The 144,179-nt window shown below is 42.9% G+C and overlaps 1 protein-coding gene across 1 annotated transcript; it reads right to left on the reverse strand.

The window, feature by feature from the left end:
- Nucleotides 1-22,790: 22,790 nt before the first annotated feature.
- Nucleotides 22,791-110,981, reverse strand: HSDL2 (hydroxysteroid dehydrogenase like 2). The gene is made up of 12 exons (XM_082243538.1): nucleotides 110,923-110,981; nucleotides 110,593-110,687; nucleotides 106,154-106,317; nucleotides 103,960-104,058; nucleotides 91,745-91,859; nucleotides 51,578-51,681; nucleotides 50,767-50,865; nucleotides 39,054-39,248; nucleotides 37,082-37,153; nucleotides 34,843-34,965; nucleotides 27,207-27,335; nucleotides 22,791-22,919 (listed from the first exon to the last, which is right to left on the reverse strand). The coding sequence occupies exons 1-12, from the start codon at nucleotides 110,923-110,925 to the stop codon at nucleotides 22,807-22,809; spliced, it is 1,311 nt and encodes a 436-aa protein (XP_082099664.1). The 5' UTR covers nucleotides 110,926-110,981; the 3' UTR covers nucleotides 22,791-22,806.
- Nucleotides 110,982-144,179: the final 33,198 nt, after the last annotated feature.

Consider the following 144,179-nt stretch of genomic DNA (forward strand, 5'->3'; position numbering starts at 1 on the left):
AAAATCAGTATTTTTTGCTAGAAAATTACTTAGAACCCCCAAACATTTTATATATATTTTTTTATATATATATTAGCAGAGACCCTAGAGAATAAAATGGCGATTGTTGCAATACATTATGTCACACGTTATTTGAGCAGCTGTCTTTAAAATACACTTTCATTAATAAAAAAAAAAAACAACAGTAAAGTTAGCCCAATTTGTTGAATAATATGAAAAATAATGTTACGCCGAGTAAATAGTTACCTAATATGTCACACTTTAAAATTGCGCACACTCATGGAATGATGACAAACTACGGTACTTAAAAATCTCCAAGGCTAACACTTTAAAAATGTTTAATGGTTACCTGTTTAGAGTTGTGTGGTGTGTTCAAACCACGTGTGTGCCATTATCCCAGCGAGCGGGAGGGGACGTCCCTCCCGCCGCCTTCCACGGCTCTGACCCAAGCAACCAGCCGGCATGTCCGCTAGCTGGTCAGAGTCCCGAACAAAGCTGGATTTGGCTTTGATTGGGTCTCCGATCATGTAAACCAGAAGTGATGTCGCCGATTTAGAAAAACTGTCAGTATTCAAAAATGCTGATTTTGGCATTTTGAATACTTTGAAGTGCAGTGGAGGGGTTTGGTGTCTTTTAGACCCCAGATCCCTCCATAAAGAGTTCCTGTCACAGCCTATTGCTGTCACGAGGGATGTTTACATTCCTTGTGACAGCAATAAAAGTGATCAGATTTTTGTTAAAAATAAAATAAATAGGGAGAAAAAATAAGAAAATGTAAAGCACCCTTGTCTCCGTGAGCTTGCACACCAAAAAAAAAAACGCATATGTAAGTCGAGCCCGCAAATGTAAACAGTGTTCAAATCACACATGTGAGATATCGCTGCGATCGCCAGTGCGAGAGCAATAATTCTAGCAAAAGACCTCCTCTGTAGCTCTAAATTGGTAACTGTTAACATTTTTTTAAAGCATCGCCAATGGAGATTATTAGGTACTGTAGTTTGTCGCCATTCCATGAGTGTGCGCAATTTTTAACCATAACATTACGTTAGGTATCTATTTACTCGGCATGACATCATCTTTCACAATACACAAAAAAATTGGGCTAATTTTACTGTTTCGTTTTTTTAAATTCATTGCAACAACCACCATTTTTTTCTCCAGAATCTTTACTAAAAAATATACATATATATATATATATATATATATATATATATATATATATATATATATATACTGTATACATATATATATAAACTGTTTGAGGGTTCTAAGGAATTTTCTAGGAAAAAATACTGATCAACAATCAGTTATTAAACAATCAATTTATATTAATTTGTAAGGAATAACAATACACAATTTGTTAAGCAGTAGTTGATATCATTGATGTAAACTTCAATAGAAGGAAGGGTCAGTCAGTTTTTATAAAAATCTTGATATCCCTGACCATCCTACCCCAGATGGGAACAATCTGTAGGCATGGAGTGGACATCAAGTTAAGCAGAGAAGAGCAATTGCAGAAAAAATACTGATTTTAACTTGTAAAAAACATGTGTCAGAAATAGGCTTGGTCCTTAGGTGCTTAGGATACTTTTCTTCCATAATAAAGTGACCTTAAAAGATACAAAGCAAAACAAGCATTCAGAAAAAGGAAAGAAAGTGTACACAGTCTAACTGACTTAGGCTCCTTTGACATGGGCATTTCTGTATGGTAAAACCAGGTGGTTGAGATGCATTTTTAATGTGCCTTAGCCAGCTGTCAACCCCCAAAAAGCAATGGCTGCTTTGCATTGTGGTGTGGCTACAAAAAAAAGGACATGTATCACCTGTCAAATGTGGCCCAAAGTGGTTTATGAGGGATTTTATTGTAAAATCTCTCTTCAAACAGTTATGCAGGAGGAGGCATACTGCCTCCTAACCACATGCTACCCACAGACCAGTCGATGATCCACCATGGATCGAGAGACAGGAGCTTTGCCCATGTGAAAGTGGATTTAAGGATAACCAGACCTTAAAAAATTGAAAGTGACATTAAAGTTTCCTTTTTGTAACATAATAAACAGATTATACTTATAGTACCTGCTCTGTGTAATGGTTTTGCACAGAGCAGTCCCCGATCCTCTGCTTCTGGGGTCTTCCAAAGGTGCTCCTGGCTCCTCCTCTTCAGTGTGTGCTCCCATAGGAAGCCAATTCCCATGGGGGTACTCATGTAGGCTCGCTACTGAGCCATCTTGTCTCCGTCTATTGACACAGACCAGGCAGCTCAAGCCCACCCCTCACTCCTCGTCTCAGCGTTTGATTGACAGCAGCGGGAACCAATGGCTCCTACTCCTATCAATCTGCTCAGAGGAGGGACAACGAAGCTCTCCAGCAGTGCACTGTCACTGCTGATAGTGCTTCCATTTTCACCTGGTCTTCCTTCTGGGTTCAGAGAAAACCATAATTTGACTGGCCAAACCACGATGATGTCACTCCCGTGCATGTGCATGGGAGTCACGGCCGTGGCACGGCTCTCTCTATAGATGGGAAGTGCATGAACAAGGACCTTTATGGCAAGATCACTCGGTTTTATTTGAGAACCCGTTCACACCAGCAGGCGTACTTTATTTCAGGTGTTGTGTAGGGGCAGGTCGATGTGTTATTGCAACACATTAACTGGTTCCCGACCACCCCATAGCAGATTTACTGCTACAGGGCAGCTGCCCTGTGCAGAATCACATACGAATACGTGATTCTGCAGTTCCGGGTTTTGGGCGCAAGCGTGCGCCACCGGCGGCTCACTCCTGCTGTGATTTTACATAATGGGAGCCGATCAGTGGGTTCTGTGGACCCAATGTCTGCAGGGAATGGCCGATCGTTCGCTACTCTGGCAGAATGACAGTCTGCCTATGTAAACAAGGCAGACTATCATTCTGTGAGTACAGAAGACATAGATCCTGTATTTCTGTGAAGTAGGAAAACAGATCCTTGTCTTCAAGCAGTAAAAGCACCTCCCCCACCATTAGTAAACACTCCCTAGGCACATATTTAACCCTTTGATCGCCCCTGATGTTAACCCCTTCCCTGCCAGTGTCATTAGTAGAGTGACAGTGCATATTTTTAGCACTGATCACTGTAATAATGTCACTGGTCCCTATAAAAGTGTCAAAAGTGTCAGTTAGGTGTTCAAATAAGTCTCTGATCGCCGCCATTACTTGTGTAGCACTACTCCCTTGGGAGCTGCTGGTGACGGGTTCCCTTGGGTTACCCATAGCAACAGCACAATAGTTTAGCGACTTTAAAGTGCTTGGCCCAGTCAAGAAACAGTCTAGTAGGTTTTTTTTTTTGTTGTTTTATTGAGAACTTGGATAGAAGAAGGGAATGAGTGGGATACTCCAACTTGAATAAACTATGCACAATTGGCTAGTAGTGGATATCTAACTGCACTTGAATGCGGCAAGGCCACTGCTTTACCTTGTCAATAGCGATGAAGTAGTGATAAATGAACCGCTTTAGATAAGCTGTACTGTACTGCGGAACACACTTCAGGGTCCTTCCTGGCACCCCCTTTTTGTTCCTATTCTTCAGGGCTTTTTACATGGCGCCCCCTTTACTGTCATACTCTCTGTGTGAGCTAGCTCCTTGATCTCCTGACATCACTGGAGTGGTCCCCCTTCCTGGGCCCGACCCTTTGGCAGGTCCCTCAGTACTCACGGACACTGTTTTTCCAGAGAGACTCTGCCAGCAGCTTCACTGTCAGCACTGGATCATCTGCAGCTCATCTCCACACCCGGTTCACTAGGCCAACTGCCTAAGACCACTTTCCTCTCACACTGCAGGAGGTGAAACAGCCATCCACCTCCTCCTGGGACTCTGCTTTCCGCCAAAGACACCCTGTCACATGTCCCCTCAGTATTTATGGTCAATCCCAGGATGCATTGCAGAATGCCCTCCCACTGGGACTGCCATAAAACATGATGTGTCACTGGCTAGGTTTCCTCCACTGTCCAACAAGCTCCCTCATTGGATGCAATGGGGACACTCCCTCAGACCCAGTGAATCACACCTGGAAACATGTGACAGGCAACCTAATAGATCAGGCTCCCCTGATAAGCAGTCAGGAGCAATAAATGCTTTACCTATCACCTACCTAGCTAGGAGGGTGCTACACTTGTTAAAAAAAATATATATATATATTACAATTTCCCATAGTTTATAGACCCTGTAAATTTTGCACAAACCGATCAATATATACTTATTGGGATTTTGTTTACCTAAAAGATGTAGCAGAATATATATTGGCCTAATTTTATGAAGAAATTAGATTTTTTCATTTTTGTTTTATTGGATATGTTTTATATCACAAAGTAAAAAATATTGTGTTTTTTTTTTTTTTCAAAATTGTCAGTCTTTTTTTTTGTTTCCAATTGCAGAGGTGATCAAATACCACCCAAAGAAAGCACTATTTGTGGGAAAAAAAAGGACATAAATTTTATTTGGGTACAGCACAATTGTCAGTTAAAGCAAGGCAGTGTGGTATAGCAAAAAATGGCCTGATCTTTCTGAGGTCAAGTGGTTAAAGAAGAAGTACAGCCAAAGCTCGTTTGGCTGTACTTCTCCTGTGGAGTAAAGTAGTGCAGTTTGTTTTACACTCTTGTGACCCGTTTTCAGCAGACAGTGGGCTGAAGCTGACATCGCAGCATCACAGAGCTGGACCAGGCTCGGGAAAGATTGCGACCATATTTCGGGATCCACCCACATGCCTGGACTGGCTCCCGGCTCAGCCTCTCACCGAGTGCAGAGGGGGAGCAGAGCAGAGACCGGTGACAGACCATCACCAGCTCCCTGCTCACAGAATACTGAGAGCCGAGTGATCGGCAGTGTTTGATCGCTCGCTCTCAGTCTTACAGCAAGCTGGGGACAGATGCAATGCAGCATCGGACCAATGCTGCATCCATCTAGGAAAGTATGATTTTTTTTAAAAAAAAAAAGCCATTTCCAAACTTCTCTTTCACCACTTGCCGACTGCCCGCCGCACATATACTGCGGCAGGCTGGCTTGGCTGCACGAACCGACGTATAGGTAGGTCGGTTCGCGGGAGCGCTCCTGAGATCGTTGTTCTCCCTGGAATGAACACAGAGTGCCTGTGTTCCTGCTATTTAGGATCACAGGTCTCTGTGTTGATTTCACAAGCCCATCCCCCTCACAGTTAGAAAACACTCCCCTAGGCTCACACTTAACCCTTTAATCGCCCCTTGCCTGCCAGTGTAATTATTACAGTAACAGTGCATAATTTTAGCACTGATTACTGTAGTAATGTCACTGGCCCCCCCCAAAAACTGTCAAAAATGTCAGTTAGGGGTCAGAACTGTCTGCCGCAATGTCGCAGTCCCGCTAGAAATCGCAGATCACCGCCATTACTAGTAAAAAAAAATGTAAAAAAGATGACATAAATCTTTCCCCTAGTTTGTAGACACGATAACTTTTGCGCAAACCAATCAAAATACGCTTATTGGGATTTTATTTTTCCAAAAATATGTTGCAGTAAACAAATTGGCCTAAAATGATGAAAAAAATAGATTTTTACATTAGTTTTATTGGGAATGTTATATAGCAGAATGTGAAAAATATTGTTTTTTTTTTCAGAATTTTTGCTCTTTTATTGTTTATAGCGCAAAAAATAAAAATCCCACAGGTGTTCAAATACCACCAAAAGAAAGCTTTATTTGTGGGGAAAAAATGACATCAATTTTTTTTGGGTACAGCTTCGCACGACAGCACAATTTTCCGTTAAATTAACGCAGTGCCGAAATCACAAAAAATGGCCTGGTGATTAAGGGGGCAAATCCTTCCGGTCCAGAACTGGTTAAAGCGTTTAATTTTTTTCATTGTTTAACTTGTCCCAAAATGACATTTCATTAAAATCTATGCAGAACAGCGTGTTTTAATGCCCTGACATGGGATTTTGTGCATTACGCTGCATAAAAATGCATAATGAAAAAAGATGAATTAACACAAGTCATTTCATTTATCTCATCATAGTTCTGTCCTAATATTGTTCAGTCCACAAACCTAAATATCGCTTTATATGGGAATTCCTATATTTTACCTACAGGAGTTTTTTCACTTTTGTTTGTTATCACATAGATTTCAGTTCACATATATCAACATCACAAAGTTATATATTCATATGAAAAAAAAAAAAAAAAAAAAAAAGCAGTTTAACCACTGCAAGCTCTCATTCTTTTTGAATTTATAAATTGGTAGAGTATCTCTATCCCTAGTTGTACATTTGTTCTGTTTTTTATATAAATACTGCACAGAACTCCACTGTTAATGCCAGTCAGTGCATGCCAACATTTTGCAGAGTGAAAATCTGTGAAGCCATTTTATTAGATTTGTCATGCAAAATATGGCAAAAATTGGTAAAATAACATACATGCAAAAATTCTACCTCGTCATGTTATAAAACCAAAAATAAGCAAATGACGTATGGAAGTAAAAATACCTGATGAGTTATGTTTTTGTCAAATGAGGCTTAAGTTATGTTCATATTTTGTAAGCACAGAATTTTCCCTTGCACAGCAGAACTCCTACATTACAATTTTTTTTTTTTTTTTTATGGAGTTTAATATTTCCAGGTTGAGATAGTCTGCCACCTTCAGGATGTATGGAATTCTACACTAGGCTAAAAGTGTTACTAGAAAGTGCGAGTAAAAATAAATATTCTATGTAGCTGCTCCAAAACTGGAATATTAAATATTAATCCATAAAATATTTATTGTTAGAGATTGATCATTGCAACAGATATTCTTGCTTCATTAGCTGCTTTAAAAAAAGAAAGAAAAAAGGAAACATTATTACTAATCAACATTCGTTTTGAGTTGGCCAAAGCCGGATTTAGATTGATCAACTCCATTTAGAACAGCATTACAAAATGTGCTCAAACATTTACTGTATATGAAATAATTAGGGCAGAGAGTCTAAAACTTTTTCAAGTCACAGACTGCTTTTGCTACAAGAATCTCTTTGTAAAGCTGTAAAAAAAAAAAACGAAAAAAAAAATACAGTACTGTTAGTAAACTCAATCACTAAAATCTTATATATTTTTTACATACAGTGCCTTGCCAAAGTATTCGGCCCCCTTGAACTTTTCGACCTTTTGCCACATTTCAGGCTTCAAACATAAAGATATAAAACTGTAATTTTTTGTGAAGAATCAACAACAAGTGGGACACAATCATGAAGTGGAACGAAATTTATTGGATATTTCAAACTTTTTTAACAAATAAAAAACTGAAAAATTGGGCGTGCAAAATTATTCAGCCCCCTTAAGTTAATACTTTGTAGCGCCACCTTTTGCTGCCATTACAGCTGTAAGTCGCTTGGGGTATGTCTCTATCAGTTTTGCACATCGAGAGACTGAAATTTTTGCCCATTCCTCCTTGCAAAACAGTTCGAGCTCAGTGAGGTTGGATGGAGAGCGTTTGTGAACAGTAGTTTTCAGTTCTTTCCACAGATTGTCGATTGGATTCAGGTCTGGACTTTGACTTGGCCATTCTAACACCTGGATATGTTTATTTGTGAACCATTCCTTTGTAGATTTTGCTTTACGTTTTGGATCATTGTCTTGTTGCAAGACAAATCTCCGTCCCAGTCTCAGGTCTTCTTCCAGAATGGTCTTGTATTTGGCTCCATCCATCTTCCCATCAATTTTAAACATCTTCCCTGTCCCTGCTGAAGAAAAGCAGACCCAAACCATGATGCTGCCACCACCATGTTTGACAGTGGGGATGGTGTGTTCAGGGTGATGAGCTGTGTTGCTTTTACGCCAAACATAATGTTTTGCATTGTTGCCAAAAAGTTTGATTTTGGTTTCATCTGACCAGAGCACCTTCTTCCACATGTTTGGTGTGTCTCCCAGGTGGCTTGTGGCAAATTTTAAACAACACTTTTTATGGATATCTTTAAGAAATGGCTTTCTTCTTGCCATTCTTCCATAAAGGCCAGCTTTGTGCAGTATACGACTGATTGTTGTCCTATGGACAGAGTCTCCCACCTCAGCTGTAGATCTCTGCAGTTCATCAAGAGTGATCATGGGCCTCTTGGCTGCATCTCTGATCAGTCTTCATCGTGTATGAGCTGAAATTTTAGAGGGACGGGCAGGTCTTCGTAGATTTGCAGTGGTCTGATACTCCTTCCATTTCAATATGATCGCTTGCACAGTGCTCCTTGGGATGTATAAAGCTTGGGAAATCTTTTTGTAACCAAATCCGGCTTTAAACTTCTCCACAACAGTATCTCGGACCTGCCTGGTGTGTTCCTTGTTCTTCATGATGCTCTCTGCGCTTTAAACGGACCTCTGAGACTATCACAGTGCAGGTGCATTTATACGGAGACTTGATTACACACAGGTGGATTCTATTTATCATCATTAGTCATTTAGGTCAACATTGGATCATTCAGAGATCCTCACTGAACTTCTGGAGAGAGTTTGCTGCACTGAAAGTAAAGGGGATGAAAAATTTTGCACGCCCAATTTTTCAGTTTTTAATTTGTTAAAAAAAGTTTGAAATATCCGATAAATTTCGTTCCACTTCATGATTGTGTCCCACTTGTTGATTCTTCACAAAAAATGAAAGTTTTATATCTTTATGTTTGAAGCCTGAAATGTGGCAAAAGGTCGAAAAGTTCAAGGGGACCGAATACTTTCGCAAGGCACTGTATATCAGAAAATTACAAAATTAATTTTTAAAATACCTTTTAAGATAAAATTAGGCGATCCTGCCATGAAGTTGACTTCCTGATAACGAGTGATAACGCTCTGTCCCTGCTTTACAATTGTTACTTGCATTAGCACCCTGTTACACAGACTACAAGCGGCTGCTTTAGTTATCAATCAGAGATTATATGTACAGTATATATCTCGCAAAATTCAATAATAATATTTCCTCACAAAATTAATGTAATTTAAATTGCTAGCGATCGCAATCCTGTGAAAAAGTATCTGCCATGCTAATTCGTGGTACACTAACAATTTACGCAAACTTTTTTTCCCTGTATGCATCGTAACAGCATTAAAAGAATAATAAAACTCTATAGTAAAATGCATACATTCAATTTGTGCTTTACCATTCCACTTTGTTAGTTCCATATTTTGCGGTAAATATATAGGGATACACACATTGCAATGGGAACAAATACAGAAAAATGCTACTTAAAAAGAAAAAAAATGTTACTTTTTAATCCCAAATAAAATATATAGGAAAAATATATGAATCCATATTTGCTACCAAGTTAGGGCTCTATCTGTTCTTTAAGAAAAATGTATAATACATTAGGGTATACCACAAACAATAAAAAGTAGGAAAGGCAGGAAGGGGGTGAGAGTGTCTGGTGTTGATGTAGTTAAAGTATATCGAAAGGCAAAACATTTTCTATATGGAAATTCAAGTGCTCAGTATCAATGGGTATATATAACCTGGTAATAAGGTACCCACATTCTAAACATGATTTGGATGAACAAAAAAAAGCCATAAAAAAAAAGAAGGGCAGCAGGATTTTTCTTTGTACCATTAATGACAATATATCAGATTAAAATCACATTATTTTATTAATACGACTAACATAACAAAGAAACCTAATATTAGAACAATACATAAGATTAAAAAATCCCTCTTGTATGGCTTTTAACACCCACAAAACAATGCTAACTCACACTATATAGATGGTAATCCATAATAAAGGTGTACAGTACATGCAATCAGCGAGATGCAACACGTTTTGCGGGGACCTGCTTCTTCAGGAGTACAATGAGGGAGCAGAATTTTACAACAAAGAGATAGAAAGATAAACATAACACCAATAGTAAAAACAATAATACATTTTGTTAATTGCTCAAAAGAACAGCATAATCATACAGATAAATAGTTGCTACAGATGGTGGCCTAAACCAGTACTTACCCAAAGAGCCAGATAAAGTACACAAGCAAGCACCAAACAGAGGCGCCAAAGCAATACTCACTGGACGAGTCTGGGAGCAGAACAAAAAGCCACAAGGCATCTACTGTATGTATATAGAACATCAAACATTTAGAAGGGTCTGTAACCAGGTACTTGGAATAAGTCACTTAAAAGACCAAAAACAAACTTAGATTAGTATATTGGTATAGATTCCAAATTTAGGATATAGGAAGGTTCCTGGCTAAACATCCACAAGGCAAATGTCAGAATTGGCAGGTAACAAAGTCAGGAGCTAGATTGAGGCATACGGTTCCAAAATTTGGTAATAGGATGTCAAAAGATTACCTATTTAAAAAAATTATGAATAGATAAATCTACAGTGGGTACGGAAAGTATTCAGACCCCCTTAAATTTTTCACTCTTTGTTATATTGCAGCCATTTGCTAAAATCATTTAAGTTCATTCTTCTTCCTCATGAATGTACACATAGCACCCCATACTGACAGAAAAACACAGAATTGTTGACATTGTTGCAGATTTATTAAAAAAGAAAAACTGAAATATCACATGGTCCTAAGTATTCAGACCCTTTGCTCAGTATTTAGTAGAAGCCCCCTTTTGATCTAATACAGCCAGGAGTCTTTTTGGGAAAGATGCAACAAGTCTTTCACACCTGGATTTGAGGATCCTCTGCCATTCCTCCTTGCAGATCCTCTCCAGTTCTGTCAGGTTGGATGGTAAACGTTGGTGGACAGCCATTTTTAGGTCTCTCCAGAGATGCTCAATTGGGTTTAAGTCAGGGCTCTGGCTGGGCCATTCAAGAACAGACACGGAGTTGTTGTGAAGCCACTCCTTCGTTATTTTAGCTGTGTGCTTAGGGTCATTGTCTTGTTGGAAGGTAAACCTTCGGCCCAGTCTGAGGTCCAGAGCACTCTGGAGAAGGTTTTTGTCCAGGATATCCCTGTACTTGGCCGCATTCATCTTTCCCTCGATTGCAACCAGTCGTCCTGTCCCTGCAGCTGAAAAACACCCCCACAGCATGATGCTGCCACCACCATGCTTCACTGTTGGGACTGTATTGGACAGGTGATGAGCAGTGCCTGGTTTTCTCCACACATACCGCTTAGAATTAAGGCCAAAAAGTTCTATTTTGGTCTCATCAGACCAGAGAATCTTATTTCTCACCATCTCGGAGTCCTTCAGGTGTTTTTTAGCAAACTCCATGCGGGCTTTCATGTGTCTTACACTGAGGAGAGGCCTCCGTCGGGCCACTCTGCCATAAAGCCCCGACTGGTGGAGGGCTGCGGTGATGGTTGACTTTCTACAACTTTCTCCCATCTCCTGACTGCATCTCTGGAGCTCAGCCACAGTGATCTTTGGGTTCTTATTTACCTCTCTCACCAAGGCTCTTCTCCCCCGATAGCTCAGTTTGGCCGGACGGCCAGCTCTAGGAAGGGTTCTGGTCGTCCCAAATGTCTTCCATTTGAGGATTATGGAGGCCACTGTGCTCTTAGGAACCTTAAGTGCAGCAGAAATCTTTTTGTAACCTTGGCCAGATCTGTGCCTTGCCACAATTCTGTCTCTGAGCTCTTCAGGCAGTTCCTTTGACCTCATGATTCTCATTTGCTCTGACATGCATTGTGATCTGGAAGGTCTTATATAGACAGGTGTGTGGCTTTCCTAATCAAGTCCAATCAGTATAATCAAACACAGCTGGACTCAAATGAAGGTGTAGAACCATCTCAAGGATGATCAGAAGAAATGGAAAGCACCTGAGTTAAATATATGAGTGTCACAGCAAAGGGTCTGAATACTTGGGACCATGTGATATTTCAGATTTTCTTTTTTAATAAATCTGCAACAATGTCAACAATTTTGTGTTTTTCTGTCAGTATGGGGTGCTATGTGTACATTCATGAGGAAGAAGAATGAACTTAAATGATTTTTAGCAAATGGCTGCAATATAACAAAGAATGAAAAATTTAAGGGGGTCTGAATACTTTCCGTACCCACTGTCTGTATAAAACCAATACTTTAGAGCAAGGGGTTCAGTAATTACATCACCTGTGTATAATCTGTTACTGAAACTAAGGTAGAGCTTAGTGAATGGATTGGTTGAATTTTCACTTAGCTTAGTGAACGTGACAACGTTTTACTGACAAAAGCTGGCCATAGATGAATCATCTGAGATTCCAACCATTTATGGGCAGGCTGATTGTACCAAAGTCGATCTGTCAACTGACCTGTGCAAGTAAAATACTGCTCTTTTAAAAAAGAATAATTTTCTGTGCATTTGATTAAGCATTCTTTGCAAAGATCAGTGAAAATTAACTTTGTGCACATGATCTATTCCTTTCGTAAATCAGGGTGACAGGGCACAGGTTCTCACCAACAGTGTGGGATGATCTGAACCTTCAGAAGTCTAAGCCGACTCATCACTTGGTCTGATCCTGGAAACAGCTCAGAACTGAGATTTCCTTCCACAAGAAAAATTTCACTCTCTCTGGTCCCAGGTCCCAGACATAACAGACCTGGGGCTGATGGTGCCTTCTTTCGAGGCAGTCTGCTTTGCCCACTTTCTCTCCAGACCTGTGCAACTCAACAACCTGTCAGCGTAAAACAAATTATTTCAGTCTCTGGACAAATCGATTCACCTGACTCCAAAGACCAGAGCGTCACTGACCTTGTGACTCAGGAATCAAGCTTCGGATTTGGGGAAATCCTTACAATCTCTTAGAGGATCAGTACAATAGAGGCCAGCCTGACAGGCTAGGAAGGAGTCTTGGACACATTTTGGGTGCAGAAGTTGTTGGAGGAATCCTGACTCCTAATCAACATTCTGAAGCTTTGAACAATTTGGTTACCTCTCAAATTGGAAGGTTTTCTGATGAGGATTAAGTTGAACAATGCCACGGTAGTTGTGTGCATCAACAATCAGGAGGGACCACAAGTCTTGCCATGGCAAGAAAAGTAAAAATTGGATTTTTGTCTTACCGTAAAATCCTATTCTCTGAAGTTCATTGATGGACGCAGTCTTCTTGTTCTCAATAGCAGTAGGTTATGCTGCCCCCTACAGGAGTAGGACACGAGGCAGAAAAATGTTCTGGCTATGCCTATGGGCAGTCCCAGCGGGTATACCCTCTCTCCCTGCTACAGAATGTCAGTTTTGTATCAAAGCAGTGTCAGGGAAAACAATACCAACTCAATAATAGAGGGGTGGGTACTGCGTCCGTCAATGAACTTCAGAGAAAAGGATTTTATCGAAAGATAAAAATCCAAATTTTCTTCTTCGTTCATTGACGGACGCAGGCTTCTTGTTCTCAATAGCAGTAGGGACGTCCCAAAGCAGTGTCATAAAACAGGAGGGGTGGGAACAGCAAAAAATAATTCCCCAAGGCTGAACCACAGCCAACCAGGCAACATAGAACTCATCAGAACAACAAGATGAGACCCACCTGAAAAAACATTAAACACCATCAAGGGAGACTAAAAACACCCTTAAATGGCAGTCTGCAAAACTTTGCAGCCAAAGGAAGCATCTGCAGTTTCCAGCACATCCACCTTTTAAAACTTTGTGTATAGTATGAACAGATGACCAGGTAGCCACCTTGCAAACCTGAACCACAGATGCCTGATGGCGAAAGGCCCAGGAAGCACTAAGCGCCCGAGTAGAGTGCACCTTAACAGGGAAAGGTGGAACCTAACCCTTAATTGAATAAACCTGCATAACCGTCTGTCTGATCTATCTGGAAATAGTCACAGCAGATGCAGGCAGCCCTTTCTTTGGTCCATCCATGAGAACATAGAGCCAATCTGACTTTCGAAAAGACTCAGTAGTCGCCAAGTACACCCTGATTGCCCGAACCACATCCAAAGTATGCAACGCAAATTCCTTAGGATGTTTAGGCTTAGGACACAAGGAGGGTAACACAATGTCCTAATTTAAATGGAAACTGGAAACCACCTTCGGAAGAAAGGACCGATCCGGACGAAGTAGCACTTTATCCCTGTGAACCACCAAATAGAGAGAATGACAGAACAACGCCGCCAGTTTCGACACCCTGCACGCAGAAGTAATTCCTTCAGCACCTGGCTTTCAACAGCCAAGCCGTCAAAACCAGCGACCGTAAAGCAGGATGGAAGATTGGTCCTTGAGACAGCAGATCCTCCCTGAGAGGAAATCTCCAAGGAACGTCTGTGACTAGCCTGACCAGGTCAGCGTACCAGACTGTGATCCTTTATCACTCGTCCCTGAGGGCCGATAAAACTTGTGTTGAAAAGGAGGGACCCTGTCTGCAACGAGGGTCCTTACCCTTGTTAGCCTTTTGGGAGAAAGGTACTCTTACCCCCTGTAAGACCATTAATAATTTCATCAAGGGTAGCCCCAAATAGGCGATCACCCTGAAAGGGTAGATCAGTCAAAGCCTTCTTAGAAGTCTGATCCACAGACCAGCATTTTAGCCACAGTATACGCCGGTGGACTACTGCAGACACCAGCAGTCGCGTCAATATTGGAGCCACATCCAGCAAAGCATCGCAAATAAAATGCAGCCCCTAAATCAACTGGTCCGTCAGCTCCTGAAAGGCAGGGGGAAGTTGTACCCCCTCCAGGTCATGGCGTAGTAACTTCACCCTTTCAGTCAAAGTTTGTGACACAAGGGCAATAGTAAACACCGGTCTGAAGGCAGACCCCGCCAGGGAGTACATGTTGTGGGCCATAGACTCAGCCTTTCTATCCGCCGGATCCTTAAAGGACAGGGAATCCTCCACTGGAATCATGGTAGCTTTATTCAATCTAGAGACCGGGGGGGTCCACCGTAGGTGGCACAGTCCACTTCTTCTTAACAACGGACTCTCCAAAGGGGTAGCACCTAGCAATCCGCTAAAGGCACCCCAGGGGGACGCTTTGGACGGTCCCACTCTTTTTTGACCATGTTGCCAAAATACCCGGGTAGGGGGAAAACCTTAACCGCTCTGGATGGCTTGTGAGTGTCAAAAATAACCTGCCTCTCAGTCGCAGCTGTGTCCTCCATTTTCAGGTTCTCATGCACAGATAAAACCAGTGTGTCCACTAGCTCTTTTTCTTGCGTGGTGGCGGAGGGAGAGGGGGGCCATCCTCACTATCAGAGGAGACAGGGAGCGAGGTAGTAGACCCGGCAGGGAGACCCACGTCTGTGGTGGCTGAATAAGATTCAGAATCTGACACATCAGATGAGGCAGGTGTGGGAGGGGGCGTTTTTTGGCACCCCATCCTTTACAGGCCACCTCTACCCGAGACACAAAAGATTCCGAGACCGCCAACAGTGCATCTATGGATAACTGGGATCCGGAGGGCCCTGCGGCCTCCTTGAGGTGGTCAGATGGGGAAAAACTTTCCGCAGGGTCCATGTTGCACCAGGTTAACCTGTAACGTCCCACCTCGTTACAGCGCCCCCAAGAGGTCAGGCAGAATGCACAGAGACCCCTAGCAGAGATAGAGAGACCCCCCCAGACTCAACACCCCACCAAAGATGCATCAGGAAGGCCCTGAACGTCTGAACAGCACATGTCTGCAGCGATCTCGATCCTCATAGAAAAACCTGAGTGTCAGCACTAGGGTACAGGGAGGGGTTCCACAACCACAGAAAAATGCCTCTAGGGACTCCAAGAACATGGCCGTGACAGGACAGAAGGAAACCCGGGAACTTGAGGGTCTGACTGTCCTAAGGAGGGGCCTGCGTCCACCCCAAAACCCGCCAGGGGGAGGGGGGGGGACAGTTTACTCACCATACCAGGAACAGTGGGCACCATCTCCTGACAGAACCCCTCACCGCCAAAGTGGGGGGGCTGTCGGCCAATAGGAACGCTGTGTCTCGGGCCTAGACCTGGTCATATGCGACCTGGTGAGATGTTTAACTCGCAGGGCCAGTCCCTGTCCGTTGTGACTATGTCGCGCCCAACCTAGCATGTAGCTGGGGTCTGTGCGCGCTCGCTGGCCGGCTGGGGTGACCACTGGATCTATATATCCTGCCCGTCGCCTAGATCTGGCATAGTTGCTTGTAGATCTCACAGGAAAAAATCCGGGGAAAAAAACCTAACTAACTAACAAACTTTTGCCAGGACCAGAGATCCCAGCAAAGAACTAGGTCCTTACTCCTGACTAGGCAGATTAAAACTGACATCCTATAGCAGAGAGAGGGGATACCCCCTGGGACTGCCCATAGGCATAGCCAGAACTTTTTTCTGCCTAGTGTCCTACTCCTGTAAGGGGCAGCATAACCTACTGCTATTGAGAACAAGAAGACTACGTCCGTCAATGAACAATAGAGAAAATGATCCAGTGACATAGATCAATCATGAGGAGGAATCAAAAGTCTTGTTACTACATGGGAGGTAGATCTGCTGCTGTCCAGAACTTCACGTTCCAGCCTTGTCTGCCTTTACTATTTCAGGTGTGATCTACTGACAGGCAGACTACCTCAGCTGGCACTGCCTAAACTTGGGGGATGATTACTTACACTAGGAAGTGGACAGGTTTCTCTCCAGGTACAGAGACCCTCTAGCAGAAGCAGCGAATGTTCTGATGGCTGATGGCTTCACTGTTTTAATACAACCTCATCTTAGCTGCTTTGCAGGATTGAGATGCAGGATTGAGAGGGCAATGTGGCGCTCCAACCTGTTCAGACTCCAGACAGATGCTCCCTGGGGTATGCTAGATGAACCGCAAGTTCTGTCCCAAGCACCAGTTTACCATACGGTTTCATGTTCGCTGGCTTTGATGGCATGGCTGTTGAAGCCCAGGCCTTGGAGAACAGGGCCTCTCCAACTCACAATGTTAAAAGCTATAAGACCTCTTCATGTAAGGTCTATCTAACATCGCAGCACATGTAAGGCATACTTGGCTTTGAGCGAGGAAAGACATTTTAATCCCAGAAAGTGGAATGACTACTGACCATTTTACATTTAGGGTTGGATCCATAATTGGAGTACTCTGAAGGATCTGATCTCAGCACATGCCACCTTGTAACAGTGAATGCTAGCCTCCCATTTTTCAATTAAAACCTTTATACAAGGTGGATGTTCAGGCCTCATCAGATGCTAGCTTTGAGTGTAAGGACCTTCAGGCCCCTCTCTGAACTGCAGGCAGTATCTAGTTTTTTTTTTTTCTGTTAAAGTTGGGCCTGTTAGCTATTTGCTTGCTGTGTTGCCCACTGCTCAGTCATCTACTACTTCAGTCCTACTCGATTTAGAGCGATAAACTGCAAAATTACACTGAAGGGAGCAGCTCTATACTAACCCTATGGTGCACGCATATAAATGGATTTTTGTAAAATCTTACCGTAAAATCCTTTTCTCTTAGCTCATTGACAGACGTAGTCCTCGGTGATACACCACCTTCGGGTTATGTTGCCTCCACAGGAGCAGGACTAGACAGGAAATTAAAAAGCTCTGGCCACACCCCAGGGGCAGTCCCAGAGGGTATATCCTCTCTCTCTCTCTGCCTCAGCAAATCAGTTATGTGAAAAAGCAGTCTTTAGAGATTTTAACCCAACTCAAAAAAACAGAGGGGCGGGGACTACGTCTGTCAATGAGCTAAGAGAAAAGGATTTTACGGTAAGATTTTACAAAAATACATTTTTCTCTAGCGCTCATTGACAGACGTAGTCCTCGGTGATACACCACCTTCGGGACGTCCCAGAGCAGTATCACAACTGAGGGGTGGGAAAATGGAAATCAAATCCCAATCTAGAAGGCCCAACCGGTGCCAACTAGAAGTTTACAATGCTCATCCTTAATGATGAGACTCAACAAAAAAAGAGAAAACAAATTTTTTTTTTTTTTTTTTTCAAACAGAAAAAAACCCTCGAGGTAGACCACCGGTCTCCTCAAATTGCGGCCTGCAAAACCTTGCGGCAAAATGAGGCATCCGCCGATGCCGTCGCATCAATTTTATAGAATTTTGTAAAGGTATGTACTGACGACCAGGTGGCCGCCTTACATACCTGGACCACTGACGCCTGATGGCGAAAGGCCCAGGAAGTACTGAGCGCTCGAGTGGAGTGCGCCCTAACAGGGAACGGAGGACTCTGACCCTTAATAGAATAAGCCTGTACCACCGTTTGTCTAATCCATTTGGCAATGGTCGCGGCAGATGCAGGCAAACCCTTTCTGGGGCCATCCGTGATCACAAAAAGTGAATCCGTCTTACGGAATGATTCCGTAGCTTTCAGGTATACCCTGATTGCCCGAACCACATCTAAGGAATGCAACGCATGTTCCCGATGATGCTTGGGCTGAGGACACAAGGAAGGTAGTACAATATCTTCATTCAGATGAAAATCTGAAACCACCTTGGGAAGAAAAGATGGCTTAGGATGAAGTACTACCTTATCCCTATGAATCACTAGGTATGGGGACTGGCATGATAATGCAGCCAGTTCTGACACCCTGCGAGCAGAAGTAATAGCCACCAAGAAGGCCACTTTCTGGGATAAAGTAAGCAAGGGAATCTCCCTGATGTTTTCAAAAGGAGGTTTCTGTAGAACCGACAAAACCAAATTAAGATCCCAAGGCGGTAAGGGCGCGCGGACTGGAGGAGCCAGGTGCCGCACCCCCTGGATGAAATTCCGCACCAAGGATTTGGTAGCTAAAGGCTTCTGAAAGAAGATTGCTAATGCTGAAACTTGACCCTTGATGGTGCTCAAGGCTAGCTTCTGCTCAACCCCTTGTTGCAAAAAGGCCAATATTCGAGACACCGAATAGGTACGTGGAGGAAATCCTAAAGATTCGCACCACGCAATATAAGTTTTCCATGTGTGATAATAAACTTTGCTGGAAGTCGCTTTCCTTGCTTTAATAAGGGTAGAAATGACTGAAGCTGACAAACCTCTGTCCTTCAGTACTTGGGTCTCAATGGCCAGGCCATTAAACCCAGCGACTGTAAAGCATGATGGTAAATTGGTCCTTGAGACCACAGACACTCCCTGAGACGAAGTTCCCACGGAACGTCTGCGACTAGCATGTTCAAGTCGGCCAGGCCGGCTTGAGGAGGCCAGCCTAGAATTTCTAGGACCACTGGCGCTGATTGGGTCTGAACCAGGCGTCCCTAGAGGTATCTGGCCCCGACCATCCGAGAAAGTCTGGTCGTTTTCTGTTCCCACACATTTATCAGATACCTGATAGTTATCAGGAAAGGTGATCTTTTCTGGTTGAACCTCAGGGACCGAAGTCACCCGACTAGAGGCTACTTGGCCTATCTGGTCAACCAGATCCGATTCCTGTGAGGTATCGGGACTAATCTTAGGAAAGGGTAAAGGAAAAGATCTATTCAGGGAACGGTAATTACCGCTTCCTGTAGTACTTAAATGTTGGAAGGGAAGAATCGCACCGGTAGTAGTGGTTGATGCTCCATCTAATGTCCTGAATACCGGTGAAAACGTCCCCCAACCCTGAAACCGGGTGGGGGCGCACCTTCAGGCGGTGTACTCCTTTGCTTCGGGTTTGGCTGGGTTGGTCCTTTGCTTGTCCGACCAGCCCTTCTTGAACCCTCCTGGAGGAGTCTTGCCTTTCCCGCTAGTACCAGCCGGGCGCCCTTTATGGGCGGTAAAGAAAGGTCCTCGCTTGTTGCGAGGTCCCTTAGCTTTAGCAGCCTGTGGCAAAAAAGTGCTCTTGCCCCCAGTGGCATCCTTAATGTTTCATCTAGGTTGGCCCCAAATAGACGATTCCCCTGAAAGGGGAGATTTGTCAAGGTCTTCTTGGAACCTAGGTCAGCTGACCAGCATTTTAACCACAGCACACGTCTGAGGATCACCGCTGTCTTAGATGCATGCCCTAATAAGGGAGTAGTGTCCAAGGCTGCGTCACAGATAAACTGTAGCCCTTGTATAATCTGTTCCATCAAATCAGATGTCTCCTGGGGAATATCTTTTCCCCTAAGATCTTGGCGTACCATTTTCGCCCATTCCGTAAGTGTCTGGGAAACTAGACCAATAACAATTACTGGTCTAAAAGCTGACCCTATCAGAGAGAAGATGGTGCGGGACTCTGCTTCCATCTTTCGATCCACCGGATCCTTAAAGGACGAAGTGTCCTCCACTGGAATAACCGTGGCTTTATTCAGCCTGGAAATAGGCGGATCCACGACTGGTGGTACCGTCCATTTCTTAATGATGGATTCCTCAAACGGATAGCGTCTAGCAATACGCTTGGAAATAGTAAAGGTACGTTTAGAATGCTCCCATTCTCCTTTAATCTGATTACCGAAACATTTAGGTACAGGAAAAGCCTTCATCGTCTTGATGGGCTTATTAGTACCAAAGGGAATCTCTGTTTCAGTTGCCTCTGCCGGTAAAGCCTCAAGTTTTAAGGTTTCCTGCACTGCCACAACTAGTGCATCCACCAATGCTTCTTCCTGAATAATAGCAGGAGAAGAAGCGTCCTCCTCACTGTCTGAGGGGGCTTTACCTGGGATAACAGCCCTTGCAGAGGAACCTGCAACTGCCGTGACCACCTCTGAATCTGAGTCAGAGGTGTCAGATGGTATAGGGGTAGGCGGGGGTCGCTTCCTTGACCCCCGTCCCTGACAGGCCGCCTCCACCCGAGCCACCATAGATTCCAAAATTGCTGTAAATGACTCTATACTCTGTGCACCGGCGGGTCCCGTGGCCCCCTCGAGGGAAACAGGTGGGGGAATATGTGTGGCAGGGTCCATGATAACTCCAGTTACTTCCTGGAAAATATAATTCAAAAATAAAACTTTTTTTTTTTTTTTTTTTCGACCCCCAGCGCCACAAAAGCCCCTTAGTGTTACCTGCTAGGGATCCCTATCGATCGAGAGAGAGAGAGAGATAGACCCCCCAGGCTCACCACTTGATGCTCAGAGTTTAACTGCAACAGGTTACAGCGCTGTCTTAACAAACAGGAAGTCTTTTGGCTGGCTGCCCAGGAAGAAAGGAGGCGGCTCCGCCCCTCTGTACGCCTTCCGGCGCCTCCCCCAAGCTCCACGAGGTGTTTGGATCACCTCAAACATGGCCGCCCCCATGCTGGAGACACGAGGCTACGCCAAAATGGCGGCTCGTGCGATCCAGCAAAAAAAATGGCGGCGGCCCGTACTGAATAGCGGTGTGCTGCAGGGCACACAACACTCTCACTGCATGGGGATATGGCGTGGTTGGCGGTACCGGCCCTGGCGGACCGCATGGCCGTTCGGGAGGCCTGCTAATAGCTGGAGATCTGATTAGGAAGGCAGTCTACATGTCCGTGGCTTCTGACTGGTAGGTAGCTTATTCTTAACCCATAAGATTCCCAGAATGCCACAGATTACATCTTTAAAACATGTATACAATTAGATTGTTAGCTCCCAAACCAAGCCTCCTGGCTCTTTGCACACATAAAATCACACTCAAAGTAGGAGGATCTGTGTCATGTTGTAGGATAGAAAGGGACTCTATCTTACCATACAGAGAGGGGCCCGCGTTCACCACAAAAACCCGTCAGGGGGAAAGGGGGAACATACTACTCACCATACCGGAACCAGGCGGGCACCAACTCCTGACAGTACCCCTCTCCACCGGGGCGGGAGGGCTGTCGACCGATACGGACGCCGTGACTCATGGTCTTTGGCGTTTCAGCGAGACGTTTAACTCGCGTGGACAGTCCTTTAATGGGACTTGTCGCGGCTGACCCAGCGCGGAGCTATGGCCTGCACGCGCTCGTAGGCTGAACTGGGGTGACCACCGGATCTCAACATCCAGCCCGTCGCCCAGTTCAGCTTTCTTGCTTGAAGATCTCACAGGAACACTGGAGAAAAAAAGCTGTCTAAAAAAATCCTTTAAGAAAAAATTCTTGCCAGGACCTAAGATCCCAGCAAGGTATCTAGGTCCTTACTCCTAACTAGACAGAAAATAACTGATTTGCTGAGGCAGAGAGAGAGAGGATATACCCTCTGGGACTGCCCCTGGGGTGTGGCCAGAGCTTTTTAATTTCCTGTCTAGTCCTGCTCCTGTGGAGGCAACATAACCCGAAGGTGGTGTATCACCGAGGACTACGTCTGTCAATGAGCGCTAGAGAAATATTTATTTATATTCCACATTTTTATTATGTTAAATGTTATATTATTCTTCAATACATACATTGAAAAGTATATGGGTGTATGAATAATGCATTAACTATACTGTTAATACCAGTTTTTTATTTTGTTGGTCATAAATCCAAATAAAGATCAATTAATAAAAAAAAAAAAAAAAAAAGAAAAGAAAAGAAAAAGTATATGGGAATAGATTTGTTTATGCACTCGTCAAATAGTAATAGATAAAAAAAAAACACAAAAAAAAACAAAAAACGCAAAACATTTTTAAACTTTATCACTTTATTGTTTGAAAAGTTCTGTATAAATGTACAAATTTTCTCAAATGTGCACCACTTAAACATTCAGTAGGTATTCAAACCCTTATGCATTACTGCCTGTGCATTTACAAAGTTGCTCTGGTGTTGAATATGCCTTTATTAATGACTGTGGAATTTTACTTGTTTTCACCTCCTTTTATATACTAGTAAAATGTATTGAGGTTTAGTGTAAATAAAATGTTGTATATTCTATTTTTGTTCTGTAGGGTCAATACAATACAATAGTTATTACTAATTTAAAGGCATTCATTTTTGAACCATGTCAGTCATTTCACATTTTAATAAGGCAACATTGCAATCAGATTACAGGCAAAGTGAAATTCAGATCGTACATCTGCATGAGGTACATTAAATTTACCAATTACATTAGTTAGGATAAAAAAAAAAATCGTGCTTTAAGTTCATGGCTATGCCAAAACTTCCAGCAACCGCTGTCTAAGCAGATCCAGGAATCAGGATTTTGTCTTCAGATGTTTCTGACAATCACAGCTTGGAATTCATTCGGCCCATAAGCGCCTCCAGTTTCATTGCTAGAGCCATATTGCCTTTGATCTTCAGCTTTCCTCCCATGAATGCCATTGTTGGCTTTAGTTTCCCTGATAATTAAAATATCCTCAATAAGTGCCAGTTTAAATGTTAATTTCTTGTTTAAATTTACATTTTCAAAACCAAAACAAAAATTTGAAAAAAAAAATAAAGTTGTAAAAGAACAGATGAATATACAATAAAATGTTATCAAAGTATGCTATCGCTGCTGAAAAAGAGTAGAGTACAATGGTGCTTTCAAATGCAAAGCTGTGCTGCACCGTGAAGATTGCTGGATCGAGGAAGAAGGTATTCCTCTAGGTGGGCTGTACCCAGGGGGGGGCGGCATGCCTTAAAGAAAACTTTAACTAAAAAGGTACACACCTCTTTTAAATATAATGTCAGTCACAGGCTCAGTCATTTTTATATGCCTATAGATTATACAAAAACAGGATTTTTTTGATTCTCACTGTAAAATCCCTTTCCCAAAGTTCATTGAAGGACACCGCTCAGGATCTTTCTTGACTGAAGGGTTAGAGCGCCACAAATGATAGGCCAGGAGGGCAGTTCAACAAACTGGAAGTGATTGTTTGTCACTGTCCTACTCCTGAAGGTGGTGCTATAATCCTACGGTTAAGAAAGATTCCGAGCTGTGTTCTTTAATGAACGTAAGAGAAAACATAATACACAGGTTTTGACAGCGCAGATATGGTAAATATGAGCAAATAGACATATATTGGAATGCCTGCCTTTAGACGCACATGAACTTTAATGGCATCCCAATCTTAGTACGTAGGGTTGATTATTGAGTTGGCCTATCCTTTGCAGCTCTAACAGCTTCAACTCCTCTGGAAAGGCGGTTCGTAATGTTTACGAGGGTGTCTATGGGAATGTTTGACCATTCTTCCAGAAGCACATTTGTGAGGACAGGCAATGATGTGGACGAGAAGGCCTGGCTCACAGTCTCCGCTCTAATTCATCCCAAAGGTGTTCTATCAGGTTGAGGTCAGGACTCAGTCAAGTTCCTCCACCCCAAACTCGCTCATCCGTGTCTTTATGGATGTTGCTTTATGCACTGATCCAAATCACTTGGTGACAAGGGGGAATATAGTGTGGGGTTGTTTTTGTAGGGGTTGGGCTTGGCCCCTTAGTTCCAGTGAAGGGAACTCTTAAGGCATCAGCATACCAAGACATTTTGGACAATTTAATGCTCCCAACTTTGGGGGAACAGTTTGGGGATGGCCCCTCCCTGTTCCAACATGACTGCACACCAGTGCACAAAGTGATTGGACACAGTTGGGCACATGGTAAAGAGCCTTCGTCATAGGCTCTTTACCGGGATCGACGATGCGGTGTATCAGACACACCGCACCACCGACAAGTGGTTAAAGACACCGGCAAGTGGTTAAAGACTTTTACTGATGTATATGTCACCACTGGGGAGTTTCAACCTTTGTACTTGTCTTGGTCACCATTGTCACTGAGAAAGAAAATGATTGGAAATTCAAAAATGTACAGTTATCACTGGAACATATGTTCCAATGTAAATATGTAAATTATTATATGTATGTACAATTATCATATGTAAATTATTGGAAGGGTTGATAAGGGACTATATCCAAGAATTTGGTAAGGCCAACAGTATCATCAGCAATAATCAGCACGGGTTCACAAAAGGATGTTCTTGCCAAACCAATCTGCTAACATTTTACAAGGAGATGAGCTGTGAGTTAGATAGGGGGGAGACCTGTGGATGTGGTGTATCTGGATTTTGCTAAGGCATTCGACACAGTTCCCCAAAAACGCTTAATCTACAAACTAAGGTCTGCAGGCATCGACCTCAAGGTTTCTTCTTGGATAGAAAACTGGTCTGGAGTGGTAAGTGGGGTCCCCCAGGGCTTACTCCTGGGACCAACTTTGTTCAATTTATTCATCAATAACAGAGGACGGAATCAGTAGCTCAATCTCAGTTTTCGCTGATGAAGCAAAGATATGCAGGGCAAAAACTTCTCATCAAGATATAGAAATCTTACAGAATGACCTGAACAAAATATCAGAGCGGGCAACTACGTGGCAAATGAGATATAATGTAGAGAAGTGTAAGGTATTGCATTTGGGGGCAATAAACAAACGCAACTCATGCTCTAGGAGGGGAACTTCTGGGGGAATCCAGAATGGAGAAGGATTTGGGGGTTCTAGTAGACGATAGACCAAGTAATAGCATTCAAAGTCAAGCTGCCGGCAGAATATTAGCATGCATAAGGAAGGGGATATATTCCAGAGCTAAATCTAAATCCTGGAGTATTTTGTCCAGTTCTGGTCGCCAATCTTTAGAAAGGATGTGCTGGAACTGGAGAGAGTCCAAAGAAGGGCAACAAAACTAGTAAGGGGATTGGGGGACCTTAATTATGAGGAGCAATTACAAGCGCTTAATTTATTCTCCTTGGAGAGGAGACACCTGAGAGGGGACATGATATCGATTTACAAATTCCTCAGTGGTGATCCGAGCATAGGTAAAAAATTATTTAGTCTCAAGGAGTGCAAGAGGACACATGGCCACACAATAAGATTAGAGGAGAAGGGGTTTAACCCTAAGCTGCGTAAGGGGTGCTTCACTGTAAGGGCGGTGAGAATGTGGAACTCTTCCACAGTTGGTGGTAGCTGCGGGGAGTATGGCTAACTTTTAAAAGACTCTTGGACGTGCATCTCACAGATCACAACATTCAAGGTCATGGGAAATGATCAGGCCACTGACACACACACACACCTACACAGGTTGAACTGGATGGACTGGTATCTTTATTCAACTTCAACTACTATGTAACATGTACATGTACACACATAATTAAAGCCCTAAACAGCCAAAAAGTTGTGTGTACAGAGAAGGAGAGCTGAACTCTGAATGTTTTTTTTTTTTGCTGCCGATTCCGCCTGTTTGGAAGATTCCCCTTTGAATTCTATTCGAATGGGTATCCGTAATAAAAAACTCTCAGTCACATCCATGAAGTGGGCTTTAGTTTTAAATTGCACTTGGCAAGTTGCATGTGTCATTTCCTACAGGTTGAAACGTAAAGGATAAGTTCACCTTTACAAAAAAAATTATAAATGCACATTTCTTTTAAGGTAAAAAAAAATATGCATTTCGTTTCATTTTTTTCTAGGGACCTGTAAAGCATTGCACTCACGATCAACAGAGCGTGGGTGTAATGCCACAGTGCTGCAGACTGTATCTGTTTGTCCCTACCTCTGATACAAGCAAGCAGTTACACTTGAGACAGGAAGCTCAATGAACTACCACAGCGCTAAACAGGGTCGTGGTAGTTCATTGAAAACTACAAGCAGACAGCCGCAAAGGCTGCCAGATTTTGTAGTTTTCCCATTCACAAAACACTGTGAATGGATCGCATGGGTGGAGCACTGCACAGCAACATCTTTTTTGGATTCTCCCACTAGCTGTCGGGGGATTAGGGGAGAGCGGGGGCCAGTGCAAATGTTACATGTTCGACCCTGAATATGGGTGTAACACGTTACAAAAGGTGATCCTATCCTTTAAAGCAGTATTAAATCCAAAAGCAAACATTTATTATATCGCAGCTTAGCGATTCTTACATGTGATGGCTGCATTCATTTTCTTCGTTTTTTTTTTTTTTTTAGACACCCTTTCCTTTATTTTTACCTACTGATCTGCAAAGTAAGTTTGTTATTTTTCAAAAGAACAAGCTCTCTTGCAGATGCAGAAGTTAGAGTGATGAGGCAAACCATTTAACACTGACAGGGATGCTTAATAACGATCAGCTTTTATGTTAAAACCTTTATCCAAAATGGAAAAAAACTGTTCGCTGGAACTGCTTATAAAATGTTAGCTGGAGTTTGGCTTCAGTTTATTAGTGTATGTACATCTGCTAGCACATGCAACACTCCCCTCCTCCCAGATAAACAATTCTGCTTTCCAAATGTGCCCCTGTGCTCCTTCATCCAGAGTGGGGGCACCCTAATACAATAAGTGTGTTACTGACCAGATCAAGGAAAAAATCCTAAAAATACAAAACAAAAAAAAAAAAACAAATGCAACCACCACATAGAACGCTTGATAAGCTGCAATATATTATATTTTTGATTTTGTGTTGATAACCACCATAATTAATAATTTGCCCACATTAAAAGTGAGAAATTGGGTCTGATGTGCAGAAACTTGGGAAAGGGAAATGTGTTTTACCAGGAAAAACCAACTGCTTGAGTCTATCAATTCTCACACACTATAAGGTGGATGCTACAGGCAACACTGGTCCTTTCCCGAACCACAACTTAACACATGGGGTATATAATGTGTGTCAATTTATTTATTATTTTTTACCAACCTGCAAACATTTTCACAAAGTCCTCGCTGTCCAAACTCATCACCACATCAGCTTTTACAGATGGTTCCCCTTTTCCAACTGCACCCTTGTCATTTTTTAGGTCCAAATACCATGTGCCTTGTTCTGCCCCTGAAATTAAAAAGCAGGTCACAAAACGAAAATGGAACACGTAATCTGTGTTCACAAGAACAGTTCTTTCACATATCACTTCTGCATAAATAAAGGGAGTTTAGAGGTGGCACACCTTCAATTTTAGGCTTTGGGGTATCAAAGGATATGACTATAGCAATGGGAAAGAAGTGTCAAACCAAAGAAAGAAAATAAAAAGTTTTTATCGCTGTCACACAACCCCCACCCACCCCAACTATTTTCTGGGCTCTGAATTCCTATCAGCAGACCCAGGACCAGCATCACAGGTGCCACAGGGTAGAGGAGAGGGAGAAAAGAGAAAATATATTTGCTGATCTTGCCTGCCTAATAGGAACCCAGAAATGATGTGTAAAACATCACTTCTGTGTCTGGCTGTCACTTTCCCCAGTCACTGTGGCCACTCTTTTAGGTTTAATGGAGGGCAGGTAAAACAACACCCCCAAAAATGTGAGCCCTCCCCCACCCTCACATACAATTGTATGTCACGGGTGTACACACATAAAAACATTGATTGAGCTACAGGTTTTATTGCTTTGGCAGCATTAATTGTAGACCCAAAATTCCTGGTCAACTCTAAATTTGTAAAAGCCTTTAAAGCATTGCTCACAGAAAATTTAGGGTACCGATGTTCTTGAAACCATCGCACACACGATTTTGAGGCTTAACATGTGTATCTACTTACTCAGCACCACATCTTTTATATTTTAAACAGAAAATTGGGTAATATATTGCGTTTGTGTGCCCTAAAAAATAGAATTTTTGACTTGCTGTAAAATTCATTTCTCTGATGTTCTTTGACGGACACAGCTCTTGGTATTCATAACCATTGGGTTATACTGCCCCCTACAGGAGTAGGACACTAGGCAGAAAAGAAGTCTGGCTACACCCATGGGCAGTCCCATGGGGTATACTCCCTCGCTCTGCTATAGCCACTCAATTTTGTTACAAGCAGTGTCAGGAGAATAATAATTCATCAGAGGGGTGGGTGCGGTGTCCGTCAATTAATATCAGAGAAATGGATTTTACGTCAAGTCAAAAATCCCATTTTCTCTCTTGTTCATTGACCAACACAGCTCTTGGTATTCATAACCATTGGGACATCCCCAAGCAGTGTTAAACATGAGGGGTGGGAACAACCAAAAAATTCCCGAGGCTAGACATTAGCCAACCAGGCAACAGGAGCTCAACCAAACAACTGGAGCCCACCTGAAAACAACACTACACCCTCAAAGAGGATCCTCTAAACAGCAGCCTGCAAAACCTTGCGGCCAAAGGAAGCATCCCCAGATGCCAACGCATCCACTTAATAAACTTTGTAAAAGTGTGCACCGATGATCAGGTGGCCTCCTTGCAAACCTGATGCCTGATGATGGAAGACCCAGGAGGCACTAAGCGCCCTAGTAGAGTGCGCCTTGACAGGGAAGGGAGGAACCTGACCCCCTGATGGAATAGGCCTGAACCACCGTCTGTCTGATACATCTGGAAATGGTCGCAGAGGAAGCGGACAACCCTTTTCAAAGTCCGTCAGTGAGCACAAATATATAGTTGTGAGTCTGACTTAGACTCCGTAGCTGCCAGGTACACCCTTATTGCCCGGACCACATCCAAGGCATGCAAGGCGATTTCCTTGGAATGTTTAGGCCTGGAACACAGGGAAGGCAACACGATGTCTTCATTCAAATGAAAATCAGACAGCCTTTGGAAGGAACGACGGTCAGGGGCAAAGAACCACCTTATCCCTGTGAAACACCAGATAAGGTGAACGACAGGATAACGCCACCAGTTCCAACACACTGTGCAGGTGATAGCCAAAAAAAAGGCCACCTTCTGGGACAGCTTAAGCAGGAGAATCTCCTGAATATTTTCAAAGGGAGGTTTCTGTAGGGCTGAAAGCACCAAATTGAGATCCCAAGGCGGCAACGGAGCCCACACTGGAGGGACAAAATTTCGGATACCCTGAAGAAAGGTACACACCAGGGAGTGTGTGGCCAGAGGTCGTTGGAAGAAGACCACCAAAGCTGACACCTGGCCCTTGATGGTACTCAAGGCCAACTTCTGTTCAACCCACCCCCGCCCCCCCCCCCGTTGGAGGAAGGTTAAGATCCGAGCCACAAAAAGGAGTGAAGATGAACCCCAAGCAGCTCACACCCCGCAATGTACGTCTTCCACGTACGATGATAGATCTTCCTAGAAGTAGATTTCCTAGCTTTCAACAGTGTAGTAATCACCGATTCAAATAAAACCCTATCCTTCAGCACCTGGCTTTCAACAGCCAAGCCGTCAAAGGCAGCGGCTGTAAAGCAGGATGGAATATCGATCCTTGGGACAGCAGATCCTTCCCAAGAGGAAGCTTCCAAGGAACGCCAGCGACCAGCGGCACCAGAATGGCGTACCAAGCCAGAAGAGGCCAGTCCAGAGCCACCAAGATGACCAGAATCCCTTCTGCCTTGATTCTGCGTAGAAGTCTTGGCAGAAGCTTGAGAGGAGGGAAGGCGTAAATCAGCCGATACTGACCCCACGGGTCCACCAGCGCATCTGTGGCGTCTGCCAGAGGATCCCTTGATCAGGCCACAAACCTCTGCACATTTCTGTTGAGCCTCAATACCAAAAGATCCACCTCAGGGAGCCCCACCGAAGACACGGCTGATGAAACACCTCCTGATGAAAAGGACAACTCCCCTTGGTCCAACGCCTGTCGACTGAGGTAATCTGCCTGCAAATTTTACACCCGGGAATGTGTACGACGAAGAGGGCTGGAACGAACCGTTCTGTCCACCTTAGAATGCCGGCTACCTCCAGAGCCACTAGGACACTTCTTGTGTCCCCTTGGTGATTGACATAAGCCATGGCACTGTCCCATTGAATGCACACTGGACAACCCTGAAGAGGATCTGTCCAATGATCCAGACACAGTCTGATCGCTCAGAGTTCCAAGACATTGATCAGTAGTCTGGACTCTTCAAGGATCCAGATCCCCTGGGCAGAATGCTTGCAAAGGACGTCTCCCCAGCTGGACAGGCTGGCATCTGTGGTGACCACTGTCAAATACAAGGGGAGGAAGGATTTTTCCCAGTCGAAGCACCAAGGAATGAAGCCACCATATCAGGGACTCCCTCGTTCCCCGACTCAGCCAGATCCGATTGTCCAGAGACTGCGGAGTCTTGTCCCGTTTGGCCAGAATTTCCCTTTGCAGCGACCTCGTATGAAACTGTGCAAATGGAACCGCCTCAAGAAAGGTAGACACTATCAGGCCCAGCACCCGCATGCAAGTCTGGAGGGACGACCATCTGTTGGACAGCAGGAGGTGGATTGCAGCCTGGAATTTCTGGAGTTTGTCCAGAGTAAGGAACACTCTGGCTAAGGCCGAGTCCAGAGTCAGGCCCAGATAGTCCAGCTTCGTGGACCAAGCCAGAGCAGACGTCTGAAAATTCAGAATCCAGCCAAACTAAAGCAGAGTTCATATTGTGATCTCTAGGTTTTTCACCAGAGACTCCGCTCGCAGAAGGATATAGTCCAAGTAGCCCAGTAACGTGATCCCCCGTTGGCGTAGCAAAGCTCTCCCACAGCAAAGCGGAGAAAACGCTGGTGACTGGCACATATTGGAATGTGAAGGTAGGCATCCTTGATATCGATCGAGGCGAGGAAATCTCCCTGATGCAGGGATGCCACCACTGTTCGAATGGATTCCATTCTGAACTTCTGTACCCGCACAAAGCAGTTGAGCGCCTTGAGGTCCAGAATTGGGCGCACTTTACCTTCCTTCCTGGGGACTGTGAACAGGTTTGAGTAAAAACCCTGAAAACTTTCCACAGTCGGAACCGGGACAATCACCCCTTGAAGGAACAGGTCTTGTATCGCCCCAAACAGACCCCGTAAGCGGTCTGGGGACAGGCGCAGGTTGGAAGGAAAAAAACCTTGTCGGTGGACAAGAGCAAAATGCGATCTTGTAGCCAGGCCGAATGACTTTGTGGACCCACTCATCTTGCACCAGGGAAATCCACGGGTCCGGAAACCAGCGAGGCCACACCCCCCACCCCTGATACGGGTGAGAGTGCACCTTCATGCTGAAGGAGCCTTGTCCATTGGTTTGGAGAAGCCCAATCTTGGCTTGCCAGACCAGGTTCATTTGGATCCTCCTGAAGAGGCCCTGAAAGACTTCGAGCCATTATCAGTCGGCCCTGAGTAATGAAAAAACTTCTTATGAGCCGAGAAGGAAGGCCCACGTCTGGGACGAGGTTCCGTGCCCTAAGTAGCCTGCAGAAGAAAAGTACTCTCCCCCCCGTGAAACCTTTAATGATGTCATTCAGGGTAGCTCCAAACAGGCGATCTCCTTGGAAAGGAAGATCAGTCAAGGTCTTTTTTTTTAGGTCTGATCCGCAGATCAGCACTTTAGCCAAAAGACACGCTGAAGGACCACCGCCAAAACAGAGAAGCGAGCCATCAGGGGAGCCGCATCCAAAGAGGCATCACAGATAAACTGCAGTCCTTGGACCAGCTGGTCCGCCAGCTCGGCAAAGGCAGGGGGGAGCTGTGCCCCCTCCAGGTCATGGCGTAAGAGCTTAGCCCACTCGATCAGAGTTTGTGACACTATGGTGAATACCGGCCTCATTGCCGAACCAGCCAGAGCGTACATAATGTGGGCCACAGCCTCCGTCTGGTCAGCTGGATCCTTATAGGCCGGGGACTCTTCAACCGGAATCATGGTTGCCTTGTTTAATCTGGAAACTGGAGGTTCCACCACTGGTGGAACAGTCCATTTTCTAAGAAGGGACCCCTCATAGGGGTATCCTCTAGCAAAATCGCTTAGGGACACCCAAGGGGACGCTTTGGCCGTCCCCACTAATTTGTGACAATTCTGTCAAAATAGGAGGGGCAAGGGAACACCTTTGCCGCTTTGCCGCTTTGCCAAAGGGCACCTGCACCTCCGTCACAACTTCAGCCGCGTCCTCAATCTTCAGGGTCTCATGCACAGATACAATCAGTGCATCCACCAGCGCCTTTTCGTGCGCGGTCGCAGACGTGGAGGAATCATCCTCGCTATCAGAGGATTCCAGGCATGTGGTTGCAGACCCAGCAGGGTGACCCATGTCCGCGGCAGCTGAATCAGATTCAGGATCTGATGACACAGATAAGGCAGGGGGACGCTTTTTGCTAGCCCGTCGCCTGCAAGCCCCTCCCCACCCCCACCCGGGACACAAGGGACTCCAGGAATGCATGGATGGATGGTTGGGACCTGGAGGGCCCTGCAGCCTCAGAGAGGGGATCGGGTGGGGGAAATGTGCTCCAAAGACTATGAGTCACCAGGGGGACCCCACAAAGTGTAAAACACTGCTAAAGGACAACCCGGTCACCAGGCACAAAGCACCAAGCGATCCTCAGCAGAGAGGGGGAGGACCCCACCAGACTTACCACCTACAGAAACAAGCACCTGCAGCCACAAGGGGGAATCTGCACTACACATGTGGCAATCGGTAAGTAAAATGATCCAGAAGTCAGCACCAGGGGAGGAGGAGGGGCTCCCACCGCCAAAATCGCCGTCCACAGGGCTCCACTGTTATGGCCGCCGCTATTTCCAAAGCTAAAACCACAACAAAATGGACGCTGGACTATACAAACATGCCGCCATGTATAGAAACACACAGGCTACAACAAAATGGCAGCTCCACGAGGCTTACAGGAACCCTGGAGGGAGAACAGGCAGGAGCCCCTTCCAGGTACAAACCCCCCCCCCCCAGCACAGTCGATCGTCCGATCGCCGGCAGCGAACCCCTCGTCCCCCTTTGCCAGTTAGTGCCCTGCCCCCATCCAAGGAAAGTGGTCAGGCTGCCCAAACAGCTCAAGCGTGGAAGGGGGGGGGGGGGTGGTGGCAGGATGGGGGACTTGGCAAGGGGAGGGTGCCTGAGGGAAGGAGGGGAACCTGGGGTTACGACCGTCCTAGGGAGGGGCCCACGTCCACTCCAAAACCCTCCAGGGGGAGAGGGAGGACAGCTACTCCAGACAGAACCCCTCTCTATCTAAATGGGGGGGGGGGGGGGGCTGTCAGCCAGGAGGAACGCTGTGACTCTGGCCAAAACCCGGTCGTATGCGACCTTGAGAGGCATTGTAACTCGCAGGCCAGCCATAATTTACATACAATGTATCTTTCATTCAGAAGAGGAAGTAAACACAGGGGCAGGCTCACAGTGACTGATCACTGTTATAGCCAATCAGAGGCTATCAATTAGGTGAGTCCTGGGTCCCGATCAATGGTGAGAGCCCAGTCCCTGTGCTGGGAGTGTGCTGTGTGGCACGCTCCCAGCACAAAAGGGAGATATACTCATATGTGGACCCACAGAAAAAAGCCCACTTTCTGAGAGATGTGTGCAGTCAGCGGGAAGGGGTAGGTTTTCTTTTAAGCGAGGAGTTGACTTAAAATTATTTCCTTAACTGACCCCTCCATCCAGTTCCTCAAGTTACTGTTCACCTAAACATTCTTCCTTTGCCACTTCATGCGATTGCCTCCGGTCTTGTTTTTGAACTAAAGAAACAGAAGTTTTTAGCCCAGAACATATTTGTTGAGGACCAGTTGATCCAGAGGTGGAACAGGGTAGCTTATTCTGGTATTGTCCACCGACAGTGCTGGCCTCATGTTAAAAAAAAACATCCCAATGAAGAACTGTTCTTGCTTTTACACAGAAAAGTATTCCACTATGTATACAAATATATATTGTTACTACAGCACGTTTGTTTGATCTAGGCAGTGCATAATAAGAGTACATATCAATCAATTGGTCAGCATGTTCACCTAAAAAGGTCAGCATTTTCCTCTTCAACCATAACTGCTGTCCTGCCAGATATAAAACTCAACTGGCACATTCTTAAGATTTTATTTGCCTTAAAAGTGATTGTAAAGTCTAGTTTTTTTCCTATAAAAATAACAAACATGTTACACGTACCTTCTCTGTTGCAGTGGATTTACACAGAGTGGCCCGGATCCTCCTTTTCTCGGGTCCTTCTTCTGTGATCCTGACCCCTCCCTCCTAATGAGTGCCCCCACAACAAGCTGCTTTATATGGGGGCGCCCGAGCTGAGTCACAGCTCCCTGGGTCCACTCAGGCATGGAGCCCCGACCTGGCCCACCCCCTCTCTCTCCTGATTGGCTAGCTTGACACTGACTTTGATTGACAGCAGAGACAGCCAATGGCGCTGCTGATGTGTCTTAGCCAATCAGGAGGGAGAATCTCGGACCGCTGAGACACTCGTAGACATTGTTGGATAGAGAGGGATCTCAGGTAAGTAATAGAGGGGCTGCTGCAGACAGAAGGCTTTTATCTTAATGCATAGAATGCATTGGGATAAAAAAAAACCCTCTGCCTTTATAACTCCTTTAAGTTTCCTCATTATTTCTTGATGTTCATCCACCCTTGTTTATTTTACCACCAGTTTCACAGCCTGGCTTTCTTTTTCACAGCCTGGCTTTTAGCGACACCTCAATAGAACTTCCTACCTGAAAGTATAAACTGATAAATGCCTTGAACAGACTTTACAGCATCTTCATTAATTGATTTTCCAATGGCTTTAAATGTATCTTCCACGGGACTTTGGACTTTTGATGATGTTTTTTCCCCACCTTTAAAATGCAGAAGACACAACAATAGGATAAATGAAAAACAATGTAATTCTGTGACTTTATGGAAATTATAAAAATGTAAATTATGATTTTTCCTACAAGCCAGATGCACAAAAAGATGGAACTCATAGCACTTTGCAAAACATTCCTAAAATACCTTCTACTATAAAGTTTGACAAATAACAAAATAGTGAAGAGTTTTGGATCTGTAATGAAAACCTGTTATTGGGTCTTAACCCTTTAAATAATACATTGATGTGAAAATGCTATAGTTTTTCTCCACCCTTTGTGCCCAACATGGAATCCACCATTTGCCGTGCTGGGTCTGCCTCCTGTTGGGCACCAGAGTGGCAGTGGGGTACCAGGTATTGAAACGCTCATTGCATTCCAGCACCCAGCACTGAAATACACATTGTAATATCAGGTGAAGTGATCTCTGCCTGACAGTACAGATAAAGTCCTGGCCTCAGGGAGAGACTGCTAGTGGTGCTGCAGCATGTGAGCAAGTAAGTGACCACTATCGCATGCTGGGGGATTAAGTTTCAATGTCACTGACCACCATAGTGGAAGGAGTAATAGTGACATTTGAAGAACACTACCACGGACCACCAATGGGAGGAGGGGAAATGTTAGACAGCACTGTCACTGACCACAAATGGGTGGGGAGGAGGATCACAAATGGATGGGGAGGATGATTAAATAGCACTGCACTTGAACACCAGTGCGGGGGGAAAGGGGGGGGAGGGGTAAATTAACAGCCTTGCCAATAACCCTTAATGTGGGGGGGGGGGGGATTTAATAGTGCTGCCATGGACACCAATGTCACAGATACCAAAGTTGGGAGTTCTGATTGCATTCACTGACACCACTGCTGGGGATTATTTTTGCGTCCATTAACATCAATGCTGGGAGTGTTATTGTGACCACACACACCAATGCTGGGAGTTATTATCATGGCATAGCCACTGCCACCAATGCTGGGGGGTCATCACTGCATTCAATCACACTAATGCTGGGGTTATTACTAAGGCCACTGATTTTTTTTATTTTTTATTGTGTCCACCGACACCTATGCTAGGGGTTACTGCTGCCACTGACATCAGTGCTGGGGGTTGTTATTTCTGCCACCCTCACCAATGCAGGGGGTTATTTTTGCATCCATCAAGACCAAGGATGGGGTTATCATTGTGGCCACTGACACCAAAGCTGACAGTTTTGATTGCAGCCACTGACACTAATGCTGAGGATTACTACTACAAACACCAGTGGTGAGGCTTATTTTACTCCCACTTTCTCTTCAGTGTGTGCTGTGGTGCGCTGTAAAAAAAATGCAGCAGGACCACATTTTTCAGTTGCTTCAGCGCATTCATTTTTAAATGGTTGCCTAACAATGCAATGCATGAAACAGTGCTGCTATTGCATTAACCCCTCAAAATCTCATCTGCAGCTGAGGTCCTATATAATCGTCAAATAGACCACCATTGGTCTTCAGATTCCAAAATTCAGTTTTTCCTATGCTGGATGCTGTGGCCTACCAAGGAGTGCATCATTGATTACATACTTCATTCCAGCTTACTGCCTATGCATGTGCAAGCACCTTTTAGACACAACAAATGAGTCTTCTCCTGTGTGCCTCTGGGGATGCCCAATATTCCTTACATATGGTGTTAATGTTTATGAAGAACAAGGCAGAGAATTCTGTAGTATTGGCATGTCATTTGGGCAGGCCATGGCAATAAAGTACAGGCCTACAATGTATCTGGGATTTGTCATAGCCATTATATTTAACAAGATAAACAAGGAGAGATGGGGGATAGGACCATTTCAGACAAGTAAATTATGAAGCCAAAAAAAAAAATTTTTTAATGTATTGTGTTGCAACAGTAGAGTTGCACAATGCCAAAACCCTTGAAAGCCACTTCTACCTTTGGGCAGTGGAGTGCAGCATTGGCTGCAGTGATACTGTATGATTTCCCTGACGTTATCACTGGTGGTTTCTTGTTTGATTGTACAGATATATTGTTGTGTGATTGTACTCTGCATAACATTGGTTTATTTTTTAATAAGGTCATTTTTTATTAGAGTCAAAATAACCTTTCAGAAGACAATTACTCACCCTGCTCCTCCAATTTACTGGTGACAACATCTGGGCTTTCATCTAAGAAAAAGTCAGGAAGCAAAGGATGCCCTAAGAGAAAAATGTCAAAGCATTATACTCTATCCATCAATCTTGTCTATCGTGTAATGTACACAGTTATAATTAACGCACTACAATCTAATGCTATAGTTTTACAGAACTATTTAGAAGAGATTTCAAAGTTGTTGAAGCTGGCCATTTTTATTGTATTTATATTTATTGTCTTTATTGTCAAACTTCAGAACAGAAATGGGTGGACAATAAAAGAAAAAAACGAAAAAAAAAAAACAACACACTCCCACTGGTGATCTGCCTGATTATTTCTAGATCAATTAGATCCACAAAGATTTACCTGCAAGAGTGTAAGAACACTGTATGGCACTAAAAAGTTGATAGCCTTTCAACACCAGGCAGGTCATTCAAAAAGAGGCTTTAAAAAGATTGCAACACGCAAGCTTTGAGCTGAGAAACACTGGACTTTTCATATGTTTTTTCGGAGGCGCTCCTACAGATTAGGTGTTTGAACTGAGGGAGGTCTATATGCAATTTACCTGTCCACCAGCAATTAGGATGCTAACAGCCTCATTGCAGGCAGGCAGGCAAGTTGTTTCCCTTTTCCGATGAATGGGAAAAATATTCTAATGTCAAAATACCTTCATTTGAAATTAAGTCTGACTCCCCCCTCCCCGTTCATCAACTTAATGAAAATCGGACCCAATTTTGAATATATTTTTATATGTTAATTGCATGTGTGCGTGTAACACTTACAGGTATTTTGTATAATTCAAGATAAATGGTACTGCCTAGACAATGCCATATTATTCTCTTTCTTTCCTTAGTATCATCTTTGTTCAAGCATCACCAAGGGTCAGCATCAACTGACTAGGATGCTGAACCAGGCATGACACAATGGAATGGTGTGTGTGTCACTTTTTTGCTGCTACCTTGTACTTTATTATTTCTCAAAAAAATTACAATATACAGTCTGTGTGTGATAATTGGAAGAGACAAGATTAAGAGGACACCATTCTCCTTGACAGTACTTCTCGGCCTAGGCAAAAATCACAAGACTAGGTCTAAGCAATTCATTTTAATTATGACAGGTATGGCCTTTTGAAAAAGGATACTGTCAAAAGATGTTAGGATTTTTTTTTCTAGAGACTTGTAAAGTTAATAGGTCCACTTTAAAAAAAATGTTATTAAATTATTGACAGCCTCTATGCGTTCTGTCTCATGCCAGATCCTGCCTATAATAAAAAAAAAATCAAAGCTTTAGGTCAGATAAACCAGAAGCCACCAGAAGTTATCTTTACCCACCTATATAATGAAATGATCGAGGATAGAAGTGCTTCAATGAAGGTAATTTTAAAAACGTATTTTTCTTAACGCATTCATAATGGACATTAGCATAAGCTAGGTTAGTTTTGTAAAATAAGGGCAGGGCAAAGATCGCTTGTTGCAATATTTTTCAATTCTATAAAATTTAAAAGGACCCATGTATATTTTTGTTGTAAAAACAAGAGCAATGCATGCCTTTGCAGGCTGGAGAAAAATTCATTTTGAATGGCACCCCAATGCACTAACCCAACGATGCAATGCAGCGTACCACAATGCGCAATAACACATTTCCATTTGCTGTGGTGTGCAGCATTGAAAAAAATGCTGAATGTCCTTTTTTTTGTCTGTTCTGGTGTGTTGGCAGCCCATTTATGCCTTAACACAACCCACATTAATGCACAACGTAACATACCAGAACAACAAAGTTTGAATAGGCCCTTAAAGTTCAGTACAGTCTAGGATAATTTTGATCTTGGCAGACCAATTTATAAGTAATCCTCAAAGCCAGTTCTATGCAAAGAGTAGCTTTTCTGCCATTAAGTCAAGGAGATGGAATTTATAAAAATCGACATTTAGATTGGTCACATTTTTTTTTACAGTTTTTCATTACTACCTGGAGACACTGCATAGACATCAAAATCCTTTATTCCTTCAGTCCTCAGTAGCTCTTCATCAATTACAAAGTTTCCAGTGTAGCTCTTAGGTTTCGTTAAAATGGAGTATGCAGCGTCGGCCATGATGTCAGTAGTTCTGCATTGCTTGTCCACCTCAGATCCTCCCAGCATATCCATAGCAGCTGTATGTATAGCTATAAACAAAAGTGAAACATCTGTGAGAACAATGTAAAGCAACCAACCTAGATTCTACTGCTCAATCATTTTTGCTGTATACTACCTCTTTTACATTTCAACCAAATATCCATTGACCTTTTCTCAGAAATGTGTCTTGTTCATATATGCTGTAAAATATATTCCTTTAACCCCCACGCAATTCAAATAGATTAGATAGTAAGATAATTTAAAAAATTAAAGGTTTGGATTTAGTTTTTTTTTTTTTACATGAATAATATTTATGACAGCTAATGGTACAAAAGAGCTGCAGATATTGAAAACCATTAATAAAACAGCAAAGTTATAGTTCTAACAAATAACTAATATTGCACATTTGTTCACCTTTTACTACGAACCACACACCTTAAAATTATAACAGGCTTATCAAAAGCACTGCACATGAATTACATTTCCTCCTCGTAGACACAAAGGCCTCATGAACACAAGGTGTTGTTACAGTCACTTTTAGGAGCGTCAGGCGTTTTTTTTTTTTTCAGATTTAAAAACTCCTCTGTGTTATTCTATGGCCTCATGCACACATAGGCTTTTAGGAGCTGTAAGTTACACAGTAGTTGATGTTGAATAAAGACAACAGTCCATCCAGTTCAACCTGTAAGGTGTGTGTGGCCGTAATCATTTTTCATACCCCTGAATGTTTTGATCCTAGAGATGTAAGTCCAAGAGTATTTTAAAAGTAGCCATACTCCCCGCAGTTACTACAATTTGTGGTAGAGAATTCCAGTCTTGTAGCCCTTACTGTAAAGAACCCACTGCGTAGCCTAAGGTTAAAACGCTTCTCTTCTAATCGCATTGTATGGCCTCGTGTCCTCGTGCAATCCTTGCGACTGAATATTTTTTTTTCCATGTTGAGATCCCCGTTGAGGTATTTATAAATCGCTATCATGTCCCCTCTCAGGCGTCTCATCTCCAGGGAGAATAGGGAGAATAAATCAAGCACTTGTAAGCGCTCTTCATAATTAAGGTCCTCCAATCCCCTAATCAGTTTAGTTGCTCTTCTCTGGACTCTCTCCAGCAAGTGGCATAGGCGTTTTCAAGCTGCAAAAAAAAAAACAACCCAGGGCCAGCGTTTTGAGGACCGGTGTTACAGCTGTAAAAATGTCTGACGCTGCTAAACCCGGCTTAACGCTGGACATTGACATGTCAAAATCAATGGTTCCCTAATGCCTGGTTTCCACTGAGCGGAACGGTTCGGGTCGGTACAGTTTGGTAGGGTTATAATGGTCCGGCCTATTCAGGTGAGCGTTTCCACTGCAAGTCTGGACTATTATCTGGACTAAGCTTTTCGTTTGACGTGAGCATTGACGTTTTCCTGTCCGCCAATCAGTGGGATGTATCGTGTGACGCCAGTAGCTCCGCCCTAACCATACCGTACCATTTCCTATGGCCCTACATCTGAAGGAGGACCAGGAATGGTGCGGTTTGGTTTGGTTGTATGGGCCACTTTCATAATGGAAACACTCAAAATAGCGTACCGTACCGAACCGATCCGCTCAGTGGAAACGAGGATCATGAAGATGCTCTGATGATCTTAAAGGGGAACCCCATGCCAAAAAAAAATGGTGTGGGCCCCCCCTAAGATCCAGGCCCTTTTAATCTGGTATGGAACTTGAACCCAACGCTAAAATGAAAAAGACCATAACAGACTGTTCGGTCTGGTATGAGTTTTAAGGAGAACCCCCATGCCAAAAAAGAAAAAAAGAATGGGGTCCACCCCAAAATCCATACCAGACTCTTATCCGAGCATGCAGCCCCGCAGGACAGGAAATGGAAGGGGGGGCGAGCCCCTCCCCTTGACCATACCAGGCCACACACCCTCAACATAGGCGGGGCGGTGGATGCTCTGCGCCCCCCCCCACCCCAACGCACCCTGTCCCCATGTTGATGGGGACAAGGGCCTCTTCCCAACAACCCTGGGTGGTGGTTGTGTTGGTCTGCGGGCAGGGGGATTATCAGAATCTGGAAGCCCCTAGATCTCAGCCCCCATGTGAATGAGTATGGGGGACATACATGGTCTTCTCCCCCCCCTGCTGTCCTCTTCGGCAGCAGCCCAGTCCTCCTCCTCTGACACTGTCTCCCGTCATTGTGCCAGCTCCGCTCTTTGCCGGTTCTTATATAGCCATGGGGCGTGGCATCTGGTAACGTCACCGTGAGACCCCACCTCTTGTGAGAGCATGTGATGTCACAATGGGTGGGCCCTATACAAATAGCTACTAAAAGCACATTTTTACAGCTGCTTTTTCCTGGCGTTGGTAGTGGCTTTGCAGCTCCTTTTTTCTAACACCCTGTGTGCATGAGGCCAAAAGGGCAAAACAAGTTAACTTAATAGAGTTATTATTAGAATATATTATAATTAAATCACATGATAATCAGAACAATATCAGGTTACACTACAGAATATCCTGTATCTTAAATTTGAAAATTCCTTAATTACAGATGCATATAGAGGAGTTGTCTGAGAATGTTATTTTAAAAAAAAATAAGTTTCCCTTAGTTTCATTATGGTTAAGAATGTCGTTTGCAAAAGTATTATTTTAAAGTGTCAGGTTGAATGAATAAGCTCTGGCATTTTTACTTAGAATTTTTCTTGCTCAACAATTTTTACTGAGAAAACAGCACTTACAATAGAAGTCAAGTCGTAAAGCTGCGAAATACAGTGCCGTGAAAAAAGTATTCGTACCCCTTGACATTTTCCACATTTTGTCATGTTACAACCAAAAACATAACGGTATTTTATTGGGATTTTATGTGATAGACCAACACAAAGTGGCACATAATTGTGAAGTGGAATGAAAATTTTGTTTTACATTTTCTTTTACAAATATCGGAAAAGTGTGGCGCACATTTGTATTCAGCCCCCTTTACTCTGATACCTCTAACTAAAACCTAGTGGAACCAATTGCCTTCAGAAGAAACCCAATTAGTAAATAGAGTCCACCTGTGTTTAATTTATTCTCCATATAAATACAGCTGTACTGTGAAGCCCTCAGAGGTTTGTTAGAGAACCTTAGTTAACAAACAGCATCATGAAGGCAAAGAAACATACCAGATAGGTCATAGATAAAGTTGTGGAGAAATTGAAAGCACGATTAGGTTATGAAAAAATAATCCCAGGCTTTGAATATCTCATGGAGCAATGTTCAATACATCATCTGAAAATGGAAAGAGAATGGCACAGCTGCAAACCTACTAAGACATGGCCATCCATCTAAACTGACAGGCAAGGCAAGGAGAACAATAATTAGAGAAGCAGCCAAGAAGCCCGGGGTAACTCAGGAGGAGCTGCAGAGATCCACAGCTCAGGCTGGAGAATCTGACCACAAGACAACTATTAAGTCGTGCACTCCACAAATCTGGCCTTTTATGGAAGAGTGGCAAAAAGAAAGCCATTGTTGAAAGAAAGCCAACGAAAGTCCCATTTGTAGTTTACGAGAAGCCATGTGGGGAACACAGCAAACGTGTAAGAAGGTGCTTTGGTCAGATGAGACCAAATTTGAACTTATTGGCCTAAAAGCAAAATGATATGTGTGGCGGAAAACTAACACTGCACATCACCCTGAACACACAGATTAACCTTCCAGCAGGACAATGCCCTAAACATACAGTTAGAGCTACAATGGAATGGTTTAGATCAAAACATATCCATGTGTTAAAATGGCCCAGTCAAAACCCAGACCGAAATCAAATTGAGAATCTGTGGCAAGACTTGAAAATTGCTGTTCACAGACGCTCCTCATCCAATCTGACAGAGCTTGAGCCATTTTGCAAAGAAAACTGGGCAAAAATGTCACTCTAGATGTGCAAAGCTGGTAGAGACATCCCCAAAAAGACTTGCAGCTGTAATTGCAGTGAAAGGTGGTTCTACAAAGTATTGATGTAGGGGGGCTGAATACAAATGCACGCCAAAGTTTTCAGATATTTAAAAAATAAAAAAATTGAAAACCATTTATCGTTTTCCTACGACTTCAAAATTATGTGACACTGAATTGGTCTATCACATAAAACCCCAATAAAATACGTTTACGTTTTTGGTTGTAACATGACAAAATGTGGAAAATTTTAAGGGGTAATAATACTTTTCAAGACACTGTACCTATATTTTCTAAATTACAATGAAACCAGTGATTTGTCTATAGCAAAAATGCACTAATTATTTTGGCAAGGGGCCCATTTTTCAACATACAAAAAACAAAATTGTGTTAAACATAGGAGTATAATTTATATAAAAAAAAAAAACAAAAAACAAAACAAAATCTATTGGGCAATGACAACTTCATGTTGTATTGCTATTTTAAACAATGGAAGAGTATTGCCGATCCACCTTCTTTCCCCTCAGCCCTACCATGAAGATTATACACAAGCTCATTCCACATTTACCTATTCTGCCAATATAAGGTTAGGAATGAATTGCTGCTGAAAAAAACACCTGGCTGCCTGATTGACAGCTGGCTTTGCCTTTCAGGGTGCGGCTGAGAGAGTCAAAGCTGACACTACCTGCCTCTTCCCAGCTTGGCGCTCCAGTGAGGAGCAGAGCAGCTGCAAACAACCATTTGGCAACCAGCTCTTGGTCTTAGAGCCGACGCGGGACAGCTGCAGTATCACACGTACACAAAACAAAGGACGGCGCTCAGCGCCCACAGTGGTCGCTGTTAGAAATATTAATTGCAGAACTGTTAACACACTAGGTATGTTGAGGATAAAAGTCTCATAACAGTTGTTTAGCTGAAATGTGGTGGATAAAAACAGATTGGTTGATAAAAGAGTCAAGGTAATAAAGCTACCGATACCACTGCAAGAGGTTCCTGGGCATTGGTGGAAGGGTCATGCAGCGCCACATACTTGATAAAGCGCATGCGCGCGAAACACATCATCACGGCCACTATACAAGTTTGTGTTCCACTCTGGGACCCCAAGGCTTTTGCTGGTTCTTTCTGCTCCTGCCCGCTGGATGACCATGTAGTCATCCAAGCGCGCTGTACTCCGTCTGGCCTTTCAAGTGGCAACATCGCATCCCCCAGGGCTATTGGAGTGCCACCCCTCTATTAGCCCTTGGTGTGGCGCTCCAGGACCCTTCCACCAATGCCCACCGTCCTCTTGCAGTGGTATCATTGGCTTTATTAACTTGACTCTTTTATCAAGAAGTCTGTTTTTATCCACCACATTGCGGCTAATACACTATTATGAGACTTATCCTCTACATACCTAGCAGATGTTCACAGTCTTGCAGTTATTTTTTTTACAGCAACCACTGTGGGCGACGATCGCGGTCTTATGTTTTGTGTATGTCTGTATCTTGCACTTTCCAAAGTGTATTTTGACAGCTGCATAGGTCAGCACCGGTCTCCCCACTAATCCATCCATGATCTATGCCTCCAGCGCTTGGTATACATGTGTTTGCAGTATCACTACGGAAGCTGCAGCATGGAATTAAGGGTACAACTTTGAACCCATGAATCTCCTTTAAAAATAAATTCTTTATTTTTTAGGTTCACATTAAAATCAATACATTAGATGAAAGATACTGTATTTATAGAACAATTAAAGGCCTATAATTAAATGTACAAAAAAAGAACATGTTTTTATATCCTCTGATTTTGACGTTGTCTTCAGCTTCAATCTCTTGATGACAGACTGACTGTTCTCTAAAACAATTTAGGATTTGAGGTACTTATTCCAATAAACGTTATTCCATTAATACCAAGTAACTATAGACCTGTTAGTTTAACTTCTATAGTCTGGAAGATACTGGAGAGTTCAATAAAAGACCACATACAGGTAAGTAAAACCTTGGACAGGGGTGGCTGTGGATGTAGTATACTTGGATTTTACAAAAGCATTCGACACAGTCCCCCACACATGACTAACGTGTAAGTTAAAGTCTACAGGCTTGGAAAAATCCATTTGTAATTGATAGAAAACTGGCTAAAAGCCAGCATTCAGACAGTAGTGGTTAATGATTCTTACTCTGAATGGTCTAAGGTTATCATTGGTGCACCCCAAGGTTCAGTGTTGGGACCCTTACTTTTTAATACCTTTATAAATTATATAAGGTCTGGGATTAAAAGTACCATTTCAGTCTTTGCAGATGACACCAAGCTATGCAGTGGAATAACTTCTTTACAGGATGTCTCCAACTTACAAGCCGACCTCAATGCACTGATTAAATGGGTGACTGTGGTAAATGAGGTTTAATGTTGATAAATGTAAAGTTATGCACTTGGGGGCTAGGAATATGCATGCATCATACATACTAGGGGTAGTACAACTGGGGGAATCAATGGAGAAGAAGGATCTGGGGGTTTTGGCATAAGCTTAATAGCATGCAATGCCAAGCTGCAGTTTGCTAAGCAAAGGAATTTTTCCCCTGCTGCAGCAAATTGGATCATGCTTTGCTCGGGTTTTTCACCTTCCTCTGGATCAACTGTGGGTATAGGATTGTGTATATGGGATGGTATAGTTGTTTTTTGTTTTTTTTATTGTTGAACTAGATGGACTTGTGTCTTTTTTCAACCTAACTATGTAAACCTGAATGCAGGTAAATACCAAGTTTGTTAATATAACTGCTTTACATTCCAAAATGTCTGTCTTAAGCTGGCCTTACGAGGATGAAAAATTTGGCCCGTTCAGCAGGGACCAGACAAATTTCTATCCATATATGGGTACTGTGCTTGTACAAAAGTCGATCTACTGATTGACTGCTGTACAAACACCCTGTCGTATTTATCCTGCTTAATCAGTGCTGAAGGCTATAGTAATGTATCTGAGACGAGGGAGTCTCCCCACTGTTTGATTAAAATAGCTAGAATCCGACAAGGGTGCGCTTCCCTATGCACCAAAAGGCCACCTATCTAAAATTTAACCTTAAACTTAAATCATAAACCGGTATGTAAATGACCATAAACAGAACGTGTCAGGACAAAAATTAAAACATGTGAATGTAAATGAAAATAAAGTCAGAAGGTACTCCCATATAAATAAAGTCACCCAAACATAAAACATGTTTCCCCCTTAAAATAGAGCTTTGTCAGATTAACAAAGTCAATTTGAAAAGTGAAACATGTTAGGCTTGGAGAGGATACAGGAGAGAGAGACAGAGATTTTCATAGGTCAAAAGACAGATGACCCATATCTTCAGTAAGACAGTATTTACTAGTATACTTTTCTCTTTTCTTGTTAATCTCATTTTTAAATGTGGCTAAGACACATTTAGTGTGTGGGTTCTGGCAGTTCTTTTCTCATTCATTCTCATCATTTATCATGCAAAATCTAAAGCCCCGTACACACGTACCGATGGTCGGCATACAAATGTTCCTCTTTTCTCCCCGGGATGTCGGTGTCTGCTGAAAAGTGCAAAGACAGCACAAGGACAGCACAAGAATTTTGTCCGCCGACTGCAGAAGTGATGTCATGTAATGGTTAACTTTCCCTGTGTTTTCTATTTTCTGAGCATGCCCAGTCTTGCAAATCTGCGGTCTGTCGGCCGAATTGTGTACTGACAGGCGAACAATCGTCCGTTCTGGTGTCGGCATACAAATATTGTCATGTTTGCACGAAAGACTTTTGTCCGCGGATTGTGCGCAGACATCTGTCGGAGGCACCATACTAACACGCGTACAATCGGCAGATCCTTCGTCCACCGACGTTTGTATGCCGACGATCGGTACGTGTGTACGGGCCTTAAGTTATCAAAATGTCCAACAAGCTTTCTGGTTTACTCATAGCAACCAGAATTGTTTTTTCTTCATCATTCTTTAAGGAGTGAGAGGGCTTGGAGTAGTCCAAAGTGCATACATGCCTATTGAGTTCTTCCAGCACAATACTGTAGTGTCTAACAAAGGAAAGCAGGACCGCAATTCAGATCTTAATGGAGTTTCTGCACCCACAAAAAGCCTGAGGGTCCCTAAGGGAGATCAGGGTCTCGATAGTGACCCATTGTTTATATTGTTTCTGACAGTACCAGGTCTAAGATACGGGCCAATAGTACTGCCGTATAATATAGAGAAATCAGACAGACCAAGGCCCCCCATCTCCTTTACCCTAGGGTGGGTATAATGCCAAAAAAAGTCTAGTGACGAGGTGTTTAAGCTTATGCAGGTACGTGCTCAGTTAAAGATCAAGGACCATTTGGGGAAAAAAAAAAAAAAACACAAAAAATTTGGTTAAAAAGTTCATTTTAATCACAATTATCCTACCAAACCAGGACTGCATCAGGAAGCACTATTTTTGTAAATCAGACTTAAGTAGTGGCATATAATTTAGTGTGAAAAGTTTAAAGATAGTATGGAATAAGCACACCCAGATATTTTATGGTGTCCGCCTGATATTTAAATGAACATTGGATGGAGGTCACTGTTGTAGCCAATAAAGAGATATTGAGAAATTTATTCTTGTGAAGATTTGCTATAAAATTACTTAAAGCTCCAAATGTCTCAAATTCAGTAAGAGATGGCTGGGAGGCCCTTTCTGGAGCCGAAACATAAAGCAGCAAGTTATCCGAATAAGGGCCAATTTATATTCCCAGGATCCAAGTTGAAGGCCTTTAACTTGGCCAATTTCTAAGAGCAATGGCCAGGTTCTCTATTGTCTTCACATATAATAATGGACAGGGGATATCCCTGAAGGATTCCGTTTGCGATAGGGAATCTGGAAGATGGAGAGCCATTGGCCCTGAGCCAAGCGCTTGGTGTAGTAATGGTAACATTTTTGCTGCAAAAGAATAATCAAAGCCAATGTGTGAGAAGGTCAGTCTGAGGAAGTCCCAATCCAACCATTCTAATACTTTTTCAGCATAAATTGATGGTAGGCAGAGAGGAACACTCTAGATCAGGCGCAGTGGATTAAATGCAGAGTTTTTAGGGTGTGGTCTCTTGCCTCTCTATGAGACACAAACCTCACAAGGAATGGAAACAGGGCTGCAAACGGTTAGCGATAAGTTTGGAGTAAAGTTTAATCTTGCCATTCAATAATAATATAGGGTGATAGCTTCTCAGGTCTGTGAGGTCCTTCCCTAGCTTCATGATAACCAATATTTGTGCCTCCAAGTTTGAGAGAAGAAAGGACATTTTAGTGAGATGGCATTGAAAAGTTTAAAAGAAGAGGGGATAATTCTTGCCAAAGTTTTTCATAAAATCTATTGATAAAGCCGTCAGGCAGATTGTCAATACTGATAATGCCCCAAATATCCTTGATGCTAGAATATGATGAATCTACATTGCTAGGCAGGGCAGGGGCTATCCCTAGGCATTTTTGAAAAGGATCTAAACTAATTTTGATACTAAACAGGAGTTGCATACTGCTGTCCAAAAAGGGATTCTGTTTGTAAGCCAGTATCATGGTTTTTCTGCATGTGTTTTTCCTTGTATTGAACGCTATTGGCATATTCTGTGTACAGCATATTCGGATTTTGAAGAATTTCAGAGTATGGCTGACAGGCATTTAGACAGTATCAGATGATTCATGACAAGAATACACATGCTCATCAACCCAAACGTGAGATATGCTTCAGGGGCCCAGAAAAGGGGCCACAGGAGCACACACATTGTTTCAGTAGCCAGACAGTCCACACCACTCTCACACATGGGTTCTGTACCACTCAACACCTCACAGACACCTTCTGACTGCTTCCTACTCTTTTCAGCCCTCTCTTGAATGCAGGTTAAACCTTTCAAGAACAAAGTCTCCATAGTCAGGGTTGCAGGCTCTCTCCCATCCAAAATCTCTGAGCAACTGGATCTACCAGGACTTAATCCTCGGAAAACTGTAAATCGGTTTTCCTCTTTCTATTGGATCACCACAGAACCCCCACCCTGTATGGGTGAGATTGTCTGAGTACTACTTCGGTCTCTTGTTGTCCCCGTTAACCACTTCTGGACCAAAAGGATTTGCCCCCTTAATGACCAGGCCATATTTTGCGATTCAGCACTGTGTTACTTTAACGGACAATTGCGCCAACATGCGACGCTGTACCTAAATAAAATGTACGTCCTTTTTTTCCCCACAAATAGAGCTTTCTTTTGGTGGTATTTGATCACCTCTGTGATTTTTATTTTTTGCGCTATAAAACAAAAAAAAAAAAAAAAGAGTGACAACTGTGAAAAAAAAAAAACAATATTTTTCACATTCTGCTATAGAACATTGCCAAAAAAAAAAAAAAAAAAAAAAAAAAAAATGTAAAAATCTAAATTTAACATTTTAGGCAAATTTGTTTTCTGCTACATATTTTTTGGTACAAAAAAAAAAAAATTCGCAAAAAAGTGTATTTTGATTGGTTTTACTAGTAATGGAGGGCGATCTGCGATTTTTTGCAGGACTGCGACATTGCGGCGGACAGATTGAACCCCTGACATTTTTGACACTTTTGGGGGGCCAGTGACATTACTACAGTAATCAGTGCTAAAAATATGCACGGTTACTGTAATAATGACACTCGAAGGGAAGGGGTTAAGACTGTGGGTGATCAAGGGGTTAAATGTGTACCTTGGGGCTGTGGGGGGGCATGGCTTGTGAAATGATCACAGAGACCTGTGTTCCTATATAGAAGTGTTTACAACAGCTGACCATTGTTCTCTCTCAGCGTGAAGCGATCGCAGGTGTCAGGCAGCAATCTGAGCCACCTTCCCCGTGCATCGGAGTCCCCGCTGACGAGCCCTCGCCCCCTAGCTGCAGGTGCGACTGCCGGTTAAAAGGGGTCACAACCAAAATAATGGGGACACATACCTGCCTTCCAGAATCCATCCCAGACGTCCTATACAATATATATATATATATACACACACACACACGTAGAGTGCCAGCCAATCAGGGGTAGAGGGTACTACCAGTTAGAGACAATTCCAAGGCCCTTTGGACTGTCAACCTTAGTTGTTGGCATTTCTTGGGCGGCTGACATGTTTTTTGATAATTGACCTTGAGGGCTGCAGCATGACAGCTTTCCCTTCGCACACCCTGAAGAATACTTCTTTCCGCTCCCCATCAGCTCTGCCCAGGTCAAACCTCTGCTCACTGAAAGCCCTACATTTTCAGAGGAACTGGCTGGCCACTTCACTACTGAGGATATGCGGAATACTCTACAGTGTGGTGGCAATAACCCATGAAAGGTTGTTCTCTGTCACACATGCCTGGGTTATCACAACTATAATGCCAACTTAATTTCCTGCGGTGCATATGGGTAAATGCGTCTGCCACAGCCTTCCCACTGTGCCACAATGGCAGCTTCTTTTGGTCTAATGCCACCATTATGCAATGTCATTTTCGTGTGCGTGGTATTGTCGGAGAGTCCATAAGCACCGTGATCGCGCGCACACACACGCTTCTACTTTCCGACTGATTTAATAAAACCTACATTGGAATGATTCAGTCCTTGCCTGTTTACTCATCGGATTAGGATTGCTTGGGTCAATCCTGGGTTGCAATGCACACAACTAAATCAATATAAGACAATGATTTAAAATGGAAATAAAAGAGGAAGTGACGTCTCACCTGTTTTAGGCCACAAAGCGTTGACAGCAACTTCTCCTTTAAATTCCTCAGCCATCCCCAAAACGCACATGGACATTCCATACTTTGCAATGGTATATGCTAAGAAAATAAAAAAGTAGCATGCAAACACAAATATTATATATACATAGTGTGTGTGTGTATAGCGCAAGAACAAATGTAATAAAGGGTTCAAGTATTTATGTTTATTATGAAACTATTTTAAAAGCAACCACTTTAAAATATTTCGGCTTAACATTTCACCTATTTACATTCATGGATGATGAAATCATACCGGACACTGCCAACAACTATTACTCTGTACATGTCTAGTACAGTATTCAAAGGGATTGTAAAGCTTTGTGTTTTTTTTTTTAAATAAAAAACATGTAAAAAACTTACTTGCTCTGTGCACAGAGCAGCCCAATCCTCCTCTTCTCAAGTCCCTTGTCAGCACTCCTGGCTCCCTCCTCTTGCAGAGTGACCCTATAGCAAGCTGCTTGCTCTGGGGTTACTCCTGCATGCTCGCTTTCTTTGCCCATCCCCCTCCTCACTGGCTGTGATTGACAGCAGCAGGAGCCAATGGCGATATAGGTAGCTGAGAGAGCCCCTGCTCTCATACACATCGCTGGATCAGAGATCAGGCTCAGGTAAGTATGAGTGGGAGCTGGGTTGGGGGTAGAGCAGCACACACTGAAAAGTTTTTTCTTAACTGAATGCAGAAAATGCATTCAGGTAAAAAAACTTCAAGATTTAGAACCACTTCAAAAACATTAGTACAACATAAAAGAAAGTCACAAACTCTAGAACTTACCACAGTGATTCTTAAACCAAACTGGATTCAAGTTGAGTGGAGGACTAAGGTTTAGAATGTGTGCTACTTTACTTCTTTTTAAGTGTGGGATGCATACTTTTGATCTGAAAAAAAATTACATATCAGGATGTGAAAAGCAGGGCAGTGGATATATGTAACCTGTTTTATCAAAATAAAGAAAAAACAAATCTGCTTGCTATGAGTAAACCAGAAAGCTTGTTGGACATTTTGATAAATAAGATCTTGCATGATAAATGATGAGAATGAATAACAAAAAAAAAAAAAAAAAAAAAAACGCCAGAACCCACACACTAAATGTACTCACAAAAGTGTTTCACATAAAATAATTTCTGTTATAAAGACAAATACATACAAACACACCAAATATACTGAACATATAATATACTGATATATACTGATACCAAATATACTGATGCATAGAGTAGCCAGGGCTGGTGCAAGAATTTTTGAAATCCTAGGCAAAACCTAATTTTGCCATGCCCTGGCTCTGCTCCTGACTCCACCTCCTTTGTTCTGCCCGTGTATATGGTGGAGGTGGCAGGGGGTGGAGATTTTTGTGGCGCCTTCCAATGTCCCCACGTCACAGTCTTTACCACCATCCTGTTTTCATCCACCAGCCAGCAAGATTCCCTATTCACCACCAAGTGTCCAAGCGCTACCTAAGGTCTTCTTCCGACCCCCGCCAGCATTCACTCCGGCTCCTACAGCCAGCATTGCTACTGCATTATCTCTGCTCCTGCAGCACTGTTTCAGTTTTCCTTCCTACCCCCACCAGTAGTACTCCCACTCTCGCAGCCAGCATCACTCCCGCTCCTATCAAAAACAGCACTGTCATCCAGTGGCGTAGCATGGGTTGTCGGCACCCGGGGCAAGGCAAGTAATTTGCACCCTCTAATCTGCTGACTTTTGGCACTCCCTAAGTCCTTTCCACTCGTACAGTATTAAACCCCCTATAGCTACCACTCTCGCTCGCTTTGTTCTCCTTTCTTTCCCTTTTATCTCTCTCTATCCTAATTTCAGGTTTTATTTCCCCATCTCTCCTTTAAGCTTTCCCATTCTTCTCTCTACCCTTCTTTCTTATTCTTTCTCTCCCTTTTTTTTTTGTTCCTCCCCCTCTTTTCCTCTTTCTTTCATGCATTATCTTTTTTTCCTTCTCTTACACTTTTTTTTTCTTTTTTCCTCTCTCTCACCTCCTTTCTCCCAACCCCCTCTACCCCTCTACATGCCCATTTATTGCATTACTGAACAAAATGCTAATCATCCAATATATATAGAATACACATGCACTGTATGCATTTACACCTATTTGTATATTGTCATTTTGTCATTGGGGGAGGGGGATTGTAATGTGGAATGTGCCTTGGCCAGGCCATAGCCCCCCTTTAAGAGCATCCTCCCCCTATACTGGTCCAGGACTGGGGGCTGTGTAATACCTCTGCTGTGACAGATGGGAAAGTGTGTACAGTGTGTGTGCCCTCTCCTGCATGGATTCTGGCTGGAAGAGGAGAGCTGCCTTGTAGTGGTGTGCTGTGCAATGTAGTAGGATCACGATGTCGAGGATGGCATAGCTGTCTGAGAGGTGGGGGGGAGGGGGTTGGTATGTTGAAATCCTGCGGATCTCATCATCCATAGAACACACAGTAAGTGTCCATGCCTCCACCCACGTTATTCTAATGTCCCTGTGTGTGTTGAAACTTTCACAGCACAGACCTGCTCGATGCCTAATGCTTCACGATGCCTGCTTGCTCCTACTGCCCTCAACTGATAGAGATTATAACCTCCCCCAGCCCCGTCTCCTGTTCACTGCAAAACTGCAGCTCCTCTCACAGAGCTGTCAAAGGCCCTGTCTGGGTCACTAGCAAGAGCCTATGCAATGTCACCCAAGGGGAGCGGAGCGGCTACCCCCCCACTGGTGTCATACATCCCTGCCATCGTGGCCAGCCAGCTTGTCACTTCCTTGTCCTGCCAGGTTGTCAGTTTTGCCAGATGCTTCCCCACCTCCTCCCTCCCAGGGGCATTGGCTGTGCCCTAGGTGGCAGCGTGCTCTAGGCAGCTGTCTAGTTCACCTATGGGTAGCGTCGGCCCTGAGAGTAGCTGTGTCCCTAAGCTTGGTCTTAGGCCTTTGACTGCTATTAAAATAAATGCATTATTATACATTCTATACATGTAAATATTCGGAATTACTGCATGGCTTAGTTACCCTTGGACAAAATCATGAGAGGAGAGCAGTGCCAACACTGGTTGACCCCCCAAAACTCCCTAAAATTTCTAAGGGACGTAAGAGAAGAGACGACGAAACACAAAGGATCCATGGTAGTCCACCAGACAGGGTATGGACTATTCACTATAGCAATATTCCTTAGGGTTACAAACCAGGCTAATAATTCTCTAAAACACAATATAGGTTCCATTAAGTTGACAAATATCTTTAAGTGAATTGACAAAAATCCTATGGTCACAGCCTTTACATTCACTAACACTTGTAAATATAAATACTACAGTCTCCAGATGCAGTAGTCAGAGTGAAGAGTGAATGAGCGATTTCCTGAAGAGTGAGTGCCTGTTTCTGAAATTGCTGGCTCGGATCGCCATCACAAAGTTTTTGTATGAATTAATTTCACAATTATATTGGTATCCTGGTGACACAACAAAGCTGAGGGAAGTTGACAAAGGCTACAGGATGATGCCTGGGTGATTATGAAGGCCTAAGTAAATTATGTCATTCATCCCAGGAGTCTTCAGGAGGGGGGAGGGGTTTTGCCAGCTAAGCACGCCCAGCTAAGCACGCCCTCCTGTCTGAATGCCTGAGCTAAGGGCAGATGGATTTCAGGAAGTAAATGCTACATCAATTTTTTGCCCTTACTCAAGATGATGACATAGGTGGATGGGTGACTTTACATTCAATATTAAATAGCATTTTCGTTTTGGGGTGCTTAAAGCGGAACTACACTGCATCTAAGTACATAGGTTCAAGCTGAGCTCCAGCCCTACCTTTAACCTTGCACAGACTGGCTCCTCCTCTGTACAATAAATGCCTACTCTGATTTCACTGTACAAGGATAGCTTCTCAGAAAGAGCTGGTCTCATTTCCTGGCCGGAGGACACCCAGCATAGTCTAACTTTTCCTACTGTCCCTGGCCCACCCCTTTCATTTATTAGATTTCAGTTCTTTTAATCATAGAGGCTTAGCATCACATGTGGGCGCTATCTAAGGCAATCTGCATACAAATGCAGTCTGATATCCACCTATCGAGGCATATTATTTGTACAACTTCATCTAAGAATCATTCCGCTCTTACTTCTACTTACTGCAAATCCCTGATACACACTACTACCAAACACCTTGAGAGAACGATGTCCAATTGGCGATGGGACATGCCTGATCTCAGAGGAAGTGCGGCAGGAAGTCTTGCCCTTACAGTAGTCGCCTATGGTCATCTCTGCTTGAGATAGTGTTGCAAACAAAATGTTCTGCATTGTTCCTATTATACTCCCTATCTTCTCTTTCGGATGGGTAGGCTCGCATCATCCAACTGTACTAAATGTACCAGAAATGTGGGCTCTATTTATAATATAGTCTAGGACTGTCCCTGTATTCAAAGCTTACTGGTCTGAAATTACTACATTTTGCTAGCACAACCCTCCAAATTCTGAATACTTGTAATCCTGTACATTGTTTACTGGGATATATTGAAGAGGATACTCTTCCTGCAGGGAGACAAATACTTTTTCATTTATTATTTTTTTTTTAAGCTAAAAAAAAGCCATTACTTCTAATCTGGAAATCCGCAACCCCTCCCTTCCTCTCATTCTGGCCTAATCTGATTAATAAGGCTTCCAATGTATAAATTAACTTATGAAGCAAGAGGCTGCGGTGGCTCCAGAATAGTCCTTGGTTTTTTCTATTCCCATATATGCACTGTTGTTGACCATAACATATATTGTGCACAGTTTATTTTTCGCCTTCAATATTTTGCATCGTTTTTATAAAATATGTGACTGCTCTGGTCTCTTTTTCTGCAATAAGATTACTTGGTATAGATAAAATGGAAAATGGACCTCCCTTCTTCCTTTTCTTGTGTATTTAAAGCAAGCAGTGGGCGGATTCTTTTTTTTTTTTTTTTTTTTTTTAAGGATTAGGCAATAAAACTTTTATGAACCGTACATCCATTGCCAAAGTTTAGTAGTACAAAAAAACATGCCAAACAAGACAGCGTGCCAAGATGTTTTGTTGTACTACTGATGAACTTTAGCAATGGATGTACGGTTCATAAAAGTTTAAAAAAACGCAACCCTTTATAAAAAAAAAAAAAAAAATAAAAAGAAAGAGTCAGCCCACTGCTTGTTTCAGGGCGGAGGTTTCTTGACAGAGGTACTGAGGTTGAGTGCTGTGATGTTTTCAGAAATTTATGTCCAATACCCTGCCATCCCTTCCTACCAGCTCTATGTCTGCATCACATAAAGAAGCACAGAGTCCCAATGAAGACATCACATTTAAAATAAGATATACAATGGAAATCTACATTTTTTTTTTTTTTTATTAAAACATTTTTAATATGCTGAGGGGATAAGGGAGGAACCAGAGAAGGCAAAGGAAAATTAAAAACTTCAAGTAAAACTATGATCAAAATAAAAAAATTACATAAGTGATGCAGTCAATCAATAGCATTAACACACACGTCTTTGTTTTTCTAAATCCCTCCTGTTACGTTGTTTTATAATCTATTGATCCTGCCAGCAAGTTATTTATTTTTGAATTTTGTTAACCAGACCAAGCTGTCCAGCAAAACTAGCAGTTAGATAGTTGTAACAGATACGTTAAAGTGATACTAAGCACACACTGTTTAATTTACATTGTCCCTTCCATTTCTGTATATGGATGATGGCACTGTAATTATTTTAAACTAAAAAATAAACATCCAAGTACATTTTTCCTAATGGATATACAGCTGTCACATGAACAAGCCCTCTTCTCCACCTGTCTGCAGGGAAACATAAGCAGGAGGGGCTCCTAGTCCTCTGCTACTGGTAACATGCTCAAAATATATAAACAGAAAAAAAAAAAAAAGAAATCAGCCTTTGGAATACAAAGTAAAAATAAATCATTAATATCAATAAACGGTTTTAAAATGTAATTTAAAACTCACTAAAAACTGAGCATGTGCAGAGCTGCCAAAACTGCTTTGCAAAATCCCTAGCTGCACTGGGGACATGAACAGAAGAGGGAGATAGAGAACAGCAGGATCAACCAGTTTTTTTGCAGAATACACAAAACAAATCTCAGTGACTGAGTATAAACAGCATGTAATACACCATTTATTGATAGTGCTTTATGATGTGGGTTTAGTGACACTAACACTGTCAGAGGTGTTCACAATGGTCAGCTTTTATTCACTTAGCTCCTAAAAAAAAACAAAAAAAAAAACAAAAAAAAAAGGTTTCTCTAACTGCCTAAAAAGTGTTAGCTGGAGTTGGGCTTTAGTCCGTTAGTTATATGAAGTTCCTCTAAAAAAAATTGCTAGGTGCCAAAGACACACAGCGCTCCACTCAGTCCAATCAAGTGCATCCAAGTGCATTATATAAAGACTTGCAAGAGCCTAAAATATATATAGGATATAAAATACGCAACACAAAGCAAAGACACAACATCATCTGTTATACCAAAAGACTGTACAGGTGGGTAGCCCAAATACTAAACATATCACTGACACTAAATTTAGGTCTGCTGATGCATGCAATGGAGGGGGAACTCTATCTGTGTAAACAAAGTAAAGGTGGAGGGAGGAACACAGCGCAAGGACCATAGTGCAGGATCATCAATAATAAACGCTTTATTAAAAACAAGGTATACTGTTCACAGTGTGAAGGCTTCATAAGCGGAGGAGCATAAGAAACTGCTGGAAGAATGAGAACATGGCAGCTGGGGAGGATAAAAAAGCGACTTTCAGAAAGAACTTTCCTGGCAAAGCCTAGTCTGGAATCAGATGAGCCTCAATCATCCATAAGGTCTGACAAATATGACCCGCTGTGTGACGTTACCACCCAGAGCATGCACAGGATGCATTTTGAGGCAACTTCCTCTTGATCAGCTTACTTACAGGGCTACTCTCCCCAGTTAAATATGCATACCATGGGAATGAGTTTAAGAGCCCATTCACACTAGCACGACTTGTGAGGCGACTTGTGTAGCCCCAGGTCGCTTGACATAACAAAAGCAATGTTAATCAATCAGTGCCGTCTTAATTGGCACTACTGAAGTCGCTCCGACTTCAGAAAAGGGTCCTGTACTACTTTGAGGCGACCTGTGATCCGACTGTCCCATATACTTCAATGGGAGTCGCCTCCTTATCTTAATTGAAGTGAATTGTTATCAGACTTTCCAGGAAGAAAAAAGATTAGCCAGGCATTCCCCACAGACAGTCGTCTGTCTCTTCAAAGTAGTGCACAAGTCTCTAAACAAGTCTCTAAACAAGTCACGGGGCGACTTTCTGGTCGTGGTAGTGTGAACCGGCTCTAAAGGGGTCGCAAGGAAACCAAGTGCTAGTATTCAAAACACTGTCAAAAAAAGGTATTAAAATCCATAAACCCCCTTACCTTTGCGGCGTAACCATTAACCCATATGAAAGAAATAATAAAAAAAATATATAAGTAAAACATGACCCAATTGTAAATGGGAAATAATAATAGGGGTCAAAATATTATGAGACAATACATACAGAGTGCCTCATCTAGATCGAGAGAGATCAAAAATATATTAATCTATCATCACAGCTGGGTCCTAATTTTGCCAGGAGGGGTATAGTGTATAGTAGATTCGAATGGCCTATGGGAGGTATTACTGTACATACACTGATAATCTCTTGGAATTTAAAGTGGATGTAAACCCTCATGTATACCCAGTGAACAGCCTCAGATGATACACAGAGATGAGAAAAATCTCCTACATAAGTTTTACATGTGTATCTGCTGTCTTCAGCTTGGTATATTCTTTAGAAAGTGCACATCTTGCTAGAATTTTTCTTTTCCTGTTCAGCACTGGGAGTGTAGACTTGACAGACACTGAGACAGCCGATTAGAGGAAAGGCACACACCCCCACTCCATATACGCAAAGGAAGAAAGGAATGTGCTGTGAATAGACCAGCTCTCTGCTAATCATTTTATCGCACCCATCCCGACACAAATTTCAGCCTGGTTTTATCTTGGTTGACAGAGAACTTGTCAGAACTTATCGTGCTAATAACCGACAAACGGAGCAGGAGAAACATACGGTACTCAGGGCCTTGGAGAAGAAAACGCTGCAGATATACGTGCCTAGGTAAAATTTCATGAATCAAGTTTACATCCACAGAAGCTAGAACCTGAGGTCCAATTTTTTCAACTAGGTTTAAGTTTCAGTTACCGCTCCATCCAAGTGTTTTTTAGATCGACATTGAACGATCATACAATTTGACTCAAAATTGGCCACCAGGATTCCTAATCATCCTCGGGTAGTTTTCAGAAAAGCCAAGAATGTTAAAATCATAGCCCTCACTAAGCTTTCTAAACCTACGGTGCCTTGAAAAAGTATTCATACCCCTTGAAATGTTCCACATTTTGTTAGGTTACAACCAAAAACGTAAATGTATTTCATTGGGTAATTTTGTGATAGACCAACACAAAGTGGCAGAAGTGGAAGAAAAATGATAAAATGGGTTTTCAAACTCTTTTTTTACAAAATATCTACAAAATGTGGGGGTGCATTTGTATTCAGCACCCCGAGTCAATATTTTTTGAACCACCTTTTGCTGCAATTACAGCTGCAAGTCTTTTTTGGGTATGTAGCTACCAGCTTTACACATCTAGAGAGAGTGACAGTTTTGCTCGTTATTTTTTGCAAAATAGCTCAAGCTCTGTCAGATTGAATGAATTTAGACATAAATGGACTTGGGTGTAAGTGGATGTAAATTCTTTTATATCCCCCCACCTATACACATACAAACACATTGTGGTTCAGTCTGAATTTGCCCAAAAAATTGCAGATAGATTTGACCCATCTGAAAGGGCCTTCAAAACAGGAAGCGTGTTACTGTCCAGATCATCAGGTAAAAATAAGTAAAATAAAGCCTAATAAAAAAAACAAAAAAAAAAAAAACACAACAACAACAACAACAACAACACACACACTTATGCAGCCAACATACCTAAGAATCAGTAAGCTGCAATATATTATATATTTTTGGTTTTAGGCTTAGACAAGCTTTCAGCTATAAATTGTGTACAAGTGAACACAAAATATCTGAAATCTGTGTAATGGGGAACTCAGAAGGATGATTCATTTTGTGTTTAATAAGAAAGATTAATCTTTTGTTTTTCATACAGACATTTGAACTGACAGGAAATGAATACCACTAGGTCAAGGGCAGCTAATTTTCTCTTTTCAGATGCAAAGCTTTTTTGCTTCTTTATGATTGGCAGTTTTATTTTCTGGAAAATAAAATTAAATGTTGAAAATATTATGGGACAACAGCTATCACATTTATTTACTAAAAGGAAAATGTACAGTGCCTTGAAAAAGTATTCATACCCTTTGACATTTTCCACATTTTGTCATGTTACAACCAAAAACATAAATGCATTTTATTGGGATTTTATATCCTAGACCAACACAATAGACCTTCACAGAATTGTGACGTGGAAGGGAAATGATAAATGGTTTTCAAATTGTTTTACAAATAAATATCTGAAAAGTGTGGCGTGCATTTGTATTCAGCCCCCCTGAGTCAATTGAGTCAATACTTTGTAGAACTACCTTTCGCTGCAATTTCAGCTGCAAGTCTTTTTGGGTATGGCTCTATCAGCGTTGCGCATCTCAAGCTCTGTCAGATTGGATGAGGAGCTTCTGAACAGCAACTTTCAAGTCTTGCCAAAGATTATGAATTGGATTTAGGTCTGGACATTGACTGGGCTGTTCTAACACACTGTTCTAACACATGAATATGCTTGGATCTACACCATTTCATTGTTGCTCTGGCTGTATGTTTAGGGTCATTGTTCTGCTGGAAGATGAACATCCGCCACAGTCTCAAGTCTTTACAGACTATAACAAGTTTTCTTCCAAGAATGCCCTGCATTTGGCTCCATCCATCTTCCCGTCAACTCTGAGCAGCTTCCATGTCCCTGCTGAAGAAAAGAATCCCCACAACATGATGCTGCCACCACCATGTTTCACAGTGGGGATGGTGTGCTCGGAGTGATGTGCTGTGTTAGTTTTCCACCACACATAGCGTTTTGCTTTAATGCCAAAAAGTTCAATTTTAGTCTCATCTGACCAGAGCACCTTCTTCCACAGGTTTGCTTTGACCCCCCACATGGCTTCTCACGAACTACAAAAGAGACTTATGGCTTGATTTCAGCAATGGCTTTCTTCTTGCCACTCTTCCATAAAGCCCAGATTTGTGGGGTGCACAACTAATAGTTGTCCTGTGGACAGATTCTCCCACCGGACCTGTGCAGCTCCTTCAGAGTTACAAATGGCCTCTTGGCTGCTCTCCTTGCCTGGCCTGTCAGTTTAGGTGGACAGCCATGTCTTGGTAGGTTTGCAGTTGTGCCATACTTTTTTGTATTTTCGGATGATGAATTGAACAGTGCTCTGTGAGATCTTCAAAGCTTGGGATATTTTTTATAACCCAACCCTGCTTTAAAACTTCTCCACAACTTAATCCCTGACTGGTGTGTTCCTTTGCCTTCAGGATGCGGTTTGTTCACTAGGGTTCTCTAACAAACCTCTGAGGGCTTAACAGAACAGCTGTATTTATACTGAGATTAAAATTACACACAGGTGGGCTGTTTACTAATTCGGTGACTTCTGAAGGCAACTGGTTCCACTAGATTTTAGTTAGGGGTATTAGAGTAAAGGAGGCTGAATACAAATGCACGCCATACTTTTCAGATATTTGTAAAAAAACATTTTAAAACCATTTATCACTTTCCTTCCACTTCACAATTATGTGCCACTTTGTGTTGGTCTATCATAAAATACATTTACATTTTTGGTTGTAACATAATGTGGAAAATTAAAAAAAAAAAAAAAGAGTATGAATACTTTTTGAAGGCACTGTATAAAACGGCTCATGTATGAGCCTGTAAGTTATGTTAATTTTCATGAAGACAGAATAGCCAATACCTAGGCTGTGTATGAAGTGAAAAATATTTCCAAGGCCAACTGATCTAATTACTGAAAAGTTAATAAAGCCGCGACATGAAAAAAAAAATGGGTCACGTAATGACATCAGTCACTGTTTCCAGTCATTGTGCAGCAATTCCAATTGTCTCCAATCTATGTTAGGACACTTTACACTGGGTGCCAATCTCCACTTCTTAGATGTAGGGGTAGCAAACTTGATCAAGCTTAGGTTGCCGTACTCCGTTTAAAACACAAGACATAACGTACTGCCACCATTTCATTCATAAACATTTAAGCCTAAGGCTACATTCACACCTGAGCATAGCGTTTTCGCGCGTTGTTTACCGCGATTTACAGGCGTTTTTTGTGCAGGCGTTTTTAGATTGAATAGAGACTAGTGTTGAGCGAACACGGACTGTATTATTCGTGTTCGTACCGAATAATTGGATTTTTTGTACCCGAACACGGACACGGACACTTTACTGTATGTTCGGGTAAAAATCCGTGTTCGGTCGTTTTATTTCCGGGTTTTGCATGCTTTGGCGCTCTTTTCATGGCGGGCTTTCAACAGCCAATCAACAATCGTTTAACTGGTGTGCCTTAAGCCATCCCAGCCATGCCTGCAAATGTCTCAGTAGCTGTGATTGGCCGTCTGAAGCATGTGACCAAGTCTTTATAAGTTCGAGGCAGCCGCAGCGGCGTCATTATGCTGCTTAGATTCAGGGACAGAGCACACATCAACGTGCTGGCTGCTGATTAGGGAAAGATAGGCAGGAAAAAACCATTTGTGTCCGGATAGAATTGAGGGACAGGTCGGAGTGTTTAGGCAGGGCGAGTTGTAGGCATTTTAGGGATAGAGTCTGCTGAATTATAGGGTCAGTGTCTTCTACAAACTACAATCGATATTGCTGTGTGGGGGGTGGGGTGAATCTGCACTCAATCCTGATCTACGATCTCTTCTCAATCCTGTTAGGGACAGAGTCTGCTGAATTTTAGGGAAACTGTGTTCTACAAACTACAATCGATATTGCTGTGTGGTGTGGGATTGGAGATAGGCAGGTGTCAGTGATCCACATCCATTTTTCTGTGTGTGAGCTGCAGTGAACACAATCTTTTTGGGCTGCAGTGAACACAATCTTTTTGGGCTGCAGTGAACACAATCTTTTTGGGCTGCAGTGAACACAATCTTTTTGGGCTGCAGTGAACACAATCTTTTTGGGCTGCAGTGAACACAATCTTTTTGGGCTGCAGTGAACACAATCTTTTTGGGGTGCAGTGAACAAAATCTTTTTGGGGTGCAGTGAACACAATCCTTTTTGGTGTGCAGTGAACACAATCTTTGTGGGGTGCAGTGAACAAAATCCTTTGTGGGGTGCAGTGAACACAATCTTTTTGGGGTGCAGTGAACAAAATCCTTTTTGGGGTGCAGTGAACAACATCCTTTTTGGGGTGCAGTGAACACAATCTTTTTGGGGTGCAGTGAACAAAATCATTTTTGGGGTGCAGTGAACACAATCTTTTTGGGGTGCAGTGAACACAATCTTTTTGGGGTGCAGTGAACACAATCTTTTTGGGGTGCAGTGAACACAATCTTTGTGGGGTGCAGTGAACACAATCTTTTTGGGGTGCAGTGAACACAATCTTTTTGGGGTGCAGTGAACACAATCTTTTTGGGGTGCAGTGAACACAATCTTTTTGGGGTGCAGTGAACACAATCTTTTTGGGGTGCAGTGAACACAATCTTTTTGGGGTGCAGTGAACACAATCTTTTTGGGGTGCAGTGAACACAATCTTTTTGGGGTGCAGTGAACACAATCTTTTTGGGGTGCAGTGAACAAAATCATTTTTGGGGTGCAGTGAACACAATCTTTTTGGGGTGCAGTGAACACAATCTTTTTGGGGTGCAGTGAACACAATCTTTTTGGGGTGCAGTGAACAAAATCCTTTTTGGGGTGCAGTGAACAAAATCCTTTTTGGGGTGCAGTGAACAAAATCATTTTTGGGGTGCAGTGAACACAATCTTTTTGGGGTGCAGTGAACACAATCTTTTTGGGGTGCAGTGAACAAAATCATTTTTGGGGTGCAGTGAACACAATCTTTTTGGGGTGCAGTGAACACAATCTTTTTGGGGTGCAGTGAACACAATCTTTGTGGGGTGCAGTGAACACAATCTTTTTGGGGTGGAGTGAACAACATCCTTTTTGGGGTGCAGTGAACAACATCCTTTTTGGGGTGCAGTGAACACAATCTTTTTGGGGTGCAGTGAACACAATCTTTGTGGGGTACAGTGAACAGAATCTTTGTGGGGTGCAGTGAACACAATCTTTGGGGGGTACAGTGAACACAATCTTTGTGAGGTGCAGTGAACACAATCTTTGTGGGGTGCAGTGAACACAATCATTGTGGGGTGCAGTGAACTCAATCTTTGTGGGGTACAGTGAACACAATCTCATACTTCTGAAGGTTTGAGGGTGCTGCCTGTTCCATACTCCCCCTACTCCTCATCTAGCCTTTTAGGGGTACAAACAATAGTAATTGGGGCCTAGTGTGGTTGTGTACGTGTGATATACATACACTTTTTTGGGATCATATTTTCTATTCCGCTATTTAATCAAAAACCTTTGGGGATCAGTTAAATTGGGGGATAGTCTGTGTTGGTACGTGTGAGAGAGATCCACCTTTCCAAGTTGTTGGGGTTCATCTCATACTTCTGAAGGTTTGAGGGTGCTGCCTGTTCCATACTCCCCCTACTCCTAGCCTTTTAGGGGTACAAACAATAGTAATTGGGGCCTAGTGTGGTTGTGTACGTGTGATATACATACACTTTTTTGGGATCATATTTTCTATTCCGCTATTTAATCAAAAACCTTTGGGGATCAGTTAAATTGGGGGATAGTCTGTGTTGGTACGTGTGAGAGAGATCCACCTTTCCAAGTTGTTGGGGTTCATCTCATACTTCTGAAGGTTTGAGGGTGCTGCCTGTTCCATACTCCCCCTACTCCTAGCCTTTTAGGGGTACAAACAATAGTAATTGGGGCCTAGTGTGGTTGTGTACGTGTGATATACATACACTTTTTTGGGATCATATTTTCTATTCCGCTATTTAATCAAAAACCTTTGGGGATCAGTTAAATTGGGGGATAGTCTGTGTTGGTACGTGTGAGAGAGATCCACCTTTCCAAGTTGTTGGGGTTCATCTCATACTTCTGAAGGTTTGAGGGTGCTGCCTGTTCCATACTCCCCCTACTCCTCATCTAGCCTTTTAGGGGTACAAACAATAGTAATTGGGGCCTAGTGTGGTTGTGTACGTGTGATATACATACACTTTTTTTGGATCATATTTTCTATTCCGCTATTTAATCAAAAACCTTTGGGGATCAGTTAAATTGGGGGATAGTCTGTGTTGGTACGTGTGAGAGAGATCCACCTTTCCAAGTTGTTGGGGTTCATCTCATACTTCTGAAGGTTTGAGGGTGCTGCCTGTTCCATACTCCCCCTACTCCTCATCTAGCCTTTTAGGGGTACAAACAATAGTAATTGGGGCCCAGTGTGGTTGTGTACGTGTGATATACATACACTTTTTTGGGATCATATTTTCTATTCCGCTATTTAATCAAAAACCTTTGGGGATCAGTTAAATTGGGGGATAGTCTGTGTCGGTACGTGTGAGAGAGATCCACCTTTCCAAGTTGTTGGGGTTCATCTCATACTTCTGAAGGTTTGAGGGTGCTGCCTGTTCCATACCCCCCCTACTCCTCATCTAGCCTTTTAGGGGTACAAACAATAGTAATTGGGGCCTAGTGTGGTTGTGTACGTGCGAGATACATACACTTTTTTTGATCATATTTCCTATTCCGCTATTCAATAAAAACCTTTGAGGATCAATTGAATTGCGGGATAGTCTGTGTCGGTACGTGTGAGAGAGATCCACCTTTCCAAGTTGTTGGGGTTCATCTCATACTTCTGAAGGTTTGAGGGTGCTGCCTGTTCCATACTCCCCCTACTCCTCATCTAGCCTTTTAGGGGTACAAACAATAGTAATTGGGGCCCAGTGTGGTTGTGTACGTGTGATATACATACACTTTTTTTGGATCATATTTTCTATTCCGCTATTTAATTTAACTGGGCCTCCATGCGAGACCTGTGTGCCTTGTTGCGCTGTTTTGAGTACTCCACCAACATGGCCAGTGGCAATGACGCCGTTCTCAGCTTAACTATCCCACTTCTATGCCTCCTTGAAAAAACAATTCGGGCGATGATGGAAGAGGATGTGGCACAGGATGAGGAGGAGGAGGAGGATGAAGAGGTAACATTTCCAAGGCTTTCAGGGCAGTCATTCGCAAGGGGCTCCGAGGGTGGGTTCCTGCACACGCAAACGCCAGGGACGCAATTGTCCAGCAGGGGCACAGTTCTGGAGGATGAGGAGGATGAGGAGGAGGAGGAGCTGGAGGAGGAGATGGAACCATGTTCACAGCAGGGTGGCACCCAGGCCAGCTCATGGCCATCACTGGTGCGTGGCTGGGGGGATACAGAGGACACGGACGATACACCTCCCACAGAGGACAGCCTTTCGTTGCCTCTGGGCAGCCTGGCACACATGAGCGATTACATGCTGCAGTGTCTCCACAACGACCGCCGAGTTGCCCACATTCTAACTTGTGCTGATTACTGGGTGGCCACGCTGCTGGATCCCCGTTACAAGGACAACGTACCGTCCTTAATTCACTCACTGGAGCGCGATCGCAAGATGCGCGAGTACAAGCGCACGCTGGTAGACGCCATGCTGCTGGCATTCCCATCTGACAGCGGGGCCACAGTGGAAGCACAAGGCAGAGGAGGAGGAGGAGGAGGTCGCCAACGCAACCAGGGCACCGCCAGCACCTCAGAAGGCAGGGTTAGCATGGCCGAAATGTGGAAAAGCTTTGTCAGCACGCCACAACAAACAGCAGCACCAGCAGCTCAGATGGAACGTCTTAGCAGGAGGCAGCATTTTACCAACATGGTGGAGCAGTATGTGTGCACACGCCTACATGTAGTGAATGACGGGTCTGCCCCCTTCAACTTCTGGGTCTCCAAATTGGGCACATGGCTTGAGCTTGCCCTTTACGCCTTGGAGGTGCTGGCGTGCCCTGCAGCCAGTGTATTATCTGAACGGGTATTTAGCACGGCTGGGGGCGTTATAACAGACAAGCGCAGCCGCCTGTCCAGAGACAATGTGGACAAGCTCACGTTCATTAAAATGAACCAGGCATGGATCCCACGGGACTTTTCCGTACCTTATGCAGAATAGCAATGGATACCGACCTTACCCACCCATTGTTCCATTTTTGCTCTTTCTCACTCTTTTGGGGTGTACCCTCATTTAAAATTTTTGAAAAGAAGCAGTGTTGGCTACCTCGTCCTCCTCCTCAGGGCCAGATTAATGTAGGGGCTATTGGAGCTGCAGCTCCAGGCCCCTACCTTTTATATAGGCCCCGGGTTGGCCATATTCACTGTTACCGCTCTTCTGTCACTTGTAAACACAGAAGTCTGGCTTCTATGCTCGCTTCCCCAGGCAGCACCCTCAGAACCTCCCCACACAGCGTGAAGGCCGGACAAGGAGGGACAGTTGGCGATGCATGGATGTGTTTATGGGCTTCAGAGACAGCATCCCATGTTGAATTAGGCATGCATGGCTGCACCCTTCCTCCTCTGGGTGCATGGCAAGGCACGGCCCTTAAGGCCCTTCAAAATCCTCAGCACCAAGCCCATGATGCTGTTAATCCGGCCCTGGTCCTCCTCCACCGCCGCTTCCACCTACACCGCCCATAGGTGTGCGCAGCCTATTGCATTAAGGTGTGCACCCCAAAGTTGAAATACACATGCATGTGTTTGCCAGCAGGGAGAGTAATGTATCGGGGCCATGTACCTGTAGGCAAGGAGAAATAGAGCAGAGCAGGTCCCAGGGAGATCTTTCCCATCTCCTCACTGGCAATGCTATGTGCCCTAGGTGATTAGGGTGTGTCCAGGCACACCCAGCACACCCTGTGCGCACGCCTATGTCACCGCCACATCCACCACCACCTCAACCTCCCTCCTACTCCATATGGGCCTCGTCCTTCAGAGATGAAGAAGAACATTGTTTTATTTTTCTGTTTTTTTTTTGTTGTTTTAAGTTATTTCCCTATCCACATTTGTTTGCAGAGCACTTGCCATGCTCTTAATTACGTTTTGCTGCCATTTGCAGCACTCTAGCCCTTTCCTTTGGTGTTTTAGAGCCATTTTAGTGCCTTAAAGTTCGGGTCCCCATTGACTTCAATGGGGTTCGGTGTCCGGGAAAAGTTCGGTAAAAGTCCGGGACACGGACCCGGACTTTTTTTTAAAGTTCGGCCGAACCCGTCGAACACGGACATCTAGGTGTTCGCTCAACCCTAATAGAGACCAATGGAAAACGCCTGTAATCTGCCCAAAAAGAAGCTTATGTACTTTTTTGAGCGTTGGGCGTTTTGCTCACAGCGTCAAAACGCTCAGATGTGAACAGGGGCCATTGAAATGAATAGGATTTGTCTTGTTGGGCGTTTTGAGAGCTGATCCTAGAGCAGAAAAACGCCCCAAAAACGCCCCAAAACGCCTACATGTGAACGGAGCCTAAAACATGAAGGTAACCGATACAATTTCAGAAATCTATAAAACAGAGCTGGACTTAAATTGTAGATTGTTATTTAGGGCCACAAGAGTAAAATACACATGCAGGCTGAGGATTGTGCTGCTTAAGCAGTGTTTATTATCAACTTCAAAACTTGGAAACTAATGTGAATTGATACTTAAATGTACCTTGGCTATCTTATATAAAACATGTAGAAAGGTTAATTGTAGCTAGTGAATACTTTGAAAAAAAATCTACCTTTTGCCCTGCATTCCTCCTAACATGTGCCTAACAACTTTAGTTCTGTAGCCTCGTACCTGTATATCTGCAGTGTGAGATCATCTAAGGCATACACTGCCCATGGCTGCCCTTGATACCTGGTATTCTCACAAAATTAGAGATGGTGAAGTCACTACTATACTGTGCACTGTTTTTCTTGCTGGAGAGTAAGCTACCTGCAGTTTTACTCATACTGTGGATGTCAAATTTCTTCACCACCCCTGCTGCCTTTTGAATTTTCCACCTCCAGTCATGATGGTCAACAGTGATCAAGGGAGCAGTTCTGACATAAGGTCTGCCTCCACCAAGATGGCAACCTCCACAGAGATACAGAGCAGAACAAGACATGCTATAAGTCAGTTGTTGTGTGGGGGGGGGGGGGCTACTAGCAATACTGCAGGGCTTGACAAATCCCAGATGCCAGGTCACCATGGCGACTAGAAATTGCATCCTGGAGTCTGGGCTTTTTTCAGCCTTCCGCATCTTCCTCCCACTTGCCGACTGCGCTATAGCAGAAAGATGGCTACAGCACAGTCGTCCAGTTCTGGGAAGACGTCTATTGATGATAACCTCTCTGAACCATGCCCTTCGGACACAGCTGATTACAGATCGAGGTAAAAAACACAATCACAGCGGTCCTTTACCATGTGATCAATTGTATCCAATCACATGTAAACATATGCCAGTTATCAGCATTTCTTTGTCACAGCATGAGGAAAGGAAAGCCAATAACCGGCTATCCTGTGAGAGGGGACATTTACACGGATATCAGGGCACTGATCATCAGTGCCCTGACTACCAGTGCAGCTCCATTAATGCTAATCAGTGACCATCAGTGCAGCATATCAGTGCCCATTAATGTCACTATATCAGTGTAGCCTCATCACTCCACATCAGGGAAGAAGAAAAATTACTTCTTTGCAAGATATTATAACAGAATTAAAAAAAGGTTCTTTCAAAAAATTTTTTACTTCATTTGCTCAGCAAAAAATATAAAACCCATGATTAAATACCAGACATGGGAGTAAGTCACACATGTGCAAGTCTCAAGCAAGTCCCAAGTTACTGTGGCAAAAAGCAAGTCAAGTCGAGTCCCTGCTAGAAGTCAAGCAAGTCAAGTCAAGTCATTTATTTTGGTCAAGTCACAAATCAAGTCAAAATACTGATCTACCCCAATTTTCACCTTTAAATCAGTTAAAAAAGTCAGTGATCAGGAAAGGTTTTGTTTTATTTTCAACATTAACAAAAATGCTTTTTTTCTTGGCATATTAAAGAAACACTCTGAATGCCCAAACAGCTCAAAATCCTTCGTCCGGTCAGGTTTCAACACCACAGTCACTAAAAACATGTTAAGTATTTCCATTGTTAAACAGCCAGTGTCCTAAAAATCAGAACACACTGAGGTGTTTTAAGTCACTGTGGTGTCAGAAACATAACAGGCACATTAATTTTGCTTTAACACATCTTGAGAAAATGCAAATATTTAATAACTTAAAAAAGTAAAGTCATTTCGAGTCTCAAGTCATGAATACCAAGTCAAAGTCAAGTCGAGTCTTATTAAATTTTAGTCAAGCAAGTCTCAAGTCCTCAAACTGGTGACTTAAGTCAAGTCATGTGATTGAAGTCCCCCACCTCTGTTAAATACCACCAAAAGAAAGCTCTATTTATGTGAAAAAAAAAGATACAAATTTCATATGGGTACAGTGTTGTATGCACAATTGGCATTCAGAGTGTGACAGCGCTGAAAGCTGAAAATTGGCCTGGGCAGTAAGGGGGTGAAAGTGCCCAGTAGACAAATGCTTAAAAAAAAAAAAAAAAAAAAAAAAAATGCTAGATTCAAAGCACAATTTGTCAAGCCCTGCAACACTGGTTACTGAAGTATAGCAATACTCTATTTTACTATTTTATTTTATTGCAAATAGCAATAGAAAGCTACCTCCTTCCACCTTTCTGCAATGTTTATGAAAACTACTACCAGTGTTTCTGCAATCATCAGAACTGACACTCAGCAGAGCGCAAACAAATTACACTCCTAAGTTAAGGCATTGTACAAACACAGAAAAACGTGTGTAGGTGAATGGGAACATTCTCCATTATGCAGATTTCAATAGTTATTTTTATGTGCTGAAAGCTCAAGACTAAATATATTCACAACAAAAGGAACAAAAAGGATGAACAATTGTGTTACGTCAGATATACTGTGTATATATCTATCTGTTTTGTAATTTCCTCAGATAAAATTTTTTTTTGTTTTAGAAGTAAACATCAGCTTCATTGAGGGAACATTTCTGAAACAAATGCTATTGGAAATGTTTACACATGCTGCTCTTTTATACAATGGAAAATAGATACTATTTTATATTGGCGAATGTAAATGAGTTGATTGGGCAATGTACACATTAGCTGCTTCCATTGTTTCAGAGGAAGTCATCTCAAAAGCTGGGGTCCCAAATAGGTCAATATGATATAAATAATAGATTGTGAAGCCGCTATAAAGCAAGCCAAGTGAGACTTTTAGCGTATTCCTATTGTACATAGACCCTTTTTCATGCTACTTCACTAGGAAGGTTAGGTAGCTTGTGCATGTGTTGTATGTACATGCGGGTAAAATAAGTATTGAACACGTCGCTATTTTTCTAGGTAAATATATTTCTAAAAGGTGCTATTGACATGAACTTTTCACCACATGTCGGTAACAATCCATGCACAGAAATAAAAACAAAACAAATAAGTTCAGGAATTAAGTTAGGAGTAAAAAAAAAAAAAAAAAAAATGGAATGACACAGGGAAAAAGTATTGAACACATGAAGAAAGGAAGGTTCATAACGACATGGAAAGCCAAGACACCAGCTGAAATCTATCAGTAATTAGAAAGCAATCCTGTCACTTGTCAGTGCAAATTATTATCAACTGATGGCCTATAAAAAAGGTGTCTCATTGCCAAGGTGTCACACAAGAAATATCTCATGAAGGGTAAAAGTAAAGAGCTCTCTCAAGTCCTTCGCAACCTTATTGTTGCAAAGCATACTGATGGCATTGGTTACAGAAGGATTTCTAAACTTCTGAATGTTCCAGTGAGCACTGCTGGGGCAATAATCTGGAAGTGGAAAGAACATCATTTTACCATAAACTGGCCATGACCAGGTGCTCCTTTAAAAGGTTCTGACAGAGGAGTGAAAATAAATATCAGAAGAGTTGTCCAAGAGCCAAGGACTACTTGTGGAGAGCTTTAGAAAGACCTGGAATTATCAGGTAAAATTTTTCAAAGAAAACAATATAATGCACTCAACTGCCATGGCCTGTATGCACACTCATTATGCAAGACTCCATTGCTGAAGAAAAAGCATGTTAACCACTTAAGCCGCGGAGGATTTGACTGCTCAAAGACCAGGCCCTATTTTGCGATTCGGCACTGCATGATTTTAACGGATAATTGCGCGGTTGTGCGAAGCTGTACCCAAATGAAATTGACGTCCTTTTTTTCCCCACAAACAGAGCTATCTTTTGGTGGTATTTGATCACCTGTACAATTTTTATTTTTTGCGCTATAAACAAAAAAGTGCGACAATTTTGAAAAAATACAATATTTTTCAAATTTATTTGAAATTCTCAAAAAAAAAAAAATTTTTAAAAAATCAAAATGTTACATATTAGGCCAATTTGTTTTCCGCAACATATTTTTCATAAAAAAAAAAAAATTTGCAATAAGCGTATTTTGATTGGTTTGCGTAAAAGTTATTGCGTTTACTAACTAAGGGAAAGATTGTCATTTTTTTTTTTTTAACTAGTAATGGCAGCGATCTGAGTTTTTTTTTGTGGGACTGAGACATTGCGGCGGAAAGATCGGACCCTTGACTGACATTTTTTACTCTTTTGGGGGTACCAGTGACATTACTACAGTAATCAGTGCTATAAATATGCACTGTTACTGTAAAAATGACACTGGCAGGGAAGGGGTTAACTTTTTTGATGATCAAGGGGTTAAGTGTGTCCCTAGGGGCGTGATTCTAACTGTTAGGGGGCTTGGCTAGTGAAGTAATCAGAGACATACGATCCTACATAGCAGGATCGCATAGCCTCAGTCATTACTTCAGGGAGAATGATAGACAGCTGTGTTTACATCAGCCGTCTGTCTTTCTCCCTCTCCTGTGGAAGATTGCGAGTGGCCGGCGGACATCGGAGCCACCGGTCACACGCGCTGGCTAGGCAGGGAACAAGCTGGGGCGGAAGCGCACAGCCGGCGGTGCACGCTCGCCCCCTACAGGCTCTTTGGCAAGCGACGTAGTACTGTCACTTTGCCTGTAAGCGGCTGCGTGCCGCAGTACAGGAGGCAGTCGTCATGCGATTAAAGCTCGTTTAACCTCCCTGGTGGTCTGATTATGTCAGAATTTTTGTGCTAAAAGCAGTACATTGTTTTGCATGGAAATATGTTGGTTTATATTTTAGGCCTGTAATTCTTAGGAATAACTCACTTTAATCTGTCCAAACAGTCTAGTAGACATCCCGGGTATGATAAAGTTTGAAACACGAAATCATAAATTATAATGTAATAATAATAATAATAAATTTCATCAAATTCTTCATTGGTTTTCGAAGTGGAGATATTTCATTATGAGGGAGATTCTGTACTCCGACATGACCGTGCCAAAGAATGGAGTGGCAAGTAATGCATTGGTTGTCCAATACCACTTCTGCAGGGGTTTCCCCACCACTCTCTGAAGAATTATTAGGCCCAGAAATTTACGAATTTCATCTTTGGTCAGTGGTTCCCACTTTCTGCATCTTGCAAACTTCCGATGCATATTGCATTGTTGCTCTTTGTACCGGTTGGACTCGGTAACTAAATAATTGTAGGTATGCCAAGGGGTTGTCATGGTCAATGTTAACTTTCATACCAAGTGCTCCAGTAAGTGGGAATCATGGGGACGCTGCCTGATCCATACCACAGTCAATAGTGCACCACGTCCACACATCGCTGAGCTCAGTCGCAGAATCGTCGCTGTTGTCACTTTTAGTACCCGATGACGAATTTTCTCACAAAATCGCTATCGCTCAGTTCTTCAAATATTTCTGATTCACGTTCGCTGTTTTCCAGTTCGTCCAAAAGCGTTTTTGAGCTAAAAGAACGCTTTTTGGATGCCATGATACAAAGTTGTAATCCTAACAGATTTAAAAAAAAAAAAAAAAAAGGACATGATACCAGTGTAATATCCTGCCAGTTCCACCCCCCATGATGCGGCGCTCACAGGGAAGGGAACCAGAAGAAGGTGTCGGCATCGGCCGAACACACAGCGGGAGGATGGCTGGAGGAAGGCTGGGGAGGACGGCAGGGGAAATCGCAGGGGAAGGCGAGTTTTATTCTGGGGTAATCCTGAGTGTGGTTGGGGGTTACCACTTTTGGCATTGTATATTAACCCTGAGCCACACTCGGGAATACCGCTAGGGAGGTTAAAGTTTGCTGAACAACATTTAGACAAGCATATGAAATGATTTGGATGCCATAATACACACCATGTTTGGAGGTCAAATGGCACTGCACATCACCCCAAAAACCAAAAGTACAGTTTGGAGGTGTGAACATCATAACATCATGGTGTGGGGTTGTTTTTCAGCAAATGGTACTGGCAAACTTTAGGTCATTGAAGGAAGGATGAATGGAAAAATTCTTGATAAAAAGTCTGCTGCCATCTGCCAGGATGCTGAAGGAAACTCTCAATTGGTTTCAAAGAAAGAAAATAAAGGGCCCAGCCAATCACCTGACTAGAATCCAATAGAAAATCTATGGAAAGAACTAAAGATCAGAGTTCATAGAAGAGGCCCAAGGAATCTTCAATATTTAAAGACAGTTTGTGTGGAAGAATGGGACAAAAATCACACCTGAGCAATGCATGAGACTAGTTTCTCCATAGGAGGAGGCGTCTTGAAGCCGTTATTGGCAACAAAGGATTTTGTACGAAGTATTAAACATTTCAGTTAGCATGTTCAATACTTTTTCCCTGTGTCGTTCCATTTAATTACAAATAATTACATTTCTGAACAGAAGCGGCGGGAGGGCATCCCCTGCAACAAAAATGTCCTTTTTGGTGAGATACTCCCAATAAGAACACGTCTAAAGGGATGCAGGCAAAGCAGCTTTTCTCATTGGTGTTCTGCAGCTGCCACAGCTGAATGATAAATATAAAACCACTCCCATTTGACCCACTCAGCACAGAGGCACAAACAGTGATTTCTTCCGAACAAAAAGGTAGGAATCTGCAACAAAGTTTGTTAAAATCCCTGCAAAATGTACATAGATCACGCAGAGGGGGAATATTTTTTCTCAACAAAAGTGACACTTTAGGTAAAGCAGAGAAGAAGACAGTGTCCCGAGTTGGACTGTACTTCCTTAATTTTCTCAATACTTGATCACAAAAGGAGGGAGAATGCAGAGGCAGAAATTAGGGCCAGCTAGCAGTAGGTTTGGAGAGTGTACAGTCAACTGCTAGTCAGGCTGATGATCTGCAAGTGTGGTGTACAGCCCCAATGAACAAATCAGTTAATGCCTTAAGGAAAAAGAAGGGCCACAAACTTGTTAGTAAGCTCGCGGTATGTGCCATTGACACATCCCAAAACTGGGATCGTGTGAATGTGCTCTCATCGAGCAACGGTGAGGATGAGGAGAGCTGGCTCCTAAGTTTTTGGGATGAAGGGGCGGACAGTATTATTTTAGCAGGCAAGGAAGCAGTGACCATGGGAGTATTAACACATGATCCATAATTGCGTCAGGCCATGTAAAAAGACAGTTTTTGCTGTGAATTTTTTATACTGTTGGACCTTGTGAGAAATGGAATAGAATATTTCAATGGTACGCTAATCCTAATGACCTGGAAAATACCTACTCATGGAGAATGTATTGCCAAGTTACGGGAGATGGGTTGTATACCTGGATCAACTAAGATCCCAAAATGGATGGGTCTAGATATGGACGCTTTAGGTGTGTCCAGAGCTAAAGAAGTCTGCGCCAATTAGGCCTGCCATAGACAGTTCGATTCAGTAATGGGCAGGCTCAATGTACCAAGTTGATCAATCATACAACCAGCCTGCTGGATTCGCTTGCGATTACGGCAAGTAGTTGCTATAGCGGCTAGCAATAATCATGGTCTTCTCCCAGCGGGGACGGCTTCCCCCGTCCAACCCCAACCCATAGTTGCAGGAAAGAAATTTGCTCTGTGTATGGCTGGCCTTAATCTCAGGGCTCCTTTATGGTCCTTGCTGGGAGGCCTGGGGAATAAACAGCAATATTCATGAAGCCACTACCCTTTTAAGCCAGTTGGAGGAGCTAGAGGAGACTTAAACAAAACCGATCAAGGCAGTAGATAAGGTTAAGGCAGGGCTTGACAAATTTGCTTGAAATCTAGGAGCCAGCTAAAAAAGTTAGGAGCCAGTTTTTTTCCGCGCATGCCGAATGGCCGGCTTCTGTCGGACCGGCTGCCATACACACGGGCCAAATGGCAGCCAGTTTTTAATGAAATCGGCAGATGTTGCCCGGCATTCAACCCAAGCATACTTTGCTTCTTCTAAGAGAAATTAAAGGAACACTCCAACCACCATGACCACTTCAGTGATTTGAAGTGGTCATGATGGTAGGAGTCAGAAACACTGCACATGCTGGGATATTTACAATTATGTGAGGGGGGCTAGTTGCACCCCTAGCATGTGACTTACTTCTGGTGGGTACTGCTGGCTGGAACGGCTGGCGGAGAGTGTGAGGAGCGGTGCTGGGGGAAGCATGCAGAGCCGATGCTTCCTTTATCTCTCCTCGTACAGGCGGAGTGCATTTGATATCACTCCGCCTGTGACAGGATGGAGCCGGAACTATACAGGAAGCATTGGCTCCGTTCTGTCACAGCTGACAGACACCATTCTGTCGCCAGACATCCCAAGTCTCCTGTGAGGTGCGGAAGTCTGCTGCATGCGGGCACGGCCCTTGCGGGTGTCAGGGAGCCGCAACCCCATGCGGGAGGCTTCCGCACCTCACAGGAGACTTGGGATATCTGGCGACAAGACACCTGCCGCAGTGTAACCCAGGCACCAGGCCGCTAATTCTAGTCGCCAATGCGACCTGGCGCATGGGGTTTGTCGAGCCCTGGGTTAAGGCCAGACAGGAAGGAAATAAGCAGAAAGGAAATTGAAGGTGGGAAAGAAGACCGAATGTGAAGAAAAAAAAAAAAAAAAAAACAGGCTAGTTATCTCTTGTAAACAAATGTGGATTGGTATATAATATTCATGACAAACTTCCTTATTAATAGGCAGGTAGTTTGATACAAGCAACAAATAAAGGTAAAATTCCCAGTTCAATCTGCCAGCCAGTTTGCTTACCAAACAAATTAACCTGTCTAACAATTTGCGTCAAAACATTAGACAGGTTAATTTGGTTGGTAAGCAAACTGGCTGGCAGATTGAACTGGGAATTTTACCTTTATTTGTTTCATGTGTGGAGCCCTTCCATGTGTTCTTTGCCATGAAGGCCAGTAATAGGTGGGGGCAGTGGCCATTTTCTTTGTTGTTAATGTGTACTGGTGAGTGGACATACTGGAAGCCTTTGCTGTAATACTATCAGCTGGGCTTCCATTATGCCCCCAATTACCTTTCAGAGGAGGGATGGGCCACCTCCAGGCTCACCTGCCCCCTATCTATCCATTCGCTTGCATGTGCTTCCACTGTGAAGGCTCTTATAAATTCATTAGAGTAGGACTGCAGGTAATACAGGGAGCCGTGGAGTGGCCCTGCAGCTTTCACATGCGTTTGCAAATGTGTGCTAACTAAACCCCTGTTTTGACGCAAATTGTTAGACAGGTTAATTTGGTTGGTAAGCAAACTGGCTGGTAGATTGAACTGGGAATTTTACCTTTATTTGTTTCATGTGTGGAGCCCTTCCATGTGTTCTTTGCCATGAAGGCCAGTAATAGGTGGGGGCAGTGGCCATTTTCTTTGTTGTTAATGTGTACTGGTGAGTGGACATACTGGAAGCCTTTGCTGTAATACTATCAGCTGGGCTTCCATTATGCCCCCAATTACCTTTCAGAGGAGGGATGGGCCACCTCCAGGCTCACCTGCCCCCTATCTATCCATTCGCTTGAATGTGCTTCCACTGTGAAGGCTCTTATAAATTCATTAGAGTAGGACTGCAGGTAATACAGGGAGCCGTGGAGTGGCCCTGCAGCTTTCACATGCGTTTGCAAATGTGTGCTAACTAAACCCCTGTTTTGACGCAAATTGTTAGACAGGTTAATTTGGTTGGTAAGCAAACTGGCTGGCAGATTGAACTGGGAATTTTACCTTTATTTGTTCCATGTGTGGAGCCCTTCCATGTGTTCTTTGCCATGAAGGCCAGTAATAGGTGGGGGCAGTGGCCATTTTCTTTGTTCCTTTTTGAGTTTGATACAAGCTCCCTGTGCCTGCTGTCACTTATGCTGGCCATACTATACAAACTACATTTTTTTAGAAAATTTTTAAAAACATTCATCCGTTTTTCTAACCATTAGTGGGGTCCATTTGGTGTTCGTTGTCAACCACAGTGACAGGAAAATTCGAAGGAGCAGAATGGAAAATTTCTCAAACGAATCTTCAAATAGTGTATGTGGTTTTTGCTCAGAAGTTATATTCATTTTAAAATTGAATGTTAAATGCAGTTAGAATTTTTGTCCATTCAACAAAATATACAAATAATTTTTGTATAATATAGATGCAAATATTTTTGTCCAAAAATCCAATACATGTATGGGCAGTATAAGACATTTAGTAGCAGCAGCATGCTTTTTTTTTTTTCACCTGTCACGATGGGGTTAAAAAAAAAAAAAAAAATAGTCCTTTATAGTAGAAAAAAAAAAAAAAAAAACAGCAGATAATCGCTACTGTAATATAATAATTTCTACTGTGAAACAGTGAAATTATATCATATATCATATGAATTGTATGTATATAAAAAAAAATATGCCCAGAAGTCGGATATGCAGGATATCATGGGATATATATATGGGAGTCAAACATGAAGCAGCTATATAAAGGGTGGGGGGGGGGGAATAACATTTATATATTAAAGTAGTACTAACAGCGGAGGCTTTTTCTTTTCATGGATAAAATAATTTTAAATATAATGCACAATACTAGTATACTAGTAAACTTTTACTCTAAATGTAATTGTAATGCCTTATATCACCTCTAGTCTATCATTCTACACCTTCTCTGGGTTCAGATACTGATCTTCCCTTAAAGTGATTGTAAACAAGGTAAAAAAAAACCTCTGACTTTAGAATCTTTCTCTTGCCCAGGACCACATTTCCCATGAGGCATCGCTCCTCACACATACACACGTTCTCTGCCATCTACTAACATGTACAGACGGGTGTACTGAGCTGTATGTGCGTTGCACTGTATTTTTTGATATGTAAACAAATAATACATTCTGTATGCAGGACAACTAATTGGCTGACCGATTAATCGACTAAGAAAATAGTTGACAACCATTTTCATAATCGATTAGTTGTCGATTAGTTGTTTCAGCCCTATTTAAATGTATGAACTTGTGTCATTTTCTCATTGCACATTAAGACCATTTTGCTCTGCCCATACGGCATTTATAAAAGATGCTGTCTTAGATCAAGAACATTGATATTAAGATGGAGCAATATTTTTTTCAGGCTATTAAACTTTTATTATTTGTCAAGGCCTGGTGTAATGCCCTTTTCTTAATTTATGTCCCATCTGCATTACTATTCAGAATCATTTCACTTGTCAAGTAATTTGTTATGAGAATACTTTCAATAAAAAAAAGTAGAAGCTCTGCCTAGTGCCTCCCAGCCATTTTCACAATATTGTACTAAAAGATTTGTAATGGAAAGCAGCTGTTTAGAGGCAACCAAGTGCATCATTACTGCTTCATGCGAATATATTAAGCATTATATCAAACCTCAAACTAATTTTTTTTTCACCCTGATTATTCAAAGGGTACTTTATGTACATTTTCTCCAATATTGATTGTGGTATAAAATAATGCAAAAACACACTTGGCATTGAAGGGTTGTTCAAACCCATTTGATTAAATAGCAGCACTCCAGTGCATTTGATCTAAGCCAATTTTATCATTCTGCACACACACACCACACTTTAGTTATTAGTATTATTTATACTACATCGTTCCCCCAGCTGGCAAATGCACCGATGTATGAAACACAGTAAAGACACTTCAGTGCATTATCATTTTAATAAATGTGTCAAAGCTCTCCGCATTGTTCCTTCTAATGACGCTTTTTACACAAAGACACACTGAATTGTGATTGTAAAAATACATTAAAAAGGGTTTTTCTTCTCAAGAAAAAAAAAAAAACAGCACACATTTGTGAGCTATATTTAATGCCTTCAAAAGCCGTATTGTTTGGCAGACATAGAAGGTTATTCTGGGGGTTAATTAACTATAATTCTTTCTTCAGCGTCTGACTGGGGGTGTAAAACTCTTGTTTTAACAGCAGTTAAAATGCATGGCATTTAATAGAAAGCTGTACACCTGCATTATTGTAGCAGGAAACATATATTTATATATGAATCTAGCAAAGTGTTACCTTGCAACATACAACCCTGGATAAATTTGGTGATATCCTCCCACAGAAAAAGAACCCACAATTTCCCTGCAACAACTAGAAATTGACAAAAGCAATTGGCACCCATCATTTTTTTCATCTATATTTTATAAATATCATCCATTGCTTTAACAGAATATTTTAAATAACATAAAAAAAAAAATGTAATGGGCAGAAATGATGAGACCCTTTTCAGCTTGTTTTATTTATCTTCTGTACTGTAATAGACCTTTAAATGTAGTAGCAGATTTGGAGATATTGTATACATACAAACATAAATACAAACACATGTATTTATGTCCTAGGTTTCTTGAAAGAAAAGAAAAAAAGGATTGTAGAAAACTTAATTTCCTGTAATTCCACAATGTACAATAAAAAAAAAAAAAAAAAAGTCTTCTGATTAAAACCTAGTACACACAGGATAAATGTAGAGCAGCCGGTCCGACAGAAGAAAACTAGCAGCTGATCGTATTCCAATCAGTGCTCTAAGCCAATGGCTGAGAGTGCTGACCGCAGTGTACTGACGAGGGGGTGAGTACACAATAGAACAGCAGGAGTTCCCTGTACTAACATCGGATTGTTATTATAGTGGTTCCAACTGGAGCGGTAAGAAAACAGTGATATGTACTAGGCTTAAAGGGATCGGACATACAGTATCTCACAAAAAAGTGAGTACACCCCTCACATCTTTGTAAATATTTTATTATATCTTTTATGCGACAACACTGAAAAAAAAAAAAAGACACTTTGCTACAATGTAAAGTAGTGAGTGTACAACTTTTATACCAGTGTAAATTTACAGTCCCTTCAAAATAACTCAAACACACAGCCATTAAGGTCTAAACCGCTGGCAACAAAAAAGTGAGTACACCCCTAAGTGAAAATGTCCAAATTGGGCCCAATTAGTCATTTTCCCACCCCAGGGTCATGTGACTCTAGTGTTACAAGGGCTCAGGTGTGAATGGGGAGCAGGTGTGTTAAATTTGGTGTTATCGCTCTTACTCTCTCATACTGGTCACTGGTCTCATACTGGTCAACATGGCACCTCATGGCAAAAAAAGTTCTGAAGAAAAAAAAAGAATTGTTGCTCTACATAAAGATGGCCTAGGCTATAAGAAGATTGCCAAGAGCCTGAAACTGAGCTGCAGCAAGGTGGCCAAGACCATACATTGGTTTAACAGGACAGGTTCCACTCGAAACAGGCCTCGCCATGGTCGATCAAAGAAGCTGAGTGCACGTGCTCAGCATCATATCCAGAGGTTGTCTTTGGGAAATAGACTTATGAGTGCTGCCAGCATTGCTGCGGAAACTGAAGGGGGGGGTTCAGCCTGTCAGTGCTCAGACCATACACCGCACACTGCATCAAATTGGTCTGCATGGCTGTCGTCCCAGAAGGAAGCCTCTTGTAAAGAATGCACATGAAAGCCTGCAGTTTGCTGAAGACAAGCAGACTAAGGACATGGAATACTGGAACCATGTCATATGGTCTGATGAGACCAAGATAAATGTATTTGGTTCAGATGGTATTAAGCCTGTGTGATGCAACCAGGTGAGGAGTACAAAGCAAGTGTGTCTTGCCTAAGGTCAAGCATGGTGGTGGGAATGTCATGGTCTGAGGCTGCATGAGTGCTGCCAGCACTGGGGAGCTACAGTTCATTGAGGGAACCATGAATGCCAGCATGTACTGTGACATACTGAAGCAGAGCATGATCCCCTCCCTTCCGAGACTGGGTTGCAGGGCAGTATTCCAACATGATAACGACCCCAAACACACCTCCAAGCTGACCACTGCTTTGCTAAAGAAGCTGAGGTAAAAGGTGATGGACTGGCCAAGCATATCTCCAGACCTAAACCCTATTGAGCATGTTTGGGGCCTAAAGGTAGGTGGAGGAGCGCAAGGTCTCTAACATCCACCTGCTCCGTGATGTCGTCATGGAGTAGAAGAAGACTCTAGTGGCAACCTGTGAGGCTCTGGTGAACTCCATGCCCAAGAGGGTTAAGGCAGTGCTGGAAAATAATGGCTGCCACACAAAATGTTGACAATTTGGGCCCAATTTGGACATTTTCACTTGGGGGTGTACTCACTTTTGTTACCAGAGGTTTAGACATTAATGGCTGTGTGTTGAGTTATTTTGAGGGGATAGCAAAATTTACACTGTTATACAAGATGTACACTCACTACTTTACATTGTAGCAAAGTGTCATTTCTTCAGTGTTGTCACATGAAAAGATATAATAAAATATTTACAAAAATGTAAGTGTACTCACTTTTGTGAGATACTGCAAGTATGCTGTAAATTTACGTATTTCAATAAAATGAAACCTAAAAGTCAAAATGTGCTTTTAATTTAGGACAGCTTTACCTTTTTCCTTTTTTTGAAAAGGTTTTTTTTTTTTTTTTTTTTTTTTTATGAACAACAACCATTCAGTTATATTTCCCAGCAAAGATACGCAACTTATCTAGGAGTTACAGAAGCATCAAAGTATAAGGCAGCATGTTGCCAAGTTGGTGTCACTAAAACTTACGAACTTACTTAAAAAATACGAAAAACAAGAAAATACCTAAACAGTGAAGATTAGATAAAACCATCTCTGGTATTTTATACGGTATTTGAGCTTTTCCATTTCCAGAGCTACAATGCATGCAAGAAAAATAATGGACTATAAATTAGTGATCGACCGTTTATCGGTAAAGCTGATATATCGAGGGCCGATATGCACTTTGCCCGATATATCAGAATCGGCCTTTTGATTTACCGATATTTCAGGAAACTGCTTGTACCAGGGTGATGCCTGCAGCTAGAGGCATCACCCCTGTACCGGTGTCCATAGCCGACGGTCGGCTGTCTTGAAATGACAACCGATGCGGCTGAAAAGCCACTCAGCTGTCATTCCAAGGAGCATCCTACCAGACCAGTGCATCCTACCATCACCGCCGCCGTCTGACCGGGTCTCCATCTGCACCGCTGCCGTCTGACCGGGTCTCCATTTCTTTCAATTCGGCGCCGCCAAGTACCCGGAAGTGATGTCATGACATGATACCACTTCCGAGTACTGGCGGCGCCGAATTAAAAAAAAAAAAAAAAAACTTACAGCTTTCAACACAGCCAAACTTGGCATTTGAATGCTTTTAAGTGCAGAGGAGGGGGGTTAGGGGTCTTTTAGACCCCAAGATCCCTCCACCACAGTACCTGTAGACATAAAAAAATAAATAAAATTAATGTCCGAAAATATCGGCCAATACTGATATCCTATGACCAAAATATCGGTATCGGCAATAAAAAAAAAAAAGAGAGCGATCAATACAGTAAATAATCAGTGTAATATTAGGATCCAGTTGGGTTTGCTTTGACAGAAATTAGCACAAAAAGTAACAATTTCACTGGGTTGCAACTGCAACATTTTTTAAAGACCATGGGATCTCTTGTTTGAAGCTCACATAGTAAGCACAAATGTTATCTAGTGCATTTTATATTAAATGAGGAGAAGGGGTTATTTTTTTAAGGCTTTTGCGGTCAAAGCCATATCCTACATGTTATGGCATTGAAGGGGTTCAAACAAACTTGTGGTTGCAGTAGCAGCAATAAGCTTGTTTCTATTTTCGTGTACAAGACCTAAGAGACAGAATAGCTGGCCAATCCCTTTTACAGGACTCAAAAGGTGCCCAACCCCCAGATCTTATTCATGCCTGCCATTTTTGGTTCTCAGGTGAGTAATCCAATGCATTCAACACAACCAACCTGTACTGTTTAAAGCAGAATTCCAAACTCACCTGTTTGTCCTATCTTCTTTTGTTCCTCTCTCTTTAATCCTTTAATCATAGCAGGCACACACTTCCTGCTAGCAGACACCCAGTCTCCCAAAAGGCCCACTAACTGTCATAGACATGTTCCTGGGCTTCAGGGGTTGTTAATCAGTGGTGCTGTGTTGTACGTGGTGCACACAACCAGTTTCATCTGATGTGAAATAAGTTACTGCAGAGCCCCTCCCCAGTGCACGCTGAATTCTAAAACTCAGGAGCTGTAGCCAACATTGTATTACAAGTTTGTGTGTTGCTATCTATATGTGGATTCAGTATTGTTTCTCCAAGGGTAGAACTAACTTGCTGAGTAACCAATTGTATTAGGTAGTAAGGGGGGACATTTACTAAAAATGGAGCACTAAGAATCTTGTCCAGCTTTGCATGGTAGCCAATTAGCTTCTAACTTCAGCTTGCTCAATTAAGCTTTGACAATACAACCTGGAAGCAGATTGGTTTCTATGCAGAGCTGCACCAGATTTTGCACTCTCCGGTTATATCCACTTTAGGCAGAGCAGAAAAGGGCATGGACAGAGACTAGGGTCTTTTGCTGTGCAGTGTGATCTGGACTTCAAACACATGTAACACACATCACCTGGTTTATAGTCTACAGTTTACATTTAGTTAGTTGAAACTGTGTGTACTAGTTTATAAAGGCATGATGTCTGGTAAATATCAATCAGTATTGAGTGTATGTTGCTTCAGTGATGTGCTGGCTCCATCTAACTTCTCCTACAGGTCAGTGCAGAGCAGGATGAAAAGACTAAGTATGGTCACATTACTTTTTTTGCCCTCAATTTAAAAAGGTAGAAACTTAAGCTAAAATGTTAAAATAAGAGAAGAAAGCTGTACAGCGAGCACTGGGGAAAAATATAGATTGTTTCAGACCAAAATTCTGGTTTTTAGGAGTTCATAATTCACCAGATTAAAATAAAAGGCTACAGGGTGGATGGGTTCACCCACCAATGTCTGCATTACAGTCTAGAGTACTGAGCAGCTAGGCTGTACTCATTGTATGCATACTGGGCCTTCATTTAAAATGTTTCTGTAATATGCAGTTTACTAAGCATATTGATTGTGGCTGTCTATATATTAAAGATTGGAGTTGCACTGGAATTTTTGCACTGGAATTTTTCGGGTAAAAATTGGTGTAAAAATTTGATAAGCATTTTTACCAAACCAAAAAGAGAATTCTATTAACAAATTCGGACTTTTCAATTAAACTCTTCCAAAAAAGTAGGATAACTAAGGCTGGCCATACACTATACAATTTTCTTGTTCAACTTTCCTTTAGATTTACCAAAACCATATATTATAAGGTCAAACCTAGACACTTTCAATTTGTATGCAATCAGGCAGGTCCTTGTACTACATAGTTGAAGGTAAATCTAAAGGAAATTGAATAGGAAAATTGTATAGTGTATGGCCAGCCTTAGGAAAACAAAAATCAAAATATAAAATTGACAGAAGCCTGTGTTGGTTCCTTTGCATTCTGTTCAATACATGATGAGAACCCTGATGATATTATCCTATTCACAACATCAGCTAAGGTATATTCCTGGAGTAGTTAAACAGGTACTGAGAGAGGGGGCGACTGATTAACCACTGGAGGATTTTGCTGTCTTACGTCTGGGCCACTTTTTGCGATTCGGCGCTGTGCGACTTTAACGGACAATTGCGCGGTCATGCGACGCTGTACCCAAACAAAATTTACGTCCTTTTTTTCCCACAAACAGAGCTTTCTTTTGGTGGTATTTGATCACCTGTGCGATTTTTACTTTTTGTGCTATAAACAAAGAAATAGCGTTTATTTTGAAAAAATAACAATATTTTTACATTTTTTTATATGAAATTCCCCCCCCCCCAAAAAAAAAAAAAAAAAAAAATGTAAAAATCAAAATTTTTTTACATTTTTGGCCAATTTGTTTTCTGCTACCTATGTTTGGTTAAAAAAAAAAAAAAAAAAAAAAAAATCACAATAAGCGTATTTTGATTGGTTTGCGCAAAAGTTATTAGTTAGTTCCCTAACTAAGGGAAAGATTGTCATTTTTGGTGTTTTTTTTTTTTTTTTTTAACGAGTAATGGCGGCGATCTGCGATTTTTTTTGCGGGACTGCGACATTGCGGCGGACAGATCGGACCCTTGACCGACATTTTTGACACTTTTGGGGGTACCAGTGACATTACTGCAGTAATCAGTGCTATATATATATGCACTGTTACTGTAAAAAGGACACTGGCAGGGAAGGGGTTAATTTTATTGGAGAGGGAGGGGTTAATGTATGCCTGGTGCTTACTGACGTGTGTGGGGGGAGGTGACTGAGTGAGTCAGGGACAGATCGCATGTTCAGCTATGCTGAGCACTGCAATCTGTCACTCCCTGTCACTTAGGAGATCCACCCGCTCTGTTTACACAGGCAGGCGGATCTCCAAACTAGATTCCCCGACGACTGGGGAAGAGCAGTGGCGATCGCCGCTGCTCCTCCCCTGGCCCGACTCCCGCTGTGACTAAAAACAGCGGGAGCGCGCCTCTGGCAGCACGCGAGCGCTGCCTACAGGGGGAGGAGTCTAGCGACGTAGTACTACGCCGCTAGACGATAACGAGCCACATTGCTGCAGTAGCAGCAATGTGAGCAGACGGCAAGTGGTTAAGGTTCCTCATAAGCAGGGCTTTTTTAGAATAGGTGCAGGAATCCTTCCCCCCCCCCCCCCCCCCTTCAGAGTGACATCTTGTCTCTGCCCCCTACCTACCTCTGAGCACCATCCCTTGGTTCCATCCCCTACCCACCTCCCAGTATCACCCCTTTTAGAGAATACATAACCAAGTATAATTTTGTGGTGCCAAGTCTTTTGTTTAGAACAACAAGAAAAGCAGTAAAGTAGATCTCCTGCAGCCAGCAGCAATAGATTCCCCAACAACGGACCCAAACAACAAAGGATCTTGGCAGCAACAACAGATTTCCCAGCAGCAATAGACTCTCCAGCAGCCAGTAACAATAGATCCCCTCCCTCAACAGGAGATCCTGTCCATCAACAATTGACCCCCCCCCCCCCCCAGTAACATAAGCTCAACCATCAACAACAGATTCCTCATCAGCAACAATAGACCACCAGGGAAAAATAGATACCCTCCAGCAACAATAGATCCACCACCAGCAACAATAATAGACCGCCAAAATAGATCTTCAGGTACATTAGATCCCCCAGCAGCTAGCATCAATGAACCCTTCAGCACACCCCAGCACCCCATGCCATTACATACTTTCAGTGCAGGAGGTGTCGGAACTGCGTCCCCCCGCATTCCCGCTGAAAAAAATGTCCTGCAGATAAAAAATATTTAAACGTTTTCTAAATGCATCTTTAAATTTTAAATTTCTACCTAAAATATATACAGATAGCATATAACAACTTTCAAGATGCATATTATGAAATTCATCTTCCCTCTCAAGACAGGGATAAGAATGTCACCTCTCATTCATGCCTGTGATCTTTTTACGGCAACCAAGAGCCTACATAATTAAACTTCATAAATCTTCAGATCATGTGCAGAATTGCCACTTCCCTTTCTTCTAAAGCCAATCTAATTTTCCAACATTTTGCTGGCAGGGCAGATTGACATTCTCGTGTGACACATACATATGCGGGGTAAGTGTTAGAAATAGAGGTTTCAGATATGCCCCATATGCACCAATTAACAAGCATACATTTTACACTGAAGCAGAATAGATGTAAAATTATTTGTCATAGGGCGTTACATTTGGCTTTTCTGCAGCAATGTACCACTTCCAAAAACCATGCTTAAAGTGCTTAGTGATCGTGACACTTACATTGAACTACTTCATAACCTCAGTACACAATACAAGAGGGATTTAGCAAAATTGATTAACAGAGGTTTTAAAGATCACATCCTGGACAAGAAAACCTACTCAGTACCTTTGGCTTCAAGGATTCCATTGATGTATTATCTCCCAAAGGTTCAAAAACCCCTTACACCCACTGGGATGTCCGATAGTGGGATAGATTCAATTACCTCCAGAATTGGGAGGTATATTGATTTCTATCTCCAACCTCTGGTTAGAAAAATGCCTTCCTAGCTAAAGGACACTAATGATAATGCCCTCTAGTAAATGGATAGTAATATAGAGCAGTGATGGCAAACCTTGGCACCCCAGATTTTTTGGAACTACATTTCCCATGATGCGCTCTGCAGTGTAGTTGAGCATCATGGGAAATGTAGTTCCAAAACATCTGGGGTTGCCATCAATGATCTAGAGGGTCATAACCTGCTGGCAACAGCTAAGCCATCTGTTAAAAGGACGCAGCGGAGGGCTTCCGGCCCGCTCCTTAGCGACCAGCTGAATGCGATAAATTACCGCATTATTGAAACTTTATCGCAGTAGTTACTTACTGCACAATTCTTAGTGAATTGAACATTTGCACAACTGCTTCTGCATGCATTATTTTACCACATTTTTTTCAATGTTCTAGAACTCTTAAGGCCCGTACACACGTATCGATCGTCGGCCGAAAATCTTCGGCCGACGACCGATCTGCCGATTTTAGGCTTGTTAGTATGATGCCTCCGACAGCCGACAACGCACATTCGGCCGAAAAGAATCTGTCATGCAAGCATTAAAATTTTTGTATGCCGACACCAGAGAGGCCGATTGTTCGCCAGTCAGTACAGAATTCGGCCGACAGACCACAGATTTGCAAGACTGGGCATGCTCAGAAAAGAAAAAAAACACAGGGAAAGTTAACCATCACATGACATCACTTCTGCAGTCGGTGGACAAAATTCTTGTGCTGTCTTTGCACTTTTCAACAGACACCGACAGCCCGGGGACAAAAGACGGCCGATCGTTCGCCGACGATCGGTACGTGTGTACGGGGCTTTAGTGAATTGACCTCAAAGCTGCTATTGAGATTTAATATCTGTATCAAAGATGCAGAGAGTGAGTGTGTTACACTAGGAACTAAAAAAAAAAAAAAAAAAAAAAGCGACCGCCACATTTAAAGGACTGTTATCTGCCATAAAGTATACTTTTTTTTCTTGGGTTTAGATTACACTTTAAAGCAGAGTTCCACCCAAAAGTGGAACTTCCGCTTTAGGTATTTTAACCCGACATGCCACATTTGGCATGTCATTTTTTGGGGGGGGGGGGGGGAGCGGGTACCTAGTTTTGACAGTTACCCGCTCCCACTTCCGCTCGGAGCGCAGCGGCGCCCTGAACGGAAGTTCTCCTCCTCCCTGCAATCTTCTGGGACATGTCAGAGGTCCCAGAAGATTGCCGGCCAATCAAGACGCGCAGCGCGACTCGCGCATGCGCAGTGGGTACCCGGCTGTGAAGCCGCAAACTGTCACAGCCGGGTGCCCACAGCAGTGATGCCGGCGCCGATGGAGAGGATCGAGGCTTCGGGCGGCCGCATCGCTGGACCGTTGGACAGGTGAGTGAAATGGCTGGAACTCCGCTTTAACTGTAGTAAAGAAAAACCAAGTCACCAGCATGGCAAAGGTTTAGGGCAGAGCTATGTAAATCTCTGTACAAAAAGTGAGCTGGCATGTACTGGTCATGGGCATGTCTCAGTCCCAAATTGTGTATTGAACAGTGATGCTATGAGGATTCAGGTAAGTGCTATTAAGGTACATGTTTATTGTGCTGCATAATTTCTGGTCTCCTTTTCACTTTTGTTTTCCTTTTATGGACCCCGGGTTTCTGGGACTGCGATTATTCGGCATTTGCCAATTTTACTTATTCCTTATGTCCTGCAAAAATATAACAACATTTTTCTCATCATTACTGTATTCACTCCAAGTTACCAGATTCCCATTGTGGCTTTTGCTACCCAATGCCTTAATAGCACTTACCTGCATCCTCCTAGCATCACTGTTCACTATTATTAGTTATTCACTTGTCTAGTATTTGTGTTGTGTTGGTAATTGAACTTTATTTCCTACTATCATGTATGGCACCATCGTTAGGATGTTAGGGGCGCGTTGTGTTTTTTAGGGTGGCCCCCTCCATGAAGGCTCAGTTCACTATGATATATTTTGCTCAGTTTCCAGTGCCTGTGCATCTTCCAACTGCACCTTCTGATGTCATCCCAGGGGATCGGCTTCGTATTGTCTGGTCTCCCCCTCCTCCACAACTCTCCTGGTAAACTAGTTGGACCATTCGGGTGACCCTGCCTGGCTTGTGTTATTGATCTACCCCTGAAAGATCGGTTAACCAATTTTATCTGCTAAACGATTGTATATGCATGGAATCTCGTTGTACTTTTCCAACCAATTGTAAGTCTGGGTTTGTGTCTTTTTTTTTTTTTATTCCCTTCTCTTACTTTTTTTCTTAGATTACCTTGTACTTATATCTAGATATTCATCTGTACCTCTCCTGAGGAAGCAAGGTTTTATCTTGCAAAATCCGTATAGCGAATCAGTACAGATTATCCACCTTATAGAAATTTAGCTTCACTTCGACTGATTTAATGATGGTTATTCATGTACATAAATCCTTGGTAAATACGTACAACAACTTGTTTGTAAATGAATGTGAATATCTTTTTTTTGTATATTGTATATTTCTTGGCTGTGCCTCGTTAAAGTCCTATGGGCTAGGTTTTCTTTTTGTGTATATGTAAATCTTTTGACTAAAAGGAAAGACAAACAAATCTGTGGGTAAATAAAGCAGCTCAAATATATTTATTTAAATGGTGTATTTAGCCGTTTGGCTCCCAGGGACAACACATAATTGTCTCTTCCAGGTTTATAGATCTCAATTACTCAGTCTACACATGTGCATTAAAGTGCCACTAAACCCACATCATAAAAAAAACTATCAAATGGTGTATTACGTGCTGTTCATACTCACTCAGTCACTAGAAGATTCTGTCAGATATGTTGCGGTGGCAAATCTGCACATGCTCAGTTTTCAGTGAGTTTCTAGGTTGAGCATTTCCTCCCTATGACATCTGAGCAGCCCATGTGACTATATAATCACACATGTGGGCATATACACTCTGGTAAATGACAGCCCACTCCCTTCTTCCTCCCCCATGCCCACCACCCAGCTAAACACAATTGGGGTGGGATATTGCACGTAGTTTAATGCAGGCTTCACCTCCCTCTTACTCCAAGACACAGGCTGGAGGAGTGTGACAGCCTATGCTTGGCAGAAATCCACCCACACCATGCCAAAAAAATAATAAAGATTTGATTCCAAATATAGATGATTTGTATGACAATTTAAAACAGATTTTTGATATTAATGATTTATTTTTACTCTGTATTCCAAAGGTTTTTTTTTTTTATAACATGTGATCAGCAGCAGAGGACTAGAAGCTCCTCCTTATGTTTCCCTGCAGACAGGCTGGGAAAGATCTGAGTTATGTAACAGCTTTATATCAATTAGGAAAAAGGTGCCATCATGTAACAGCTGTATATCATTAGGAAAAAGGTGCCATCATCCACATACAGAAATAGAGGGGCCAATGTAAATCAAACAGTGTGTGTTTGGTATCACTTTAGCATAAAAAGTAAAATGAACAAACAAAGTATTTCACTGCACTAACAATGTTATGCTGCTATAGCCTGATATATTTATAATACATTAGTTACTAATCTTTAGCTATCAATTCAAATGTAAAATGGCATCAAAACATTACATACGTGAGATACGTTCCTCTAGTGTTGATTCCCATCATAAGGTCCACTTTCTTCATCGAAGTGTCTACAGTATTAGTCAAACTGATTGCGCTGGCATTGTTTACCAAGATGTCTATACCTGTTCACATAAATAAAAGCATATGTAAGCATCCTTAGGCAGAACTAGTGCCTCATTCACACGTGGGGGTTTTACAGCTCAAAGCTCCAAACGATGCAACATAAAAAAAAAAAAAAAAAAAATATCACATGGTTTTCTATTGTGCCTATTCACACCAGAGCGTAGCGTCATTTGAAGCCTAGCCTGATAATTTACACAAGCTTCTTTTAAACTACAAGCTTCAAGCAGTTTGGCCTCACAGACTTCAATTGCAACGCCTGAAAAAAATGCACAAAAAAGTGTGAACAAGGCATAAGTGTGAATAAGCACGCTTTTTTTTTTTCTCCCTGGTAATTAGCTTTCCATTGGCAAAAAATAATTAAAACAAGAAACACCTAAGCAAAAATGCATGCAAAAACACTTGAAAATGTCTGTACAAATGCAAAAAAATGCCTGTAAAAACCATCAACGACACTCAGCTCAAGTGTGAATGCAGCTACCGGTAGTAGCTTCCCAGTAGCGATTCCCTTACAGCAGATTTAAGGTTTCTGGCAGATTTAGAGACCCCTTGGGTGTATTGGCTGTGTGTCTCCGTGCAGCACGCTGTGGTTCCCAACTCCAGCCACTGTGTTGGTTTATCCCTGCAGCTATTAAAAAAGTATCTAAAGACCAAATTTTTTTGTAAGATAGTTTTGGACTGGTGAGTGGCTAGAACCCCTGAAAGGCTTACAATCACTGCTTGTGTCTTTGTTAGGGAGAGTTACACTCTCTGATTTTCCTGATGACCATTGTGGCTGGGGCTGAAAGCCAGGGAAAATGCAACATTTTTAGTTGTCACGAAAAACAGAAATAGAGGGGAGATCCTCCAAGAGGGACAAGTGTTCTGGTGACACCTATGTTAAAGAAATTTCTTCTCACTTCTTGTTTTTGAAGAGGAAGAAAAGGTAAAACCGTTTGGCGGACAGAATCCTGTGACTATCCCCCATTCACAGACCATGTTACATAAATGTAACCAGTGAAATGACTTTACACAATGGAGGGGAGAGGAGGGCAGGATGGGGGATTTGTCCCCATCGGATCATCTTTAGTGCAGCTGAGTACAGAATGGTTAAAACCCCAATCAGTTTTTTTTTTCCCCGTATGTGCATAAATTGCTGCACTCAGGCATAAAAAAAAAATTCTAAAATGTTATTTTATGTCTCTATACACATTGCTGTATTACTGATCTTTATGCAGCTGTGTGCATTGTTCCATAGACAGCTAGGCACCTGTGTTTAGATCAGACCAGTTAAAAAAAAAAAAAAGTGTTTTTAACCACTACTGGACTGCCCGTCGTATAACAACAGTACTTTGACGTTAAGTATCAAGATAAATAGCTGCCATACCCCGGTATTTTCTTACTAGGCCAGCAGTCCCCTTTCACATAAAAGTGGTCCCAGCAGCGGATTCGCCACGGGATCACTTTTATGGGCTGCGGGAGAGATGACCCCCTGCCCCCTCCTACCCCCAACCCCCCCCCCTCTTCTTGGTTGTTTTCCCTGCTTACTCGAACCGTCGGTAACAGGGAAAATGATCGGTCCTCTGAGGTTCTGTGCAGGAAATCAAGTGAGGACAAGATGGCCCCCACTCAACTCTATGACCTTGGAGGACCAGAGCAACGTCTTTTTGACCCCAGATCTCACAATAAAGAGGCCCTGTCCTGCTTATTTCTATTACAAGGGATGTTTACATTCCTTGCAATAGTAATAAAAGTAATCAAAAAAAAAAATATGTTTAAAAGAAAAAAAGGGACAGTAAGAATAAAAAAAAGGTAAAATAAACAGGAAAAAAATAAAAACATTTAAAGCGCCTCGTCCCTCTGAGCTTACACACAGTAGTGAACACATATGCAAGTCGCGCCCACATATGTAAACGTTATTTAAACCACATATGTGAGGTATCCCCACGATCGTTGGAGTGAGAGCAATAATTCTAGCCCTAAAAACAAGCGCTCTAGGTATAAGCTAGATCGGATGGTGACTATATCCTATAATTATGACCAAAGATACAGTTCTGATATAGATAATGGGAGAAGGAACAAATCAATGGACTAAATACAAGGGATAAAACGAAAAAAGTCCAAGAAATATCCAACAAGTAGAGATCAATGTAAAACCAGTTGCTGCTGTAAGGGCTGCTCCATGAACACAGTAAAGTCGGTGCTGTGAGAGAATCAAAAGAAAAAAAGACAGAGCGCCTCTAAGTGCAGCATTTATTGGTAAGCATAAGACACATGATTGTAAAAACTCACATGGTTGAAAGTATAACAGGCTTTGAAATTCCGGTGGTATGTCAGGTGTAAGTCCAGGGGTCCTGGAGAGTGGAAAACCTAGAGCCGGTCTGGTGGACGGATAGACGCTGTGCAGAGAATCGTACGTCTTCCGGATTCGGCTGGGCGCCAAGGACCAAGCTGGAACGCAGCGTACGCTGCGTGACGTCACCCGAGGCAGTGGATGACAACACGTGTTTCAGAGCTCGCGCACGGCTCTCATTGGGCATGCGCGTTCTTTTGTCAAGTGTAGGTTACACACCTACCAACCTACACTTGACAAAAGAGCGTGCATGCCCAATGAGAGCCGTGCGCGAGCTCTGAAACGCGTGTTGTCATCCACTGCCTCCGGTGAAGTCACGCAGCATACCCTGCGTTCCAGCTTGGTCCTTGGCGCCCAGCCGAATCCGGAAGATGGACGATCCTCTGCACAGCGTCTATCCGTCCACCAGACCGGCTCTAGGTTTCCACTCTCCAGGACCCCTGGACTTACACCTGACATACCACCGGAATTTCAAAGCCTGTTATACTTTCAACCATGTGAGTTTTTACAATCATGTGTCTTATGCTTACCAATAAATGCTGCACTTAGAGGCGCTCTGTCTTTTTTTCTTATAATTCTAGCCCTGGACCTTTTCTGCAACTCTAAACTGGTAACCTGTAGAAAAGCGTTGTCTATGGGGATTTTTAAGTATCATTGTTTGTTGCCATTCCACGAGCATGTGCAATGTTGGTTATCTATTTACTCGGCGTAATATTTTCTTTCACATTATAGAAAGAAAAAAAAAAATGGGCTAATTTTACTGTTTTTTTTTTTTAAATAAAAGTGTATTTTTTACCCCAAAAAAATTGCGTTTGTAAGACCGCTGTGCAAATACGGTGTGAAAAAGTATTGCAACGATCTCCATTTTATTTATATATACCCAAATACAGTATATTATATACCCAAATACAGTATATTATGTATGTATAAAAAAAAAGTTTGGGGGTTCAAAGTAATTTTCTAGCAAAAAATACTAATTTTAACTTGTAAACAACAAGTGTCAGAAATAGGTCTGGTCCTTAAGTGGTTAAACCTCTGTGCAAGAGACCTATTTCCTATTAGGTTTAACTTGTTCTTTTCTTTTTTTAAATGTATGCTGCCTGATCACTTTTACAGTGCAGGCAGTGTGCCCCCCACCACCTTTCCCCCCTTTCCAATAGACCCCCCAAGGTTTCCATAAAGAGGACCTGTCACCTGCCAAATGCAATCACATAGGGGGCCCTTGTGATAGCAATAATGTTCTAAATAAAAAAAAAAAAAAAAAGAAAAATGTACTAACAATGTAAAGTAACCCCATTGCCCTGCACACACCTGCAAATGCAAACGAGTGCACAGGGTGTACACATGTATGTAAATTGCAATTTACCATGTTATATCCACTTGCCGACAGCCCTATAGCAGTTTTACTGCTAAAGGGCCACCATACTGGCAAGGAACACACACACACACGTGATCCTGCACTTCCGGACATCAGGTGTGAGTGCGCGCCATTGGCGGCTTGCTCCCACTGTGATTCTACACAGATGGAGCTGATTAGTGGGTCCCGCTGATCGTTCGGTACACAGGCAGAACGGCGATTTGCCTAGGTAAACAAGGCAAATCGCCGTTGTCAGTAGGGAAGGCATTGATTCTTTGTTCCTGCAAGGCAGAACTATGGATCAGTGCCTTCCCCTAGTAAAAGCACCTCCCAAACTGTTAGAAAACACTGGCTAGGCACACAGTTAACCCTTTGATCGCCCCTGATGTTTAAGCCCTTCCCAGCTAGTGCCATTAGTAAAGTGACAGTGCATATTTTTAGCATTGATCACTGTTTTAGTGTCACTGATTTCCAAAAAGTGTTAAGTGTCCCGACTGTCTGCTGCAATATCGCAGTCCTGCTACAAGTCGCTGATCGCCACCCTAACTAGTAAAAAATAAATAAATAAATGAATTTACCATAATTTATAGACTCTAAAACTTGCTTTTTTTTGTTTATAGCGCAAAAAGTAAAAAAACCACAGTGGTGATCAAATACCACCAAAAGAAAGCTCTATTTGTGTAAAAAAGGACATAATGTATTTGGTTACATTGTGACGCTCAATTGTCAGTTGAAGTAACGCAGTGCCGTACCGAAAAAAATGTCGTAGGTACGAAGGGGGGGGGGGGGGGGGGGGGTTGGTAAATCTACCAGAGGGCAAATGCATATATTCCTACAAATGTCAAAGTGAAAGCAATCATTCTATTAGGGCTGGGGAATATAATCGAAAGATCGATGCATCGCGATTCGACCCTTCGCGATTCTGCATCGATGCGGGCTGCCGGCATAATCGATTATACGAGGTGACGTCATCAGCCGCGGCCACGCCCTATCGCGCAAGGGAAAAAAAAAAATCACAAGATCGCAGGATCGGCAGCTGATTGGTGGGTTAGTGGCGTGAGCTTAATAAAAAGGCTCCGCCCCTCCCCTTCCGCCTCTTTGACCCGGGCCGAGGTGCAGCAAGACATCCCCCGCGTGTATCGGTGTCCCACCTGCGGCCTAGAAGCCAGCCAGCCAGCCATCCAAGCCAGAAGCCGCCAGTCCAGTGAGTCCACACACAGGAGCGAGGAGCCCCAAGTGCGTCCCCATCGCAGCCAGCCAGCGCCGCCAGCCTCAACTCACCTCACCGTAGCCGACAGGCCCTGGAGGCCCAGCCGCCACGCCACGCCACTGCCAGTGACGCCAGCCGCCCGCCACAGAGCCCAGAGAGCAGCACAGCACCTGTCCTCCTCTGCAATGCAGTGCACAACAACCCACACAGTCACACAGCAGGTATGTCCGAACAAATAATTGCGTTATCATTCATGGGGGTCTCTCGTCTGTATCTCTGGGGGATGTCTGTGATGGGGGGGGGGGGCCTGGGACAGGGGACGGTCGGTCGAGGCCCGGGGGTACTGTTCTGCTGTGGCAGTCTGGCAGCCAGGGGGGTCAGTCAGTGGGGGCCTGGGGGTCTCTGTCAGTGTCAGTCAGCTATGGGGGTCTGGGCAAGGGGGGGACTCACTCTCACTCAAGTGTTTGTCAGTGCTGTGGGGGATTGGTGAAGGTGTGGGACTTCCAGGTCTCTGTCAGTGTGGGGGTCTGGGCAAGGGGGGGGGGGACTCACTCACTCTCAGTGTTTGTCAGTGCTGTGGGGGATTGGGGAAGGTGTGGGACATCCACCCAGGTCTCTGTCAGTGTGTCAGGCTGCAGTCAGCTCAGCTGTGGGGGGAAGGGGGTCTCTGTCAGTGTCACTGTCACAGGCAGCTGTGGGGTAAGGGGGGGCCCTGGGGGTTTTGGCTCAGTGCATGCAAGGAAGGGAGTCTGACAGACAGACAGTCATATTTTATGAAAGATGTTGCTTGGTTGATTTGTTGCGGCTCAGTTTACAAGTTTTTTTTTTTTTTTTTAAACACTGACAGAGTTTGGCAACTTACGTCATCCGTCTCCGTCACATACGTGGTAGTATGGTGGTAAATATGGCAGAAGGAGAAAAAGATCGAGAGATAAAAAATGCACCAAGCGTTTTAAGAGCAAACATCTGGGCACATTTCGGATTTTACGAACACACAGGGAAGCGTGAGTTGGACAAGACACACGCCGTATGTAAAGCCTCTCACACAAAAATTAAATACCTAGGGAATACTACGAACTTGAGAAACCATGTTAGCCGTTTTCACTCTGAGTTAGTAACACCTGTCGCCACCAGCAGTGCCACCACTGCCAAGGAAAGACTGCTAGACCCAGATCAGCCAAGAATTGATGCCATACTGTCAACTTATCCGCCCAACTCAGAAAAAGGGAAGAAACTAACCAAAGCTGTGGCAGCTTTCATCGCCAAGGACCTACGGCCTTACTCAGTTGTGGACAACGCCGGGTTTCGCTACCTTGTGAAGACGCTAGAGCCACGTTATAAGATCCCATCACGCAGGCACTTTACAGAAAACGTTATACCTGCACTCTACCACGACACCAAAGCTCAGGTACTTGCGTCAATGAACCAAGCCAGTCGAGTCGCAATAACGTGTGATTCATGGACGTCAGTCACAACGGAGTCCTATGTTACAATAACAGCACATTACGTTACTAAGGACTGGCAGGTCTTGTCACATGTGTTGCAAACAAGAGCCATTTATGAGTCTCACACAGGTGCTCATCTGGCAGAGCTACTATCTCATGTTGTGGAAGAATGGCAGCTGTCTGATAAATCTGTAGTGCTTGTGACCGACAACGCGGCGAACATGATAGTTGCAGCTCAAGTTGGTAAATTTCCTCATGTTAAATGTTTTGCCCATACACTCAATCTTGCATGTCAGTGGGCACTGAAAGGGGCCACGCTCTCCAGGCTTCTCGCCAGAGTGCGACGAATATCCACATTCTTCCATCGCAGCACTAGAGCAAGCCACTGTCTAAAAGAGAAACAGAAATGTCTGGGCCTGAAGAATCATAAGCTAATAACTGATGTGCCAACAAGATGGAACAGCGCATATGACATGGTCGAGAGGTTCTTAGAACAACAACCTGCAGTTTGTGCCACCTTGCTGTCTCCAGAAGTCAGAAAAGGAGAGTCTGATCTCTGCACTCTCAATGAAACAGATGTGTCAAATGCAGAGGACGCTGTGAGTGCATTAAAGCCAATGAAGGATGCAACCTTGCTGATGTCAGAAGAGCGCAACCCAACAGTGTCGCTCATTGCCCCTCTAAATGCACAACTGCTCCAGAGCATGACAGACACCATGGGAGACACAGCCATGACCCATGAGATCAAGAATGCAATCAAAACAGATCTCCTGAAGAGGTACAGCAGTGAGGCAGAGAAGAAGATCCTTCATACAGCCTCTGCTCTGGATCCTCGCTTTAAAGGACTGCCTTTTATTCTCACAGAGGAGGAGAGATCGGAGATATACAAAGGAGTGACTGAGGAGGCTGCATCTTTGGAGGTAATTAGAATTTCATCATGTTTCCTGCCAGACAGCTAGAAGCTCAGCTACATTGTGTTGTGTAATAACATGCCCTGATTCACTGATGCGGTGTGGGAAGTGGAACTGTATGGTATGGATTACCGTGCAGTTTCCCACACCTCATCAATGAATCACACTCTTAGTCAGTTCAGCTCTTCTTATACTATTATCTTTTGTTCAAACACACAGATTACATCTAATAGAAGGACAAATGTGGATGAAGTGCCTAGGGAAAAAGCAACTGTGGAAGAAGAAACAGAAAGAACACCCATTGAGGACAGCCATTCTCCTCCCAAAAAAAAGGCCACAACATCGCTGCTCATGACTTTGCTGGGGCAGTCTTTCACTGATGGTGCAATAGAACCTAAGACCCCCTATGCCAAGGCAGAAGACGAAATGGAAAAACATTGTAAAGCCCCACCTCTGCCTCTCACTGAGGACCCTTTAAAATGGTGGCGTGAGCATGAGGTCATATTCCCCCTCCTCTCTCAGCTGTCAAAGAAATACTTGTGTATCTGCAGAGCGGGTTTTCTCTACTGCAGGAGATGTTATAACAGCGAAAAGAAGAAGTCTTAAACCTGAGCATGTGGATCATCTAGTGTTCTTACAGAAAAACCTACATGTTCCCAAATGCTAAGCACTGAAATAATTACTAATTCATGTTTTTAATGAATAATTACTAATTCAGTCTGCCGCCAGTCACCAGTCAGTCACATCACCAGTCTTGTTTTATAGCTTTATAGCACTGATGGTTTGTTTTTGAAGATTGTCCTGTCCAATGTGTCCATTTCCAATCCATAATCCGTTCCGTTGCTTCACACTAAAAGTGTCTAGGCAAGTACTAGGGGTTCATTTAACCCTCAACCAAATAATATTAAAGTGTATTTTCTTCTAGACAACTGACACCAAGCCAGCCACGGTGCAGCATTATAGGAAGGAAAATCATTGAGAGAAATAACTTGTACATTTGAAGCTTAACCTCGAGTAAATCTTATCTTATTGGATCACAAACACCAATTGTGGATTCTTGTGTAATATACTATATTTGTGAGTTTGTGAATGTGACCCCCATAGGATTTCCTCAAGGTTAAGCTTCAGTTTACAATTTATTCTCTCAAGGATTTTCCTTCCTCTAATGGTGGCTTGTTGGCTAGCTTGGCTTCAGTTACAGATGTAATCGACATGGTAGAGTGCTGCTCAGTGCAGTGCAGGTAAAGTTTTCTTTCTGTAACGTGACTGACTGACTGACTGTCGTGACAACTCAAGAGCTTATAACGCAGCTCTAGCATTAACTCAACACACACACACACACACGCACAGTGTGTGTGTGTGTGTTGAGTTGATGCTGAGGCTGCGTATAAGCTTTTGAGTTGTCACGAGTCACGACACACACACACTGTGTTTAGTTGACTGGCAATGGCAGGGGCAAACACAATCGCAGTGAACCTGGAACATTTTATATTTTTTACAGCTTTTCTGGCTTTTCTGGTGTTGTTGTCTGTCTCTGCTATGCTGTTTGCATTTTCAGACCTTCCTATATGTTTGCAGTGCAAGTGCACTAAAGTATGCATGGCTTGCAGGCCATGACAGGGTCCAGGAAAGTGTCCTTTGAAGCAAATGAAAATAAAAAGGATTCTTTTATTTGTGACTGCTTGATTGTTTGTTTTTTTTATAAAGTTTTGAAAACCATTGGGCAGTGGGCTGGGCATGGGCATTGGGCAGTAATCGTGATGCATCGCGGAATCGAATCGTATCGAATCGCGACCCTAATAATCGTAATCGCATCTAATCGTGAGGTAAGTGAAGATGCACAAAACAAGAAGAGAGAAGACCGGGCGCCGATCTAAGTGTAGCAATAAAACATTTTATTAGCAATAGCAAGAGTACTACTCACAGGAGTACGGTAAAAACAGGCATCTCAATGATGGTGGGTAGACGGCCTGAAGAAGGAGCGCATGCTCCGCAACGCGTCGCCGTTCAAGCACACAGAGTCGACCAGGAAGTGACACCGCGGCCCTCCATCCTACGGACTCACGCTGCCGGATCATCACAGAGCGATCAGCGCGTCCCGCACCAGGAGACCGCAGCTTATCCCTCGCAGCACCAGCTCCAACAGGACCTTGGGAGGACCCCCTGGACGAACTCTGCATACCCACCATCATTGAGATGCCTGTTTTTACCGTACTCCTGTGAGTAGTACTCTTGCTATTGCTAATAAAATGTTTTATTGCTACACTTAGATCGGCGCCCGGTCTTCTCTCTTCTTGTTTTGGGTCATACAGGGTTACTTCACCCTTCACTGGAGGCAGCCATCGAAGTGTTTAGCAAGCCACACCGGACTTTGTGTACCGAAGCCCACCTTGCCATACCTTGCTCTATGCATAGATACTGTATGCAGTTCTGACCATCTGTTTGCGCCAATCTCTCCTCTCCTCCTAAGTGAAGATGCACAGCCCTACATTCTACAGCCATCACTTTTGGTGTACTCTAAACTGATAAGCTGTAAAGGTATTTAAAGCATTGTATATGGCTAGTAAGGAATACCATAATTTTTCGCCATTTTGTGAATGTAAGCAGTTTTTAGGCTTGACAGATTTCTTACCTATATATTCTACACTACCTCATCTGTTCTAATGTACAAAAAAATAGGGATTATAATGTTTGTGTGAAATAAAATTCATTTTAGTGTGTTTTTTCCTGAAAATATAGATTTGATAAACAGTTGCGCAAATATTATTCAACATAAGAAAATTGCAACTACTATATTTGTTATTCTATATGGCCTTTGGGTTTAGAAAATATACATTGTTTTGGGGGCTTTCATTAATTTTATAGCCAAAACTGCAGATTTTAACACGTGCAAAAATTGAAAATATTGCTCTAGGGATACTGGTTAGGGACTTCAAGAAATCATTTTGCCAGATACTTGCTAAGCCCCCGTTCACACTGGGGCGACCTGTGAGGCGACCTGGTCGCCTCACAGGTCGCCTCCCATAGGGAAGCTGCGGACCCGTTCTGATAGGAGCGACACAAGTCGCTCCGACTCAGAAAAAGGGTCTGGAGCTTCTTTGGGGCGACCAGGAGGCGACCGCCATAGACTTCAATGTTACGAAGTCCGTGGCGGCCGCTCGGAGGTCGCGGTGCGAAGTAGCGTCGCCCCAGTGTGAATGGGGGCTAAATCTGATGCCTAAATTAGTATTTATAAACAAACAAGGGCGATATGCGTGTTAGAGCCTTAAAACCAGCTCTATCCATTGGGACATTATCTAACCAAAGGTTTCTGGTTTGCCCTTGTAAGCATCCTAGCATTCTGGTTGCCATTCTGGTTATGACCCCATATCTGATTTCTGTTTGCTTAGATGCCATCTACCCTAACCTTTTACCCAGGTCACAACACTACCTAAATGCCACCTCCCCAAACCATATCTAATTATTACCTTTAGTCTTGCCTAATATTTTAACACTTTGCTTGAGTTGTCTATCAGTTGTCACCAAAGATGGAAAACCAGAAACTGCAACTTAGAAGCATTACGCAGGGAACCCAAACTTCACTATAGGGGTACCTGTAAATAACTGGGCACTGTTTAAGCTCCATGGCTCCAGGCAGCCCATGATTGCCACACGTTATACAGTGGGGCCAAACCAATGCATAACACCACATTTTTTTTTTTTTAAATCAAATACATCAGAATACTAAAAAAGAAAAGAAGAAATAAATACACACACTACCGTATTTTCCGGCGTATAAGACGACTTTTTACCCCAGGAAAATCTTCTCAAAAGACGGGGGTCGTCTTATACGCCGAGTATATCATTTTCAAGGTACCTTCAAGAGAGGAGATTGGAGCAATGCAGGAACTTTTTCTTCTATTTCGGGGCGCATGTACATTATCAGCGCCACGTCGTATGTTCAGGAAGTTCTGTCTGGCGGCGGAGTGATCTGACTGTCATGCACTCGGTATACTCGGACTACGGTATGTGAGGTGACTCGCAGGGAGCGGGAGATTTAAAACGAATCCCGATGGCGGCGGGTAGCATGGCACTGGCAGCACACAGTGAGTAGGGACTAAATAGATATTGTAATGTCTAATGTCTTAAGTACCGCACTGTAGAATCCTCAAAGTGCCTTACGATGATTAGCATTAGGACACAGAGCACTAGCTGTTGCATTACTCTGTCACAGTGTGCTACATGGCTTTTGGGTGCTAACTTTGTTAATTTATAGCTGTACTGAATGATAGACTATAACACAGTTTAGCAATAACAAAATCGGTACCCAAAAGCCATGTGGCACACTGTGACAGAGCCATGCAGCACCTAGTGTGCTGTTTGAATGGTTATCTCACTTTCTTACAGTACCTTGGAGACATACAAGAGATCTGAGAAAATGTTTTTCAATGGTGTTGCCTTGCTTCGGAAGGGGGGGTAGTCTTATATGGCGAGTATATCCCAAAAGCAATATTTTAACTTGAAAAGTTGGGGGTCGTCTTATACGCCGGCAAATACGGTAAATATATATATATATATATATATATATATATATATATATACACACACACACACACACACACTCCAAAAATGTGGTCCCGATAAACAACTGTAAGTTCTGCAGAAAGGGCAAACTTTAAAGTATTGTCTAACCTACATACCTTATTCTACTTTTACATTCTACTTGCACAGGCTTTCTACAATTTACCAGCTACAGCCAAAAATTTAGAAAACTGCTGCTTGCTTGTCATGCTATTTTAAAGCTACAGTCTCAAATGTTCCACCAAAGTGTATCTGAAATAAGTTACAGGCCAATAATTAAATCTTACCTCCAAATGTGCTCACTGCTTTGTCCACAGCTTCACTGATTTGCTTTTCGTCTCTTACATCAACAATGCAAGGCAATGCTCTTCCACCAACCGCTTCAACTAATATAAAAATGAAAATGCAAGTTAAGCATGCATTTTATTTATCTATTACTGTATAATTAAGGCAGTACATACCGGATACTAAAACAGCATTTAAAGTGATACTAAAAAGGTTTTATTTGGCCCAAAAAAAAAAAAAAAAGTTATCGTTTGCTCACAGAGCAGTCCCTTACATCCTTTTTGGCAGTCTCCCGCCAGCACTGTCTGCTTCTCCCTCTTTCAAGTGCCCCCTCTGCAAGCTGGGTGGTCTGGGGGCACCCATGTGTGCACGCTCCCGATCAGGGCTGTGTGCGTCCATAGACACACACACACACACACACACAATGCCAGTAAGCCACAGATTTTGACTGACAGCAGCAAGAGCCTATGGCTCCCACTGTGCTCAGTGTCTCCTGTAAGACCAGTAAGAGAGAAAAGTGGTGCTGTAGCCAGGAACGTAAGAGGTGTCAGGTAAGTGTCTAGGGAACAGTTGGAGGAGAGAATGAGTGAATATATATATTTATATATATTTATTTATTTATTAATTTTTTTACTTAAGAACCACTTTATTTTTTTAAACCTAATGCATATATTACATATGTGGGATACCCAACAGTGAATGCAAATTAAGAGAATGCTATTGATACATTTTTATTAAGTATCCTAATATGTAAAGATCCAACATCAATGAAACCCCAGTGTAAAGCGCTTACTACAATGAACACAGGATACTTTTTTTTTTTCCTTTGTGTGAAATCTCTGGTGTTCCTGCCAGTCCCTTGGCTTTCCTAATAAAAAAACTAACCACACTAGGCATGAGAGCAAAGCGTGGTCAGGTTTCTAGCTATGCTGGGAACTCCTGCTCTCCTCTAATGATCAGATTTGTCCTGACATGCCCCCCTGCACAGCTGTTTGCTGGGAAGACCAGTGTGCTGCTGTTTTCCCTCCTCCATTTCTCTGAGCTTCTTACACAGCTGAGAACAGAGGGAACGTGATCAGTTATAAAAAGGGGGAAAAAGTATTCATAATGCTTTTTATTTAATCTATTTTATAAGGTCTTGCCTTTCATTTTTAAAATTGAATGGGTTGTTTTACAAGGTGATTGTTTACAATCACTTTAAGTCTCTTTCCTTTTCCACCTTTGCTGTTGGTTATGTATCAAGTCTGTGGGCTTCCCTGTTGCCTGATGAAGAAGCTATCGTATGGGCTCTAAAAGGTCACTTTGGTCCGTAGGACAAATAAAAGGCTCTGAATAACCGTGCATGTGCTGGAGATACTTTAACTTTATGTAGACACGGGGAGCCTTCTGGATTGGCTGACGAAGGAGGAGTATTTAGGGAGTACCTTAAAGTATATGTAAAATCCTCAACTTGTAGAACAACCCATTCAGTTTAAATTGGAATTAAAGGCAAAAACATTTGTGTTTTCCCTATCATTTCTATAAGATAAAAATGAGAGCTGGGGGGAGGAGAAACAGCAGGACACCGATCTTCAGAGTGAAAGGTTGTCCAGGGTGTGTGTGTCTGGACAAATCTAATCATTGGAGGAGAGCAGGCTGAGTTCCCAGCACAGCTAGAGAACTGACCACGGTGTATTGCTCCTGCTTAGTATGGTCAGTTTTTACCAGGAAAGCAGAGGGACTGGCAGGAACACCAGTGATTTCACAAAAAGGAAGCAATACAAAGAGAAGAGGATCCTTTTTATACAAGTTCATGGTACAGCAGGCACATATCAGGAATATGAAGTGCTGGGTTTACATATTCTTTAAGGAGACAAATGATCTCATTCATTTGATCAATGATCTCTATAGGAGCTCTATATATGGTGTGGGAATAACTTCACACACCAGAGTCATTTCTTTAAAAAATGGATTCTTCAGCCTCACTGCCCATAAATGTTACAAAATCACGGTTGTAGGAAATCCTTGCTTATCATGTCTGACTAAATAAATACATCAATCTAAACACAAAGAAAGCAGCAATTACCTGCAGGCTTGTCTTCTAGTACGGTTTATCTATACCCATTATTTACAAACACACATTTCTAAGAAAAATGAAATACGGTGTTTTTAAGCAGAACAAAAAGAACAAAACAAAAACAAATAGCAAATATTTACTTTCTGCAGCTGCAGTATATATTGTTCCTGGAAGCTTAGGGTGTGGTTCTGCAGTCTTTGCCGCTATAACTACATTGGCACCGTCTCTTGCAGCCTTTAGAGCAATGGCTTTTCCAATACCGCGACTGGCACCGGTGATGAAGAGAGTGCATCCAGCAAGTCTCCTGCAATAGATGAGAACTGAATAGTCTCCAGGGTACTGTATGTATAATACTATGGTACAATAATGCCCCAACACATCTATTTCACCAAACCACCATAGATGGTGCTTTTAACCAGGCTTTTTATTTAACCAAAATCGTGGAATTTAAACATATCAGATGCTGTGGATAACAAACGGTAGCTCATTACACAAAAGCAGAATACTCCTATGCTATGCATCTCTAGGCCAATCCCTAAAATCCAGGATGGGTGTCCTAACAGTTTTGTTCATGCAGCCAATCTTCAATGGAAGCCAAGTCCTAATGAATGACCAAGGTAAGATGGGAATGCAAAGAGTGAACCTACATATTTGAATGTTTGATTTACAGGTAATGCTGCATCTCGTAGGAGTTGCATGGACTATTATAGCTAAAGCTAGGCACCAGAACCCAAGCTTCAATACATTTTGCTGCCTTTTCCTGTGGATCTAAACATTGAGGGTGATTTAGTAAAACTGGAGAGTGCAAAATCTGGTGAAGCAGAGCATGGTAGCCAACCAGCTTCTAACTTCAGCTTGATCAAAAAAAAAAAAATGGAAGCCGATTGGTTTCTATGCAGACCTGCACCAGATTTTGCATCCCCCAGTTTATTAAATCTGGAAAATGTCTTTGTCCAACATGGTAAAGAGCAGGGTAATTCAAAGAAACAGCTCTTTAATCATCTACATTGCACAAAACTAATGAAAGGGGAAAGCTCATAACTCTTCATCAGCACTGCATGGAAATCATGGGGCTGGATAAAATACTGGCACACAGCAGCTACCCTAAAAACTACTTCTTTAGAAAAAGTCCAGCACACTAAAGCCCCATTTACACCTCAGTATTTTGTAGCCTGAAGCTCCAAAATGCTGGAGGAAGAGAAAAAAAAAATGATTCTCTATGGAGATGGTTCACATCCCCACTACAAGTTGCCTGAAGCCAGTCCCTCTGTTTTCCTATAACTGACCACACTAGGCATGCGAGTACATCATGGTCAGTTTCCTAGCTGTGCTGAAAACTGATGTTATGAGCTGGAGGTTCAAAAATGTTCTGGAGCTATTTGTAGCTATAATCGGGCAGAGTAGTGGTGTATTTTTGAAGCATTTTTTGTTCCATAGAAATGCAAGGAAACGCTTGATTCGAACGTGGTTGATCGTTTTGTTGATCAAATGCAATAAATAAAATACATAAACTAAAAACCCTAACCTCAACGCTTAACCCCAATAATAACCTCTAACAATGACCCTAACCAGAATAATAACCCCTAACCTAACAAAACAAATAAGTAAAAAAGTTAAACCATACCCCTTAACTGCTTACAAATAAAAATAAAATAAATAAATATGAAATAAAAGTGGATAAAAAAATGTTTTAAAAAAGCTGAAAAAACATAGCAACAAATGACGAAACTGGTGATATTTTTCTCTACTGGCTAAATAAAAACCGAAGCTTTTTTTTCATTTTGGATAGAGTAAGGGTAAAAACCCCTGTCAGATTTTTTTTTTTCACCATATGTGTCCCATTGAAAAGATTTTGCTTCACTTCCTGTCCCATAGCCAAACAGGATGTGAGAGGAAATCCCTGCAAATGAAGAGAATTCCTTGGGGACCCCCAGGTCATTAGAATTAGAGCCTCCATTGGAAGATTTCCATGTTATTACTTTTTTAGGGACATCCAAAAATGTGGCATTTTCTTTTACTTTCATGGTTAATAATAAACAGGACCAACAGAGAGGGGGAAACTCCCTGATGGGGACACAGACAGCAACTAAATCTGACAGGTGTTCTAACCCCTCTTCGCTATCCAAAACTAAAAAAAAAAAAAAAAAAAAAAATTTTGCCTTTAGTTATACTAAATATGCTGGGCATTCTTCAACAAATATTTTTTTGTAGGAGCTGCCGTGTTCCAGTACAGCATCCCAGATAACAAGGATAACTTGCCACGAATTTGTGGCAGTGTTGAATTGTAAGTCTGTTACCTTGCTGCAGATTTTCAATGGAAAGCTGTACACTCGCAGAGCACTTTAGACCCCATTCACACTGCCGCGACTTGTCAGATGACTTGTCAGCCTGACAAGTCGCGCTCCCTCGCGGTCCATTGACTGCTACAGGACCCGTTCTAATAGGAGCGACACAAGTCGCTCCGACTTAGAAAAAGGGTCCTGTACTACTTCGGGGCGACCTGGGAGCGACTTGCATAGACATTCATTATATGAAGTCCGTGCAAGTCGCTCCGAAGTCGTGGTGCACGGGACTGACAAGCCGCCTCCCGAAATAGTGCAGTCGTGTCGCCTTAGTGCGACTCTAGTCTATAGCACAAGTTCTAGTTGACACTTTTCCAATTTGTAGCAAATTTGTGTAGCAAGTCTCTAGCAAGAGCAAAGTTGCAGTGGTGAGTAGGGGCTCGACCGATTATCGGGGACTGATATTAAAATGTTTTATATAATTAGTATCAGTCACAAACCGACCATCTTGTGACCATCTTTATGGGGCCCCTATGTCATTGGCCCGGGTAGAAAAAGCCAGAACCTAGAAGGTTTGCTGTGCACGTCATTATGTATGTTGCACACACTGGGCCTGCACACATTCTGACTGAGTCCTGGCTTCTTCTACCTAGATAGGGAAAGGCCACCGCCTCCCTTGCCACGGACAGTACGCCATGGAACTGGACCAGAGACACGCCAGCCACCCACAGCAGGGTGCCAGCCAACCACCCACGGCGGGGTGCCAGCCAGCCTCCCACGGCGGGGTGCCAGCCAGCCTCCCACGGCGGGGTGCCAGCCAGCCTCCCACGGCGGGGTGCCAGCCAGCCACCCACGGCGGGGTGCCAGCCAGCCTCCCACGGCGGGGTGCCAGCCAGCCTCCCACGGCGGGGTGCCAGCCAGCCTCCCACGGCGGGGTGCCAGCCAGCCACCCACGGCGGGGTGCCAGCCAGCCACCCACGGCGGGGTGCCAGCCAGCCACCCACGGCGGGGTGCCAGCCAGCCACCCACGGCGGGGTGCCAGCCAGCCACCCACGGCGGGGTGCCAGCCAGCCACCCACGGCGGGGTGTCAGCCAGCCACCCACGGCGGGGTGTCAGCCAGCCACCCACGGCGGGGTGTCAGCCAGCCACCCACGGCGGGGTGTCAGCCAGCCACCCACGGCAGGGTGTCAGCCAGCCACCCACGGCAGGGCGCCAGCCAGCCACCCACGGCAGGGCGCCAGCCAGCCACCCACGGCAGGGCGCCAGCCAGCCACCCACGGCAGGGTGCCAGCCAGCCACCCACGGCAGGGTGCCAGCCAGCCACCCACAGCAGGGTGCCAGCCAGCCTTATATGTACAGAATATCGGCACCTGATATCGGCTATCAGTCTGAAAGGCGGCTGAAAAAATCATTATCGGCCCTGGAAAAATGATATCGGTCAACCCCAAGTGGTGATTCTACTGTACAGCAAGAGCTCTGCAAGTCTACAGCATGGAAATTCAGCCACAGTGACACCTGTGTTGGGATGACTATTGCACAATATAACTGAACCAGAACTTGCAGCAGACTTGCAGAAGGTTTGCAAAGAAATTTGATCTGGGGTTATGCAATGCGGACTTGCTGCAATTATGCAACAAACCTGTGAAGCCTGGCAAGTCATTTTCAAACTTGCAGCACAATTGCTTGCTGTCTGGTATCGGTTAACAAAGTAAATATACCACTGGGTCAGGTAAATTGTTTTACAGCTCCAAATCTTGGTAGACATTGCAAAAAGACCCATAGACTAACAGTGCGCATGACTTTAGCAGCATGCTAAGATAATTGACACACGGTTTGAAGGATCATAGAAAATATTATGCATATGGATATATTCCTAAAGCCGTCCCCTATGGCCTATAGTGGGATACTTTACCATCACTTAATACTGCAAAGGGACACAGACTGTAGAGTAACATCTGTGCTACAATGCAGGAGACATAACCACTAAGCCACTGTACTGTCCTATATTATAGAATTAGATTGCAGAAGCATGAAAGTACATCTGATTCTTGATGTGTCACATTGTGAACAGTTGTAAATAAAAAAAAACACCAGTTTTATCTACTTTGATTTGAAATAACACTCCGCACTATACCAGGCACTGTCACAGAACCCTTTGCCCCAGGCGTATAGTTGCCTTATACAAATACCATCCAAACCTGCTATGTGTAAATACAGAGTAGGCTTGTTGCTCTGCAGGATTTGCTGACAAGCTGCATGCACCATGTTCATTCTTATCCACACTGTTCTGTCTTACCCTGTGTTTGGCAGCATGGTGGCTGTGTGTGAGCACAAATTTCTTCCAAGCCTGCAATAGCCGAGGTGGCTGCTTGCTGCAGTAAGCCTGAATATCTGGAAATGGAGAAAGGAGGAGTTAGAGGTGATGCCACACACTACTGGTGCCCTTTGCTCCACATTTCCAAGTTCACCAGTAACGTCACGACCTAAAGGTCAAAACGTTTGCATCTGTACACAGTAATCAGCAGTACATTAAAGGCCCGCACCAACAAAGCTGGCACTAAAAGTACAACTGCACGGCAAGTCTGCTATACAGCTGTACCTTTGTACCACACCAGGAAGTCCTCACCATGACCGGTCACCTACTTCCACACGGACTGACACAACAATCACGCCCAGTAGGTTGTCACATGAGACGAGAGTGTAGCAACGCAACCAATAGCTGACCACCTTTTTTTTACCTCTCTGAATCTGATTGGACATGCTGGTGGTGTGAAAACGAGGCTTGGAACGCATGGAGGGGCGGAGCGATGCTCAATTCTGAATTACTGGGGCGGTAGTGCTCGTGCAGTATGACAGCTAATACATACGAGTGATATATTTGAGTTTAAATACTCCTCCCTTTCACCAGGGAACCATTACAGGGTTATACGGCAATGAAAAGATGAAAAGTGTTTTTGGTTGATTGAAAGTGGACTCTAACCCTCTTTCACTAAAAGAAAATCACATCATCTTGCAACTGCATATTGACGTGAAATCATTTAGTAGTATTTTTCAAATTAAAGCATATCTATGGTAAACATGTAAAATCATATAGTCATTTCCATGTTGTATTTCTACTTTTTCTAGCCTACTCCTATTAACCCCGGAGGATTTGGCTGCTAAACAACCAGAGGGCATTTTGCGATTCGGCACTGCGTGACTTTAACGGACAATTGCGCGGTCGTGCGACGCTGTACCGAAACGAATTTGGCGTCCTTTTTTTCCCACAAACAGAGCTTTCTTTTGGTGGTATTTGATCACCTGTGCGATTTTTTGATCACGCGCTATAAACAAAAAAAGAGCGTAAATTTTGCAAAAATAGCAATATTTTTCCCTTTTTTTTATATGAAATTCCCCCAAAAAAAAATGTAAAAATCAAAATTTTTTAATATTTTCGGCCAATTTGTTTTATGCTACCTATGTTTGGTAAAAAAAATCGCAAAAAGCGTATTTTGATTGGTTTGCGCAAAAGTTATTGCGTTTACTAACAAAGGGAAAGATTTTTGTCATTTTTGTTGTTTTTTTTTTTAACGCTTAATGGCGGCGATCTGCGATTTTTTTTGCGGTACTGCGACATTGCGGCGGACAGATCGGACCCTTGACTGACATTTTTGACACTTTTGGGGTTACCAGTGACATTTCTACAGTAATCAGTGCTATACATATGCACTGTTACTGTAAAAATGCACTGGTAGTGAAGGGGTTAACTTTATTTGAGAGGGAGGGGCTGTGTGTGTCCCTAGGGGCGTGATTCTAACTGTGATTGGCTGTGGCTTCAACTGTATGCAGAGTGATCAATGGATCTACATAGTAGATCCATGTGATCAGCTCTCATACAGAGAGGAGAATGACAGGCAGCTTGTTTACACAAGCTGCCTGACTATCTCCCTCTCCCCCGCCGATCGCAGAGTGGCCGGCGGCGATCGGGTCCGCCGGTCACGCGCGCGGGGGGGTCCGTGACCACGCGGGAGCGGGAGCGCGCCTCCGGCGGCGCGCGCTCGCTCCCTAAACCCTCACAGGCGAGCGACGTAGACCTACGTCACTTTGCCTGTGAGGGGCTGACCGCCCACGTAGATAGTCGTGCGGCGGTCGGCAAGTGGTTAAAGCGGTTGTAAACCCGAAAAAAAAAAAAAACCTGCAAGACAAAGGCATAATGAGCTAGTATGCATCACATACTAGCTCATTATGTATTACTTACCTTAGAACGAAGCCCTGACACGGACCCCCGGACATCGCTGCAGGCGCTGCCATGATCCCTCGGCGTCTCTTCCGGGTTCGGCGGCTCCGGCGCTGTGATAGGCCGGAGCCGCGATGACGTCACTCCGGCAAGGAAAGAGGGGTTGGATTGGAGATGATTTAATGTTGCAGCGGAAATGATTTAATGTGTACCCGCGGCAACAGCTGATGCGGTGTAACGTTACAAAACACTACCCCGTGAGATCTCCCTACCCTCCGGAGCTGTGAGCATGCGCAGTGGTAAGCTGCCCAGCTGTTCCATGACGTATGTGCACAGGAAGTGATGAGGGTAGGGAATTTTCACGAGGTAGGTTTTTTTAACGTTACACCGGCCTTCTGAACTACAGAAGTGCTGAGGGAGGGGTTTTAGGAGGCGGAGTCAGTACAGGAATCCTGCATGCAGGCAGCAAGGTACCATGGGATATGTAGTCCCCAGAAATTGAAACAGCAGAGCAGAAACTGGAAAGCATGCAGGGAATTCAAGAAGCTGTGGAAAGAGATAGTAAAGGAAATTCAGCAGCACATTAAAACCATCTTTATTGTAGCATGTTCGTAAAACAAACTCCAAAATACAAATGTGGGGAAACAGCATCACCAGCTAACGCATTTCATGCCTACTTAGTATTCAACATGAAAGAAATGGACAGCGAAAAGGCAGCGATTACAGCAGAGTTGGCAGGTATAGTTTCTGTTCCACCAAGCAGATGGCACCTTGCTGCCGTGGGCAATGGAGTGAAGTATCAGGGGAATGATGTTCCTCTGATTGGACAATGCAACCCCCAGTGACCTTCCATGGCCATCTTGGTTGGGGGCAATACTAATAAATAGCAGTGCCCTGCTGGGCTTTGGCATGCATTTGCGAGTGGACAATGTAGAGAGTGGAACCCCATCTGGCAGTGACAGAGAATGAGCAGGTGGGAGAAGTGCAATTAGGAGTAGGGAATATCACTGCATACTCCACATAGCTACTGGCCTTCAGAGCCGCTGCCACAACTTGCTCCAACCTTGCTTGAGCCACTACCTGTGTCAGCCACCCTGTCAGTCAGCCACCCCTCCAACAGATGCCAACCCGGTAAGGTAAACTTTGCTGAGGATACAACGCTGCCTGCCTACCTATACTGCTCAGTCACTCCTGTGCATTAGGGACTTTGATAGCACCCTGCTGCGACTTGAGCTGTGTGGAGTGGTCATCATACCAATTATTACAAGTCTTACTGACCCTGTTACTGCAAAAGGTACTACACCTGTTACCACAAGCATCCTGTATATGAGTCTACCAGCGCTCTGCACCTGTTGCAAAGTAAGATCAGTGCTAGCATCTGTGTTCTGCAAGCAACATTGTTATCCTTTAAATCTGCACTCTACTAAATACAAAATTTGGCATAGCTGTGCATGGTAGCTTCTAGCTTCAGCTTGTTCAATTAAGCTTTGACAATAAGCCCCCGTTCACACCTGTGCGACTTGTCATGTGATTTGACAGGTCCATTGAATCCTATTGTCGGCAATGAAACTGTTCAAATCGGTGCGATACCGACTTTGCGGTGCAGCACTGATTTGAAAAAGAAGTTCCTGCACTATTTTTGGCCACTTCAGGTGCGACTTGTATAGACATCTGTGCATGAAGTCACACAGATGTCAGCCAAGTCACACCTGAAGTTGCCCTGAAGTGCTGCTTTGAAATCGTGCAATTTCAAGTGAAGTCTCACCATATCAAAGTCGGATTCGGTATGAACCAGGGCTTAAATGTGGAAGCTGATTGGTTTCTATTGGTTTCAGAGCTGGATTTTGCACTCTCCAGTTTTAGTAAATCCAACCCTTATGTGGGTACCTAACTTGGGTACCTAACTCCGGGCCCTGCTCACAACATAAAAAAAATAATTTTTTTACTGTAGCTTTTTATTGGATTACCAAATATATAACTATTGTTTGTATTGTTATTACAATTCTGATGTTATATAATGAAAGTGTATGCTGTGACTTTAGAACATTCCTTTAAATATATTGGCTATTACCTACCTTTAAGGGCTTGTTTTCACTTGCGCTTGCACACTGAAGAGCGATCTGCAGTGGATCCTTTTCAGACATTTTAGAGGTTGTTATGGCATCTCCACACTGCCTGCTTTAACCCCTAAAAGCCTGCACCACCAGGCTGCAACCACATGACTGTACCACCAGACGGCAACCAATGCCTTCCAGGGAGATTTCATTTCCTAACAGCAAGATCTTGGGGGTATTAACATTTTTTTCTCACTATTCAGAGGAGTGTTATGCCAGCAAGGAAGAGACACATAAAATAAGCATTTTCTCTGCTGTTTTTAGCAATTATATCTGGTGTAACATGGCCCCCTTGATAGGTGGCTGCTTTCAGTAGACCCCCAACACAGAGCCTAGGATGAGATCAATTCAGAAGCTGATAGGAGGTCAGTGCGTGTGTGTGTGTGGGGGGGGGGGGCACAGAAAGTGCCAGCCAGAAACAACGAAACAACAAAGGACAGGAGATGCTACTTCTCATAATTAAATATAAAATATAAATATATCTTGTTTTCCCCTACAATTAAAATATACATGTGTGCTGCGATTTTGCCATCGTTGACTAGCGCTGCCAGTCCCTGAAGGGAAATGTCCAGGGGACAGTCAACTATATGCTAAATGCAGGGGTAAAAGGACCAGGAGCAGCGCAGAGCTGTGGGTGGGAAAAGCTGGCAGCTCAGGGCATAGAGAATGCAGCAGCCTTCTTCACTCTGGCAGTAGTAGAATTGATGAAGGGTGCTAGTATGAAGAGCTTCATGTGAGGTTACATCACTCAGTCACAACACCTACATTGACTTATTAACTGCCCTGGACCAAGGGGAAATAGAAAGAACAGGCTGAAGGTATGGGGGTTGGGAATAAAAAAAACAACTTAAAGAGGTATTAAACCCAGAAAAAAAAACATTGCAGCTTACCAATACTTAAAGTGGTGGCTGTATGAAGATTCTTTTTAGGCTTTCTTTATTTTATTTTTACCCAGTGGTTCTGCCAGTAAGTCGTCTTTTTTTCAGCAGAACAAGCTATCCTACAGATGTAGCAGTTAGAGGGTTCAGACAAACCATTTAACACTGACAGGGGTGTTTATAGTGATCAGTTTTTTTCAGAGATGTATAGTAACGAAGTAGAACTACTTAAGTACTGTACTTAAGTACCGAAATGCGGTATCTGTACTTTCCTAGAGTAGAATTTTTTTCTCCTACTTCTACTTTTACTTCACTACATTTTTTCGATGATTTCGATACTTCTACTCCGATATTTTTTTTTTGTGCTGCATAGTTACTCGTTACTTTTAAAAAAATTACCACTGCCAGAACAGTAGATGGCAGGTTGCATAAAGCTAAAAAAATTGTGTATAATGTCATTTGTAAATCAGGGCATAAGAAAATAAAGGCTGTGTATAATAAAAGCTGCTATACCAAATCTTTCCAATAAAAAGAAACAAAAAATGAAACAAACAAATAAATGGTGCTACAGCGCTTAAAGTGCATCAAGAAACTACTAACAAACACAGGTTAATCATTTGAATAAATCATTTGAAATAATAAAAAACAATATGATGTTCAAACTTTTGACTTCTTTCGTTAATAACTACATAACACAGTACTTGTACTTCTACTTTCAGTACTTGAGTAGAAATTTTTTTTCAAAACTACTGGTACTTTTTACTTTTAGTACTTAAGTAGCAAATTTTTTGAAAAAACTACTTGCAATACTTAAAGCGGAGTTCCAGCCATTTACTCACCTGTCCAACGGTCCAGCGATGCGGCCGCCGGAAGCCTCGATCCTCTCCCTCGGCGCCGGCATCACTGCTGTGGGCACCCGGCTGTTACAGTTTGCGGCTTCACAGCCGGGTACCCACTGCGCATGCGCGAGTCGCGCTGCGCGCCGTGATTGGCCGGCAATCTTCTGGGACCTCTGACGTGTCCCAGAAGATTGCAGGGAGGGAGGGGGAGAGGAGAACTTCCGCTCAGGGCGCCGCGGCGCTCCGAGCGGAAGTGGGAGCGGGTACCTGTCAAAACTAGGTACCCGCTCCCCCCCCCCAAAAAATGACATGCCAAATGTGGCATGTCGGGGGGTCAGGACTCCCTAAAGCGGAAGTTCCACTTTTGGGTGGAACTCCGCTTTAAGTAAAAAAAATGTTGAATACTTTAGTACTTCTACTTAAGTAACTTTTTCTGCGAGCACTTCCACTTCTACTCAAGTCACTTTTTGATCGAGCACTTGTACTTTTACTCAAGTAGAAATTTCGAGTACTTTATACAAGTCTGGTTTTTTTATGTACAACTAAGTTGCTGTAACTGATTTAATAGTGTTAGTTGGAGTTTGGTTTCAGTTTGTTAGTGCATCCAAATCTGCTAGTACATTTAACACTCCCCCACCAAGACTGACAATGCTGCTGTCTAAGGTGCACTCTGTTCTCCTTCATCCAGGGTGGGGGCACTTTAATGCAGGAGGTATTACCGGCCAGATCACCAGCTTAAAACAAATGGAAAAAAAAGCCTAAAAATTAACACTGATGCAGCCACCACATCTGTGATTGGCAAAATAATACATTTTTGGTTTTGGGGTTTAATACCACTTTAAGGCTCATTTATATATATATTGTTCATTATAGTGCAATAACGTATGCATGCATGCTAAAGTTGAATAAATATAGACTTTTTCTCTCAGAAAATAGGTGCAGGAACTCAACCACAACCCCCCAAATTCCTCCCCCCCCCCCCCGCATATACCCTCCAGACCACATTAAATGGTGTAGTCAAAGAGTTCCTGAGTTGGGGCGTTTTGTAGTGCAGAGTTCAGGGGTGCACTATGTTCAGATTTGGGGGGCGTCGTGCTACGTACATTGTGCAGAGTTCAGAGGTGCACTTCTCCTTCTTCTACGGCTGTTTACCTTTGCATCCCCTATCCACATCTCACTTTCACCCCTCTTCAGCTCTGACCTCTGCATGCAACCCCCCTTCCACTGCTCCATCTTCTCCCTCCCTCTTTAGAAGCTCCACCATCTTCCACATGTCTCACTTGTGTTGCTGTATTACTCTGAAACACCCAGCCGGTTCTATTACCTCCCCACACATTGTAGGTGGCTCTGCCTCTCTCACTTGCAGGGAGAGCATCCAGTTGGGGTTTTTTGAATCTGCACTTGTTAGCATACAAGGTTTGTATTTAATCAGCAACAACCACTGTATGTCATTACTGTGTGCCTATTACATTGTATGACCACTAGATGGCAGTGTTACATTTGTGAGTTCATGTTTTTGTCTATGCCTCAAAAGGAATAAACGAGTTCCTGCTCCGAACAAAAGCAGTGTTCAGTGAAACAACAGACTGTCTACCTGTACTTTGTTTAGCTCCAAAAGGTTATGTCTAACAGGTTATGGGCCCAGGACATGTTACAGAAGCCCAGGATATAATACAGATTACCCCCGGATATAGCCAGATACAGTGAGCTAAAGCAAGTAAGTGCAGGAGACAGCAACAGAAAGACGAACAGCAGAAATGGCTGCTGCCATCCCCTCAGCAAAGTTCTCCATTGCAAATCTGACAAATCAGAACTACCAATCTTGGAAATTCAAGATGAAAATGCTGCTTATAAGAGAAGGTACGTGGAAATGTATAAATGAACCAAGACCTGGACAGCTCACAGAGGAGTGGTTAGACAGAGATCAGAAAGCACAGAGCACAATCTCCCTGTGCATAGATGATGATCAAATCATACATATATGTAACTGTCAGACTGCTAAAGACATGTGGAAAAGAGTTACAGAAAGCACATGAAAGAGTTAATCTCAGCAATAAACTGTATGTAATCAGAAAGCTCTATCAGACTAAGCTACAGAAAGACCAGGACATGCAGGACTATATAAGACAGACCTTAGAGATGGTGGAGAGACGGAGAGGGATTGGAGAAGAGATAAAAGATTTCCATGTTGCAGCGCTGTTATTAAGTGGTTACTTATTAAAATTGGGAGACAGTCCTATATCATGGCCCAGCATTAAACAGATGTCAGTGGCATTGTCCTCTACAGAAGCTGAATACATATCTGCAGCTTATGCCAGTCAAGAAGTTGTGTGGTTACAGCAATTACTCAAGGATCTTGGAGAAGCAACATCAGAACCTACCGTCTTATTTGTTATACAAACAGAAACAATTTTGCCCTGGGGACTTTAAAATGAGGCTACACACTCACACACATAGTACCATAAAATTCAAATGATTTATTTTGACAATGATAGAAATGGTAAATACATAGAATACAAACATGTTTGGACTGATCAGTGGTGTCCATTACAACAACATAGACAATATTATAAAATATATGCAATAGCAGTGTGAACCTGCATTCAATGCGTATATGAAACATATGTTGAACATGATAGAATGTGGTAGCCTTGTACTGTACTGACGCGTTTCGCGAAATGTGATTCGCTTTGTCAAAGTAGGTTTCTGCCATGTATCTACAAAGTAAAAAATGTTGTCAGTAATACAGCTATGTTTGTATGAAATGTTCAATGTGAAAAGGAGCAAGCAGACATCAAGGCTCCATACTCACTATATCAATCTCAACATGAAGCGCCGGATACGCTGGTCCATAAAAACGTCTAAACCGGGAGCTGAGGGGGAGACCCCAGTGGGCGCGGGGACCACAAGGAAAGCAGGATGAAAGGTGCCATGATGTATACCCGTATACCTGTATTAGGTTGGAGAGATCAACCCAGAGAACCAATCAGCAATGTGTATATGGGGGTGTGTATATATATATATATAGAATCTATATATATATTTGCATATAATCTAGAAAATGTTTAAATATAATGAAAATAGTGATTGGGCATGGGTGATCCTAGTAGTCTAAAGGAGTGCACAAAAATTGGTGGAGGTGGGAGCAACACTGGTGTCCACAGCCAAGATGTTGTTGATAAAAATAAGGGGGATTGAATAAAAATGGAAAAAAATGTAAAAAAGTAATAGGTGAATACCAGATAAAAATAAAAAAAAAAAACAAAAAAACATTGCAAAAATTAAAAAAGTGAAAAAGATTGGGAAAAGCGTTACCAGAAAGTGTGGATGGTGATGTCCTGCTTGTACCAAGGGATCCCCAGACCGGCATCCGGAGTTTCCCCCAACGCCATGTATGGCCATAGAAAAATGCGGGGAAGCCATAGTGTGGAAGCACACTCGGTGTGACCGCCAGGTATGTGAACGGCCGGCGGTCTCCTCGCTCGTATGGCTAGATGGACTGATCACCGCATTGGCGTGCAACGCACGCAACATATGCGGAAGCTACACCCCAAGCGCGGGAAGACATGGCGCCAATGCACATCGGGACCCCGCCCCCCCCAACACCACGTGGGTCAGCACGTCAGCGGGAGGGGCGGGGTCCGAGGTGCATTGCAGCTCCCGGAGACGGAGAACCAGCTATTCCAAGGCTTAGCCAAAGGCTATTGATGGAAAAGTAAAAAATGTATGTGTTTGTATAAATGGGTGTTGTCAGCACCATTGTAGAACATATATAGGTACATTGTAATAATGGTGTGTATGATGGCGATACAGATCACTGGGGGGGGGGGCGCAGGTGTCTTCCACCTAAATATATTTGTGAAAATAAAGAGGGGGTGTGATCTGGATCAACCATACTGAGTAGTGTGCCTCCATCCCATAAAGTATACATTATACAAACAGAAACAATTTTGCCCTGGGGACTTTAAAATGAGGCTACACACTCACACACATAGTACCATAAAATTCAAATGATTTATTTTGACAATGATAGAAATGGTAAATACATAGAATACAAACATGTTTGGACTGATCAGTGGTGTCCATTACAACAACATAGACAATATTATAAAATATATGCAATAGCAGTGTGAACCTGCATTCAATGCGTATATGAAACATATGTTGAACATGATAGAATGTGGTAGCCTTGTACTGTACTGACGCGTTTCGCGAAATGTGATTCGCTTTGTCAAAGTAGGTTTCTGCCATGTATCTACAAAGTAAAAAATGTTGTCAGTAATACAGCTATGTTTGTATGAAATGTTCAATGTGAAAAGGAGCAAGCAGACTTACCGTCTTATTTGAGGACAATCAGGCTTGCATTAAGCTTGCAACAAGTGAGAAAATTAATGGAAGAACCAAGCACATCGATGTCAGACATCATTACATTCATGACTTAGTTGATCAGAAATTGATTGTACTTGTGTATTGTGAGTCGGAAAAAATGATTGCTGATGCTTTGACAAAGCCACTAGCTAGAACCAGATTTATGGATCTTAGATCAGAAATGGGATTGACATAGATAGTAGTTGTTGAGTGGGGGTGTTAGCATACAAGGTTTGTATTTAATCAGCAACAACCACTGTATGTCATTACTGTGTGCCTATTACATTGTATGACCACTAGATGGCAGTGTTACATTTGTGAGTTCATGTTTTTGTCTATGCCTCAAAAGGAATAAACGAGTTCCTGCTCCGAACAAAAGCAGTGTTCAGTGAAACAACAGACTGTCTACCTGTACTTTGTTAAGCTCCAAAAGGTTATGTCTAACAGCACTGCACCCCAGGCCCCTTCATATCCATATTCCCCATCCTGAATTCTGTAGGAGCCGCTCAGGAGATCAGATATGTGGGAGACAGTGGGAGACAAGCTGTCACTGATAAACACAGAAGTTGGACATCTGTGTTTACAAGTGATAGTGGTGAGCAGGGAGCAGAGGGCCTGAGCCAGAGGTGGTGGAACTAAGTTCCACCAAGTTCCAGCTGAAAAAAAGCCCTATATAGCTAGATTCTTCAGGTGCAGAGCAGGCAATGGAGATCACCCAGACTCCAGTATATAGAAAAACAAATGGATCCAATTTGCAGCACCTTGTATATTTATTAAGAGAGTAAAATACTCACAAAGGAGACATCAAAATGACAAAAAATGTCAACGTTTCGGATCCATTAATATCCTTCATCAGGAATAGCAAGCATAAAAATCTGATTCTAATCACATTCATTATTTAGCAACTTCTCCCATCAACTGGAAACTAGCTATATAATGAATGTCATCAGAATCTGATTTTCATGCTTGCTATTCCTGAAGAAGGATAATAATGGATCCGAAACGTTGACATTTTTTGTCATTTTGATGTCTCCTTTATGAGAGTGTTAAGCCCCGTACACACGCAACGATTATCGGCCGACGGATCGTCCGTCTTTTGTCCAGAGTGGTGTTTTGTTGGTTGGAATGTGCCTAGACTGCACACGAATTTTCTCTCCCAACAAAAATCTGCTTCAGAAGTGATGTCATGTGTTGGTTTGCTTTCTTTGTGTTCTTTCTCCTCTGAGCATGCCCAGACTTGCACATAAGATTTTTCCCTGTCAAAATCTGTACTGACTGCACGAAAATCGGCCGTGTTTTGACCGCGTACAAAAATTTTATAGCATGCACACCAGATTTTTTTCAGCCGAAAAGATGGAGTCGGTTGTCGGAAGCATCCTACTAACAAGTCGAAAATTGGCAGATTGGACGTTGGACGAAAATTCCCTGCCAATTTTCGATGCGTGTGTACGGGGCTTTAAGCAACCAACACATGACATCACTTCTGAAGTAGAATTTTGTTGGGCGAGAAAATTCGTGTGCAGTCTAGGCACATTCCAACCAAAAAAACACCACTCTGGACAAAAGAAGGACGATCGGTCGGCCGATAATCGTTGCGTGTGTAAGGGGAAAGCCCGAAACCGTAATTATGGACATATTCTCACAGAATTTGTATTATGTCTGCTTGATTGGATTTTGACCTTTTTCTTTATATAAGGCCTATGGGACTGCCTGATTGCTATGCACTAATTGACGGCTGAGTGCTGTTCACCCTCACTGATTGCTATATATATATATATATGTAGAAAAAGTCCACAGGGATTGGTGCACATAAAATCTATTGGAAAAAATTCCATGAAGTACAATTTAGTACATCTCCGAAGTCTTTAACATAATAGCTTCGGGCTGGTATGATAGCACCCTTCTTCAGATAAAAATGCATCTAACACATATTAGCTATATACACACTTTTATATGTTTCAATAGTAATTAGGAATCCATTCAGCCATCAATTAGCAATAAAACAACACAGACTTTTTCCATTCATTATTTGAAAAGCTAGGATGTGGCTACATATACCGAGTCCTTTCCTCAACACATTGTCAGTAGTATCCAATGATTAACCTATTAATAGAAGAACACATCTTTATAATAATAAATATGTGAACAATTACAAATAATTTGTGTCATAATATCCTCCCATATCCAACATCATAATCCCACATAGCACTAGGTTGTAGAAAGCAAATATGTATACAAAAAAAGTAATATAAAGAAAAAAATATATATACACATATACACAAGAGAATATGTTCAGGAAAATATATCCAAACAAATATATATATGTATAACAAAATAAATGTCATGTGACTGACCTGAAGACATATGAACTAGGTAGGTAAAAAAGAAAAAAAAACAATAAAATAGCAAAACATAAACTGTAGGGGGCCTCTAAGAGGGTCTATAGAAGGGATAATTTATTTATTTCAAAATTTTGGGGGGGGGGGGGGAGTGCTGAGACCAGAATAGGGCTTTTATCTAAAATGCCTACAGCCCTTAATTTCCTTCATGTTAAAGTAAAGAGCATATCTTAATTTCCATTTAGGGCTTATTCACACCAGGTGTGATGCGGGGAAAATCCTGTATTTTCCCACACCTCATAAAAATGTACTGCCTTGTGCAGATGCCATTCATTCATTGCACCCCCATGCATCTAGTAAATGTGCCCACCGAAATGCATGGTACTGTGCGTCGCAATTTAGAAAATCACCTTTTTTTGCGATTTTCATGCGTATAGGAAAGCCCATTTAAATGAATAGGTTTCGTAAAACCTGCTACGTGGGAAGGTGCAAAAAAAAGGGCAGGCGCACAGACACACCTCCTGGTGTGAACAAGCCCTTACTGCAAAACAATTTTGTGTGGCCAATGAGAGTATCTCAGGCTCAGTATACCCTCCACTTACGTACAAAGTGACATTGACAATTAGATACCTTAAATTTTGGAAAATGATGCAGAATTATAAAGGTGGTTGTCATGCCTCCAGCATAAGGAAGTAATTAAGTCTATTGGAAGTTGTAACACCAATATTGTCCACAAGATGCCACTGTGACAAAAACGATTGTTGGACAGTACTTTATGGTACTTCCTGTACTCTATTGCTGGATATTAGTTCCACCCCTCTCTGAGAGAATCTCCATTTTAAGATTTTACCTCAGGAAGGAGCAGACAGCATCTGAGGTTGCTGTGGGAAGATTCCTGAACCCCCCTTTGAAGCATCGCTGGTATGCCTATGAACTGTTGGTTATATACTCAACGCATATACTGTTTATGTTTGTATACTGATTATATGCCTTTATATGTTTATTTACAGTTTCACCTCTATTCACAATCCTATTTGCATATCCATTTTGACTTGTAACCTGTTCATGTGACCACTATTCTATCTCTGGAATAAAGCCTTAAGTTACAAAAGGACTGGTTATTGCAGGATTAAAGGTTTAGCTGTATGTTGAGCTGCACACGCCTGGGGCATACGTGTAGTGAGAACAGAACAGTGGTCATACAATAATTTGCAAGAAGAAGGCCAGTGGGGGGTATTTAGTGCTTGGGAACACTCATTATTATTGAAAAAGATTGTTGAAAAAAATCTGTGCAACCTGGCTGAATACAAATGCAAATCCTAAATCCATCAGGGAAGTTACATGAAAAAAACAGTGGCATAACCTAACACGGTAGTAGACTGCTCAGAAACACATCTGCCCATCTGTGGTTAGCATTTGAACACTGTTTTATGTCCACAGTAATAAATAAGGTTTCTATATATACTTTGGGTTTTTGATTCTCTGAATTGACGAGACTATTTATTTTTTATTTCTCTACAGATCCATTTGCTTTTGCAAAGCAGTTGTAGAATAATCTGTTCCTCAAAATATCCATCTACCATGAAGGAACATAGAAAAATCAATTCCAGTTGAATATTTTATGAATAATAACATCCATTACTAGGAGGTCGTCACACAGACTATAAATATAGACTTCATTGTAAGAAATGTGTTTTCTAATTTCCTCTGGGAAGGTCTTGGCTGTGCCAAACATTTATCTGATGCTTTCTAAGGTTTGCCACATCTGTACTAACTGTGGCCTTGACCTAACTCCTTGGGGAAGCAAGACAGATTTTGTCTTTACAAAGCTTTTAGTGAGCACATCCCTAAATTGCCAGATTTATTGGTCTTTTCCAGCTAATAAGCTAGAGGTAGCATATATACTGTATACACGCTACTGATTGGCATTAACTACTAAGGAATGTTTAAAGGGAACCTTTACAGAGATATATTTATTGGCTGATAATGCTCATTCTGAAAAGACACATTGTCTGGCCATCCCTAGCTTTAACATAGACAGTTCAAATCTCAGCCGGTTCAATAGGGATAAGCCAAGATTCAAACCATGTATGGGTAGGCTGAATGGACCAAAGGTGATCGATCAATCAACTTGGGTACAACCATCTGTCGGATTTTACATGCAATTATTGCTAGCGGCTTTTACAGCTGCTAGCAGTAATCACTATATTCCCCTTGTTGGAACGAGATGCAATGGCTGTGCGGGAAGGATTCCCCCATCAACACTGAATGTGTTGATGGGGGAATCAAGCGATTTTCTTTCCTGCAACCTCGGGTAAGGCCAGCCATACATGGGTCGAATTTTTAAGATTTTTTTTTTTTTTTTTTTTTTAAGAATTTTTTTTTCGAAAATCTTAACTAGAAATTTTCGTTCTAATTTCACACCATTAATGGGTTTCAGCAACAGCCGATTTTAGTGTGGCCATCAAATCAAATTGAGTGATCGAGCAAGTTGGAAATTTTTTGAAAAACAAATGATTTTCTAATCAATGATGGGTGAATCGTGCGAGTAATATAATCGAAAAAGTAATGCACATGAGTGCAAGAAAAGAAAATTCCAGGAAAGCAAAGAAGATTTCAGGAAAGAAAAAATTCTTTCTTGTAGCAACATGAGGTGAAATTGAGGGCTTGGTTGGTAGAATTTAGAAATCAATGGTGGCAATATTTCATGACAAAACGCACAAAGTTTCTGATTTTCCAAAGAAAATTGGTTTGGAATTCAACCCATGTAAAGCCTGTATAAGAAGAAAAATCGCTCTGTATATGGCCGGCCATACATGGGATGAATTTCAAAATAATTTTCTTTAGGAAATCTTATATAAGGATTTTCGTTCAAATTTTGCATCATTAGTGGGCTGCAACAACGGCCGATTTTCATGAAACCATCACATTTAAGTGATCGGGCATGTTGGAAATTTTTTGCAAGACAAAGATTTTCTAATCAATGATAGGACAATGTGAGAAATATAATAAAAAAAGAAGAAATGCACATAAATACAATTCCTAGAAAGAAAAGGAGATTCCTGGCCACGAGAATTCTTTTCTGTAGCAACAGGAGGTGAAATTGAAGGCTTTTGGTTGAATTTCAAAGTCAATGGTGGCACTATTGGATCACAAAAAAATTGTGATTTTCCAAAGAAAATTAGTTCAGAATTTGATCCATTAATGAACCGCATAAGAATGTTCATTCAAATTTCGCACCATTAGTGGGCCGCAGCAACGGCTGATTTTTGTGTGGCCATTGAGTGGTCAGGCATGTTGGTAGTTTTTGGAAAAACAAACAATTCTCTCATCAATGATGAGAGAATTGTGTGAAAAATATAATCGAAAAAGAAATACGCATGAGCACAAGAAAAGAAAATTCTCAGAAAGAAAAGAAAATTCCTGGCCACAAAAATTATTTTCTGGGGCAACATGAGGTGAAATTGCAGGCTTGGTTGGTCAAATTCGAAATCAGTGGTGGCATCATTGGATAACAAAATGCACAAAATTTCTGATTTTAAAAATAAAATTAGTTCGGACTTCGACCCATGTATGGCCTGCATAAGTCTTGGAACAAGCATCCATCATCTAAAGTCACTACTCCTGATCTGTACTTGTTTTGGCAATGACTGAGAAAATACTAAAGACCTTAGACCTTAGTCACAAAGGGGTTGATTTACTAAGCCCCGGTTCACACTTGTGCGAGTGCGGGGTTCGCATGTAATGTCGGAGCGCACTGCTCCTTCATTACATACGATCGGCTGTGCGGTGCGAGTTTAGCCATACACTTTGTATGGCTAAATTCGCACCCGCACCCGCAGCAAACACGCACAGGACCCTTTTTGGCAGCCGCATCAGGATCGGATCGCACAGCGGTTCACACTTGTGCGATCCGATCCTGTGCGAACTGCAAGATCGCACTGCGATATGCTATCAAACTGGGGGTGTCGTTAAGATTACATTGACACCCCCTGCGTATCGCATATGGCTGTGTGAACTGCCGGGGGTGCGTGTGCGATGCGGGAACAGGCTGCGGATTCGCAGCCTTCCCGCATCGCATAAGTGGGAATCGGACCTAAAACTGGAGAATGCTAAATCTGGTGCAGCTGTGCATAGAAACCAATCAGCTTCCAACTTTAGCTTGTTCAATTAAGCTTTGACAAAAAACCCGGAAGCTGATTGGTTTCTATGCAGAGCTGCAGCAGATTTTGCACTCTCCGGTTTTCCCCAAAGTGGTAATACAATGATAAGAATGCTTGTTTTACCCATGTGACAGTAATTTTCAAATCTCAAGACTAGGCTGATAATAACTGTCACATTTTAAAAAAACTATTCTTATTCTGGTTGTGAATTGAGCTCATTGAATCCCTATAATAGATTAATAAAAAAACATATATATAATTTTTAACCACTTCAATACAAGGCACTTATACCCCCTTCCTGCCCAGACCAATTTTCAGCTTTCAGTGCTCTCACAATTTAATTGACAATTACACAGTCATGATACACTGTACCCAAACAAAATTTGTATCATTTAATCACCGCTGTTTTTTTTTATTTTTTTTGTGATACAGGCAAAAAAAAGCAATAGGTTGCCAATAAGTAATTTTTCTTCATAAATTTGGGCCAAACTTTATACTGCTACATATCTTTGGTAAAATTAGCCCAAATTAGTGTATATTATTACTGATGGTGGTAGTATGCCACAGGTCACTGATGGCAGGCCTGTGTGACAGATTTTGACAGATCCAGATGGGCTGTGACCAATCCAGATGTGCTGTGACAGATCCAGATGTGTTCTGACAGATCCAGATGTGCTGTGACAGATCCAGATGTGTTCTGACAGATCCTGATGTGCTGTGACCAATCCAGATGTGCTGTGACAGATCCAGATGTGTTCTAACAGATCCAGATGTGCTGTGACAGATCCAGATGTGTTCTGACAGATCCAGATGTGCTGTGACAGATCCAGATGTGCTGTGACAGATCCAGATGTGCTGTAACAGATCTAGGTGGTGACAGGTTATCTTTATGGGGGGGGGGATGTGGTGCACAGTAATGTGTAATAATACAGGCAAAAATGTCTCTCTCACTGATCCTAGCTCTCCTCACACAATGGGTGTGTGAGGAGAAGAAGCCGGATCAGTAGTAATGGTTGTCTATGTTTTGATTTGTGACCGTTTGTGATTGGGTGATTGGACACAGCTGATCACGTGGTAAACAGCCAATTTACCCTGTTTACCCTGATCGGTGATGGGCTGTGTCCGAGGGACACGCGTCATCCCCGATCACCTTCTTGCTGGACGTCATATGACCCCCAGTCAGGATAGTTTAACCACTTTGCAGCCGTCAATCTGTTATATGGCGGGCGGGAAGTGGTTAAATAGAGTTAACTTTAGGGATTAGTTAACAGTTGCGTTCCAGATTAAATGCCAAAGTTTGAGCATAAACAGAATTTATCAAAGTATATCTATACCCAAACCAAAAGATGATAGTATTGCAGCTTAACTGTCCTAAGATGTTGTGCCTGCATTCATTTACTTTGTTCACACGTTTTTATCTTCCTATTTTCACCTGATAATCATGACATTAAAAACACTTCCTGTCCTAGGGTGACAACTGTACTGAGTAGCTTTGGGACAGGAACTGTGTTAGGACTAAATAACCCCTCCCTCTCGTTTCCATTACAGGGGGACGCGTTTTGCATTCCACAGGGACAGCAGGTACAGTAAATATGCCAACTGATAACTTCCTCTGCTGTCTACCTCTGGAATGTTATCAGCTCGCAAGATTTCTGGCTGGATGCAAAGATTTTTTTTATTTTGTACTTATGCAACAAATATAGGAAAACACCTGTGATAGTTCATTTCCAGACCAAAAGGGAGCAAATAGAGATTTTTATTGTTACAGCTTTGAAAAGTGAAGATTTACTATGGTATAGGTAGCATCTAGAAATGTTAACTGCGTCCAAAGCTGGATACACACCATACAACTTTTGTTGGTAGATTTACTTTAGATTTACCTTCAACTATGTAGTACAAGGGCCTTCCTCATTGCATACAAATTGAGAGTGTTTAGGTTTGACCTCATATTATATGGTTTTGGTAAATCTAAAGAAAAAAAAAAAAGAAAATCGTATAGTGTGTCTTCAGCTTAAGCGGTAGTCTGAAAATAAGCCCTGTTTGTGTTGAATTCCTCCTGTAAAATAGTGGAGTGTACTTCCTGGTTTGTTAAGGTGCCTAGACACTCCTGTTTCTACAGCCTATTAGCTGTTTCTGTTTATAAAGGTTAGATCATTGGAAAAAAAAAGAATACAGGGTTGAAACATTTTTCCTCACATTTTATTTTCCACTTGTTTTTATTTCCAAAAAAACAGCGCAGTACACATTTTGGAGCTTTAGAACAGCACTCTGATTATTCAACTTGCTAAAATGAGCGAGAAAAAGAGGATAATCTTCCTTGTTCTAACTTGTTTGCAGATGACAAAGAATGATAATATTCTTTTTACATTTTTGTGAATATAGATAAGAATGTGGTTAGTAAACAATTTAATCACTGAGTTTAAAGGGTAACGCCACTTTCGTGGGGAAAAAATATCAGCAAATAAAGAAAAAAACAATATAGCATATACAATTGTGACACAAATCATATTATAATTGAATTTTATTAAAAATTACCTTTCCTTTTCAATTTGCAAAAAACAATATAGTGTATACAATTCAATCAAAAAAACAATATAGCGTATACAATTGAAACACAAATCAGATTATAATTGAATGTTATTAAAAATGACCTTTCCTTTTCAATCTACAGCTGTTGTAATTTTCTGAAAATGTAATGCAATATGGCTACCTGGAGGTGTTCTGTACACAGAATGTATACTGACCACACCCCCAGAAACATCATTTCCTGCCTGTGTGCTTGGCTAACCGCTTTCCCAGAAATACTGAGCAAGCACTAAGATACAAGTTAGATTTCTGGCATCCCCTGGAACAAAAATGTCTTTTTTGGTGAGATACTGACAATAGGGAACACATCTAAAGGGAAGCAGGCCAAGCAAAGTGAACAGCCTCAGGTGATACACAGAGATGAAACAAATACTCCAACATAGGTTTTACTTGTTTATCTGCAGGCTTCTCCTCCCTACACCCCTTCAAAAGAGCAGAAAAGTGTTAAAATTCTTCTGCATCTGTCAGTATCACAGAGGAAGGACTGGAGAGGCTGCAGTTACATTGTGTGAGAGCTGTTTGGTGGAAAGGAACACATCCCCCTTTACATAGCAGAAAAACTGTGTTGTGAATAGACAAGCTCTATGCTAAGCTCTCTCCCCAACATGAGATTTTATCTCATGTGTCGAGAAAACTTCTCAGAAGTGACTCGTGCTGATAATAGAGGAAGGAAGCACCAGAGAGAAACAACACTTAGAGCTTTGGAGAGAGATAAGTAAACAGATATGTGTGTTTTGCTCAGATTTCATGACTAAGATTTACAGCAACTTTAAATAAAAAAATGTCAACCATATCTGTGCAAAGTAATGCCAGCCATAGATGGTTCGTATAAGTTCAACGAGGAATGGCAGAGATTCGATCCATGTAGAGGCAGGCTGATTTTACCCAAGTCGATCCATCTGTCTCGCCAGGAGAACACATTAGCCCAGCTGGAGCACTGACTGCCTTGATAGTGGAGTCAAGCAATTTTTGTACCCATAGGCTTAAACAGGCAGCACCCTGCAACTCAAGCTACATAAACCATTCACGGACCATTCACAGTTCCTGTGTGAATGAGGCCAAGACATAAGTGCTGCAAGTTAAATTGAAGTATGAAAATTTATGAACTTTAATTTTATTCCAAGTCAGCCCCAGGCCACACCTCACAATTATATTTTAATTTTATTTACAAACAGTTTGTTTAAAAAAAAAAAAAAAAAAAAAAACACTGTATGTTTACGTTAAGAAAGAATTGTAATCACATCGTAAAATACAGGCAACCACTAGAGGGAGTACTTGCAAATCTGTATGACAAATTTTGTCTTTAAAATGGGGAAGAGTAAACAAAACAACTGATATAAAAACTTTGCAAACAGTACTTTTATGTAAATGTAAAATAATAGCTCAAAATACAGTATGTGCTTGCTAAAAAAACATTAGTTTCCCAATGAATATTTTTACTAAATAGCTGAAATTTCTTTAAAGAGATATTAAAATCTACTTTTTTTTTTTTTAATTAAAATAAAAAAGATGCAATACTTACCTGCTCCGTGCAACAATATTACCTCCTCTTCTGAAAGTCTTCTGCTGGTGCTGTCCACTCCTTCTTACACCAAGTGCCCCCTTAGCAAGTCGTGTGCTGCAGGAGAACATGTGCGGGTGTGTAAGCCACGTTTCTGCTCTCTCCTCCCAAGAGTTTGACTGACAGCTCCCACTGATGGTGGTAGCTATGGCTCCCACTACCATCAGTGTCTCCTGTGAGTTCAGGAAGAGAGAAGAGAGGTACTACAGATGGGGACAGCGCTGGATTAATGATAGGAGGCAGGTAAGTATCTAGGGATGGGGGGGGGGGGCAGTTGGTGTGGAGTTTTTACCTTAATGCAAGAAGTGCATTAAGAAAAAAAACAGTTTGACTTCACAACCACTTTAAGGTTATTGAGATTAGAACTGTGTCCAGCGGTGAGATTTCTATTTGCCTCTGCAGTGTGTAGACTAGGCTGCTTCTACAGATTGCAGCAGTTATATAGTAAGTATGAACACAAACTTTAGAAACACATAGACATCTAGACAAAAGCACAAACTACTTTAAAGCAGGGATATGCAAACTGTGGCCCCCCAGCTGTTGCAGAACTACAGGCGGTATATTTTGTACCGCTTTCCTCACTGCCCTTGGCAGCACCTCTTCTAACCCCCCTTTTCCCTTTTTTTTTAGGAAATCTTTAGGCATCATGGCATGCTAAGCCATATTATTTCTGAAAGTGGGGGTTAAATTCACCTCTCGGTCTTTTGGAAAGGCCTCTGTAGGGCCTTGGATATATCCTTACAGTTTTCCTTGGCCTATCATCCACAGATCAATAGACCAACAGAGAGGATTACCCAATCCCTAGAACAATATCTTCCTGCCCTAATGTCTGCCCAACAGGATGATTGGGTTGCCCTCCCGATTTGGACAGAACTTGCTCACAATAACCATCATAATGCTAGCACCAAGGAGTCCCATTCTTCATTGTCTATGGCAAGCTTCCACATGTTGCCAATACCTTGTTTCACAGATTTCCACACTCTTTGCAATGCAGAAAGCCTTCAACCAAATTTGGTCTCAGGTTCAAAACCAGCTCCAGTATTCTACTCTCAAAAATTTGATTTTCTGGTTGGCGTTGTTGAAGAGCACCATTGCTACAATCTAGGCATAAAGTTTGTCTTACCACCAAAAACTGTTGTTGCAATTTTTCCTCCATGAAGTTTGCCCTTATGTGTTGGACCTTTTGTAGTCACTGATAAGATCAATCCAGTCTGCTACAAATTTATTCTGCCTCCACATCTTAAGCTACTGAATGGTTTCACTGCTCAAACCTCTGGCCTTGAGGAGATTTTCTTCGCCTTCATCTCTAGTTACTCCATCTGCCAGTCCATCTCAAGAATACATAATTTACCAAGCTCTGGACTCCAATATTTTTTGTGGGAAGCTTCTGTATCAGATTGACTAGAAAAACTTCAGTCCCAAAGAAAGATCCTGGGTTCCTGCATCTGATGTGCTGGCCCCTCATCTGGTAAAGAAATTCCACCTCCGCTTTCTATTGAAAGCCTTGATGGATGGGGAGGTATGGTTGCTGGCTTCCACATTCTGCCAGCACTGCAGCCAGTCAGATCTCAGTCACTTTCTTAGGGGCAACGTGTCACTATGCCCAGGGCCGTCTTTTCCATTGGGCACACCCGGCGGTTGCCCGGGGGCCCCACTTAGCAAGGGGCCCCACACACAGGGTGGCAATTACACTCTCCCCCCAGGCCAGTCTCCAGATTAGTTTACCTGGTGGTCTAGGGCCCCCCCCCTCGTTGTCCGCCGGGCCCAGTGGTGGGATTCAGCCGGTTCGCACTGGTTCCATAGAACCGGTTGCTAACTTTCTGCAAGTTCGCAGAACCGGCTGAATCCCTCTGCGCTCGGGCAGACGTGGCGGCCGGGGGGGCGGAGCAGTGCGCCCCGACCCGCCCATTCTGTGACAATAGCGAATGAGAATTCGCTATTGTCACACGGATCCTCCTCCTGGCCAATCAGGGAGCGGGTCCTCCCGCCTCCTGATTGGCCGAAAGGCAAACACCGTGCCATTGGACGAGGAGGAGGCGCCGCGGGAGGACTGAGCACTCAGAGACGCGGGGAGCCTGGGACTGAAGAGAAGCTGCGACTGCGAGACCGTCCATGAGGTAAGTGCATGGGTCTCGCGGGGGGATCGCTGGCACTCTGCAATTGGGGGCAATGCTGTGGCTGGCACTCTGCAATTGGGGGCAATGCTGTGGCTGGCACTCTGCAATTTGGGGCAATGCTGTGGCTGGCACTCTGCAATTGGGGGCAATGCTGTGGCTGGCACTCTGCAATTGTGGGCAATGCTATGGCTGGCACTCTGCAATTGGGGGCAATGCTGTGGCTGGCATTCTGCAATTGGGGGCAATGCTGTGGCTGGCACTCTGCAATTGGGGGAAATGCTGTGGCTGGCACTCTGCAATTGGGGGAAATGCTGTGGCTGGCACTCTGCAATTGGGGGCAATGCTGTGGCTGGCTCTCTGCAATTGGGGGCAATGCTGTGGCTGGCACTCTGCAATTTGGGGCAATGCTGTGGCTGGCACTCTGCAATTTTGGACAATGCTGTGGCTGGCACTCTGCAATTGGGGGCAATGCTGTGGCTGGCACTCTGCAATGATTGGGGGCAATGCTGTGGCTGGCACTCTGCAATGATTGGGGGCAATGCTGTGGCTGGCACTCTGCAATGATTGGGGGCAATGCTGTGGCTGGCACTCTGCAATCATTGGGGGGCAATGCTGTGGCTGGCACTCTGCAATCATTAGGGGCAATGCTGTGGCTGGCACTCTGCAATCATTGGGGGCAATGCTGTTGCTGGCACTCTGCAATCATTGGGGGCAATGCTGTGGCTGGCACTCTGCAATCATTGGGGGCAATGCTGTGGCTGGCACTCTGCAATCATTGGGGGCAATGCTGTGGCTGGCACTCTGCAATCATTGGGGGCAATGCTGTGGTCACTGTGCATTGAAAGGGGACACGCTGGTCTCTCTGCATTGAAAGGGGGGCACACTGGTCACTGTGCATTGAAAGGGGGCACGCTGGTCACTGTGCATTGAAAGGGGGCACGCTGGTCACTGTGCATTGAAAGGGGCACGGCTGGTCATTCTGCTGGGAGAGTTGGAACTGGTTACTAAAATTTTTGAATCCCACCACTGGCCGGGCCCCCCGCTGTCCACCGGTGGCTCTGAGTCTCTCTGCACACTGGTTGCTAGGAAAGCCAGTCGATTGGCATCTAGCAACCAGTGACGTTCTGAGGAGGACCCATCATGCACAGCGGAGGAGGATCCTCCTCGTCGGCTTGTCCTCCTCTCTCCACGCCTAGAAGATGGGCTCCACCCACCTCCTCCCTTCATGCGCTGTGCAGCCGTTGTGGAAGGTAAGCAGACTGCTGCAGCTGCTCGATTTCTTTTTTCTCACTCTCCATCGACTGTCTGTGCCATCCTTTTCCTGCCCTATATATCCTCTGTGTGTGCCATTCTATTCTCTCTCTCTCTCTCTCTCTCCCTCTCCCTCTCTCTCTCCCTCTCTCTCTCCCTCTCTCTCTCCCTCTCTCTTCCCCCCTCTCTCTCTCTCTCTCCCCCCTCTCTCCCCCCTCTCTCTTTCCCTTTCTCTCTCTATCTCTCTCCCTCTCTCTCCCTCTCTCTTTCTCGGGGCCCCAGTGCACTGCATTGCCCGGGGGGCCTATAAGGCTCTTAAGATGGCACTGACTATGCCAAAGCGGAGCCACCCACCTCCCCATGCCTCGAGAACCTGTTCCTATGTGGTGTTTGCTTTCAATAACTGACCACTGTGCCTCCAGCAACCCCTGCACTCCTGTGCCTCCAGTGAACCCTGCACACTTGTGGCTCCAGTGACCACTGCACTAAAGTACATACAATGGCCCTGCACTCCTATGCCTCCAGCGACCCCTGCACTCCATTGCCTCCAGTGACCCCTGCATAACCCATTCATTTCAATGGGCTTCCCTACAAAGAAAAATCACACAAAAAAAGTGCAAACACCTTTTTTTAAAATTGCACTGCCCCAAACTGCATTTGTTCTTTGTTACAATGCATTTTGACACTCGATTTCTCTTGCACATTAGCAAGGTGCATTGGGGTGCCATTAAGAATTATTGGTTTTAGGAATTAATGGCACTGCAGCAAGCCTGCATAAAGGGATGCATATTTTTATATATATGTGATAATAAGAATGATTTTGTGTGCATTCCTGCATTGCAAAAATGTGAACCTAGCCTTTATTCTGGACTCAATGACACATAATATGTTGGATTTTCCCTCACTTCCTGTCCCAGTGAAACTTGTTACCAGAACAGAAAGTATCAGTGTTGGTGCACACAGTAATAAAAACCTAACAGAGGTACTAACCCTTCCCTACTGCATTCAAAATGAAGAAAATGGTCTTTGACACACTTTAACTTTACTAAAATGTATTATATTTGGTGTCAAAAATGGATTGCCACATTTCCCCCGAATCACCAGAAAAGCAGATTTTACATTTTTTTTGTTTATTCATTCGTAGGCATGAATGGAATGTGACACAAAAATCCTGAGTACACAAAACACTTCCAATGCTAAATAGCAACATATTTTACCATAGCTTTTCAAACATGAAAGAAGGGAGAAAGATTTGCTTATATTATTTGACCTGATTTCCCAGTTTTACCTGACATGTTCATAAAAACCTTACAAAAGTAATGATACAATAAAAATGGAATGGATATGTTGTGATAAGCTTTGTGCTTACATAGTTCATTTGTTTTGCAGCCCTTGTGATTTCTGTATGTTGCTGAACTCAATATGCATAAGAGATACAAGGAAGTTTAAAGGCATGTACGTCATAAGCTTCTGCTTTCAGCAGCAACCCCTTCATTAGCGTCAGTCTTTTCCATGGACATTTAATAATCAGAATAAATCACAAATGAATAAATGCATGAAGCTAAGAACAGAATAGTAGACCTAAGGGGACCTATGAAGATTTATTTTAGACATGTCACATTTGAACGCAACTCCACAGAAAAGAATTACACAAATTTAATTACACAAGCATGTTTTCTTCAAATCTATGACAACATCCTTATAATAGGTAAGAGCAGACTTAGGAAATTACCTGAATAATCTGATAGAGGAATGAAGAGGTCTCTGTCTGTTATCAAATTATTGTGTTAATGGAAGGTAGATTGTTAAGTCTGTTTTACAGCTTCTCACAAAATTATTTGATAGCCGTTTAGAGATTGGGAGACCATGGGGGCTAATTATAAGTCCAACGTAGTGTTAAAGTTTTCATATTCTTTTAGAAAATAACATTAAAAGAGAGATAAACTGAGCATGCTTGCTTATATATCATCAGATTATGTCCACATGGATTTTCTTTTTCTATCCGCTAAAGAATAAGCAGCATAACCCTTCACATGACAAAGGTTGTTGGGTTTTTTTTTTAACAGTGGTGTTGTTTAAGGATTTGGACTTTGAGGATAGGGTAGGGGTAAGGTAAGTACTTTTTAGAATTGTGTGCTTTTGGTGTTATTTTCTAAAATATAAATGCAGGACCTAGGAAAATCAGTACATTATGCATATATGCCTAACATTTGTATGAAGGTAAAACACATCTGGTCCCTATAAGGTTTTATAAAGTGAACAATTTTATTTGTAATATAATTTTATTACATTCTGGGTATTTGTTGTTTGAATGTTCTGGGGAAGACATTCTAGGAAGATAAAACATAATGCTCTATTGCTATCTTGTTGCTCATTATTAATTACATATATAGTGGGTAAAATAAGTATTGAATACGCCACCATATACAGTCAGGTCCATAAATAATGGGACATCAACATAATTCTAATCTTTTTGGCTCTATACACCACCACAATGGATTTGAAATGAAACAAACAAGATGTACTTTAAAGGCAGACTTTCAGCTTTAATTTGATGGTATTTACATCCAAATCAGGTGAAAGGTGTAGGAATTACAACAGTTTGTATATGTGCCTCCCACTTTTTAAGGGACCAAAAGTAATGGGACAATTGGCTGCTCAGCTGTTCCATGGCCAGGTGTGGGTTATTCCCTCATTATCCCATTTACAAGGAGCCGATAAAAGGTCCAGAGTTATTTCAAGTGTGCTATTTGCATTTGGAATCTGTTGCTCTCAACTCTCAATATTAGACCCAAAGAGCTATCACTATCAGTGAAGCAAGCCATCATTAGGCTGAAAAAAAACAAAACAAACCCATCAGAAAGGTAGCAAAAACAATAGGTGTGGCCAAATCAACTGTTTGGAACGTCCTTAAAAAGAAAGAACGCACCGGTGAGTTCAGCAACACCAAAAGACCCGGAAGACCACGGAAAACAACTGTGGTGGAAGACTGAAGAATTCTTTCCCTGGTGAAGAAAACACCCTTCACAACAGTTGGCCAGATCAAGAACACTCTCCAGGAGGTAGGTGTATGTGTGTCAAAGTCAACAATCAAGAGAAGACCAGAGTGAATACAGAGGATTCACCACACGATGTAAACCATTGGTGAGCCTCAAAAACAGGAAGACCAGATAAGAGTTTGCCAAACAACATCTAAAAAAGCCTTCACAGTTCTGGAACAACATCCTATGGACAGATGAGACCAAGATCAACTTGTACCAGAGTGATGAGAAGAGAAGAGTATAGAGAAGGAAAGGAACTGCTCATGATCCAAAGCATACCACCTCATCAGTGAAGCATGGTGGTGGTAGTGTCATGGCGTGGGCATGTATGGCTGCCAATGGAACTGGTTCTCTTGTATTTATTGATGATATGACTGCTGACAAAAGCAACAGGATGAATTCTGAAGTGTTTCGGGCAATATTATCTGCTCATATTCAGCCAAATGCTTGAGAAATCATTGGACGGCGCTTCACAGTGCAGTTGGACAATGAACCAAAGCATACTGCGAAAGCAACCAAAGAGTTTTTGAAAGGAGAGAAGTGGAATGTTATGAAATGGCCAAGTCAATCACCTGACCTGAATCCAATTGAGCATGCATTTCACTTGCAGAAGACAAAACTGAAGGGAAAATGCCCCAAGAACAAGCAGGAACTGAAGACAGTAGAGGCCTGGCAGAGCATTACCAGGGATGAAACCCAGCGTCTGGTGATGTCTATGCGTTCCAGACTTCAGGCTGTAGTTGACTGCAAAAGATTTGCAACAAAGTATTAAAAAGTGAAAGTTTGATTTATGATTGTTAATCTGTCCCATTACTTTTGGTCCCTTAAAAAGTGGGAGGCACATATACAAATTGTTGTAATTCCTACACTGTTCACTTGATTAACCGCTTGCCGACTGCTCACAGTATATTTACTGCGACAGTCAGCCCCTCACAGGCAGAGTGACGTAGGTCTACGTCGCTAGCCTGTGAGGCTCTGGGGAGCGAGCGCGTGCCCGCGGAGGCGCGCTCCCGCTCCCGCGCGGTCACGGACCCCCCCGCGCGTGTGACTGGCGGACCCGATGTCCGCCGGTCACTCGGCGATCGTCGGGGGAGAGGGAGAAAGTCAGGCGGCTTGTGTAAACAAGCTGCCTGTCATTCTCCTCGATGTAAAGACACTGATCACACGGATCTACTATGTAGATCCGTTGATCAGTGTCCTTACAGCTCAAGCCACAGCCAATCACAGTAGAAAGCACGCCCCTAGGGACACACACAGACCCTCCCTCCCAAATAAAGTTAACCCCTTCACTACCAGTGTATTTTTACAGTAACAGTGCATATGTATAGCACTGATTACTGTAGAAATGTCACTGGTAACCCCAAAAGTGTCAAAAATGTCAGTCAAGGGTCCGATCTGTCCGCCCCAATGTCGCAGTACCGCAAAAAAAAATCGCAGATCGCCGCCATTACGCGTTAAAAAAAAAACAACAAAAATGACAAAAATCTTTCCCTTTGTTCGTAAACGCGATAACTTTTGCGTAAACCAATAAAAATACGCTTTTTGCTATTTTTTTTACCAAACATATGTAGCATAAAACAAATTGGCGGAAAATGTTAAAAAATTTTGATTTTTACATTTTTTTGGGGGGGAATTTCATATAAAAAAATGTGAAAAATATTGTTATTTTTGCAAAATGTACGCTCTTTTTTTGTTTATAGCGCAAAAAATAAAAAGCGCACAGGTGATCAAATACCACCAAAAGAAAGCTCTGTTTGTGGGAAAAAAAGGACGTCAAATTCGTTTAGGTACAGCGTTGCACGACCGCGCAATTGTCCGTTAAAGTCACGCAGTGCCGAATCGCAAAATACCTCCTGGTCGTTTAGCAGGAAAATCCTCCGGGGCTTAAGTGGTTAAGATGTAAATACCCTCAAATTAAAGTTGAAAGTCTGCAGTTAAAGCACATCTTGTTTGTTTCATTTCAAATCCATTGGTGTGGTGTATAGAGCCAAAAAGATTATAATTGTGTTGATGTCCCATTATTTATGGACCTGACTGTATTTCTAGGTAAATATACTTTTAAAGGTGCTTCTGACATGACATTTTCACCACATGTCGGTAACAACCCATGCAGTTAATATATGCAAAGAAACCAAAACAAATAGGTTCAGAAATTAAGTTATGTGTAATAAAATGGAATGACAGGGAAAAAGTCATTCAGTCAAAATCCATGGGCCTCCAGGGAAAATCCATGAAATCTGATCTTTAGATCTTTCCATAGATTTTCTATTGGATTCAAGTCATGTGATTGGCTGGGCCATTCTAGCAGCTTTATTTTCTTTCTTTGAAGCCAATTGAGAGTTTCCTTGGCTTTGTGTTTGGGATCATTGTCTTACTGAGATGTCCACCCTCATTTCATCTTGGTAGATGGCAGCAGATTTTAATCAAGAATGTTTTGGTCCATTTTTCCATTTATCCTTCCTTCAATGATATGAAGTTTGCCAGTATCGCATGCTGAAAAACAGCCCCACACCATGATGTTCCCACCTCCAAACTTCACTGTTGGTAGGGTGTTTTTGGGGTGGTATGCAGTGCCATTGGACCTCCAAACATGGTGTGTATTATGGCATCCAAAGAGTTAAATTTTGGTCTCATCTATATTCTCCCAGTATTTCACAGGCTTGTCTAAATGTTGTGCAGCAAACTTTTAACGAGCTTCAATGTGCCTTTTCCTCAGCAATGGAGTATTGCATGGTGAGCATGTATACAGGCCATGGCGGTTGAGTACATTACTTATTGTTTACTATGAAACAATCATACCTGTTACTTCCAGGTCTTTCTGAAGCTCTCCACAAGTGGTCGCTGGCTCTTCTGATAAGTCTTTTCACTCCTATGTCAGAAATCTTGTGAGGAGCATGTGGTTGTGACCAGTTTATGGTGAAATTGTATTCTTTCCACTTCCAGATTATGGCCCCAACAATGCTCACTGGAACATTCAGAAGTTGTATTGAGAGAGTTTGGGAGAGCTCTTTGCTTTTACCCATCATGAGATGTTTCTTGAGGTGACACCTTGATAATGAAACACCTTTTTTTATATTTATCGTTTTATTTAAGTTTTCAAAGAAGTCATTACAGAGTATATAACACCATCTTAAATTTACAAAGACATTATCCACAGCAGTTTTCTCATCTCCTGGGTCTAATAGAATCCTCCCGAGATTTACAACTATTGGTATATGGTCCTTTGTCACATAATCCGCTAAGGCAAGATATTGTTAAAACATCAAGTCTTCCTCTCTGTTCCCACTTATTCAATCGTTGCCCTTTCTTTACTTCATTATGCTTTTATTTAAGTGACCCTTAGCCTTTGCTCTTGTCCTTGTTTCCCTTTCTTCTTTCTATCTGTTCATTCTCTTCCTTGCCCCTTTTATTTATCTAATTTACCCCCCCTCCCTCAAGCCCCCATTCATACCCCCTATCACTCATCTCGCACTCCCATACCAACATCAACCACAACGAGAAAAAAAAAGAAGGCAGAGACATATAACTTAATTCTCCTCCCCTCCCCTACATCTCCCCTCTCCCTCAACTGGAACCAGGGACTCCTTCTACATTTTGAGTTGATGGTACCAGCAATTGTTTGCCTCTATCCGTAGCTATAAATAAATTCCATGTTCTCCAAGTCTTTTTATATTGCTCCTGTTTGTGTTGTGAAGAAAGCACTAGGTCCTCCATTTTATTAATGTGCTCTAGTTTTCTTACCCATTCAAGCAATGAAGGGGCTTGTTTTTTTCTCCAATGTTGGGGAATGCATGCTCTCGCAGCATTCATCATGTGTGGTAATACTGATCTTGCGTATTTCCTCTCTGTCTGCCCAGATATCTGTAAAAGGCAGAAGGCGGCCTCTCCCTCGATTTTAAAGTCTGTTACTTCTTGGACTATTTCCCCAATCTCTGACCAAAATTTCTTCATCTCTGGGCAATTCCAAAAGATGTGGTATAAAGTGCCTTCCCCTTCCCCACATCTCCAACACCTGTCCGATTCCTGGGTGTGCCAACTATGCATTTTGACTGGTGTGTGATACCACCTCGTCAGGATTTTATAATTTATTTCCTGGATTTTAGTACATTTAGTTGGTCTAAATATTGCCCTAAACATACTCTGTTTCTGTGTATCTGTTATCTCTATATTTAGATCCGCTTTCCATTTTTCCAACCATTTCAGCTTCGGTTGGTCTAACGGAGTGTTCAGCATTTTTAGAATAGATAATGGGCGATCTATGCTTCCTATTTTCTCACATAGTTTCTCAAAGTGTGTCAGTGGTTTCTTAAATTTTTCCGGTTCCGGCAGCGACTCTAAAAAATGTCGCAATTGGAATGCTTCCCACAAGAGTAGCCTATATGGTCCCTCCTCATCTGTTAATCTGCCGATTGAGGGCCACATCTGCTGACTCGTAAAAGTTTTGATGCCATCTTGTCCTGTTTCCCACAATTTTTTAAAATGCTGTCTCTCCATACCTGGGGTGAATTTAGGATTTCCCAGAATCGGATATAGAGGGGATTCGGTTGAAGTTAGGTTTTGTCTCAGTGTCTGCTGATATCCTATTTTTATTGTATTTCCCAGCATGGGATGTGTTTTCAAAGATTTGGGGAGTGTCTTATAGCACCAAATTGCTCTCTTTAATGAGACCATCGTTTGGGCTTGTTCCAATTGGACCCCCCTTTTTGTTTCCCGATGGTGCCACCAGTCCAATATTCTATTTAAGTGAATGGCGTGGTAGTATCTACGCAGGTCAGGTATGGCTAGCCCACCCATATTCTTGGGCAGTGTTATAGTATTACGCGCTATACGCGTTTTTTTACCCGCCCAGATAAATCCTCCAAACACACCCTGCATAATTTTGAAAAAACTGTTAGGAATTTTAACTGGGAGTGCTCTCATAATGTATAAATATTTTGGCAAGACATTCATTTTAATCAAATTGCCTCTTCCAAACCATGAATGAAGGCCTCCCCTCCATTGTTCCAAAATTTTCTTTGTCTCTCCAATCAAGGGTGTGAAGTTTAGTTCATATATCTGGGCCATCTTTGCGGGTATATAAGTCCAGTGGTGGGATTCAGCCGGTTCGCACCGGTTCCATAGAACCGGTGGCTAACTTTCTGCAAGTTCGCAGAACCGGCTGAATCCCTCTGCGCGTCTGAGGACGTGCAGGACAATTGAATGTCCCGCGCTCGGGCAGACGTGGCGGCTGGGGGGCGGAGCAGTGCGCCTGACCCGCCCATTCTGTGACAATAGCGAATGAGAATTCGCTATTGTCACATGATCCTCCTCCTGGCCAATCAGGGAGCGGGTCCTCCCGCTTCCTGATTGGCCGAAAGGCAAACACCGTGCCATTGGACGAGGAGGAGGCGCCGCGGGAGGACTCGGAGACGCGGGGAGCCGAAAGCGAGACCGTCCGTGAGGTAAGTGCATGGGTCTCGCGGGGATCGCTGGCACTCTGCAATTGGGGGCAATGTTGTGGCTGGCACTCTGCAATTGGGGGCAATGTTGTGGCTGGCGCTCTGCAATTGGGGACAATGCTGTGGCTGGCGCTCTGCAATCATTGGGGGCAATGCTGTAGCTGGCGCTCTGCAATTGGGGGCAATGTGGCTGGCGCTCTGCAATTGGGGGCAATGCTGTGGCTGGCGCTCTGCAATTGGGGACAATGCTGTGGCTGGCGCTCTGCAATCATTGGGGGCAATGCTGTAGCTGGCGCTCTGCAATTGGGGGCAATGTGGCTGGCGCTCTGCAATTGGGGGCAATGCTGTGGCTGGCGCTCTGCAATTGGGGACAATGCTGTGGCTGGCGCTCTGCAATCATTGGGGGCAATGCTGTAGCTGGCGCTCTGCAATTGGGGGCAATGTGGCTGGCGCTCTGCAATTGGGGGCAATGCTGTGGCTGGCGCTCTGCAATTGGGGGCAATGTTGTGGCTGGCGCTCTGCAATTGGGGGCAATGTTGTGGCTGGCGCTCTGCAATTGGGGACAATGTTGTGGCTGGCGCTCTGCAATCATTGGGGGCAATGCTGTGGCTGGCGCTCTGCAATTGGGGGCAATGCTGTGGCTGGCGCTCTGCAATTGGGGGCAATGTTGTGGCTGGCGCTCTGCAATCATTGGGGGCAATGCTGTAGCTGGCGCTCTGCAATTGGGGGCAATGCTGTGGCTGGCGCTCTGCAATTGGGGGCAATGCTGTGGCTGGCGCTCTGCAATCATTGGGGGCAATGCTGTGGCTGGCGCTCTGCAATTGGGGGCAATGCTGTGGCTGGCACTCTGCAATCATTGGGGGCAATGCTGTGGCTGGCACTCTGCAATCATTGGGGGCAATGCTGTGGCTGGCACTCTGCAATCATTGGGGGCAATGCTGTGGCTGGCACTCTGCAATGATTGGGGGCAAT

This window comes from Pelophylax lessonae (assembly GCF_965119305.1).
Source record: "Pelophylax lessonae genome assembly, chromosome: 1".
Lineage (NCBI taxonomy): Eukaryota > Metazoa > Chordata > Amphibia > Anura > Ranidae > Pelophylax > Pelophylax lessonae.

Coding starts and splice junctions, on each gene's coding strand:
- HSDL2 (XM_082243538.1), bottom strand. Junction 27,336..34,842: donor TTATCAGTTTATACTTTCAG/GTAGGAAGTTCT, acceptor TTTTAATTTCAG/GGGCAGAACAAGGCACATGG. Junction 22,920..27,206: donor CTTTGTGAAAATGTTTGCAG/GTTGGTAAAAAA, acceptor TTTAATTATCAG/GGAAACTAAAGCCAACAATG.